At 37.2% G+C, this 116,850-nt stretch overlaps 2 protein-coding genes across 2 annotated transcripts; one reads left to right on the top strand and one right to left on the bottom strand.

The window, feature by feature from the left end:
* Positions 1-23,138: 23,138 nt before the first annotated feature.
* LOC150084676 (interferon regulatory factor 2-binding protein 2-like) lies at positions 23,139-54,101 on the bottom strand. Its single transcript, XM_090376550.1, has 2 exons — positions 53,160-54,101; positions 23,139-24,071 (listed from the first exon to the last, which is right to left on the bottom strand). The coding sequence occupies exons 1-2, from the start codon at positions 54,004-54,006 to the stop codon at positions 23,443-23,445; spliced, it is 1,476 nt and encodes a 491-aa protein (XP_090232676.1). The 5' UTR covers positions 54,007-54,101; the 3' UTR covers positions 23,139-23,442.
* A 4,384-nt stretch (positions 54,102-58,485) lies between these two features.
* Positions 58,486-116,571, top strand: Tim9a (translocase of inner membrane 9). The gene is made up of 4 exons (XM_090375420.1): positions 58,486-58,676; positions 83,141-83,227; positions 100,486-100,581; positions 116,329-116,571. Exons 2-4 carry the CDS (start codon positions 83,177-83,179, stop codon positions 116,464-116,466), a joined length of 285 nt encoding a protein of 94 aa, XP_090231546.1. The 5' UTR covers positions 58,486-58,676; positions 83,141-83,176; the 3' UTR covers positions 116,467-116,571.
* Positions 116,572-116,850: the final 279 nt, after the last annotated feature.

Raw genomic sequence — 116,850 nt, forward strand, 5'->3', positions numbered from 1 at the left:
AGAAAGGCTTTTGATACTGTTGCACATGGAAGACTGCTACACAAATTGGAGCAGTGTGACATTGGAGGCAAATTGCTGCTATGGATAAAGGGGTGGTTGAGGGGGAGAAGACAGAGATTGGTAATCAATGGACACTGCTCATCGTGGACTAATGTTATTAGTGGAGTCCCTCAGGGCTCAGTGTTGGGTCCATTATTGTTTTCTGTATTTATAAATGATATTGATGATGGTATATCAAGCTTAATGTCCAAGTTTGCAGACGATACAAAAGTTGGCAGGGTTGTCAAGGACACTACTGACACTATGCTGCTGCAACAGGATCTGGAAAGGTTGAGCAGATTGGCTGAGAGGTGGCAAATGAAGTTTAACATTGACAAATGTAAAGTACTACACATGGGAAACAGCAACACCAGAGCAACGTATCAACTCTGGTACTACACTGACAGTGGTAGAGAATGAAAGGGACTTGGGGGTGGTTGTGCAGGCAGATATGAAGTTCTCTGAGCAGTGCAGAAGGGCGGCAAGAGTAGCTCATGGAGTATTGTCAATGATATACAGGAATTTTTCCAGCAGGGATAAGGAGGTGATTATTCCATTGTATAAGGCAATGGTCAGGCCACACCTAGAGTACTGTATACAGGTCTGGAGGCCTCATTTCAAGAAGGATGTAGAGCTGCTGGAACGAGTACAGAGAAGGGCAACAAGATTAGTGAATGGAACAAAGGGGTGCTCTTACGAAGAAAGGCTTAAGTTTTGCAAATTACAGTATCTGGATACTAGGCACCAGCGAGGTGATCTGATAGAGGTGTATAAAGCCTTGAATGGTTTAAGCATGCTCAATGCTGATGGGATTCTTCCTCTAGCTCAGAAAAATCACCTGAGAGGGCATAAATTCAAATTGAGGAAAGACAGATGTAGGATAGACGTGCGGAAATTTGCCTTTAGCCAGCGGGTGGTTGGTTGGTGGAACAGACTTCCATCCCTTGTGGTGGAGGTTGATAGCCTAAATAAGTTTAAGGCTCAGCTGGACAGGTATTTTGAACGAACAGAGGGGTGAAGTGGAAGTGGGTTTTTTTTTTTTTTTGGCTGATGCTGCATAAGCTTGCTTTCTTGCATCAAATGCTTCTACTAATGCTAATGCTAATGAAAGTTGAATGCAATGTGCTATCATCGGCAAAACTATGGATAGGATTTCCAGTCAATGGAAGAATGTCATTGATATACAAGAGGAAAAGAGTGGGGGAAAGAACTGAACCTTGGGGGACACCGGCATTAGTGGAGAAGTTAGAAGACAGAGAGCCATCTACCATCACACTCAGTGAGCGATCAGAGAGAAAACTGGATAACCAATTACTAAAAACAGATGGCAAACCATAAGATGGAAGCTTATTTAGAAGACCTTTGTGCCAAACAAGATCAAAAGCCTTTGAGATGTCAAGAGCAACTACTTGTGTTTCACCGAACCTTTCCATTGAATTAGTCCATAAATGGGTAAATAAGCCAGAATATCACCAGTGGATCGACACTGAAGGAATCCATACTGGCGATCGTTGATCAGACGGAAGGTTTCTAGGTAGTTTAAGAGTTGGCGGTTAATTGATTTCTCCATTACTTTAGAAAGAGTAGAAGTAATTGCAATGGGACGATAATTGGATGGGAGGGATTTGTCACCCTTTTTAGGAACTACCTGGATATGAGCAAATTTCCAAGCAGAAGGAAAAACACCTTTGGAATAAGAAAGTGAAAAAAGGCGGCAAAGAATAGGAGTAAGTTCAGGGGCACAGGTTTTGAGAACAAGTGGAGAAATACCATCAGGACCTGGAGCTTTTTTAGCATCAAGATTCATCAAAATCCTTCTGATATCCTTTTGACGGAAGACCACAGGAGGCATTGAATGGAGCGTGTTAAGAATGGTGGGGGGTGTTTTACCAAGATCATTAATACATGAGCTGGAAGAACAATGGGATGCTAGCAGGTCAGCTTTATCCTTGGCTGAAGTGACAACAGAACCATCTGGTTTGGACAAAGGTGGGAGCAGAGATGGGCAAAAGTTGCGGCCAATAGCTTTGGCAAGAGACCAGAATGCTCGGCTACCATTAGGGCAAGAAGCAAGTTTTCTACTCTTAGCCTGTTCAAACTCTAGTTTGGACTGATTAATAACTGCTTTACAATTGTTGCGAGCTTTGGTGTAGGCAGAAAATGAAACTGAAGAATTAGAAACAAGCCAATTACGTTATGCAACATTCTTCTCTTGAACACCCTTAGCACATTTATTGGAAAACCAAGTTTTAAATAAAGGACGAGATTTTAAAGTGCAGTGTGGGATAAAGGATTCCATTCCTGCAAGAATAATTTCACTGACACGATCTGAGCAAACGTTGACATCAGAAATTTGGAAACAGTAATCCGACCAAGGAAAAGAAGAAAAGAAGTCTCGCAGGTCATCCCATTTTGCATTCTTGTAATGCCAAACAATATGAGGTTGGGAATAGCCATGAGATAAAGGTTCCATTGGAGAAGAGACAATCACCAAGTTGTGATCTGAAGTGCCTAAAGGACCTCTCACTTCGACCTGGTACTTAGAAGGGTTGTTTGTGAGAAAAAGATCAAGCGTATTAGCTGTATGATTAGGATTGTCCGGTATTCTTGTAGGTAAATGAACAATCTGTGCTAGGTCATTAGTAATTGCAAAAGCCTCAGCATCTCGACCTGCTGGGTCGGTGTGACTAGAAAATGGAAGCCAGCTGGAGTTGTGAACGTTAAAATCACCAAGGAAAATTACCTCACTGTTAGGAAAGTTTGACTGGAGAAAGTCAAGTTGCAAAGAGAGGAAGTCAAAGAGCTCCAAATGATTAGTGGAGTTGGGAGAACGGTAGAGACAACAGATGAATTTGACACAATGAGGTAGAGAGATTTTAAGCCAGAGAAGATCAAAGAGAGGAGATTCCAAATTGCCAAGTCTCTGACAGGGAATATCAGAATGGACATATGCACAAGTACCACCTTTGAGGCAAAAGGAATCATACAGCAAATAATTTGGACATCTGAAATGAGAAGTAGTTGAATCAACTGATAACTGAGATTCAGTCAGAAAAAGTACATGGGGTTTGGAAGACTGCAAGTGGAAATGGGCATCGTTGAGATTCCAATTGAGACCACGTATATTTGTGAAATGAATTAGGAAGTCCTTGGGAGGTTTAGATCTTTTCGCAGATAAGCTTGCTCTATTATTTGAACAATTTATGGTGTATTCAATGGTAAGAAAAAGTGGGTGGGACATGCTGTATGAAGTAATGAAATTTTTGGATATGGCGTACATGTGGTAAGAATATACCCAGATCCTTGACATAACGTGGCCTCGACAATGCTCCCCGCATACACACTACTCGGACTCCCTCCAGTCACTATCTGGCAGAGTAGAGGTAGCAAGATTATACACTAGCTGATCCGGAAGCCTCCTAGAGAGTTACCAATTGGTTTGGTCCGGTGTACTATCTAGCGGCCGGCCTGCGAACACCGTTTTAGAGCTGTACCCTCGAAATGTAAGGAATATTGGATCTCGCCACGACATTCATCATAACCTCAAAAATCATCAATCATACTGCATGATGGAAGAGATAGGGAAGGGTTGGCCGGAACTTAGCTCTAGAGACTAAACATGGGTTCCACCACTTCAAGCCTCCAATAAGCAAAGTGGTGGTATTTCACCGGTTGATGAGAGTCATCTACCACCTAGTACTGCCTGGTAACATAGAGGGGCGGCGTTCCTCCATGTGGTGTGGGCGCCACACCTCGACCCCTGCTTACGTTGGTTCACACCTGGGTGGTCACCCACCATGTACTTGTGCATGGAGGTTATACCCAGGATTACTAACTGTCCCACCATTGTGAAGGTGCAAGCAGAGGATCTGGCTGTCATAGATCGTGAGGACTTCACCGAAATTGGGTCCACATGACTTAAGTGTCACCCGAATATACTACAAATTATGACACATCACATCATCTACTCATCATAAAAAGCATCTACTTTTCTTCTACACAACTCCCATTCACATGTGGTGTATAATCTTGCCATAATGCTTTGATTTTGCCAGCTAAACATGAACAGCTGACAAAAACACAGATATTCACATTGCATCTGAGTTTAAATCTGATGGGTCAATGACTTTAAATTCTAAAAATGAAAAAACTTTATTATCAGTTTTTTTATTTATTTTTGTTCAATATTTAATCAGGCTTAGCAAATCATAATTAATAAATCACCATTAAACAAAGCTAAAAATTAATTTTTTATAATTAAAACAAAAACAGAGAGGTTAAAATAGTGTCCTTGTTACAATTGAGGGTGGAGTGACTTAAATTTAAATTCTTCAACCCTAAAATACTTTATTTTTCTCTTTTTTTTTTTTACAACATTCAACATGGAATACCTAATACAGAAGAATACTTCCATGTTGGTCTGTGAGGTGATCTTGAACATTATGCACCTGATGGGGCATAAATTCAAATCGAGGAAAGAGTAGATTAGATGTCCAGAAATTTGCCTTTAGCCAGTGCGTGGTTGATTGCTGGAACAAACTTCAATGGAAGTTGACAGCTTAAATAAATTCAAGACTGAACTAGACAAACTTTTGAAGTGAATGGATGGGTGAAATAGGAAGGGTTTTTTTTTTTTTTTTTTTTTTTGGCTGATGCTAAATAAGTTTGCTTTCTTGCATCATATGCCTCTATTAATGCTAATGCTTCAATGTCCCCATGGTCTTGGCACATGACACTGGACACCAAGAATTCTTTACACTAAGAGAACTCCCTGTTGAAAAAGCATTTTTCTCCTATGTCCACAATATTTCTCATGAAGGTGCAGGATTTTTAAAACTTTGCAAAAATTTTCCATTCTTGTCTTCATTACCTGTCTCTTCTAACTGTGCACCCAAACACTGGCAATCTATCGTGTAATCACTCGTATCTGCCACACTGAACTCAAATATAAAAAAAAAGTCCAAGGTCAAAATATTCTATGGCCACTCTGCACTACATTGCCTGATAAATATCAAGAAAAACATTTTCTATGGTAGCCACAACTAGAGGAACACCATAACAAATGGAGCCATCACTTGTTTATTTTTCACATAAAATATACTCATAATACACATAAAATATACATAAAAAAATTTCACATAAAATATGGGGGAGAAGACAGAGAGTGGTAATCAATGGACACTGCTCATCGTGGACTAATGTTATTAGTGGAGTCCCTCAGGGCTCAGTGTTGGGTCCATTATTGTTTTCTGTATTTATAAATGATATTGATGATGGTATATCAAGCTTAATGTCCAAGTTTGCAGACGATACAAAGGTTGGCAGGGTTGTCAAGGACACTGCTGACACTATTCTGCTGCAACAGGATCTGGAAAGGTTGAGCAGATGGGCTGAGAGGTGGCAAATGAAGTTTAACATTGACAAATGTAAAGTATTACACATGGGAAACAGCAACCCCAGAGCAACGTATCAACTCTGTGGTACTACACTGACAGTGGTAGAGAATGAAAGGGACTTGGGGGTGGTTGTGCAGGCAGATATGAAGTTCTCTGAGCAGTGCAGACGGGCTGCAAGAGTAGCTCATGGAGTATTGTCAATGATATACAGGAATTTTTCCAGCAGGGATAAGGAGGTGATTATTCCATTGTATAAGGCAATGGTCAGGCCACACCTAGAGTACTGTATACAGGTCTGGAGGCCTCATTTCAAGAAGGATGTAGAGCTGCTGGAACGAGTACAGAGAAGGGCAACAAGATTAGTGAATGGAACAAAGGGGTGCTCTTACGAAGAAAGGCTTAAGTTTTGCAAATTACAGTGTCTGGAGACTAGGCACCAGCGAGGTGATCTGATAGAGGTGTATAAAGCCTTGAATGGTTTAAGCATGCTCAATGCTGATGGGATTCTTCCTCTTGCTCAGAATAATCACCTGAGAGGGCATAAGTTCAAATTGAGGAAAGATGCCTCATTTCAAGAAGGATGTAGAGCTGCTGGAACGAGTACAGAGAAGGGCAACAAGATTAGTGAATGGAACAAAGGGGTGCTCTTACGAAGAAAGGCTTAAGTTTTGCAAATTACAGTGTCTGGAGACTAGGCACCAGCGAGGTGATCTGATAGAGGTGTATAAAGCCTTGAATGGTTTAAGCATGCTCAATGCTGATGGGATTCTTCCTCTTGCTCAGAATAATCACCTGAGAGGGCATAAGTTCAAATTGAGGAAAGACAGATGTAGGATAGACGTGCGGAAATTTGCCTTTAGCCAGCGGGTGGTTGGTTGGTGGAACAGACTTCCATCCCTTGTGGTGGAGGTTGATAGCCTAAATAAGTTTAAGGCTCAGCTGGACAGGTATTTTGAACGAACAGAGGGGTGAAGTGGAAGTGGTTTTTTTTTTTTTTTTTTTTTTGGCTGATGCTGCATAAGCTTGCTTTCTTGCATCAAATGCCTCTACTAATGCTAATGCTATACATTCTTTAGATTACTCTGCAAATGAAAAATTAATCCATTAAATGTTATTTATTGTGGAAAAAATTACAATGACTTCTTTTGTGATAAGTATTTACTCCATAGATTTCAAATTTACAGTTCAGGATATAATCAATTCCACAGTTCAAAATATTGTGGTATAGAAGTATTAAATATTTTCCATTAAGATTATTACTATAATTAATATCACACATACCAAGTGAAATAAATAATATAGTTTATTAAGCTAATCACCTAAACCATTATACAATTTAAGATGACGTTTCAGGCATCATATTGATACCCATTATCAGGCCATGCTGTTGAGAGACAGAAAAATATAAAGGGTTACAACTGAATATGTTACAGTATTACATTAACAATTACCAATATTATAATTACATAATTCTAGTTAATTCATTGTGAATTATAGATCTAGAGAGTTAAGTGTGAATTACCGTTACAATAGAAAATAGATATTAAATTAAGTAAAACCAAATACATCAAGATTACATTCTTACCTGCTGACAGACTCCTCTTGCCAATGCTCCCAAAAACCTGAAATGCATACAGGCATGGGGTGCTGCCAGCAGTTAATTTAGGACCATTAGCCAATGGAATGTTGCCAAGTTTTCTACCCTGGTTCTGGTGGTTCTTGTGTAGTAGTGACCTTTGCTCTCATACTGCAAACATCAGGATTGGTGTGCAGGCTGGTTCTAGGGATCTGGAGGGGGGGGGGTTGTATGTGGGCTCTCCTTTGGATATCTGGACTATTTTCTTTTCTTGGTTTTTCATTTCTTCTTCAATTTTCTTATAAAAAAAGGTTGAAATACTGTGGATTGAATTCAACTCCTAGTTTTCTGTTGATTGATTGCTAAACCTCTGTACATTTTTATGAATAAGGCTTCTTTAAATTTCCTCCTGTTGTATTGGTTTTCAGTAGAAAGGATTCTGGTGATATGTGGTGACACGGGATTTCAATAGCACCAGAATCCTTTCTAGTGACAATCAATAGAACCAATGGATGACTAAACATGAAACTATGTGGTATACAATCGACAACTAAACATGAAAGTATGTGGTATACAATCAACGACTAAATGTGAAACTACATGGTACACAATCGACGACTAAATGTGAAACTACGTGGTATACAATCGACGACTAAATGTGAAACTACGTGGTATATAATCGACGACTAAATGTAAAACTACATGGTTTTCTGTTTGTGTCATCGAGGAGGGGCTTACTCTACGCCACTCTATATATATTCAGTATACTGTTCATGGTTTGCAATAGTGTACAGTGTGAATTTGATAGCTTTGGAATGCAAGTGTTTGATAAAGTGAAAAAGAGACGGCATGCAAGGACTGATGAGGTGATTTTTTTTTTTTTTTTTGTTTCTTGATGATTTGATGTTTTTCGCAGTAATTGTATGAGTTGTTAGCATTAGGTTCTCTTTATATTAGCAGGGGTATTTGACAAAAAAAAAATCTATAATCACAGCCTGCTTCAGTGTATGGTATCACTGTTCGTCAAATGCCGTAGAAAGATCAGCCCGGAGAAGAGGAAACGTGATAGAACCTTATTCAACAACAGAAGAAAGCTTAGTGTAAAATTTGCATATATGAAAAAAATATATATATCTATAGTTGCATGGATGTGGAGGATACTACACACAAAAGCAGAGATCTGGAGAAGGGGAGAAAAAAAAGGTTAAAATACCTGGCCATCCATTTTCTCTGATTACAACTTGCTTCTAGCTGTAAAAGCGGCATGGGATGTGGCTTGTTTCTGCCAGTCACTCTTGGTGCTACTCCTTCTCACCTTTGCCAAAGGTAGGTTACGTAGTTTCACATTTTGTCATCCATCATACTGCATTTTTACCTTTTTATATACAGTCGATTCCGGTTATTTGGGACACATTGGAACTAGTGCATTTTGGACTGAATAAGTGGCTGCCCCAATTAGGTGGAGTTTCGTGTAAATAGTTAAAAATACAGCTTTACGATTGATTTTCTGTAAGATCAAATCACGTTAAGATGTACTCACAATAGTAAAATAACAATCACTATACAATGTGTAGTAAGCGCCGGTCTGCTGACCGGGCGGGTAAAGTGCCTACGTAACAACCCAAAGGTCGCGGGTTCGAATCCCGCCTCGGGCTTGGATCAAAGTACTGCAAAAACCTTGGGAGGTGCATTATGGCCACAGAAGCCGATGCGCCAACAACTATCAAATTAAAAAAAAAAAAAAAAAAAGTGCCAGTCATTGTGATCATGTTTGTGAACTGAAGTTTAATTCTATTAAACAGTGATTCTAATTAGTGAAAATAGGAGGAATATTATACACAGGTTATAAAAGTAAAGATATACTGTATTAAGTACAATTTTACACTTTATTACGTTACTAATTAAAAAATAAATGATACATGAAAATCGGAAGAATATTTTCCACAGGTTAGAAAAATTAAAATAAATTTACACTTACGTGCAAAGCTTAATTAATATGTACCGTAATATGTACATACTACGGCTTGCATAAAACCGATAAATTTCAAAACCGAGTTTAACCAAAGTTTACTCTTAAAACCGGTTTTAAAACCAATTTTCTCAGACTTAGGGAAAATAATTAAAAGCTTATAACACAGGTATTTATTTTATCTTGGGTAGATTGTACAAATTGTAATCAAATCTTTTAAACAAAATCTATCACCTCTCATAGTAAAAAATATAAAAAAATTAAAATACTCCAAAAAAAGTAACCAGCTTGAGATTATACAAAATTACAAATTGTATTCAAATCCTTTGAATAAAAACTATTGTCGTACAGTAAACAAAAAATAATAAGCCCTATAATAATAATAATAAATAAATAAAAATAATGTGAAAAAAAACAGCTTGGAGAAATTACTTTACTATTTATTGCTCAGCTTTTTTCTGAAAATGATCCTTTAAAAAACAGTATATTAAGCATTTTTCCTGATAGACGTGACCTTATTTTTGTGTTAAAGAGACCAGTGATCGAAAACACTCTCTCAGATTACACACTTGTTGGTTTAATGGTCAGCAGTGCTCTTTAAACTTTCTCCAGCTTTTCACTTCTACTGCTAGTTGCTTCCAAAATTTTAAATTCTTTGCTGATTTCCAATTCACTCGGATATTTTGAAGGCTCTTCAGTTAATCTCTTTATTACACTATCATACTCTCGCACGAGTATGATAGTGTAATAAAGAAGAAAACAAAGACGAGTCTTTGTTTTCTTCTAAAAGAATAGTTCGTTTATTTTCAGTTTCTTCTTTCAACGCTAAGACTCCTTCGGAATGTTTTGCAAATAATCTCTGATAAATCTCTTCAGCATGCTTTTTCAAAACTTGCTTACTTGGAAAATAAAAAGTTCTTGAACCTGAATCTTCTTTCCTAAACTTTTTGGGGTTGTATAGATAGCTCAGCAAAGCCACAGTTTGGCAATTTCGTCTTGCATTGTAACGCTGCAAAAAAAGGCTTTGGTGAAACTTTAAAGCAAATGGGTTTTCTGCTGTATCAAGCTTAGCAAGCAGAAATTCTATTGAAGACTCTGCTTTAAGTAAGTCTGTATCTTCTGAGGTTATAGCTTCAGAATCATTTCAACTGGTCGCAAAGTTTCACATAGCAATTCAAGTGTTTTCCAGTCATCGTCAGACACAGCTTCAGTTGACAGTACTGCACATAGAGCATTTGGAATGCAGTTTTTCAATTTCAAAAATCTCTCAATCATATAGAATGTGCTATCCTATCTAGTCTCGCAATCTAATATAAGTTTATATTCTTTCCCATTAAATTTTGCTTTAACAAAATTTTGTAATACGTCATTTTTGGTAGGCGATTTTCGAAAAAGCTTGCAAATTTTTCTGACTTTGTTAATAGTTTGTGCAATATTGGCCATTGGATTGAAGAAATAAATGAGCTCATCGGTAAAGTCGATTTGATAAAGCATGCCTTGCTGTCTTTCTTCAACTTCTTCATCATCACTACTTTCTTCATTATTTTCATTTTCTTCATTGTCTTTGGGAGACTCAGAGACTATGGCACCATAATTAATTGCTTTTTCATAAACTACATCTATAACTGACAGATGTATACAATGGGTTATACATTGTTGATGATTAAGTGTAATTTGCTTGCCAAACTTAATCATCATTGCTGCTCCATCTGTGGTGCAGGCAACAATATCCTCATCCAAAAAAAAAAAAAAAGTAAATTGCAGCCATTATCAACCCACTGCAGGATGGAAGCCTCCTCAACAATTCATGCTGTGGGAAATGGACCATAATCTGCCACGCTGGTCCAGTGCGGGTTGGCAGATAGACCGTATTTAGCAGTCAGGGGCTTGAACCCCGGTCTACTCAAAGAGCGTGTGCCGCTGCACTCCTGCTCCTGACCTTGGCTACGGAGGCTTACCTCCTCATCCAAGTTCAAACCAAATTTCTTCAAGTGTCCAGTCACAATTTGCTCAGTTCTTCTGCAATCAAGTGAACCATTAATCTCAATAAGACCTAACGACCAATGATTGTTTTTTGAATGCACATTTTTATTCATATACCTTTTATTTTGTATATTTCATAATAATTCAGAACCATATTTTTAATTCCATTCACTGAGGCTGGTGGCAATTTATCGTATTTATTTCTCTGAAGGTGAAGGCTTGATTGTATAAACTCATTCTTGGCAACTGAATTAAAAGAAAATCTATCTAAGCAGCTAATTTTGAAATCTCCTCTTCCATAGATTTTTTAACGATAAAGTTTTCTAATGTTCTTACCATTTTTGCGGGAAGTTCACTGTTATCTTGTTTAATGTCAATCTGATGCATTTTCTTTAAATGCAGCATCAAAGATGATGTAGATCCTCCAGACGACTTCATTATCTTCTGACATTTCGAACATTGTGCTTCATCTTTGTTTTTCGAGCAAAATAATTCCATACATTCGATTTCATCTTAGACATATTAAGAGTAATAAATATTAATTAGTAGGAATTTATATCACCGACAATTTTAAATAAAAATATTGACCGAAAATATCACCGACAGTTTTAAATAAAAATATTGACGATAACAAAAGCACAATGCTATGCGTCACTCCGGCAAGCACTGAACGAAGTCTAACGAAGCAAGTTTCAAAATTTTCACGAAAGAAATTTTTTATTTTTTTTTCCCCAATTAAATCTATTGTATTTTCAAATTTACATAAAAGCTAAATTTGGTGAAGCTGCTTTTTGGAGAACATTTGATTGCAAATTTAATAGGAATAAAGAAGCAAAAAACTTTCTACGATTGAAATTTGATGCAATATTCAGCGGATCTGTTTCTAGTGGATAACCATCAATTAGGCACGTTCCATAGCTTGCCTGGCGAACAAGATAGATGTTCGCCAGGAGAAATGTTGAGCATTTTCTTTCACGCTATCGCCCCAACTCACTCAGTCTTACACCTGCATTGTGCCATGATGGTAGGAAGATAAAAGGTACCCCTCCTAGATTTGGGCCACTTGCCCATGAGATTCCTACCTAAACATAAAATAAAATCAAATAAAATAAAAAAACATGTTTAAAACATAAAGCAGTTGAACGATCCAGACAAACAAACAAACAAAAGAAAATGTGCGTAACAAAAACTATATTCGAGGGCTAACTAAGAAAATATTCGAATCCGGTTTTAGAAGCTCGGTTTCGGTTTTAATAACTCAATATGAAAACTGATTTTATAAAACCGGTTTGCAAGCCCTAGTACATACTAATTAGTTGACATTTCTGTTCACTGACATTTGTGGGTGGGGGTTAAAATTTAAAACAGTAAAAGAGATAAGCATTCAATAACAAAGAACATGGCATACACAAATTGCAAGTAACACGATACGCGCAAGTGAAAACGGAGTAACAAGTTACGAAGCTTAAAAAATAGGAATGAAGAGCAGATTCTGAAAATTAATTTTTTTTATGATTGAAGCACTGACAGAAAAGCCCAATAAACAGGGAACTGCTAATTGTTTTATGGTTGTGATCGCCAGAAATCCGACCGAACCGCATGGTATGGTCGGAGACAATCGTAGGGTAATCTCAAGGGCCACGGTCTCCTGCCCCGATTATACTGCATGTTTAATCGGGGCAAATAAACACTGGCTATTTTCTCGATTGCGTTCTGTTCTTTTTTAAGATTTGTCCCAAATAAACAGCTGCCCCGATTAACCGGTGGCCCAAATAACCGGAATCCACTGTAAATAAAATAAAAAAATCCTCACAGCTGTCACTTGAGCATGTTCTATTTAGGATGCAGGCAACAGAAAGTTTTTTGTTTGTGTTTCAATAATTTTTTTTATTTCCAAGTTTTGAAAGCCTGTCTGCAGTCAGCTGACAGATAAAAATGATTTTGTAACACAATAAGATTCAAAGTAAGGCTTATGCAATTTGTATTCAATATTATGCATCAATATATTAATATTGAAATAAGCCAAACATTCGCCTCAGTGGAAATTGAATTTTTTCTCTACCAATTCTTCGACCCACAATAACAAAAACCCTGAACCCAAGCCAGAGGGGGTTCCGGAGGGGCAGGGGGATAATATGCCCCCTTAACGAAAAATTTGAAATTAAAGATCGAGCGCAGGAGGCGTTCTAAAAAAAAAAAAAACACTCAAAAGCCTGGTCGCCATGCCCTCTCCTCACGATGACACCTGGATACGCCACTGACACAAGCATGAAAAATATGTTTGTAAAATATTGAAAAACTTCGAAAGCACACGCTCGCATTAAAAACCATGCGGTTGGGGGTGCTGGACTGTCGCAAAATAGTAGCGCTCTTTCTGCGCGGACAGCCATCGTCTCGCACGCCCACGACTGTAGTTATGAAATTATAAGGACCTGGATTTCCATATGTATTACATAGTACCAGATTCGGGATGGAAAAAAGCGTATCGTAAAGCTCGCTCAATGACGCGCCAAATTGTATAAAAGGTCTACATTCAGTTAAGGGCACCCGACAAATGAATGAGTGTATACGAGTAGTAGGTCCACTACTATTGTGAGAACTATTGTCTACTGTTGTGAGAATGTCATATAATTAAAATTAAAAAATTAAATATTACAAATTAATTCTGCCGGCTTCGTAGAAATAAAAAAGAGATTCTCGATGGAGGGGGGGGAGAGAAGAATTTCAAAGTACGAAAAGTTTTAGAATATGGCATAAACAGACATTTATGCCATAAAATGACAGTAATGAAAAAACTTGCAATACTGTTATTTGAAATAACCGCTTCCATATGAGAAATATACTTACTTCAATACTATACTGAAAGAAATTACTTATCCATTCAGAATTTATATTATCTTTCAGTAGTATCGAGTTGGCCGAACTTCGTAACTTTTTTTTTCAGATAACAACATAATTTTCTCCATATTAAATAATCATAATAAAATACTACCCACCGACTTTGTCAATCAATCTTTATTTTAGATTAGTTTTCTTTGTTGCTTATAGATGTCACTTTTTAGAATTTATTTATTTATTTTTGTTCTCTGTGATATGAACGTTTTTTTTTCATTTTCTTTTCTTTTTTTTTTTTTATCTAGCATTTTGTTTGTAAAAGAAGACTAGATAACTTAAAATCTGAAATAATGTTTCTTCATATGAATACTTTCCAAAAAGAGACTCCTAAGTGTCTTTTACAAAGAAATACTATGAAGGAATAGACGAATCGTATTACTTCGTTATAAAAGAAGATTAGTTTATCTTAAATTTGAGCGGATATTGCTTCTTTGAAGGAGTGTTTGTAATAGAATCCTAGTGGCTTATCATGAGGAGCATGGACTCAGGTAACTTTTCATTTTTTTTCTTGTAATTCAGGGTGTCCATAGACGATCAGAACGATTTCATTCAAGGGTGCACCCGGGGCTGGAATAATTTTTTAAAAATATGATATCTGATTATGATCGTTCAAAAATTAAAATGGCATGCTTATTTGTGAATCAGTCGGTCTCAGACGTAGATAGCAAGGTTTTTTCGTCTAGCAAAACAGGAAAATCGACCAGAGAACACATGCAATTTACAGAGATATAAATACACGGGTAGATGTAATCATGTACAGGTGACCCAATATCATAACTTGCTTTTTTTTTTCTTTTTTTTTTTTTTTTTTTTTTTGGTCACGTAAAATGCTGTGGGCAGACCCATAACCGTCTCACTGATGGCTATTGATGGCCTTCCTTCTCTTGGCTCGAACAAGACACTTGTATGACCGCACTGGAACTCCAGTTTTCGCTTTTTTAAAGTGTCATTGGTTGGACAATTCTGCCCATACACAGCTTTCTTTTCTTCGTCAATTTCCTGAGTTTTCTTGCCCTGCAAATACAGGAACTTGATCACTGCTGAATACTCAGACAGTGATCAAGTGGTCTCAGGCAGTTTTTAAATTCAGTACATTGGGATCAACTGACGATGTTACCAACAGTAAATTCTAGCATTCAAGGAATTAATCGTAGATGCTACTAAAAGTTTTATACCTATTAAGAAATATTGTTCAATGTTTAGGCCTAAACGGTTATCAAATGAACTAATGAGACTCGTGACAGAGAAGAAAAATGCATCGGATGCACATAAATTATCAAGCCACTCAGAAGCCTATGGCAGATATAAGCTAGTCTGTAATCAGGTCACAAAGGAGGTTAGGCAGGCGAAGACAGATTACGAGAAATCTTTGGCAAAAGATGCTAAGAAAAACAGCAAGGATTTCTTTATTTATATAAAGGCTAAAAGGAAGGGGATGAATCTGAGTGGTCCACTTGATATCTATGGTTCGACTGTTGATGATCCTGCTCAGATAGCAAACAAACTGAATGAGTATTTTGCATCTACATTCACACATGAGGAGTTATTAAGGTTTGAAAATGGCAGAAGGTTATCAAATTGTAGCAGGATGCTTAATGATTTTGTAATAAGTGAGAGCAAAGTGGAGGAGAAATTGTTGAAGTTAAGCATAAGAAAGGCACCTGGGGTGGATGGGATCTATCCAGTTATATTAAAGGAGGTGGAAAAGCAACTAAGCAAACCCTTAGCCATAATTATGAGAGCATCCTTGGACTCAGGAGAGGTCTCCACGGACTGGAGATGTGCAAATGTATCCCCAATTCACAAAGGAGGATAGAAGGGTGACACGAGCAATTACAGACCAGTTGGTTTAACTTCTATTCCGGGTAAAATAACAGTCACTGGTTAAAGATGCATTGCAGGATCATCTAGACAAGACTGCAGCAATATTTCAGAAACAGCATGGGTTTGTTAAGGGAAAGTGTTGTCTGAAAAATTTGATACGATATTATGATGTGATTACAAAGGAACTGGATGCAAAAAATAATTTTGATATATATTTGGATTTCAGGAAGCTTTTGACACTGTTGTGCATGGAAGATTATTGTACAAATTGGAGCAGAATGGTATTAAGGGTAAGTTGCTACAATGGATAAAAGGATGGTTGAGTGGGAGAAGACAGAGAGTGATAATTAATGAGTGCTGCTCTTCGTGGACTAAAGTTATTAGTGAAGTCCCACAGGGTTCGGTGTTGGGTCCACTGTTGTTTTGTATATTTATCAATGATATTGATGAAGGTATATCAGGCTTACTGTCGAAGTTTGCAGATGATACAAAAGTTGGCAGGGTTGTTAATGACAGTAATGGCAGTGTGCTACTGCAACAGGATCTAAAAAATTTGGGCTGATGGGCTAAGAAGTGGCAACTGAAGTTTAATATTGAAAAAAATGCAAAGTACTGCATATGGGTAGAAACGTACCAACTGTATGGTACTACACTTATTGGAATCTAATGGTTGTGTTAAAAATTAATTCTAATAACAAGAGAAAATTGAGAAATCTTTTTATATTCGAGAATTGGACGGTCAAAGGGCGACCAAGTAATTATAGACTTGTTAGTTTAACTTCTGTTCCAGGAAAACTAATGTAGTCACTGGTTAAAGAAGCACTACAGGATCATCTAGATCAGTGGTCTCAAACTCAAATTGCATGCGGTCCGAATGCACGATCTGAAAGCAGCTGACGGGCCGGAATTTTTTTTTTAACAAAATGAGAGTGAATATAAGTACTGTATTTACAACAAATACATAATTGAAATGTATTTGCGGGCCGTGTAAAATTATTTCGAGGGGCCGGATGCGGCCCGCCAGTTTGAGACCACTGATCTAAACAATACTTCAGTTATAGCTCGGACACAGCATGCTTTTGTTAAGGGAAATTCTTGCCTGAAAAATTTGTTTGGATACTATGATGTGGTCAGAAAGGAACTGGATGCAGGGAATAACTTTGATATCATATATTTGGATCTATAAAGTACTACATATGGGAAGCAGCAACCCCAGAGTAACGTATAAAGTCTGTGGTACTACACTGACAGTGGTAGAGAACGAAAAGGACCTGGGGGTAATTGTGCAGGCAGATATGAAGTTTTCTAAGCAGTGCAGATGGTCTTCAAGAGTTGCTCATAGTGTCTTGTCAATGATAAACAGGAATTTTTCTAGCAGGGATAAGGAGGCGATTATCCCCTTGTATAAGACAATGGTCAGGCCACACTTTGAGTACTGTACACAGGTGTGGAGGCCTCATTTTAAAAAGGATGTAGAGCTGTTGGAACGACTGTTGGGCAACAAGATTAGTGAATGGAACAAAGGGTTGCTCTTACGAAGGAATGCTTAAATTTTACAAATTACAGTGTCTGGAGACTAGTCACCTGCAAGGTGATCTGATTGAGGTGCATAAAACCTTGGTTTGAGCATGCTCAATGCTGAGGGGATTCTTTCTCTTGCTCAGAATCACCTGAGAGGGCATAAATTCAAATTGAGTAATGACAGGATGTGCGGAAGTTTGTCCTTAGCCAGCGAGTAGTTGGTTGGTGGAACAGACTTCCATCCTTTGTTGTGGAAGTCAATAGTCTAAATAAATGAAGGCTGAGCTGCACAGGTATTTGATACGAACGGAGGGGTGAAATGGGAGCAATTTTTTTTTTTTTTTTTTGGCTGATGCTGCATAAGTTTGCTTTCTTGCATCACATGCCTCTAATAATGGTAATGCTAATTAGTAGAAATATTCAGCATCAAAAATGTTAACTTAGATTTGCTTTTTGAAGAAATTTTAAGTCTAAAGGCATTTTTTTTTTTTGTCACTTAGTGAGTGTTGATAGAAAATGGGTGAAATTTTTCTTAAAATTTCCGGAGGCAAATAATTTGTCTCATATAGTAAGCTGTATATTAAGCATTCCACATTCAAATGCTTCATTAGAAAGAGTTTTCAGCTTAATGAAAAGAGAGAAACCGTCTTTTATTAGAAAATTTAGAAGCCAAACTTATGGTGAAAGAAAACTCTAACATGTCCTGTTCAGAGTTTAAAATATTCGGAAGGAGAAGAAATTTTTAAAGTAGCGAAATCTAAAGAAAAATATATAAAGTAAAAGTAGTCTTCCTCGCTATTTTCAAAATAGCCTTATAAATAATATTATAGTTTATATAGGACAAATACACATTAACAACAATCATCTAACAAATAAATACTATGCTTGATAGATTGAAAAAAAAACGTATTTTTCTTTTACTACTTTTTGAAGGAAAAAATGCTATACTACACATTTCGTTTCAAGTTGTCCCGCTTACTAATTTTCAAAGTATGGCCACCCTGATTGAACATCTGGGTTGGAAAATTACATGGTGGACTGACCCACGTCAGGAAACGCAAAAGTACAGCTTTTTATGGTTTGAGTAGATGTTTGATCTGCACATACTTCGTACTGCAAAGGTGTTACTAGTAAAAGCAGTCTATATTTCAGATGTTTATAGATAGAGGCAGGTTAATAGGTTTGAAGACTTATGCGCAATTTAATTTAATTTCAAGAGCGATTAATAATAATAATAAAAAAGCTTGTTGAACTTGCACTAAGTTTGCATTGGTTTCCCCGAAACCCTCTAATAGCAGAATTAACTATGGCTTTTGAAAAAGCGGAGAGAAGACTACTGGAAGTCAGCTAATGAAGCACTAGTACTTCGGTGATCTTAAGCCAGGCTAGTGCTGCTCGTAATCTTACCACAATCTCTTCCTGTTTGAGACAGACGTCTCGAAACGGATCTTTGCCCTCTGCTTACTCGTATAAATAAAAATGATTGCGGGTGAAATCAATACACCAAGTTTTTGTCAGATGTGTAATTGGAGAATTCCCCCCCCCCCACAAAACCATTGAGCCCTCCATTCTTTACATTCCATGGCATGGAGGCGAGACAGATTCCTGCCAATGGAGATGCTCCAAAACATACAGTGGATGTTGACTACAATAAATTCACTGAGGACAGCAGACGTATCATAAGGGAACAGCTCTGATCTTCAGCTGAGTGACTATCATTGTTTTTCCTTGATTGGTGTTGCCATTATGGAGAAAAACAAAACTATTTTCTCATTTCCCATATTTACTTCTTTTTTACTGTTTTAGTTCCTTTTTATGTTAAACCCTGATGCAATACCCATAGCATTGTTGCTATGGATATTGCATCAGGCATGCATGTAAAATTTTCACTGATTACAATAAAGATATATGAAAGCATCATTGTTCCACCCTCAAAAGGAAGTCAGCTGTGATTCTCAATAAAATTGACTACTGTCAAAAAGCCTTGGAACTATTATCGTATAAGATGACCCATAAAAATCGCTCTGGTCCTAGGTGGGAAATCAATTATCCTATCGCCGACTTAGGAAATTTTTATGGGCCATTTTACTCAAGTGGCCCAGTTAGCTGATCTCAAGCGAGTGTAATAGTTTTTTCCTCCAGGAGATTTTTTTTTTTTTTTCTTGTGTCCAGCAACAGACAAATTGACCACAATTTACAGACAATATATATGCAGAATAATGACCTAAGTTGCTGATGAACCTAAAACCAATACCCTACAACACAGAAATCCCCCAAGTGAGTGGGATTAGAACGTTGTGCAGATAAAATCCTGCATGGTTGACTGATTGCAAGGACGCATTTTGGATATTGCATGACAGTTGTTTGTCAACAACTTAGATTTTATACATATGCATCCTCCAGATTATTGGCCAAGCTGATATGCCCTATTTTAGTGCAATCCAACTTTGAAGGGTATTTGTAGCTGTGTTGAATTCTCTCTAGCACTACTGTTGTACCAAGATGCTAGTTATATGCAAGTATACTGCATGACTATAAATTCCCCAATTAGTGCTGTTGCTAATTTAATCATGGAAAAGCTAGAATCTAGGATTTTTGATGGGTTGATTCTGGCACCCCTATGCTTGCATGAAAACAATGTTGACAAAAAGTTTGCCATTAGAGACAGAAAGGATGAAGTTGTCAATTTTCTTAATGGGTTTCTTGCTTCATGTTGTTTACCTCTGGTGGAAGTAGAGTTCCTTCCCTTCTTTTACCCAAGAGTGAAAACAAGTCTATAGGAAGCTCGTGTCATGGGAATACACCCATTATAGAACAGCACAAGTGAACACAAAATAGCATAATCAGGGCCCTATTGAATACAGCTTGGTTTCACTGCAGCACCCCAAACAACAGGCTGAAAGTCAACTTGTCACATCTCTGAAAGTGCAGCTAATCTCCAGAGGATTTTGAACAAGTATATTCAGGAAGTGGAAAGGTATTCACACCCATTGCCACTGCACATATTCCTTACTATTCAGACTTAACAGAACTGATCTCAAGGATATCAGACCTGTCAGATATTCTGCATGCACTTGTCAAGGATCCTGTATCTATTGTAAGTTTAACTAGATATGAGATCAAATGTCCAGGTTCTGTGGGAGTTTGTACGTGTAAAGATAGTACAGGGGATATAAAAGCAACAGAGTCCACTCTTTATGGGAAATCTGTGGCTGAGCACTTTTGGAAGATCATAAATTTCTTCAGGTAATGCAATCAGAAGTGGCTTTAGAGCATACAAATTTGCTCTCTAGACCATAACACCATTGATAGAGATAGAGGATGTAGTGTTTGACTTGGATCCTTGGACAGGATTAATAGTTTCACCTGACAGCCTCCTGGGCCATTTCTAGTCTGCACCCAAGTGAAGAGGCTAATTCCCACATTCCTTAAGTAATATGTATCAAGCTGTGATCCTGCTGGTGTTAAGGATGCACTTTAACCTTAAAATTCTATTGACAAAGGAGGCAGTAGCCTTTGAAAAGTTTACTGCTATTAAGTTCATAGTTTTATCATGTAGGTTTTTTTTTTTTTATTTTATTAAAGATTTTATAATGCATACAGGTTGGTATATTTATTGTAATATTATGAAGGGTTATTTTCCCAACCCCCAAAGGCCTATTTTGAATTCCTCCAACAACATCCGAGTCAGGTGGGTTGGCCATGGCCCACAAATTTATCTTCCTTTGAGTAATTAAAAAAAGTTTCACAAAAATAATTAAAATTTTTTATGTACATTCTTGAATTGCTTAACAAATGAATTATATTTCAGAATTAGTATTAGCAGTGGCAAATGATACAAAAAAAAAAAGGTCAGAGCATCAGCAAAAAAAAAAAAAATCTATCCACCTCACCTGTCTATCCCCTCCAAGAATGTCTAGTTCTTCCATGAATTTATTCAAACTACCCATTCCCATAAGATGGAAGTTTGTTCCAACAATCGCCCACTGGCTGAAAGCAAATTTCCATGCGTCTATCCTTCAATTTGAATTTATGCCCCTCATGTGTTTCAGCAAGAGGAAGAATGTCATCAACACTGATGTTACTCAATTCATTCAAGACCTTAAACACCAGAATCAGATTTCACATGCACCTGCACAATCTGCATAACTGAACCTTCCTTGGTAAAAGCACCCTTTTATTCCCTTCACCAATCTCATTGCCCTTCTCTGCATCTGTTCAAACAGATCTATATCCTTCCTAAAATGAGGCCCCCAAACCTGTATACTGTGCTCGAGATGTGACCTAATCATGGCCTTGTACAAAGGAATAATCACCTCCTTATTGCTGCTGCTGCTGTTCTAGTGTTTTAGGAGCATTAGTGGCTAAGGCCATATTGCTCCATGTACACTCTCTGTAAATTACACGTTCTGCAGTCAATTTTCTGTTCGCTGGACAAAAAAACAGAGTTTCTGAAAAAAAAAAAAACTCTCACCATTCAACTCTCACCTGAGACCAACTAACTCAGCAACATTGTGAAAAGGACACAAAAATTCCTCACATCATTGACGGGACTTGAACTCAGGTTTTTTCCACCTAGTGTGGTAAGGACTGCAATTCTACCAACTGTGCTACCCACAAGGGCTACTTATCCCTGCTAGCAAAATTCCTGTATATCATTGACAAAATCCTGTGAGCTGTCCTGGCAGCCTGTCTGCACTACTCAGAAAACTTCATATGTGCACAATTTCTTTTTCATTTTGTGCAGGTCTTTTTAATTTTCCACTCACTGAATGTAGTACTACACAGTTGTAATGAACATTAATCTGGGATTACTGTTACCCATACTAGATCTGATCTTGTTGCTTACCTTGATTACTATTATCAAACACTCTACCAACTTAGACATTCAGCCTGATATACCTTCAATATCATTTAACAAATATCGAAAATAACAATAGGCCAAGCACTAAACCCTGGGAGTCTCCAGTAATAACATTAGTCCATGAAGAGCAGCATCCATTAATAAATATTCTGTCTTCTCTCAGTCGACCATCACTTTATCCATACAATAACTTGTCCTTAATGGCATATTGCTTGTTTGTAGAGCAGTCTTATGTGCACTGCTATCAAAAGCATTCCTGAAATCGAAATACACATAAAAAATAATTATTCAGTTAGGTAAATTAACTCTTGTCCACGACAGGTTTTGAAAACATAGTTTACACTTTAAAATTTACTTATTTTTAAAGCATAAAATACAAAAAAAATAAAATTATATGAATTACATTAATTTCCAATAATTTCGAAACTACATAAATATGCAGTGGCAAAATCACCTCAATACAAGTCAAAAATCATTATCATAAAATTAATGTTCCTTAACTAATTAATGCTTCTTAAAGATTGAACAATATGTTCAATCTTTAAGAAACATTGATTTTAAGGTAATGGTTTATTAATTAATCTTTTAAATCATACTTGGTTAATTTAAAATGATATGATAAATGAAACTATAATGCACACTTAATAATAAAAAATGAACTTCACCATGCATGTGATCAAATGTAGTATGTACTAATTTTTTTGGAAATATTTAAAACAAAAGCACTGCTTAGAGCAACAAAAGGGAAGAAAAATATTGACAGCTTCAAATTCTTCATGAGTTCTCTGCCAAGATATCTGTAATTGCATTATTTTTTATTATAATATTACAGACTGCTTGTATGAATTTAAATGCAGCATATACAATTACATATTACATTATTATGAAAAGATTGCAAACCATATTACTAGACCCTAGGAAAGTTCAACAATAAACTTGTTTACTTACCAAATCTGTTTTTCTCAGGAAGATTATTATAAAAAAAAAATTAACACACTATATTAAAGAAAATTTATTTACAGGATGGATACATCACTGGAAACACTACTTCATCTCATTTTATTTGTCCATGAAAAGGCAGGTGACTAGGTGGGAATGTAATATTCATAAACTGATGGTAAAATGCAAACAAACCTACAACCATACAATGGTACAGCAATATTTTTTCTAACTATTATACATTTTAAAACACTGCACCAGATGACAAGTAGTAACACAATACTGCACCACCAATTTATAATGAAAAGAACAAACTACACCCTTAGTAATAGCTAAGGAAGTACAGTCTGTTCTCATCCTTTGCTTGCACAACCACATTTGAACAAGAATCTGTATGTTTTTTTTGTACATAATGTCTGAAATAAAATACATTTGACTAGTTGTCTCTTTCCTTTTTAACCTTGAAGTCATTACCTAGAATGGTAGCTATTTCATTCTGCATGAAAGCCCATGGAACATTTGATCCCACAAGTGGGCATTTTTCTCCACTAGGGCAATAGACTTCATTGCCATTAGCAGCACTCTGACTTTTAATGCTCTCCCTTGAGCATGGAAAGCAAAACTTATGATGTGGAACAGAAGGACATTGAACAAAGTGAGTGTCTTCTAGCCGCTCATGGCATAATGTGCATTTCAATGCAGGATTGGCTAGCTGGGACTCTGAACCTGAAGTGGTAGAGGTGGTCACTGTACTGCTAGCATTACCTTCCTCAGGTTTCCCAGAGTTATGACGACCTCCATTAGATATCTTTCTTCCTTGAGCACTTGCAGAAGGAGAATAACAGGTCAGTGAAGGAGAACATGCAGTTCCATTTACAATACTAGATTCTCCTGATGTGATACCTCTTGAAGGTTCAGAAGAGATAGCTTCAGCTACAGATATAAGGGCTGTCATTGAAGGAGTCTGGCTGGACAAACTGATTTCTTGTGGGGAATTTGTAGAGTTACTGAGAGGAGAAGCAGAATTTCTAGATGAAGCAGTACTACCACCAAGGGATCCAAACCCTAAAGGAAAAAACAAAATATCTTTTTAGTTTATACTGTGCATTTATTCTACTCTTTTAAAACCAAACTAAATAAGAAAATGGTAAAAAGAATTGAAGTGAAATAACACAAATAATATATATGGCTTTTGCATCTGAATTTAATAATTGGTTAGTGGCCTCTCAATAAAAGTCTTAACTGGCTCCTCAAGACACAGAATTATGCAAAAACAGTTCCAAAGGTCAAAAGAAGTGGCTGTATAAATTTTTCACAAAACAAGCATTATAAATGCATTAACTGTCCCTATAGACTGAATTTTCATATTAACTGAAACTGATGTCCAAGTTACGGGAGGGGGGGGTGCCAGTAACACTAAGCCAATAGATCTTTTATAAAAGATTGTACTCACACTGCCTATGATATGACAAGGAGCAGAGTCATTACAGAAAAGTTTTCTGTTTACTAAACGTGTTCTCTGATAACAGACAAAACTCTGTAAAAAAATTTTTTGGTCAGTCAATGCATTTTTTTAAAGGTATCAGTCACCACTAAGAGTAACTTTAAACTTCACTAATACTAAAAGTAGTGGTACCCACCCAATCCACAGAGATTAAATTTGGACTCAGCAAATGATTACAGATTCTCAGTGCTCAATTAGCACATCATTTAGTCCAGGTTAGGAAGTTTTTGATCTATGAATTTTGTCAATAAGGGTTTCTTGTGAAGTCAATATTCTTTCAAACTACTAGTGACAAGTCATCGTTGGACAGTATTTTCACATCTCTTTACACTGGTATGTTCCTCCTGCATGGCAACACCTCTACGATTGCACGACAATCATAGAAACATAGATGTTCTGAAATTGAGTGCTGTGCTAAGTATTAATATATTTTCATTTGAAATTTCAAGCATCATATTTCTCTAAGATTTCCTGACAAAGAAAAGGAGAGAAGAGAATTACTGCTGTTCACAGGGAGGGCATTCCAAGTTACTTGAAATGCCTTCCCTGTGAACAGCAATAATTACTTCTCTTACTCAAGAGTTAATTGCTTATTTGCCATATTCCCGCTGAATAGAAACTGATGGTACATGCTAGCAGCTGGATGTATTTATACATAGGATGAAACGCGTCACAAATGCAAATGAGAAGCATTCAGCATGATGTAAGAGCATGCTAAATATCACATGATGAAATGATACCTTCTGATGATAATTTCAAAAGAAGAAAGATACCAATGAAATAATAAAATTTAAGCAGCAATACAAATTTGTGGTCACTACTGTATAATAGTACCTGTGGAGTTACAATCCCTTTGTATAGTTTACCTATAAACTCTAATGGGTTAAGCTATTATCCCTTGAGTCAATGCACGGAGGACAACAATTCTCCAGCACGTTTAAACTGTTGCCCATGATTGGTGTTTGCACCAGGTGCAAACATCTTCCTAACTTACTCTAATTCATACTTTGTGCACAAATTACTTAAACATTGTCCTATGGCAGATTTCAAATCACACAAATTCATCTTGAGGACAACAGTCCTCCATGCGACTCCTGTTTCAATTTTAGAGTGTGGCATTCTTGTTCACTGGGTAATTGTGCAGTTATTTTATTCAAACCTTGTTACAAGTTTGGTTTCCGTTTTAATTGTAGAATAAAATATTCCTATTTGTTGTGTAATCACCCACAATAAATCTTTTACAATATGGCATGTTGCCATGCTGCACTGTAAAAGATTTATTGTGGGTGGTTAACACAACAAATAGGAAATTTTATTCTACAATTGAAACTGAAACCACTGAGAGCAAAACAAGTTAGTGTTTATTACTGAATGTACAGATTATAAACTAAATAGATACATTGAAAGGTGGGGGAGAGTTGTTTCCATTCCGAGCCTACAGACCAGTAAGGCTCCTGGAATTGATGGAATATACCCTATAATCTTAAGAGAGGCGGCACGCGAGTGCACTGAACCATTGAGGCTAATTATGCGAGCATCACTAGACTCTGGGGAGATTCCCTTGGATTGGAAAAGTGCAAATGTATCTCCCATACATAAGGATGGATCTAAAAGTGAGGTTGGAAATTATCGACCAGTCAGTCTGACTTCAGTAGTAGGGAAAATCATGGAGGCAATGATCAAGGGTGGAATTCAGGATCATTTGGATCGAATTGAAATTCTCAAGGATACTCACCATAGTTTTGTAAAGGGAAAATCATGTTTAACAAATCTGGTTCGCTATTTCGAAAGGGTCACTCAAGAGCTGGATTTAGGGAATAATTTCGACATTGTTTATTTAGATTTCAGCAAAGGTTTTGACACAGTCCCACATGAGCGGTTGCTTTATAAGCTGGAACAGGTTGGAATCACTGGGAAAATCCTTAGGTGGATAGAAGGATGGTTTCAGGGCAGGAGGCAGAGGGTTGTGATAAATGGCTATTCCTCAGATTGGGTTGATGTAAGAAGTGGGGTTCCCCAAGGATCAGTATTAGGACCACTGTTGTTTTTAATTTTCATAAACGACATTGATGAAGGGATAGAGGGCGTAATGTCTAAATTTGCAGATGATGTTAAAATTGGTAGAGTAGTTAATGATCACTGTCAAGCTGAGCTTCTTCAGAGAGACCTAGATAGACTTCAGGAATGGTCAGAAAAATGGCAGCTGTGCTTTAATCCAACAAAGTGTAAGGTATTACACCTGGGAAACAGTAATCCCAAAAAAACTTATTCACTTGGTGGAGTTCAACTAAACCCAGTACTGGAGGAAAGGGACTTGGGTGTTACGATAAGGTCAGACATGAAATTCTCTGAGCATTGTAAACAGGTTGCAAGGAAGGCCCATGGTGTCCTATCGATGATCTATCGAACTTTTGTAAGTAGAGATAGGGACGTGATAATCCCATTATATAAGGCTTATGTTAGACCACACTTGGAATACTGTGTTCAGGTATGGAGACCGCACCTAAAGAAAGACATCGAGCTTCTTGAAAGGGTGCAAAGAAGGGTAACTCGCCTGGTGAGATTGGCAAAAGGGCGTCCTTATGAAGAAAGACTTCGAATATTGGGTTGCAGAGTTTGGAAACTAGACACCTTAGAGGAGATTTGATTGAGGTGTTTAAGGCTCTGAGGGGTACCAGTAAAATGAATGAGGACAAAATTTTCAAGATTATAAATGATGCTAGAACTAGGGGACATAAATTCAAGTTACAGGGGGAAATGTTTAGATTGGACTGCAGGAAGTCTTATTTTAGCCAGCGAGTTATAAATTACTGGAATAAGTTGCCTTCATGGGTGGTAGAGGCCGTCAGTTTGGGGAAATTCAAAGGTCATCTGGATAGTACTTTCGGGTAAGGGAAGCACATAGGATGATAGGTTAATTTTTTTTTATTATTAATTATTATTATTTAGTTATTTATTTTATTTTAATTTTTTTGTTGTTTTTATCATTGTTTTGTTCGGATTTTTTTTTTTTTTTTGGTTGGTGCAGCATAAGCCATAGGCTTTCTTGCACCATGCGGCCGTTACTAATACTAACTAGGGGGTCTTCACCCCCGCTCACACTTTTCTACATAAAATGTAGGGCTATGATGGAGTAAGTCAAGTCTTTTCTCCATAAAAAGCACCTGTTGAAATGCACTGACGTTCTTCCTCCCCCTTTTTACTCCCATCCTTCAGCTATCTCTCTCACTCATGCTTTTTTATCTTTTGTTCTCTGTCAGGAAGCTGATGGAGAGCAGCCATAGTACTGTGGACAGCCCGGCTCACCGCCCAGTGGTGGTGGCGGGTAACGTGGAGTCCCACTAAGGGCCCTACAGCCAATAAGCCAGCCCAAACAACAGAACCCAACACTAAACTACACATGCAACACAACACACACAACCCTTTTCTGGATTTTACAGACATTCTGCATTCATCACAAGAGTACTGATGGTGCAGATGTGGTAAGGCACCACTTGTGGTTTCCCACATCTGCACCATCAGTACTCTTGTGAAATGTACCAAACACAATGCCACTAGTCTATGTAAATAATCTATGTAATTATTTACCTGTGCATTTGTAGTGACGCAATTTCCCCGCTCACTCGTACCACGTGACCTGCATCCCTCTTCCCCCACTTTACCCTGCCACGCGGCATTCTTAGTGAATAATTACATAGTGGAATAAATATCACTATGTAATTATTTACATAGGTCACTTAGGAAAAGGCCTTTTGCTGTGGGTTCCATAATGCATGAGGAATATTGTTGCATCCGAAAGAGCAGGACTAAAATATTTCCAAACTATATTGGGTCCCTTCATCAGCTGACATTACAATGAAACATAAAATGATGCTGTGCATGGTCATGTATTACACATACATGACCATGCACAGCCTCATTGAAACATGTTAGCATTAGCTGAGGCATACAATGCAAAAATGCAAGCTTATGCAACATCAGCCAAAAAAAAAAGAAAACTTCCCATTTCACCCACCCATTCAATCCAAATGCCTTTCCGGTAAGTCGGGGAGTTCCTGTATATGATTATCAAAATTATTTTTTGCATCCAGTTCCTTTATGACCACATCATAGTATCCAATCAAATTGGTCAGACAATACCCCTTTAACAAACCCATGCTGTGTCTTAATTATTACTTGCAGTCTTGTCTAGATGATCCTGCAATGCTTCTTTAACCATAGACTCCATTATTTTCCCCAGAATGCAAATTAAACTAACAGGTCTAGAGTTATTTGTGTCACCTTTTGATCCCACTTTGTGAATTAGAGATACATTTGCACATCCCCAGTCCATGGAGACCTCCTCTGAGTCAAAGGAAGCTCTCATAATTATGGCTGAGGGTTTGCTTCCCTTGCTGGCTCCTTTAATATCACTGGATAGATCCCATCCACTCTAGGTGCATTTTTTTTTTTTTTTATGTTTAACTTCAACAATTTCTCCTCCACTTTGCTCTCAGTTATTACAAAATCACCTAGCTCCCTGTTAGCATTTGATAAACTTTTGGCACTCCCCTCATTGAATAACTCCTCATGCGTGAATGTAGATGCAAAATACTCATTCAGTTTATCAGCTTCCTGAGCATGATCATCAATAGTCAACCCATTTATGCTAAGTGGTCCAATTTGAAAGGGCAAGATGATTGGTGAAGGGAACAAAGCTTAAGTTCTGCAAATTGCAGCACCTGGAGAATAGGCACCTGCGAGTTGATCTGATTGAGGTGTATAAGGCCTTGAATGGATTGAGTAAGCTGTACTCATTCTAGCAACTCTACATCCTTCCTAAAATAAGGCCTCCACACCTGTACACAGTACTCTAGGTGCGGCTAATGGGATTCTTAATCTTGCTCAGACTAAGAACCTGCGGGGAAACAGTTTCAAATTGAGGAAAGATAGTTGTAGAATATATGTGCGGAAATTTGTCTTTAGCCAGCGAGTAGCTGATTGGTGGAACAGGCTTCCATCTTTTGTTGTGGAAGCTAATAGTCTAAATAAATTTAAGGCTGAGATGGACAGGCATTTGGAACGAATATAGGGATGAAATGGGGGTTTTTTTTGGCTGATGCTGCATAAGCTTGCCTTCTTGCATCGTATACCTCTACTAATGCTAAATACAGTCAAACTTGGTTATAACGAGCATCAAGGGACCAACAATTTTCTCATTATAACCATTATTCATTATATCAACCTCCTATTTTTTTTTTTTTTTTTAATTCTCAATAACTTGATAAAATAGATTCAAAAAACCAAATAAATATTAGAGAAAAAAAAATTTATATATTTGTATATACCACATACAGTTCCCACTTAGTATACCACTTAGCCTGTTCAAACTAGAGTTTGAACAGGCTAAGAGTAGAAAACTTGCTTCTTGCCCTAATGGTAGCCGAGCATTCTGGTCTCTTGCCAAAGCTATTGGCCGCAACTTTTGCCCACCTCTGTCCAAACCAGATGGTTCTGTTGTCACTTCAGCAAGGATAAAGCTGACCTGCTAGCATCCCATTTTTCTTCCAGCTCATGTATTAATGATCTTAGTAAAACGCCTCCCACCATTCCCAACACGCTCCTTTCAATGCCTCCTGTGGCCTTCCGTCAAAAGGATATCAGAAGGATTTTGATGAATCTTGATGCTAAGAAAGCTCCAGGGCCTGATGGTATTTCTCCACTTGTTCTCAAAACCTGTGCTCCTGAACTTACTCCTATTCTTTGCCGCTTTTTTCACTTTCTTATTCCAAAGGTGTTTTTCCTTCTGCTTGGAAATTTGCTCATATCCAGCCAGTTCCTAAAAAGGGTGACATATCCCTCCCATCCAATTATCGTCCCATTGCAATTACTTCTACTCTTTCTAAAGTAATGGAGAAATCAATTAACCGCCAACTCTTAAACTACCTAGAAACCTTCCGTCTGATCAACGATCGCCAGTACGGATTCCGTCAGTGTCGATCCACTGGTGATATTCTGGCTTATGTTACCCATTTATGGACTAATTCAATGGAAAGGTTCGGTGAAACACAAGTAGTTGCTCTTGACATCTCAAAGGCTTTTGATCGTGCTTGGCATAAAGGTCTTCTAAACAAGCTTCCATCTTATGGTTTGCCAACTGTTTTTAGTAATTAGTTATCCAGTTTTCTCTCTGATCGCTCATTGAGGGTGATGGCTCTCTGTCTTCTAACTTCTCCACTAATGCTGGTATCCCCCAAGGTTCAGTTCTTCCCCCCACTCTTTTCCTCTTGTATATCAATGACCTTCTTCCATTGACTGGAAATCCTATCCATAGTTTTGTCGATGATAGCACATTGCATTCAACTTTCCATTTTGAGAAACCTTGACCTGCTCAATCAGCTTCAACTTCTCGAAAATCTGCTACCAATTCCTTAAATGCCGATCTTCAGGTAATTCTCCAGTGGGGCAAAGACAACTTAGTTGATTTCAACCCTTCTAAAACTCAGTCTTGTCTTATATCTCACAAAAAGGATTCTTCTGCTCCTATGCTTATCTTTAGTGACACTCCGATTTCTAGGCAAAATGATATATCTCTTTTGGGGATTACCCTCACTTCTAATCTCTCTTGGCACAAGCACATTACAAATATTGCTTTCTCTGCATCAAAAAAACTTGGTTTTCTCTTTCGCTCTTGGCATTACTTTTCTTCCAAACAGCTGTTCACTCTGTATAAATCGCAAATCTGCCCTGCCGTGGAATATTGTTCCCGCATCTGGGGTGGTGCCCCCAAAACCTCTCTCAGGCTTCTTGATTCCATTCAGAAGAGGTCAGTTAGGTTAATTAATGATTCATCTCTAACAGTCTCTCCACTCGCTTTCTCATAGATGTACTGTTTCTGCTGCATGCCTCTTCTACAGATACTTCAATGGGCACTGTTCTTCTGAATTGGCTTCTATAATTCCCACTCTCTCTTTCAAAACAGTCTAAACACGTGCCGCCACCAGCCAACATCCATTTACTTTCCAACTTCAAACCACAGAACCAACTTTTCATCTTCCTCATTTATTCATTCAACTGCCGTTTTCTGGAACAACCTTCCTTCATACATATTTCCTGAAAATTACAATCTACAGAAGTTCAAGTCGAATGTCAACAAATATCTTCTTTCGTCTTTTCAACCTCCAACCCAAGCACGGTACTAAGTACTATAGGTTCTAATACCTCTCGTGTTTGGGGTTCACAGAAAAAAAAAAAAAAAAAATGTATTATTTGTATTAATATGCTTATATAAACTACAATACACTTAATATTAAACAATTTATTTGTCTGTAATTTTAAAACCATACACTTAATACTAAACACAATTTATTTGTTTCAAAAAAATTGACTAATGTTGTTCATTGCACCCCGAGCTTGGGAGATTGTCAGCACTGATTTTGGTTCACTTTCACTTGTCATCATATCATCATAACAATCATTGTCTTTATTGAGCACAGCATCTACAATGTCACTCTCTGTAGGAAGACCACTAGTTAACAAGTTGTCATCGACTCGTACAAATTCATCGATGTTATCTGTATTAAAACCTATAAGTTTTTACGTAGTAACTATTTGGATAATGGTAAGTTGTTTTCTTCATTTCCACCATCTTCATCTACAATTGAAATTTAATTTCGATTTCTTGAAGCAATTCAATATGGTCATCGAAGTAATGTTGTTCCATGCATCATTCAATAAATTTATAGCATCCAATATCGATATAGGCTCGTTAAGTTTCTGTTCTCTTTGACTGATCAGATGTAGAACTAGAAATCTTTTATAAAATCCTTTCAAACTCTTGATTACACCAATGTCCATTGGTTGTAAAACTGAGGTCGTATTGGGAGGCAGAAACACTAACTTAATGTTGGACAAATTCTGGATCTGGGTATGTGCAAGACAATTATCAAACAACAATAAAATATTTTTCTTCTTTTTCAATAGCTTCTTATTCTAATCACTTAAGTATTGTTGAAAAATATCCGAAGTCATCCAAACTCTTGTTCGCAGTGTAATCCACAGGAAGTTACCTTAAGTTTTTGAAAGACCGAGGTTTTAATGATTTTCCGATAAACAGTTATCAGTTTGTCATCTTTGCACATACAAGTACCGTCAAGAGAGTCCTTTTTGATTTCTTCCCCCAACACATTTTCCCCTTTGAATTAAATTGTCAGGTGTCAAATTATAAAAAAGTCCCGTTTCGTAGACATTACAGATGTCTTCGTCATTGAAATCTTTCCTGATTTCTGCCCAAACACGATCACTCCATTCATTTGCCATTACTGGATCTGCAGATTGAGATTCTTCGCTAATTTTTGCGCATAAAAGATGTTATGTCAGTTTTCAAATTGATCTAGCTAACTATTGTTACATACAAAATCATTACATCCGAATTGTTTAGCAAATTTTTCCACTTGAGCCTTCAAGATCGGACCGTCTATTGAAAATCCAGCAATTCTTTGTGTAGTGAACCATTAAAGCAATGCTTCACCGACATTTGTAATCTCGCACTTTCTAAATTTATTATTATTTTTTTTTTTGGTTATGTTCTTTTCCAGTGCCGATATTTAAACATGTTTATTCTTCCTCAATGTAGATAATACTGTTGAAGAGGACAAAGAAAATGTTTTACCCACCAACATTTTTGCACCATGTTCTAACTCACAAATAATTTTGACTTTTTCGCGAATCGAGAGAGACCTTCTTTTGTTAGCAGAGATGTTTCAGAAGGAAAGGTTCGTTTCTAACTGACTTTACCTTAAAATGACTGTAAAGTGATCTGCATACAAAGTTCTTAGAAGTCCCATTTCCAAAATTCTTATAAGTCCTGAAATAAATTTATGGTTCAGTGAATACAAAAGACAATCTGTAAATAGGGTAATGTGACAAGCGTAATGCCAATGCACTACTTTATAGCCCCTGTCCCCGAAATGACAAGGTCATAAACAGCTGCTAATCTGATGTGGGTGGTCATTAAAGCTAAGTCACTCGTTCCATTTTTGTCTATTCCAAGAATTTGATTTTTTCGACTACCCAAGCAATTAAGATATTTGCATAGTTACCAAAATTTGTACGGTATATCCATGTAGTTTGCTCATTATAACAGTGAACAATTGTATGGGAATACGCAAAAATTAAAATCATTATGGCTTTTTGCTCATTACAGCAGTGATCTCGTTATTTCCATGCTCATTATAACCAAGTTCGACTGTACAAGTAAAAGGAGTTTTAGCTGTACGAATGCTGACTGACATGCCCATAGATTTAGTTGCACATGTAGTGGCCATATGGATGCCAATTAGCACATGATGTAAAACAAATATAACAGCATCCTTTTGGCACTGGTACTTATTACAAATTTCATTTTTCAGCATTAATTGTTTATTACATCTAACATTTCATTTTTTGATTTAATAGTTCTTCCTAGAGCATTACAAAAATTACTGCTATACAAGGCCAATAACAAGTAGAGCATTGTGAGGGAAGGAATAACTATTTGAATTCCAAATAGCTATTAAAATTGCTTAATCCTATTTTTCTATGAATATAAAGTAGCCAAATGGAAAGGAATTTTGTAAGTTTATGAAAAAAAAAAAATCTTCAATTTGGATTTATCATTGGATAAATCAATAAATATTACACGCAATGGAACAACTATTGGTGGCATATTCAGTCATGAACTCAAATCTATTGAATCTAAAAATTATGCATCTTATTTAGTTATCGGAGACCAATAATTTCTGTAGCTGCAATACAGTCTAATGCAGGGTTTCTCAACCGGAGTTCTGCAAGATATCGCTAGGGGCTTCCTGAGAGATCATCAATGAAAAAAATATAAGCATTATGTTTTGAACTTCGCTCACAGTGATGGACGGTGACCAACAGCACATTAACAATTTTGTTTAAAATAAATTTAAAAATGTAAAATAAATTTAGTTGCATTTATTTTACATTTTTTGTGTGTGGATACACTAATTGTTGTTGGAGTGCAATATGTTTTATTTTACAATATATAAATTTGTCACATAACAGTCTAGCTATGACCAGTGTTGTCGTTTCAGCCCCTTTCGTGCTAGACTTGGCCTTTTTCTTGTTTATCTGAAAAGAAAAACTACAAGGATTTGGAATGAGTTATTACTATGCTAACAAGAGACACATCTGAATTTGGATCCTTTGATCCTGGTGTATGTCAATGACATTCTAAAACTGATAGTAAATTGGGAGGAACCACTTCTGTAATTATCGTTTATCCCGTGGTGTTCGGAGATGGCAATAAACAATGACCAAGCAGAGTAAAGCATCTACTTCAGTCGCTTCAAAGCATGAAGTTTTGTTAAATTTGTGGTTTTGAGGTTCATTTGCCCATTTTCACAACAACATTCTACCCTTGTCTATTGCTTTGTTTCTAGGCTAACAAGGTCCGGGACTTTGTGCTGGCCATGAATATTACATTTTATAACCTTTTTATGTGTATCTTTTCTGTTTTCATTACAAAGTTACTTGAAGGAGTAACTTGGGAAACAAAACAAAAAAATTCAGCCAATCACAGATGGTCATTCTGTGATTCTACATTTCAAGTTTTGCAGAGCACAAAAAATATTTGCCCATTACCATCAATTCTTTTCTAACTTGTGCCAGAAAGGCTGAAAAGGTAAGTAAATTTATTATTCCAGTTTTCATTAGTTTGCATGAAAGACCGTTCACAAATTATGAATGATCCACGACGTCGGTGATCGTAAAACTTTGTCCAGTTTTGATACTAATATATATTACTCATTTCTGTGGATTTATTTATTTATTTTATTATTCTTTGCATTTTGTTACAATTTGACAGAACGATTTATAATTTTATTACTCTGGTGTCAGTAAATTTTTTTTTAATTTAAAATTTGTTGAAGGGTCATTTCTCTGATCAAAGAAAGAAAGATATAATATGAAGTTCAAAAAGTTATTTTTCTCATCTGCCTCCCCCCCCCCCTTTCTGCTCAGTAAACAATGAATGCGCACCTCTGAATAGAGAAGTATGAATTGATTTATCTGTGCAATGCAATGCCAATTTTGCAGTGATTCTGTAATAAGTGATTTTATTATTCCATGTAAGTGACTTTATTATTCCAGTTTTTCATAAGTTTTCGTGATGGAACATTCACAAATTATGATGTCATAATTCGTCAAATGTATAATTTGTGATACTAATATATGTTACCCATTGCTATAGATTTATTTTATTTTATTTTTATTATTTTTTACTATTTCTTGCATTTTTTTTACAATTTGAGAGAACTATTTGTAATTTTATTACTCTGATGTCAGTAATTTTTTTTTCTCTCTTATCTGTATTCTGGGAAAATTTCCTGACTATATAAGAATTTGATTATGACATTAACACATGTCCCTTTGTACTTAAATTTAATGGGCATACAGGCCCATTCCGATTATAAGTGCTTTTTTCTCGCAAAAGGACCTTGTGGCAGAAAGGTAAGTGTCACCCACAGAAGGACAAGGACCTTACAGCTGAAAGGCAAATGTGTCTTATATGTTAATTGGAAATGTTGCAATGTGCACTGTATACAAATAATCACAAAATATAGTCATATTATTATTTTTAGATAATACAAAAGTCAGTGTTATAATTAATTAAATTAATAATAATTACCTATTTCCATTATTGTTTACCTACTTTTATTATTTTTATAATCGAATTCTTATATAGTCAGGAAATTGTTTTTAATTCTTGAAAATGCATTGAAACAGCTATTTTCCCAGAATACAGATAAGAGGGGGGGGAAATCACTGCAAGTACGCAATACATTGCCGGTATATAGATCAGCAGATACAATGAGTGTCAGGCATGCTCAGTCAAGTCGGAACTGCTCAGTCAGAATACAATTCACAACAAGTTGGAGCTGGCAGTGACTTGCAAGCTGACCGTTACTCTCAACACTAAACTGCAGGATTACCTTATTATCAACATACCAATTTCAATATTTTATTCTTGCTTCATTAATACCATCAATAAAAAAAATAATAATAACAAAGTAAAAAGTAAGCAGACAGTTGTTGGTAGAACTGCCATCTACCCAGTATTTTATTTCTTTGTTCCAAAAAAAGTAAAAACGAAAATATGATCGGTATTTTTCTGAAACAACCAGTAATATGTTGAGTTTCTTTTTTTTAAAAGGCAAGAAAAATAATATCCTTCTGATTAGTTTTGTTAATATTATCAAAATGTCTGATCAATTGTTAAAAAATTATAATAATATAAAAATAATAAAGAATTATTAATAGTTTTAGTTTTTCATTATTTCAAAATATTGAGGGGTTAATACAGCCAATCCCCGACTTACATAAGGGCTCTGTTTCGCAGAACTCTACGTAAGTAATTTCCCTAAATGCTTATACAGCACTCGCAACTATGCGTGCTGAATTTGAATGAAGAAAAAAAGAAAATGTTCGACGAATATGTAAATAGAATTATTTATTCAGTTTTTTTTCATTTCACGCGCAGAAAAAATGACAAAAGTGTACAAAATTACAAAAAGAGAGAGGAGACAGGCACAACATCAGCAAGTTTTACTTTTCGAGCATTGTTGTCAGAACTAACTCTCCAGCTGATAAGTACGCCACTGCATAAGATGAGGGCTGTGGAGATATTTAGAAGGGGTTTTTTTTCCCAACACATTGCAAAATTTCTCTGCAGCTGTGGAATCGACACTGGTGACTTCAAGCATACTTTGTTTTGGAAACCAGAATGATGTTTAAACCTATTAAACCACCTGCTGCTTGCCACAAACCTGGCTTGGGGTTTGCCATACTGATCCTTAATGTCTTAATAAATACTTCTTTCTTTAGCTTGAATGGTCATTAGACTCAGAGGCACTCGCTTCTGAATCTGATTTTCCATCCATATTATTAATAGCTTTTCCATCTTCGATATAGCGTCCGAACATTGTTGATCCTTTAATATGGTCTTTTACATGTGTCTTTTACAATAGATGACAAACTTTGTCCTGCTTCGTACTTCTTAATCATCTTCATTTCTAAATCAATCTTGTTTCATTTCCCACCACTTGCCTTTTCCATTGGTCGCTTTCCCTTCACCATTGTAATAAGTAAATAGGAATGAAGAGAAGATTCTGAAAATTTATTTCATATTTTTCGTATGATTGAAGATTTCAGTGAAGGGACACATTTCACCATAATACCGTAATGTAAAAACCCACAGAATTTCAGTTATCGGTATTATTGCAAATGCAATAAGATCAAGTTTACTACCCTTTTATAATAGATTACACTAACAGAAAAGCCCAATAAACCTGAAAGTGCAAATTGTTTTTACTGTTTTATGGTAGTAACCTCCAGTAATGTGTTTTAGAAAAACATCAAAAAGGTGTTCAAAACTGATTCTTATAACAGAACATATGATAACAATGAAAGGGTAGTGCTCCATTATAAAAATGACTTTTTAGAGAGATAAATAGTGTAGTTATATAGCAAAAATTTCAACTTCCAAGGTCTTGGAACGAATTACCAAAAATAAAAAAAAAAAACCCAATGTGTTATTGGGTTCACATTACAATATTTTTACAATACCTCCATTTATTCCTACGGGATGCAAAATATGTTTCCACAGTTTTTTTGAGTTTGTGCCAGCCAGCAAAAACTTACATAAAGTTGAATTTCCTTAAGTCAGGAAGTGCCTGTACGGAATTTTTAAAGGGGCCTGCCAGCATGCTCCAATCAGGCCCCGCATTTGCAAAAGCCAGCAGTGCGCTGTATGTCCATGTTCATTTGGTTTAGTCCATTCTCACTTTTTAACGAGACAGGGGAGGCCATTGATAATTGGTGAGCGCTGTATTGCACGGAGGGGAGGACAGTAGGCTATCAGCCTTTCCCTCCTGAGTTACCTCCCCCAACCTCCACTTACACCCCAACCTCCCACCGACTGATTTATGGGAGCGAAAAACTCTACCAATATAATAAAAAAAAAATCACAGGGAATTTTCATTCTAAAGAAGGCATTTTTACGCATTGCGACTCAGTCCCCTAACAACTAGTTCCATAACAACCATCAGTTCCATAACAACCAGTGACATTTCCTAATTAATATTAATTTCTCTGACTTTCCCTGAAAATAAATAGAAATGCAATTTCAAAAAAAAAAAAATTAACAATATTCATGGTAGTTTTTAAGTTTATCAAGACAGATAAAAGCATATCATGAAAAATGCAAAACTGGGATTTCAAAATCAACTTCTCTATGTAAAAGCTTGTTTGTGGGCAGGGTGGTTCCTTTTTTTTTTTTTTTTTTTTTTAAAGCTTGTTGATCCTTTAATGGTAAGACAACAAGCTTGTGACTCACAATTTCCAACATTTTCTACTTTTAACACATTGTGGCATTTAAAAACTCTTATACCCTCCTGGCTAAGGAGTGCTGGTTCTCCCAACTCAAAAATGTCTATAAAGGAGCACAGTCTTAAAATCATTGTGCCTTCTGATGTGCGATTGTAACTTTGTCTTGTAATGCTTTTCACATATTTTATACCACAATTTATTATCTTGAAATCTAAATTTTAATTTCATATCCTTTTCAGACCTCTTCTGAATGTATAAATATTCAATATAAAAATACTGCTAAATTAAAAGAAAGGACAAACTGTTAACAGGTTGTTAAGCATTGTCTGAAAATGTCTATTTCATGACTTCTGGGGAAGAGAAATTCTAAGAAAAACTGAAACATGAATGAGAGCCACATACAGGAATTTAATAAAAACTGTAATGTCTAAATAAAGGCAAACTAAATTAAGGAAAAAAAAAAAAGATATATATTCAGCAGAATGCCTATTATAAGGCAATAGCAGTAAATGGAAATATTTATTTCCAACTATTAAGAGATGGGGAGAAAAATTATGGCACACACCCTAAGGAAAAATGATTCCTTTTTACTTAAATAAGCAGGTACACAAAAAAAGAATAGCATGTAATAAGTTGCATATATATAGTGGATGATTTCCAACTTTTGTATGCTTACAAATTTATCTACAAATAGTCATTCAAACAATGCTTACCCATCTGTTGGCTTTTCACCTGCATGGATATGGAATAGGCTTTCCAACAGATATGTGTTGACAGCATAGGCTCTCATTCAAGTTTCTGGTCTATAGTTAAAAAAAGTTGGAGGATAAAAAGAAAGACATCTTCAGTGTGGACCAAATATGAATGCTATTTTAAGATACAGAAAGAAGCAACGTAAGGTACGCTTAGCAGAACTGAACAGTGAAGAATCCAGAACAAAACATCAAAGCACTAGATAATGAGTTGTCCAAATCATTATGCAGTACTAAACAGTAAAATCCCATTACAACAAAGTTCTTGGCAGGTGCATGAATGATTTTTTATCAAAATTTTGTTATAATGGATAATCACTCAATTATTTTTAAAGAATGATTTTTTTAATAAGTTCTACACATTTCTAAGATACACTATTTTCTGCTTTATTTTACAAAAATATCAGCTTTGAAGTAAAAAAAAATAAAATAAAATAATAAAAAAAGAACCCTCCAAAAGTAATATATATCTGTATAGAGATGACTGTTCTGGAAGCATATTATATTTATAAGAAATATAGTACTGCACACTGCACGGCGATTTTATTAGGACCATGGGCTAACAGCTTGTGGGATTGCCACTGTCCTAGTTCACTGCTCAACAACATGGCATAAGGTCAACAAGGCACAGGAAATTGACATGAATACCAGACCATTCATGTAACAAAGCTATCCTCAATTACCAAAGTGACATGAGTAAAGAATTGTGCTGCCCAAGACAAATACTTGAAATCTTCCTCATATGCCTTACACCACCCTTTCACACATTTGGAGCACTGGATGATTGAACTATCATCTTGAAAATACCCCTATCTGTAGGGGCAAACATGCAGTATTGGCAGCTGTGCCAAATCTAATGTTCACATATAGCCTGCCATTAAGAGTGTGTCCAGTGAGGTCAGAAGATCAAGTATGTCATAAAAACACATTGCCCTACTCCACTTAATCTCTTCCAGCAACCTATGCTGGAGGAGGAAGTGGGGGTGAGGTACTTTTACTGGGATATCCACAGGATGATTGTTTGTTTGTTTGTTTGGGGATTTTTTTGGCACATTTGCGTCTATGGCCATAGTGCGCCAACCCACAGGATGATTCCAGCACTTTGTTCTCTCCACGTGCACTCTTTAACAGTGCTGAAAAGAATAAATCAAGCCTCAACAGACAACAGAACTTCCCTCCAATCCTCTGCATGTATCCTTTGCATTGGTGGCATGAACACAGCCGCAGTTTCTAGGGGGGGGGGGGTCAGAGATCAACAGATTCTGTAAAAGCCTCTTATACATGTAATGCAGAGATTCTATAGGGTTCTTTTCATGGCATAGGTACTGATGCCTTATGATGTTCCCACATTAAATGCAAATGTTAATGTTCCACTGTTTTGCAACATTATGCTTAATAATCGGTTCCGGATGTTAATCACCTCACTTCAAGTTATCTTTTCAGTTACAGCCAAGTTAATTAAAGTATTTCTTCCAGGTTTTAATTCCTTGGGTAAAGACTCAAATGACACTAGTCTTTGAATACCAGAGAAGTGCATCCATTGTCTTTGGTGCAGAAATGTGCACCAACAACTATACCTCTTGGGAAGTTCATGAGAACCTATCTGTTCCTATCACGAACTGATTAAACCACACAGATTTATAGCACTTTACTCACAGATCTCTCAAAGGTGAGAGATACACCAAATGATCTTTGATTTATATATTTTTGCATATCATTTCATATAGTCCAAACTCCATGGTCCTAAACAGTAGCCAGGCAGTATATAACATTTTAACAAACCATATATTCAGAAATATAGTACAGTAAATATAACTTAGTTAACTGTCACTTATTAATACATTCACTTTTGTTTTTAAATTTGTAAATGAAAAGACAGAAATCCAGTTTTAGTGCAATCTAAAATGTGTAATTGTACTGCAGGGTTTAAAAAGAACCAGATCTGAGCATTTCACTCAGAAATGTGGAAAACACAAAAGGTGTGATGCTTAATTCTTTTGCCATATCTTAAAAAAAAAAAACTAGCCCTTTTTTCTTTATTTTCTCCTTGGCCATATTTATAGCATGGGATGCAATTGACAGAGTTCCAGAGAATATTTCAAACAACTGATGAAACCCAAGTAGTTTATTCTTCCCTGTGCTAACCATTCCTAATCAAATTAAGTATATTTTATGCATAGCTGGAGCTTGAAAATAATTTGAAATACTGAATTTTTTGTCAGAACTATTTCATTCAAACAAGATTTATAAAGCACTGTTATTATGCAAATATTTTTGTTTTAGTGAAATATTTCTTAACCATCTTAGCACAATGTTTTCCAACCTGTGGTCTGCAGACCACAGGTTGGAAAACATTAGTTGGGGGGAAGGGGATAGTCCTTAGAAAATATACTAATAATTAAGCAATCCTATTATTATCATAACGTTCATAAATGGGGTAGTCAACATATAAGTGTGAAATTAGTTTATTGTCTTTGGTTGTCTTCAAAACCAAGTAAAAATACAAATTCGTAGACTGAATGTCAAACCAGATTTGAGGATAAAATTGCTTTCTTTTGCTCCTGACAAAGTTGCTCTGTGATGTTAAACACAGCATCATTCACATTAGATCTCTACTCAGTTATATAAAAGCTATAAAGGGAACAGACAGTGTCTTATTGTTATAATATTAAATTAAATAAAGATTGAAATTTAATTTCATTTATTTTTAATATGCATTTATATTTTTTGGGACATAAAAAAGGTACTGAAAAAAAAAAAAAATAAATAAATATCCGAACTATAATAGTCTGCGAAATGCTGATGTAGCAGACTTGCAATACATCATAACAGCAGCAGGCATTTCGTTACCTTTTCTTCACTGGTCAGGTATTTTTTTTTTGGAGGCAAGAAATAGCTTAAAATGGAAAATTAAAAATTTATTCTTAATTCTGACATTGTAAAATAAACCCAAAAAGCCTCATTAGAAACAGCAGTCTTGTTATCTAAAATAAAGAAATAACAATAAATATTTCCAAACTGCTGAATCTAGGGGTAGCAAGCAGGCAAAAAGAAAGAAATAAATCTCTAAGCTCTATGAAAAGCTATTGCAATGGGCAATTTCTGACATACATGTTGCCATAAAGGAGGCTTTTATGACTAAACTTCTCCAATTACAAAATAACATTGGCCAAGAAAAAAAAAAAAAAATCTTTTATACCTCCGGAGCAAAAGTTGCAGATTCTAAAGGAAATTGATCTATCGATTCCAAAAAACAAAAATTATGTCTCTATCATGAATCCACTGGAAGATATATTGAAATTTTGGTAACAGCCTGTCAGCAGTTGCTGGAAAATTCGAAAATTCCTCTGTGCACATGAAAATTTGTAAAATGAGAAAAAATAATTCAAAACTTAAATTTTTTTTATGCCATCTATATTTTCAATTATATTAAAAACATATTTTTGGAAATTAAAATTCTTCAGACATGTCAGCAATAAATGCAAATTTTAAAACTATTCCCCTCAACCTATGCTTTGATTCAAGAAGAGCTCATGGCACAAAGCCAGAGCATGTTAGCAATTGGAGGAAAGCATGCTGCAGTAAAGGAAACTCACTATCAATAATTCTTCATGACATATGTCAATCAACATGTGCATATAACTTAATCAATTTTTTTTCCTAATTGTGTGATAATTAACAGACATTTCTGGAATTTTCTGCAGACAATTCAGAGAAAACTTTTTTTATATAACAGGTATTAGGAGTTTCAACTCTGTGGACAGAATAGATGAAGCACAAATTGCTAAAATATTGATGGGGTGAAATTTACCCCACGTGACTAATATAGGGTGAACAACCAATTTCAAATATCATACAGTAATACTTATGTTTTTATTAATTTTAAAGTACTTTAATCAAATATACAAATACTATATGCATTCTGTTTCCTCAGAAATGTTTGCCACTCAGAGCTTCTTATAGCCAGTTTTGCTTTCCCTCTTAAAAAACCATCAGTAACCTGGTACAGCAACCAACCAGTAACCAACAATCATGGTACAGCTTTTTCATCGTGGATATGACCTGGCAAAAGCATTTCCCTTGCTCATCACTCAGTGTTTTTCCCTCAAAATTTTGAGGGAAAAACACTGAGTTAGGAATGAAGAAAATGAATTTTCAAAGACATTCAGCAGCCCATATCTTTATAATAATTTACAGGTACCGTACTTAGCAGCAATAAAGAAGTTTAATATTGAGTAAAGTTGATGCCAGAATATCATAATTATCTTCTTTCCTTCTTCCAAGAAATCCATACATTATTGCTTTAATAATTTCCAAGCTACTAGTTCAGTATCCTCTAGCTTTGTATCTTTAAGAAGTTTTATTTGAAGCCCAAGAAAATTATTTTCAGTTCTTAATCTGTTAAATTGGGAAACAGTCCCTTATGTAGCAGACTCCACTTTCTTCTTTATCCAGCATCTTAACAAAATTCTTCATTAATCCATTCTTTATACGCAAAGGTAGAAGAAACTTTTGGTTTAACTAATGGAACGTTACTTCTCTTTTGTCACTGCTACACAATGTTTCTCTGTTCCACAAACATAGAAACAACAGTATTTTGTGAAATCTCCCTGCAGATCAATGAGTAATCCAATTATCTTACAGTCACAACAGACGACATTCCAAGCAAAGTTATGGTACTTTATTGCTTTCAAGATCTTGGCTTTCATATGTTTCTTTCAAGACAATGGGATCCATTATGTAGAAAAACCACATTTAAGGTTAAGGAAGAAGGTTTAAGCTTCAAGTTTAAGTTTATGTTATTAATTTTAAGCTTAATTTTGGGTCATCAGTACATTAACACCATGCATTAGGATTATGTTCAATGCCCAGCTGGTTCAGAAGGCCACTAGTATCTTTATGGAAAGAAACTGTCTTCCATAACAAAATATCTCAAAAACTATTTGCAATTTTTTTGATATACTGTAATTTTAGTTTCTGCTTCAAAAGTAACTTCCATTGTTGTTGTCTAGAACCAAGGTAACAACAATGGAAGTTCTGCCTGCTCTTTAGAAAAGTTTAAATCACAAATTAAGTTATAAAACTCTTCTTCCTTAATTAAGAGCAGCACACTGACATTAATCAGTGCCTTTGCATCAAATACTACATAGCTGGAATTTTTTAGACAAACTGAAGTTTGTACATCGGCATCATTATTGAGCCATCCTTCACAAGTTGCCCCAAATAAGTAACAATGTATACTTCAAGTAAGTAACACTTCTCCATTAGAGAAGATTACTGTTACTTAATTTCAGTTGAGTACCACCACCTAGACAGTAGTTTCAAGGCTATTTTGCATATATGCGGTAATTTTTTTGCATATGATAATAGCTCTATTATCCAATTGTCCTTATTAGACTTAAAAAAGCAAAAAGTAGAGGAAAATAATAGTAGGATCAGAAGAATATCTTTTTCTTCTGTTCCTACATTATTTTCCTCTACTTTATTACTACTATCTATAGTGTAAAATAATGAAAGGAACGGTAACTCCTTCAACTCACACTACTCATGAACTCAAACTCCTGGAATAGGCAAAGCTTCCCCAGTAGGGAAGACTGTTGTTACCTATTCTCAGAAATTCCGGGCAGCATCAGACTCCCCCCCCTGGTGACTGTTTCAAAGCTTACTGGCTTCTCATCAGTGGATGGGAAAGTATCCTGGCTGTTTCAAGGCTATTTGGCTTCTCATCATGAGTAGATAGGTACCCATAGGTATAAGGATTGACAACCAGTTGCGACTTATTTACACAATATGAGAGACACCAAAAGGTTTGCTTCTTAGACTAATAATATTTTAGGGCAGGAAACCTCAAGCTACGTAAAATTCAAACAATGACATTAGTTGGTGCATTTACATCATTACTACATAGTTGAATTTTTTAGACAAACCAAATTTGCAGACTGGTATTATTAATTTAACATCTCATAATTATGAAATCTCATATGATGGGTGAAATGTGAAGGTTTTTTTTTTTTTTTTGGCTGATGCTGAATAAGCCTGCTTTCTTGCATCATATGCCTCTACTAATGCTAAAAATCTTTCTTGAGTTGCCCTCATACTTCAAATAAATAACTATTGTAGTAAGCCAAATAACTTTGAAACTGCTGTCTGAGTAGTAGTACTCAACTGAAAATAAGTTGACAGTCTTTTCTAATGGGGGAAATGTTACTTAGTTGAAGTACAAGGAGTCATTGCCCTCCTTATACTTCTAGCTATATAAGCTTGCTTTCTTGCATCATGTGCCTTTGTTAATGCTAATGCTAGTAATTCTCATCTTTCATAATACAGTTCTCAAAATTCCTGTTTTCCAAACTTTGTGTAGATTCCCAAACTTGGATCTTAGAAAGGCTTTTGATACTGTTGCACATGGAAGACTGCTGCACAAATTGGAGCAGTGTGGCATTGGAGGCAAGTTGCTGCTATGGATAAAGGGGTGGTTGAGGGGGAGAAGACAGAGAGTGGTAATCAATGGACACTGCTCATCGTGGACTAATGTTATTAGTGGAGTCCCTCAGGGTTCAGTATTGGGGCCTTTATTGTTTTCTATATTTATAAATGATATTGATGATGGTATATCAGGCTTAATGTCCAAGTTTGTAGACGATACGAAGGTTGGCAGGGTTGTCAAGGACACTACTGACACTATGCTGCTGCAACAGGATTTGGAAAGGTTGAGCAGATGGGCTTCGAGGTGGCAAATGAAGTTTAACATTGACAAATGTAAAGTACTACATATGGGAAACAGCAACCCCAGAGCAACGTATCAACTCTGTGGTACTACACTGACAGTGGTAGAGAATGAAAGGGACCTGGGGGTGGTGGTGCAGGCAGATATGAAGTTCTCTGAGCAGTGCAGACGAGCTGCAAGAGTAGCTCATGGTGTCTTGTCAATGATATACAGGAATTTTTCTAGCAGGGATAAGGAGGTGATTATTCCCTTGTATAAGGCAATGGTAAGGCCACACCTAGAGTACTGTATACAGGCCTGGAGGCCTCATTTCAGGAAGGATGTAGAGCTGCTGGAACGAGTACAGAGAAGGGCAACTAGATTGGTGAATGGGACAAAGGGGTTCTCTTACGAAGAAAGGCTTAAGTTTTGCAAATTACAGTGTCTGGAAACTAGGCACCAGCGGGGTGATCTGATAGAGGTGTACAAAGCCTTGAATGGTTTGAGCATGCTCAATGCTGATGGGATTCTTCCTCTAGCTCAGAAAAATCACCTGAGAGGGCATAAATTCAAATTGAGGAAAGACAGATGTAGGATAGATGTGCGGAAATTTGCCTTTAGCCAGCGGGTGGTTGGTGGGTGGAACAGACTTCCATCCCTTGTCGTGGAAGTTGATAGCCTAAATAAGTTTAAGGCTCAGCTGGACAGGTATTTCGAACGAACAGAGGGGTGAAGTGGAAGTGGTTATTTTTATTTATTTATGTTACTTTTTTTTTTTTTTTTTTTTTTTTTGGCTGATGCTGCATAAGCTTGCTTTCTTGCATCAAATGCCTCTACTAATGCTAATGCTAATGCTAATAATGAAAATTTGAAAAATTCCTGTGCTTATAATTTTCTTATTTACAAATAAAGTTTTTCACCTGTTCTTCTGTTGCTATTTATAAGACCAAACCAACTGAAGCTGATATCACTTTTGAAGCATTCCCCTCCCCCCATTTTTTATAATTATTATAATTTTTTATGATACAGGTAGTTCTGAAGTAGAGCTGATCAACTACTAAATCAGAAACTACAGTTCATGCATGAATTTAGACATTAGGCGCAATTGCTTTTTTTTTTTTTTTTTTTTTTTTTGATTCTTGAAAGACATTTTAATTGTGTTCGCTTCAAAAATATTGTTACGTTTTTCGAATATTGCAAGAATTAAAAACTGCCTAAACAAATATAAAATAAGGCACGCTTAAAAATAAAGCAAAAATAATGGGAGCTATTTTATACACAATGGGAATTATGCAGAAGATAGTTCACTAAGAGTAAGGCAGCCAGGAAAGCCTATGGTATGCCATCGATGATTTATCAAATATTATCCTATTGAGATAGGGATGTGACAGTCCCACTGTTTAAGGCAATTGTGGCACCAGATTTGGAATAAATGCAAAGTTAGTAACTACAGAATGGTTCATTTGATTCATGGTAGAAAAAAATCTTAGAGGCAATGATTAAGAGTACAATCCAGGAACGTTTAGATAGATATGACATTCTGAAGGACATACAACATGGCTTTGTTAAGGAAAAATCATGTTTAACTAACTTAGTAGGCTATTTTGACACAGTTACTCATGAGCTAGATTTAGGGAAAATTTTCAACAGTTTATTTGGATCTTAGCTAAACATTTGGCTCAGTCCCTCATGAGAGGTTACTGTACAAGCTTGAACAGGTTGGGATTACTAAGGATCCCTAACGATTCTCAGGTGGATTGTGGGTGGTTGTAGGACAGAAGGCAGAGGGTTGTGATCAATGTATATTCTTCAGATTGATGTAACATCAGGAGTGAGATCCTTAAGAATCAATTCTTGTGACCACTGTTGTTTCTCATTTTCCTAAATGACATCGACGAAGGGATAGAAGGTGTGATGTCCAAATTTGCACACAACAAAAATTAGTAGAATCTTTAATAATCAATACCAAGCAGCATTCCAAAATGACTTGAACAAACTTCAAAGATGGTCAGAAAACATCAAAGAGGGTTAGTGCTGTTAAATGCAAAGCCTTACACTTGAGGAATAGCAATCCCCAAATAAATTATACACTTGATAGGGTTGATTTAAAAACAATGGAGGAGGAAAGGGATCAGCAAGTTATGATACCGGCAGATACGAAGTTTTCTGAACAGCATAAACAGGCAGCCAGGAAAGCCTATGGTATGCCATCGATGATTTATCAAATATTATCCTGTTGAGATAGGGATGTGACAGTCCCACTGTTTAAGGCAATTGTAGCACCAGATTTGGAATACTGTGTTCAAGAATGGAGACCTCATCTGAAAAAAAAAAAAAAAGACATTGAGCTTCTTGAAAGGGTTCACAGACAGGCAACTCGAATGGTGAGATTGGCAAAAGGATGACCGTACGAGGAGGAACGACTGATTATGTGGCCTACAGAGCATGGCAACGAGGTACCTTAGGTACAAAGGGTACTAGGAAAGTTTTGCAATACAGCTTTGTTTATTTAATTTTTTAAAAGTAATTTCCTCTACATTCAATACACCTCTCCATCCTCCGAAACCAATCTTTAAACCAGTTCTGCCAAGTTTCACTAGGGAGTAAAGCACACTAGTTGTCCCAAGCCCGTAGAAGGTCCTCATCACTGGAAAACCGCCTCCCTTTTAGCTTCATTTTCACATGCGGGAACAGTGCAAAGTCGCAGGGAGCAAGGTCTGGACTGTAGGGAGGGTGCTCGAGAAGTTTCAGTCCTGTCGTGGTCAAATATTCGGTGTAGGCTTTGGCGCGGTGAGCTGGAGCATTTTCGTGATGGAGGTACCAGGTGTCCATTCTTGACTTTGGCCGAAGGTTCTTCATAGATCCAATGACTTTAGGCAGGCATTGTTCAGTATACCACTTAGCTGTGACTGTCTTCTGCGTGTCCAAAACGACACGTTCCACAATTCCACTCGATTTGAAAAATACAGCTATCATTTTCTTCTTTACAGATCGGGATTTTCTGACAATTACGGGTGTGTCGTCATCATCAAAGACCCAAACTTTGTTTTGAGCCTTGGTCGGCAGATCGTAATAGTACAGCCAAGTCTCGTCACCTGTCACGATGTTGTTCACATACCCAGATTGTCCCTTATCAAACTTTTTTAACATCTCCCGGCACCAAGTCACACGTCGTGTCATCTGCTCTTCAGTCAGTTGATGCGGCACCCAGAGAGAACAAAGTTTCTTCACATGCAAATGATCTTGCAGAATCGAACGAATTGCTGGTGCATTTAGGCCCAAAGTATCCTCTATCTGTTGGTAGGTCACTCGCCTGTTTTCGTCAAGCATTTTCCTCACAGCAGTAACGTTTTCCTCCGTAACTGACGTTCGTGGCCTTCCCGGCCTCTCAGAATCCTCCAGAGTGAAATTTCCCCTTTGGAATTCTCTATACCACCTGAATATCGTTGTACGATGTGGACAATCATCATCTAGTGCAAGAGTCATTTCTTCTAAGCACTGGTCTATGGTTAAACCACGCACGAAATTATACCGCAAAACTGTCCTTATCTCATTTCGTGACCACGATGCCATCGCAAGCACTTTACACTCTCACTACTAATGAATAACTGAGCCCATCGACTTGGCGCGGCGGCTACTATGCACGTATGAACATGTCTCAACATGCAGCAACAAGCAGCTTCCTGTGATTCATTGTTGCGTCATATTGCAAAAATTTCCTAGTACCCTTTGTATAGTAGCAGTAGAGGCATGTGATGCAAGGAACCAATCTTTTATGTATCATCAGCCAAAAAAAAAAAAAACCATTTCACACATTAATTCCCTCTAAATGTCTGTCCAGTTCCTCTTTGAATTTATTTAAGATATCAACTTCCACAACAACAGATGGAAGTTTGTTCCAACAATCAACTACCTGCTGGCTAAATATATTCTATAACTGTCTTTCCTTCTTCTGAATTTTTGTCCCCTTAGGTTCGTAATCTGAGCAAGAGGAAGAATCCCGTCAGAATTGAGCCCACTCAACCCATTCAAGGCCTTATACACCTCAATCAGATCACCTTGCAGGTGCCTAGTCTCCAGATGCTGCAATTTGCAGAACTTAAGCCTCTCTGGGTAAGAGGATCGCTTCATTCCCCTCACCAATCTTATTGCCCTTCTCTGTACTCGCTCAAGCAACTCTACATCCTTCCTAAAATGAGGCCTCCAGATCTGTATGCAGTACTCAAGGTGTGGCCTAACCATTCCCTTAAACAAAGGGATAATCACCTCCTTTTCCCTACTAGCAAAATTCCTGTATATCATTGACAAAACCCCATAAACTGCCCTGGCCACATGTCTGCACTGCTCAAAAAATTTCATATCTAAATGCACAATTACTTCCAGGTCTTTTTCATTTTCTACCATCCGAAGTGTAGTACCACACAGTCAGTACAATTCTCCGGGGGTTACTTCTACCCATATGCAATACGTACTTTGCATTTGTCAATATTAAACTTCAGTTGCCACTTCTCAGCCCATCTGCCAAACTTTTCTACATCCTGTTGCAGTAGCACACTGCCATTACTGTCATTAACAACCTTGCAACCTTTATATCATCTGCAAACTTTGACATTAAACCCAATATACCTTCATCAATATCACTGATAAATAAACAAAATAAAAGTGAGTCCAACACCGAACCCTGGGGATTCCACTAATAACATTAGTCCACGAAGAGCAGCATCCATTAATTACTACTCTGTCTTCTTCCACTCAACCATCCCTTTTATCCATTGTAGCAACTTGCCCTTAATACCATACTGCTCCAATTTGTACAGTAGTCTTCCATCGCCAACAGTGTCAAAAGCTTTCCTGAAATCCAAGTATATATCAGAATTATTTTTAGCATCCAGTTCCTTTGTAACCACATCATAGTATCCAATCAAATTTGTCAGACAAGACTTTCCCTTAACAAACCCATGCTGTGTCTGAATTATTACTGCAGTCTTGTCTAGATGATCCTGCAATGCATCTTTAACCAATGACTCCATTATTTTCCCGAAACAGAAGTTAAACTAACTGGACTGTAATTACTCATGTCACCCTTAGATCCTCCTTTGTGAATTGGGGATACATTTGCACATCTCCAGTTCATTGAGACTTCCCCTGAGTCCAAGGAAGCTCTCATAATTATGGCTAAGGGTTTGCTTACTTCCTTTGCCGCATCTTTTAATATAACTGGATAGATCCCATCCACCCCAGGTGCCTTTCTTATGTTTAACTTCAACAATTTCTCTTCCACTTTGCTCTGTTATAAAATCATTAAGCACCCTGTTACAGTTTGATAAACTTCTGGTATTCTCCTTGTGTGTGTGAATGCAGATGCAAAATACTCATTCAGATTGTCAGCTATCCAAGTAGGATCAACAACAGTCGAACCATCAATATCAAGTGGACCAATTTGATTCATCTTCTTCCTTCTAGAGTTTACATAACTAAAATCCTTGCTGTTTTTCTTAACATCCTCTGCCAAAGATTTCTCATAATCTGTCTTCACTTGCCTAACTTCCTGTGTGACTTGATTACAGATAGCTTATATCTATAATAGGCTTCTTTTTCTGTTCATAATTTATATGCATCCCACGCATTTTTGTGACCTGATTGAGGTTTACAAGGCTCCAAGAGGGATTAGTAAAATGAATGAAGATGGAATATTCAGTTATAGACTAGGAACCATAAATAAAAATTATAGGAGCTGAATTTTTGATTAGGTTGCAAGAAGTTCTTTTAGGCAGTGAGTCTTTCATTGATTGAAAATGTTGCCCTTGCAGGTAGTTGAAGCTAACAGTTTGAATAGATTCAAAGGTCAACTGAATACTTACCTGTATGAGGAAGCATACAATTTGTATTTTCTTATCTCCTTGGTTTTTCTCTGACAGTGGAGCAAAAATCCTGTGGCTTCCTTGCACTATATGGCAAATACTATTACTAATTAATGCATTTATTCCTCAGATATAATTTTATCTTTAAGTTTTTTTAACCGATTCATGTAAAATTCAAGAAACACGATTTATGTTTTTGAAATGCTGAATTCAATCATGGTGATGCAAAATATCCTTTGTATGACTTTAATGTACAAGATTAGTGAATGGAACAAAGGGTTGCTCTTAAAAAGAAAGGCTTAAGTTTTGCAAATTACAGTGTCTGGAGACTAGGCACCTACAAGGTGATCTGATTAAGGTGTATAAAGCCTTGAATGGTTTGAGAATGCTCAATGCGGATGGGATTCTTCCTCTTGCTCAGAATAATCGCCTGAGAGAGCATAAATTCAAATTGAGGAAGGATGGTTGTAGGATAGATGTGCGGAAGTTTGCCTTTAACCAGCGAGTCGTTGATTGTTTGTTTGTTTGTTTGTTTCGGGATTTATTGGGCGCATCGGCAACTATGACCATAGTGCGCCAGCGAGTCGTTGATTGCTGGAACAAACTTCCATCTGCCGTTGTAGAAGTTGATAGCTTAAATAGATTCAAGGTAGAACTTTACATACATTTGGAGCGAGTGGATGGGTGAAATAAGGGTATTTTTTTTTTTTTTCTGGCTGATGCTATATAAGCTTGCTTTCTTGCGTCATGTGCCTTTGCTAATGCTAAATAAAGCAAGGGCAAAATCATGCATTAAATTAAATGAGAAAATGCGTTTTTTCTCCTATATCGTAATTGTATGCAGCTGTCAAAATCACATATTTTTTAATATGCAAATCCAAAGTAATTGTAAACAATAAACACATTAAAACATCATAATGTCCATATATTGAAATAATATTTCGCTAGAAATTTTACCTTTCAAGCTTGTTGAGGCGTCGAACGAATACACCCTACCAACCATACCATGTTCCTTCTTGTATCGAGATTCGAATGGTACTCCCATAACTCCTGCGTTGGTTGGAAGACTCTCTCCCCGAGTAAGAGGAGGTCGAGTGGAATGTTCCTCCAGCATTGGTCGTTTATGACCACCCTCAGAACTTGTGGAATGATTAGAGCTGTCGTCATCTTCCCGGTCTGCAGGCCTTCTTCCTGATATTGAGTTCTGCCTTGTTACACTTGGAGTTAAGGTTACATGAGACTGTGGCGGTGTCATAGGAAGAGGGCTTCGACCTGCAAGGCTCGGACTACCTCGATTCATAACACTAGATGCTGTTGAATCATGAGGTACTTCTTCGATACGATGCCCAGTAACACCTGACAGTCGATGAGAACTGCTATATTCCAGCATTGCTGCCATTCGTGCTCGACTATCATGACTGGTGTACCGTTCTACTGGAACAGTCGTAGACCTTGAGACTGTTGGGTTATGAGGGGAAAGGGAGGCTGAATCTGGTGATACCGGAAGAGTAGTGCCATTGACAGTATCCTGAGAGCTGCGTGAACCAGAATGTCGGTAAACAGACCGGCTTTCTTGAAATACATGAGCCCGTTTCATTTGGCGAGCTGTTTCTAATACCGTTTCAATCCGATCAGCACCCTCATAATTAACACATCCACGACATACAGCTTCGGAGAAATCATGCAACATTGCCCATGGCATACGGGGCAAATCACATAAATAGCAATGTTGCCGATGGCTACGGGACAAGCCAGACATCTCCACAGTGCAATATGCTTGGCCACTAATTAATGGCGCAAACATATATTAAAATTCAAACAAATTGCAAAAACCACATTTCCGTATCGCCAATACTGTCTTCTAGTACGGTAACATGAAAGGAGGGCGGGACTAATGAATGAAATGCGCATGCGTTTATCGCAGGAGCCTTGATCACAAGTCACCCTTTGATTGTATATACATTATATAATATGTTAAATGAACACTTAAAATTATTGTACCAGTTCACAAATCAATGTAACACGCATCTGAAACGAAATGAGAACCCAGTGCAGTCATGAACGAGTCGTTAGTTCCATCAAACAAATAGAAACCACTAACATTGAATTGACGTCATGTGATTTATATGTATTCTGTTTAGTAACAGCTCTGAAATGCTAAAAATAGCTCACCACAATGAAACTGTAATTATATTCAATGTGTGCTATATTCAATGAAATCAGGATTATCCATTACAATGGAGTAAAGAAATGATACAAATAATCCATAATATGGTGATAACATGGCGGAACGAAAAAAAAAAAAAAAGTCAGGAGTAAATCCAAAAATATTGGCTACTACCCTATTTCTCTGTGCTATCAGATTACTTGTTCTTCATCTAAGCATGTGAGTTATTAGTTTCGGAATACCCAAAAAATTATGAACTTCTATAGTTATACAATATCGGCTTCTTCTATGGTGTATCGGTGTAGATACACCGTAGTCCATAAATTTGAACTACGTATGTAGTGTAAAAGGCATAATCTCATATTGTGGGTGCCTTCACAACGAGATAGCTGGTATTGCACTACTTCAAATAAATAACGCTTCTCTAGTAGATTCTTCTCTACGCACAGAGAAGTGAGAAGAATACTGTTATTTATTTTCAGAGGATACCACCACCCAGACGATCGTTTCGAAGCTGGTGGGTGGGCAGGTACCCTGGTAGTGCAACATGCCATCACAGTTGCGAAGTTATATCCACAATATGAGAGATGTCAAAGGGTTTTGGTAATAATGTATTCGAAATCGAAATGCACAAGGCAATCCTCTGAAAATAAATAACAGTAGTCTTCTCTACTATAGAAGAGTTATTTATTTGAAGTAGTGCAATACCAGCTATCTCGTTGTGAAGGCACCCACAATATGAGATACTATTAAAACGATGCCTTTTACACTAAATACGTAGTTCAAATTTATGGGTTAACTATGGCGTATCTGCACCGATATTGTATAGTTAATTACCAAAACCCATAAGGATTATGCTTTGTGCATTTCGTTTTCAAAGAACTTCTACAGTAGAAATATGATCAAGAAAAATGCCAGAGAGTACCGGTAATATCACCGATTACACGAGTTTCCACTGCCACAGATTCATATCTAATCCTTCCATTTCGGGACTGTTCCCACGGACTGGAGATATGCGATGTGGTGTTCCCACATCGGGGAATATAGGGGAACACGAGTTATTACAGACCTGTTAGTTTAACTTATGTTCAAAGGAAAATAATGGAGTTACTGTTAGAGAAGTAGTGCAGCATTATCTAGACAAGGCCGCAATTATACTTCAAACACAGCATAGATTTATTAACGAGAAATCTTATTTGACAATTTGATCGGTTACTACAATGTGTCAAAAAGAAAGTGGAGGCAAAAAAGAATTTTGAATCATTAAGCACCCTACTTAGTGATTTTGTAATAACTGAGGGCAAAGTGGAGGAGAAATTGTTCAAGTTAAACATAAGAAAGGCACCTGGGGTGGATGGGATCTATCCAGTTATATTAAAGGAGGCGGCAAAGCAACTAAGCAAACCCTTAGCCATAATTATGAGAGCATCCTTGGACTCAAGGGAGGTCCCCACGGACTGGAGATGTGGAAATGTATCCCCAATTCACAGAGGGGGAATAGAAGGGTGAAACGAATAATTACTGACCAGTTAGTTTAACTTCTGTTCCGTGAAATAATGGAGTCACTGGTTAAATATGCATTGCAGGATCATCTAGACAAGACTGCAGCAATAATTCAGACAGAGCATGGGTTTGTTAAGGGAAAGTCTTGTCTGACAAATTTGATAGGATATTATGATGTGGTTACAAAGGAACTCGATGCAAAAAATAATTTTGATATCATATATTTGGATTTCAGGAAAGCTTTTGACACTGTTGCGCATGTAAGACTATTGTTCAAATTGGAGCAGAATGGTATTAAGGGTAAGTTGCTACAATGGATAAAAGGATGGTTGAGTGGGAGAAGACAGAGGGTGGTAATTAATGGGTGCTACTCTTCGTGGACTAATGTTATTAGTGGAGTCCCACAGGGTTCGGTCTTGGGTCCTCCGTTGTTTTGTATATGTATCAATGATATTGATGAAGGTATATCAGGCTTAGTGTCGAAGTTTGCAGATGATACAAAGGTTGGCAGGGTTGTTAGTGACAGTAATGGCAGTGTGCTACTGCAACAGGATCTAGATAATTTGGGCAGATGGGCTAAGAAGTGGCAACTGAAGTTTAACCTTGATAAATGCAAAGTACTGCATTTGGGTAGAAGTAACTGTTTGTTTGTTATTTAGGAGCATTAGCAACTAAGGCCATATTGCTCCGGGGATACGCGGTGGTCATTCCCTGACCTTTCCGCATCATCCATATTTCGTGGGCACGGGCTCGAACCCCAGTCTAATCAAGAAGCGTGTGCTACGCACTGCTGCTCCTGCCCACATGGCTACGGAGGCGGTAGAAGTAACCCCCAGAGAAACATACCAACTGTGTGGTACTACACTTAAGGTTGTAGAAAATGAAAAAGACCTGGGAGTAATTGTGCAATCAGATATGAAGTTTTCTGAGCAATGCAGGCAGGCTGCCAGGGCGGGTCGTGGGGTTTTGTCAATGATATATTGGAATTTTGCTAGCAGGGAGAAGGAGGTGATTATCCCTCTGCATAAGGTCAGGCCGCGCTTTGAGTACTGCGTACAGGTCTGGAGGCCTCATTTCAGGAAGGATGTAGATTTGCTTGAGCGTGTACAGAAAAGGGCAACAAGATTGGTGAGGGGAATGAAGGGATACTCTTACCAAAAGAGGCTTAAGTTCTGCAAATTGCAGTGGCTGAAGACTAGGCACCTGCGTGGTGATCTGATTGAGGTTTATAAGGCCTGGAATGGATTGAGCACGCTGAATTCTGATGGGATCCTTCTACTTGTTCAGATTACGAACCTAAGGGGACTTAAATTCAAATTAAGAAAAGACAGATGTAGAATAGATGTGCGGAAATTTGCCTTTAGCCAGCGGGCGGCTAATTGCTGGAACAAACTTCCATCTGTCGTTGTGGAATTTGAAATAAATTTAAGGAGCATCTGGACAGGCATTTGGAGGGAATGGTGTGATTTTTTTTTTTTTTTTTTTGGCCTATGCTGCAAAAAACTCATACACTTGCTTTCTTGCACCACATGCCACTGCTACTACTGTTGCACATAAAAGACTGCTATACAATTTGAAGAAGTGTGGCATTAAGGGCAAGCTGGGCTGGCCCCAAAATCTGGGGGGGGGGAATCCTGTTCAAGAATTACTTGCGACCCCTGGCCTTCTGTGCAAAACTTATAACTAGACGTTAAGAGGGCCTTAGGCTCGTTGACAGAAATGCGGAAAAGGCGAGGATAATATTATTATTTAGTTATTTATTATTAGTAAAGGATAGCGAAAGCTTAAAAAAGCGGCAATCACCCTGAATTAATCTGCGATGGCTTACTTAGGCAGCGTGGTCAATATTTAGGTTGAATTGTTAAATTGAATAAAATTAAAAAGGAGTAAGTAAGTAAGTATTGACTGAGTTAAAATAGGCACAAGGAGACAGAAGCGTACACATCCAATCCTCGGTTGTGATTGAAGTAAAGAAGCAAAAGAATAATTGAAAACTAAATCGGTGAATATGGTGAAGCCAATAGTGGTTACGGGGACTTTCGGACTTCCACACTGGAAAAATTCACTACATCCCTGAATGGGATATAGTGAATTTTGTCGAGATTTTGTCCTAAAGCTAAACCACTAGCCGATCATATAAAACCCACGTTTCCTGGAATACCAAGATTAGTGCTTAAACTTGCCCGGAGATCTTATTGTACACATTGAGGGTTGAGTAAGTGTATGAGTTGATTGTCTTGGTCGTTACGCGATGAAGGTTGTCCAGCAAGCACACTACAATGGGAAAGCCTGTGGAACACAGTTACGACTGTAAAACTTCAAGCTCTTTTACCATACTATTGGTAAATGGTGGAAAATACGTTACATTTGATGTTTTCCTTTAAAAGTGTGACCCTTTTTCATAACATGCTAGAAACTTCGGCGAATATATATGTATACTTTCGAGTTTTGCAGTCTTTACCCATATAATACATTAAATAGAAGTTTTCCTGAATTTATGATGCACCATTAAAGGTTTTTTTTTTTTTTTTTTTTTGCCTTCTTTCTTTCTCTCTCCTCTTAATATTCGCCTTATAACTGTAACGTGCAGCACACTAGGTGGCTGTTTCCGATACACGCCATGTGATAATCCCCTGTGGATGTTATGAACCTAAGGTTAGGAACATAATCTGTGCTGAAGCGGCATTGTATAATCTTTTCATTATTATATAGAAGCATGTGAGGGGGGAAATGTTCAGTTGAAATAATAATATCAGATCAACTCAGCTTAAGCAAATATATGCTCTAACTACAGAACTGACAAGGTAAGTAAACTAAATAGCTCATACAATACATTCCGATTTGCTTGTGCTACAGCTGAATTAGAAAATAATGGGCTATTTGGTTATCCGTTAAATGACTCTTTTTTTTTTTTTTTTTTTCCCTTCTTTCTCCAGACCCTCGTTTTTGTGAGGGGGTGCTACCCAACTACTATTAAAAAAACAAAACAAACAAAAAAAAATCCCGTATGCCACTTTCCTCTTTTCCAGGTTGGAGTCGACCTTTTCACAGCATTCGACGAATAGTGATACCATACACTAAAGCAAGCTGTAATAACATCCATATTGAAAAAAAATTAAGACGAAATGAAAACAATAAAAAAAATAAAATAAATAAGTAAAACTACAAAAAAAAAAAACAATCAAAAAAACGTAAAATAACGACAACCAAAACAAATAAAAGTCACATGATAAAAAAGTACAAGAAACAGTAACATTAAATAATGACCTAACAATCAAAACTAGTGACACCCTACTAAGGCAACACCATCAGCAAGTCAATAGTTTTACGTTTGGTTTTCCAAAGTATGTGCATTTTAGTCCTTATTTCATAAGGACTAAAATGATCTAGAATACTGCAATTAGGGTTAATAATCTTTACACGGAAGGTACCACTTCTGTGATTTGTGATAAGTAATGATAGACAAGTGTAGCTTCGTCCACTTATTGCTCTGACAGGCTGCTAATTACCAGTGGTTCATGTTAGAGTGAATGCCATCTTTCACACTGACTAAACCTGGCAGGTTTACTTTAGAGTATACGGAAAACATGGTACCCTTTTCTAAAGCTTCGAATGAATGCAGTCTTAGTGTTGGTTTAAAATCGGGAAACCAATTCCCCCTCCCCTCTGAGCTGGTTTAAAATCAGGAAATGAGTTCACCTCCGGTGCTGATTTAAAATCTGGAAACACATTTCCCTTCCTTGATGGTCTGAAATCGTTTTCCGCGTTAAAAACAGTGCCAAGGTGGGGGAAGCTCGTTTCTTGATTTTAAACCAGCACTGGGGTGGGGAGAGGAAACACATTTTCCAATTTTAAACTGGCATCAAGATGGCATTCATTTGCATCTTTAGAAAAGCGTATCCAGTGTTTCCATATACTCTAATGCAAACCTACCAAGGTGCAGTCTAGCGTGTATAAAAGGGTACATATATTCTTTCTTGATTGCTTGTCACTGAGATCCAAGGGAAAAACACTGGCATTACAGTATGATGTTATGCAGCCAGTGAAGGCAAGGTGCAGTGTAGTCAGTTCTCTTGGCATATTTGTCATGTGACATGACATGTAAATTGGGAGGAGCTATACTTGTCTGTCATTGCTTGTCTCGAAGATCCATGGAAGCTGTACCTGCACGTAAAGGTTAGCTCTGGTTAGAAATAGGCTGATAAACTTAGCAGACCGATACAAGGCAATGGTGAGAGAAAATCCTGGCACCCCGCGTTATTGGAGAAGATGGTAAATACCATCAGACCAGGACTGGACCAAGGTGTTTCCTTTCCCTGGGCAGAAAGGTTTTTCTTTGGCACCCCTTAAAGAATGGTGCCCCGGGCAAGGATCCTGTACCTGGATCTGGCACTGCATCAGACTGAGGCAGTTATGTCATTGGGTCCTAAGGTTACCATATATTCAAATATCGTGAGAACTCTCAATCAGCAGGGTTGGTAGAATTTCCATCCTCAACCCACACCGGGTGGAAAAGACTTGAATTTGATTCCTGTCAATGACGTGAGGAATTTTTAAGGGCCTTTTTCACAACATGGCTGAGTTATTCGGTCTTAGGCAAGAGTAGCATGGTTTTTTTTCCTCCCAGAAACTCAGATTTTTCATCTGGAAAATCAGAAAATCAACCATATAACACACTCAATTTACAGACAGTATATAAGGAGCAATATGTGCATTAGTCACTGATGCTCCTAAAACTCAATAACAACAAGAACAACTCTGATTGGGACACTTTCTGAAAAAAAAAAAAAAAAAAAAAAATGATTGTGCGTTGCTAATGTGTAAAATCGGGAAAAACTCTTCACCCCTAAGAAGAAAAATGTCACATTTGCTATATTTTATAAATATTTATTTTCAACATATATATTATCAGCAAAATAAACAAACATTCAAGCAAAAATAGAAAAACATAGCAATAAAAAAGTAATTTTTATGATATTGTATGAACTTGACTCCTACTGGCTGTTTAATTTTCATTGCTGTTGTTTATTATATATATTGTTTGTCCTTTAATTTGATTTTTTGAGCATTTGGAATTGATAGAATGAATTCTACAATTCTATTCTGATGATCTAAAAAGTCAAAGAAGTATTTTTGCTGTTCTTTTTACACGAGCAGGATGTGGAATTTGCATTTGTGAACAGGGATTGTTCCATGTTCAACTCAAATATATCTCTCAATGCTAAACGTAAGATCGCTTTATAAGCCTGGGAAAATAAAATTAGTAGTAGAAGAAGAAGAAGAATTGAAAAAGACCAAATGGGATATTATAGGAATGTCAGAGACACATTAGACAGAAGAAGGAACACTGGATATGACAGAAGGAAGAATATTTTACTCAGGGAGAAAAGACAACATACATAGAGAAGGAGTCGCTTTCATAGTAAAGAAATATCTTTTAAATTCAATAATAGAAATTCACCCACACAGCTCAAGGATAGAAGTTTAAGAATAAAAGGTAAAGAAAAAGGAATCTTCATAAAAATAATCCAGGTATACGTCCCAGACTCCTCACACAATGATACAGAGACAGCTGCCTCCTATTCAGACCTTCAAGAAACCATAGATAACACAAACAAAAAAGATATTTTAATAATAATGAGAGACTTTAATGCAAAAGTTGGAGGCCTTTCGACAGATTTCAGTGACGTATTAGGAAAGTTCGGGATAGGAAATAGAAATAAGCGAGGAGAAGAACTCTTGAACTTCTGCAAAGAAAATAAACTATTCATCACCAACACACTGGTAGAACATACCACAGATCTCAACATAAGTATGCATGGACATCACCAGATGGAAATAAAAAAAACTATATCAACTACATTTTAATAAATAACAACTGGAAATCATCCATTCAAAATGTTAAAACTCTTAGAAGTACAGATTTTGACACCAACCATCAACTGCTAGCAGCAACAATTAAATAGAAATTTAAAAATACGAAGCCAAAGAACAATAGAGCAACATTAAATATATCACGATTTAAAGAAGACAAAATAAAGGAAATTTATGGGAAAACACTACAAGAAAAATTAAAAGATATAAACTATTCGTTATCTGTGGAAAATATATTAGCATTAGCATTAATAGAGGCATTTGATGCAAGAAAGCAAGCTTATGCAGCATCAGCCAAAAAAAAAAAAAAAAAAACCCACTTCCACTTCACCCCTCTGTTCGTTCAAAATACCTGTCCAGCTGAGCCTTAAACCTATTTAGGCTATCAACCTCCACTACAAGGGATGGAAGTCTGTTCCACCAACCAACCACCCGCTGGCTAAAGGCAAATTTCCGCACGTCTATCCTACATCTGTCTTTCCTCAATTTGAATTTATGCCCTCTCAGGTGATTTTTCTGAGCTAGAGGAAGAATCCCATCAGCATTGAGCATGCTCAAACCATTCAAGGCTTTATACACCTCTATCAGATCACCTCGCTGGTGCCTAGTCTCCAGACACTGTAATTTGCAAAACTTAAGCCTTTCTTCGTAAGAGCACCCCTTTGTTCCATTCACTAATCTTGTTGCCCTTCTCTGTACTCGTTCCAGCAGCTCTGCATCCTTCTTGAAATGAGGCCTCCAAACCTGTATACAGTACTCTAGGTGTGGCCTGACCATTGCCTTATACAAGGGAATAATCACTTCCTTATCCCTGCTGGAAAAATTCCTGTATATCAGTGACAATACTCCATGAGCTACTCTTGCAGCCCGTCTGCACTGCTCAGAGAACTTCATATCTGCCTGCACAACCACCCCCAAGTCCCTTTCATTCTCTACCACTGTCAGTGTAGTACCACAGAGTTGATACGTTGCTCTGGGGTTGCTGTTTCCCATGTGTAGTACTTTACATTTGTCACCTCTCAGCCCATCTGCTCAACCTTTCCAGATCCTGTTGCAGTAGCATAGTGTCAGTAGTGTCCTTGACAACCCTGCCAACCTTTGTATCGTCTGCAAACTTGGACATTAAGCTTGATATACCATCATCAATATCATTTATAAATACAGAAAACAATAATGGACCCAACACTGAGCCCTGAGGGACTCCACTGATAACATTAGTCCACGATGAGCAGTGTCCATTGATTACCACCCTCTGTCTTCTCCCCCTCAACCACCCCTCTATCCATAGCAGCAATTTGCCTCCAATGTCACACTGCTCCAATTTGTGTAGTAGTCTTCCATGTGCAACAGTATCAAAAGCCTTTCTAAGATCCAAGTATATAATATCAAAGCTATTCCCTGCATCCAGTTCTTTTGTGACTGCATCATAGTATCCAATCAAATTGGTCAGGCAAGACTTCCCCTTAACAAAACCATGCTGTGTCCGAGCTATAACTGAAGTCTTGTCTAAATGATCCTGCAGTGCTTCTTTAACCAGTGCCTCCATTAATTTTCCTGGAACAGAAGTTAAGCTCACAGGTCTATAATTACTTGTGTCAGCCTTTGATCCTCCTTTGTGAATTGGGGTCACATTTGCACATTTCCAGTCTATGGGTACCTCCCCTGAGTCCAAGGAAGCTCTTATAATTATGGCTAAGGGTTTGCTTACTTCGTTTGCTGCCTCCTTTAATATGGCACCTCCGTAGCCAGGTGGGAAGGAGCAGCAGTGCGTAGCACACGCTTCTTGATTAGACCGGGGTTCGAGCCCGTCACCACCAAATACGGAGGATGCGGAAAGGTCAAGGAATGACCACAGCATATCCTGGAGCAATATGGCCTTAGTTGCGAATGCTCCTAAAAACCAAATAACAAATAACAAGCCTCCTTTAATATAACTGGATAGATCCCATCCACCCCGGGTGCCTTTCTTGTGTTTATCTTCAACAGTTTCTCCTCCACTTTACTCCCAGTTATTTCAAGATTCTGTAGCTTACTGCTAGAGTTGAATACACCTCTGGCATTCCCCTTGCTGAATAACTCCTCATGTGTGAATATCGATGCAAATATTCATTTAGTTTGTTAGCTACCTGAGCAGGATCATCAACAGTTGACCCATCCATATCAAGTGCACCAATGTGATTCATCCCCTTCCCTCTAGAGTTTACATAAGTAAAGAACTCTTTGCTGTTTTTCTTTGCATCCCTTGCCAAGGATTTCTCGTAATCTGCCTTCGCCTGCCTAACCTCCTTTGTAACTTGGTTGCATATCAACTTGTATCTATCATAGGCTTCTGTGTCGTGTGTTAATTTGTAAGTATCCCATGCATTCTTCTTCTCTGCCGTATGCCTCATTAGTTCATCTGACATCCATTTTGGCCTAAACCTTGAACAATATTTCTTAGTTGGTATGTAAAGCCTAGTAGCTTCCAAGATAAGTTCTTTGAATGCTTCCCATTTTGAATTTGCTGTTGGTAACATCATCAGTTGGTCCCACTGTATAGAATTTAAATACTGTCTCAGTCCATCGTAGTCGCCTTTACGGAAGCAATAACCCTTCCCTTTACCCCTAATGGTAGTTACCTCTTTGAGTAAATCCCACTTCAGCACACTGTGATCACTGCCACCTAGTGGTTCATTTATCTGCAGATTCTTAATGCATGACGAATCACTGCTGATAATCAAATCAAGAGTATTACTCCCTCTAGTTGCCTCCCGAACATGCTGATGTAGAAAACAATATGGGAGAAAACTAAACAAATGACTAAAGATGCAGCCTTAGAAACCTTGGGGACAAAACCAAAACCAAATAATCCTTGGATTACAGCAGAAATTTTAGATGTATGGACGGGAAAAAAGACAAATCAAAAACCTCCTAAACAAAGAAAATATTCAAGAAAAAAGAGAAAAATATAAAACCCTAAAAAAACAAAATAGACAACCTATGTAAAGCTGCTAAAGGGAGATGATTGGAAGACAAAACAAAGCAGTGCGAAGAGACAAATAAACATCATGACTCTAAAACAACTTACCGAGTTATAAAGGAACTCTCTAAAACGTACATCCCAAAAACACTGACAATGAAAAATAAAAACAGGAAACACACAAGAAATTAAAAAAATATGGAAAGAATATAACCAAACCCTGTTCAAAGGGGAAGGAAAAAATGCTCTTGCCTTAGATAATAGAAGAGATAAAGCACTCTCGATAACAAAAGAAGAGTTCAGAAAGCAATTAGCCAAATGAAAAATGACAAGGTACCCGGAAATGTGGTATCCAAGCAGAACAATGGAAATTCAGAGGCGATATAATGTTAAAACACCTCGCCCAAAAGACAGATCAACAATAGACCAAATATTCACACTATACATCATTGCAGAAAAATATTGGAATACGAAAAAACCTCTTTATCTGTGCTTCATCGACTTCAAGCAGGCATTTGACTCTGTAAACAGAGAAAATTTAATGAAGCAACTGCAAAAAATCCCACTTGATCATGAAATAGTCATGTTTGTAAACAATTTCTACAAAAATACAAGAGCAATAGTAAAATTCAACAACCTTAAAATAGAGAAAGGAGTCATGCAGGGATGCCCTTTATCTCCATATCTATTTAATATCTACCTAGAAGAACTAATGAAATCAATTGAAGAAAAAAGAGGCACAATAATAAATGGAAAAAATATAAACCACAAAATATGCAGATGATATTGTGATTTTAGCAGAAACCAAAGAACAACTAAAAGAAATATTAACAAACATTGATAAAGCAAGCAACAATTATGGAATTACTATTAATATAAATAAAACCAAAGCAATGCAAATCGGGGAAAAAAACATAGAAGACATAAACATCCAAAATCAACATATAGAACAAGTACAAAAATTTGTATACCTGGGCTCTCTAATAAACGGAAACCTAAGTAATATTGACCAAATTAATCACAGACTGAACATTGAATGGACAAACATGAACAAACTCAAAAACATATGGAAGAGCAATAAAATCTGAAATAGTCTAAAAATTAAACTATATGAAACTGTCATCATACCCACAGCAACTTATGGATCAGAGAATTGGAGAATAAATAAGAAAGAAAGGCAAAATATAATGTCATTTGAAATGAGATGTCTAAGGAAAATCAATAAAACAAATTGGAGAGAACATAAAACTAATGAACAAGTAAGGAGAGATCTAAATTTTGAATGCAGAATAATAGAGCAGATCTACAAAAAACAACTTCAGTGGTTTGGACATGTGAACCGGATGAAACAACACAGGCTGCCCAATGTTGTACTGACAGGAAGAATTGGAGATAAGAGACTGCCAGGAAGACCCAAAAGAGAATGGCTCTAATGCCTAAAGGAAAACACAGGCTTTCAGAAACGATGCAAGATTCAAGAGATTGACAACAATGGAGGGCGATATCTAAATAGGGACTCAGCCCGTGCCAAATGGAAGAGTAGAATGATGATGATGATTGTTCCATTCAATTCGGCATTGTTGGTAACTTTGCTAGGTTCCATTTGGATGAAAGCTTGTGTCAGGTGGATGCTACCCATTGTTTCCAAAATCTGTTAAATTTTGGAAACAGTGGATCCTTTAAAATGAGGGTTTACTGTACTAGTTATGTTATGACACACACACACACACACACACACACACACACACACACACACACACACACACACACACACACACACACACACACACACACACACCATTTTCACAGTTGGATTACAAAGAATATTAATAAATAGTTAAATTTTATAGTTAAATGTTGCCTTATAGCACTACAAATGTAGAAATAAACAGAAATGTTTTTTACTTGGATTTATTGATGGTATCAGGGCAAATTGCTTGGTATAGGAAGTTTGCTCCCAAGGTTGGAAAGCTGGGGATATGACCCATATTATATTCCCTTGAATGTTATCGCAGAGAATTGAAAAGTTAGTGATATTGGTTATAAGACTCCTGAAAGTTGCAAGTGGGATAGAACACAGCAGGGAAGATGGGGTCCTCCAGGTCATCAGTAATTGAAACCCTCATGTGGGACAAAATTGTTAAGACGAAGAAGGATGATGGGGGGAAAGGGAAATTGGTGGTCCTTTAAACTGGATGTGGTAGGACTGTTTGAGACTAGGCAGAATGGGAAAGTGGACTTAGAAGCCAAGATTTAGCAGGTTTATATTCTGATGGAGAACAGAGAAATGTTGCATCCTCTGTGACACTAGTGTTTTCACCACATCACATTCAAGTTCTGCCATATACTGGAGGAATTTCTATAAGCCTTTTCAATTAGGGCCAAAATTAGCTAAGTTCAGGCAGAGGCATTAGGGTTGTTAGTCATGAGTTATTCCAGGTTTTTCAGCCTGATCTACATGCAAATTAGTCTGTGAACATGTGTGTATGTAGACAGTCCACAGTGACACAATATAGTCTGTCACTGATGTACCTAAAAAAAAAAAAAAAGATAAACTGCAGCTATTATCAACCCACTGCAGGATGGAAGCCTCCTCAATGATTCACATTAAGGAAAATATACCATAATCTGCCGTGCGGGTTGGCGGGTCAACCATTTAGCAGTCAGGGGCTTGAACTCTGGTCTACTCAAAGAGCATGTGCTACTGCATTATTGCTCCTGACCACTCAGCTATGGAGGTCTGATGTGCCTAAAACACAACAAATACTGTTGCCGTAGTGTTGAATAAATAAATAGTGAAATGTGAGGAGTCATTTGGACATATTGCAGACAAGATAATGATGGTGAAGAAAACAGCAGAACCTTCAGATATGTTTATGGTGCAGGTACTATTCGACTGAGTTACCCACCTCCCAAGGTCACATTTTCGGAACTACATCTCTTTAAGGTTGGGCATGATTTGCTGTATATTAGCTTAAGAATTGGATTATTGTTATAAATTAGATTAAGTAACATATTTTTAATTTCTCAAAGCTCATTTTTTATATGTATTGATGGGAAAATATAAGCCAAATTTTGTGTGCAATTGGCAAAATGCACTCGACCTTCCTTTATGTGCATATTGGAATCATCTTATCTAGATAAGTTGGTCAGATAGTATATGTGCCAACATATTGCAACATATTGAAAAGGATATAGATGGAATGGAATGAATAAGTGAAGTAATTATATATATATATATATATATATATATATATACAGTATATATATTATTCTTTTGTATTATCATTCTATTGTGTCTTAATCTGTCTTTTGTGCATCGTTAATGCCATTGTTATTGCCATGTTGGCCAATTGAACATTATACGTGCCAGTGTATATACGTTTACAATAGTTTGATTTTCTTAAATACTGGTGTTTTTTACATATAGGTATTGGCGTTAATACAATACTGGTCTTTAAGCTATCCTTGTCTCGGTTATCTTGAATTTAAGATAACCGAGACAAGGCTAGCTTAAAGACCAGTATTGTATTAATGCCAATACCTATATGTAAAAAACACCAGTATTTAAGAAAATCGAACTATTGTAAACGTGTGTATATATATATATATATATATATATATATATTTTTTTTTTTTTTTTAAATTAAATAAAATAAAACATAAGCCAGTAGTATGGCAAAAACTGTAGAGCGAAAATTTAGCAGTATCCCCCCCCCAGAGGTACCAGTTCCAAAAGACGTGAAATATCACCAAAAAAAGGGGGTTAAAGGAACTACTGAAAGATAACAAAATCAGAATAAATTAAAATAAAATAGACTGACCATTATGCCCCATATCAACAGAGGACCACGAGGCCAATAATGGTCATGGAATCGCTGCATTTCAATCGCTATACAAATCGTCGCAATGGTGAAAAGATCGAAGTACCAAATCACCCTTCCTCCCCCGATCGATCCTCCAATGCAGAGGATTTGCACGGCGGTGGTCCTTATTCAGCGAAAAATAAATTATAGAACAGACAGCACTCTAAAGCAGAGCCACACCACTGACATACTGTAAGCTGAATCAGCTTATATAGAAGAAAGGAAAATAGATGGTGGCACAGGTGCTGCTAAATTAGCATTTCAACCCATACTACCATTGAATTATATTAAATATTGACAAAAGTTAAATTATAATAAATTAAATAAATAAATAATTTAGCATTCATTAGAGGCAGCGTCATGCAATTCCTCCCTATGAAGCCGAAATATATACTACCATTAAATATTGACAAAAGTTACATTACAATAAAATAAATAATTGAGCATTCATTAGAGGCAGCGACTTGCAATTCCTCCATATGAAGCCGAAATATATTTTAAATTAAATAAAATAAAACATAAGCCAGTAGTATGGCAAAAACTGTAGAGCGAAAATTAACATAAAAATAACCAAATAAACAAACGAACGAAAAAGAAGAATAAAAGTTAGACATAAATAATAGCCCAGAAACCCAATTATTTATTATTTATTTCAATTATTTATTTCTCAATTATTTATTTTATTATAATGTAACTTTTGTCAATATTTAATGGTAGTATATATATATATATATATATACATACACACACACACACACACACACACACACACAACACACACACACACACACAGTGGACCCCGCTTTACGATGGGCTCTCCGTAATAAAATACAGTTCACTATACGATATGTAGTAAGCTCTGGTTGTTGTGATCATGTTTGCGAATTCAATTTTAATTCTATTAAACAACGATTCTAATATGCGAAAATAGGAGGAATATTATCCACAGGCTATAAAAGTAAAGATCACAAATTTACACTTTATTACATTACCAATTAACAAAATTAAATGATACGTGAAAATCAGAATATTTTCCACAGGTTAGCAAAATAAAAATAAATTTATGCTTACATATATACTTGATTAGTACGTACTGTAATATGTACATACTACTAACTAGTTGATTTTTCTGTTCACTGACATTTTTGGAGGGTGGGGGGATTGTAAAATTTAAAACAGTAAAAAAGATAAACAATTGATAAAAAAAGAACACGGCACGCACAAATTGCAACTAACACGATATGTGCAAGTAAAATACAGAATAACAAGTTTACGAAGCTTAAAAAATAGAAATGAAGAGAAGATTCTGAAATTTTCTTTGTTTTTTTTATATGATTGAAGATTTCATGGAAGGGTAAACACATTTCACCATAATAAAGTAAAAACCCACAGAATTCCAGCTATTGGAATTATCATACTACAATAAGATCCAGTTGACTACCCGTTTATAATGGATTGCACTAACAGAAAAGCCCAATAAACCAGAAACTGCAAATTGTCTTTATTGTTTTATAGTCATGACCCCCAGAAATGTGCTTTAGAAAAATATCACAAAGGTGTTCAAAATTGATTCTTATTGCCGAACATGTGATAACGATGAAAGTGAAATGCCTTTTAATAATTTGAATTGGTTTTTTGAAATTAAAGTGGCTGATTCCACTAACAAATGATCATGGTAATTTGCACCTACTTATTTCACTTTATGGTGGGATGTTTTTATGGCTTTCTTGTAAGACGAGATGGGCTTATGACTGTCCTGTTAATGATGGGATGGGCACATGGTCCTTCCTCTCAGCCACGTGTTTGTAAACGCATTGGCTGCATGTTTTGTTTTTGCATCCTTTAGTTGAAATGACTTTTTTGAGTTGTGCTTTAATCAATATATTAATTTTAATCAATTTTTTAAATCAATATGTACAATTTCCATTATAAAAATCACCTTTTAGAGAGATAAATAGCTTAGTTATATAGTGAAAATTGCAACTTCCGAGGTCTTGATATTAATTACCAAAAAACAATGTGTTATTGGGTTCACATTACGATATTTTCATGATACGATAGTGTCTCTGGAACGGATTAATATCATAAAGTGGGGGGTCCACTATGTATGTATATATATATATATATATATATATATATATATATATATATATATATATAGTATATATAGAGAGGGGCCATATTATAATCTGGTAATAATATTAGATTGGAATGGAATAATGAACAAAGGGGTGGAATGAAAATTGTATGAGAGGCAATGTTAATAGTGCATTAACAAGAAGGAACAGGACAGGAGAGAAACTGGTTGAATTTGGGAGGAGAAATAAATCAGTGATAAATGTATATGCTTTGAGAATCAAATAAGGAAGCTATACTTGGGAAATTGCAGGGGATGTGAGAAGATAAAAACTGAATTATTTAATTGTAAGAGAATGGTATTGGAACAGTGTGAAAATTTTACATGCATATCCAGGACCCTGATATTGATAGTAGTCACAATATAGTGATTATGGATGTAGGAATAAAGACTTGATAGAGCAAAGGAAGATAATAAAAAATTAGGCAGAAGAGCTGAGAAGTTGCAAATGAACCTTATTTACAAAAGCAAGGTATTGCATATTAGTAGCAGTAATCCCAGAATAACACAAACTGTGTGGTACTACACTGAGAGTAGTAGAAGAATGAAAAGGACCTGGGAGTAATTGAGCAGTCAGATGTAAAGTTCTCTGAACAGTGTGAGCAGGATGCTAGGACAGTGCATGGATTTTTGTCAACAATATAGGGGAATTTTACCAGCAGGGATAAGGGCACAATTATCCTGTTGTATAAGACAACAGCCTAAGAATTCATATGAGGAGTCGTAAATTTAAAATGAGAAAGGATGGTTGCAGAAATTTATCATTAGCCACCAGGTGGCTGATTGTTGGGACAAACTTCCATCTGGTGTCATTGAAGTAAGTAGTTTAAATAAATTTAAGGAAAAACTGGACAAACTATTTCGGGGGGTAGGTATTGTGGAATTTTTTTTTTTTTTTGGCTGATGCAGCATAATCTTACTTTCTTGCATCATTTAACATTACTGATACTAATAAATGGGATATCGAATGCATAATGAATATGGATAAGGAATTTTTGCAAGGAAATTTGAAGAGATAGTGATAGACTTAAGTCTACAGATGATGCAACCTTCATATCATCTGCAAACTTATACATTAAGCCTGATATGCCCTCATCAATTAATAAATATAGAATTATTATTAATTCTATATTAATATTAATCAATATAGAAAACAATTATTAATAAATTTAATAAATATAGAAAACAACAATGGGCTTAGCATTGAACCATGGGAAACTCTTCTAATACTAGTAGTCCAAGTAAAGTAGTGCCCATTGATAACCACTCTTTTTCTTCTGCCACTCAACCAACCCTTTATCCAAAGTAGTAACTTGCCCCTAATGCAATACTGCTCTAATCTCTAATTTGTACGGCAGTATTTTATATGCAAGTGTCAAAAGCTTTACGAAATCTAAGTATACGATGTCAAAATGTATTTTTTATATCCAGTTCCATTGTTACTGCATAATAGTATGCAATCAGATTGGTCAGACAAGAATTTCTCTTTAACAAAATCATGCTGTGATTGACATACATCCTGCATTCTTATCTATATAGTCCTGCATTACTTCTTTAACCAGTGATTATTATTTTCATTGGAACAGAAATCAAGCTTACAGGGCTGTAATTACTTCACCCTCTTCTCCCTTTGTGAATTGGGGAAGCATTTTGATATCTCCAGTCCATGGGAATTTCCCATGAATCCAAGGATGCTCTCATATATATGGCTAAAGGTTTGCTTACCTCCTTTGCTCCCTTAATGTAATTGGATAGATCCCATCCACCCCAGGTACCTTTTCTTTTTTTTTTTCATGTTGCACTTCAACAATTCCTCTTCCACTTTCCTCTCAGTTATCACAAATTCATTTAGTTCCCTGTTACATTTTGAACTTCTGGAATCACCTCAATAAAGAACTCTTCATACATGAATGTAGATGCAAAATAGCTATTCAATTTGTTTGCAACCAGGGCAGGGTCATCAACAGGTAACCCATCATTGTCAAGTGTACCAATGTGATTCAAATTCATCCTTCTGCTGTTAATATAAGTTAAAAAAAAAAAAAAAAAAACCCGCTTTGCTACATTTATTGGCATTCTTTGCCAGACACTTCTTGTAATCTGCCTTAATTTGCTTAACCTCCTTTGTGACTTGATTACAGACTAGTTTATACCTGCCATAAGCTTCTGTATCAACAGATAAATTACATGCATCCCATGCATTTTTCTTCTCAGCCACAAGTCTCATCAGTTCATCCGACATCCATCTAAGCCTGGAACTTATTGGTATTAAAAAGGCTAGTAGCTTTTACAATTACTTCCTTGAATGCTTCCCATTTAGCATAGCTGCTGACATTATCATCAGACAGTTCGGTCCCACTATATAGAATTTAAAAACTGTCTGAGACCACTATAGTCACCCTTATGGAAGGCAAAAGCCCTTCCCTTTACCCTTGACATTAGTTATGTCTTGAAGTAAGTCCCACATTGGTGCATGTAGTATTTAGGAAAGATAGAAGGGGTGGTGACATCATTCTTTCTTATTAAAAGTAGCCTGAGTGCGAAAAGAGCTTTTGCTGAGTCTGAGTTACGTTTGCCAGCATAGAATCGTATGGTGTGAGCAGTGCTGTAGTCGTAAAATTAGCAGAAGGTATCCTCTGTGAATGTTACATATGTATAGAGTATACTGTGCTTATTAGTCGAATTCCAGAGGGTATACGCCATTTTACCCCAGGGGCTCACATCTGGTGAGTATGGGCTTGGCACACCCATGGTCCTGAGCTGGATATCATCATTCTTCCCTTTCTTGGTGATTTCTTTCTACTTCTCTCTCTCTCTCTCTCTCTCTCTCTCTCTCTCTCTCTCTCTCTCTCTCTCTCTCTCTCTCTCTCTCTCTCTCTCTTACAATAATAAGTATTGCCTAAGAATCAAATGCTAATAAATTTATTTTTTAATATTCAGTAAATATTTCAATAATATTTATTTTTTCGAGTCTTTCAAAAACAAGAAGGTATACACTATTCGCCTAAAAAATCCAGAGGTATACAGCATATACCCTCCACTACAGTCCTGGGTATCAGTTAGTTGGAAGAAAAGGTATAATGAGAGTGACAGTAATCTACAGACTGGAAGTTGTGAAGAACATGATGAGAGTCGACATGCATATGGAATGGGCAAGCAAATTGTCTTATTATGGGTAACTTTAATCTTCCCCAGATTGATTGGAATAAGTGGAAGAGAAACTCACCATGTGGAAAATTTTTAAAAAATAAACTAGATTATTATTTGTAACAGCATATTAGAGAAAGTAACAGGGGTGAGAATATTCTTGACCTCATCATTACTAACATATCAGATGACATCCCAGGACTTGAAGTACAGGAATCATTGTCAGGAAGTGATCATGCAATCATCAGTTGGAAGATGAATAAAGATGTTGCACTAGGTAAAGGTACAGATTTTAACCTAGAGTGGACTTTAACAGTTTAAGGAGCCATACGGCATCTGTTAATTTGGTAAATTACCAAGTGAGAGGAAAAATATTTGAATTATGGCATACTTTTAAAGCAAAAATCATAGAAGCCATGAACGCATTAGCAAGGGCACATGATACAAGAAAGCAAGCATATATATAGCATCAGACAAAAAAAAAACAAAAAAACACACACACACACACCCTTCTCATTTCACCCATCCACTCGCTCCAATTGTTTCTCTAGTTCTGCCTTGAATTTGTTTCAGCTATCAACTTCTATGACAACAGATGGAAGTTTGTTCCAACAATCAACCACCCGCTAACTAAAGGCAAACTTCTGCACATCTATCCTACAACTGTCTTTCTTCAATTTGAATTTATGCACTCTCAGGCAATTATTCTGAGCAAGAGGAAGAATCCCATCAGCATTGAGCATGCTCAAACCAATCAAGGCTTTATACACCTCAATCAGATCACCTCACAGGTGCCTAGTCTCCAGACACTAATTTGCAAAACTTAAGCCTTTCTTCGTAAGAGCACCCCTTTGTTCCATTCACTAATCTTGTTGCCCTTCTCTGTACTCGTTCCAGCAGCTCTACATCCTTCTTGAAATGAGGCCTCCAGACCTGTATACAGTACTCTAGGTGTGGCCTGACCATTGCCTTATACAAGGGGATAATCACCTCCTTATCACTGCTAGAAAAATTCCTGTATATCATTGACAATACACCATGAGCTACTCTTGCAGACCATCTGCACTGCTCAGAAAAGTTCATATCTGCCTGCACAATTACCCCCAGGTCCTTTTCACTCTCTACCACTGTCAGTGTCGCTCTCTACCACACAGTTGATACATTACTCTGGGATTACTGCTTCCCATATGCATTACTTTACATTTGTCAATGTTAAACTCAGTTGCCATCTCTCAGCCCATCTGCTCAACTTTTCTAGATCCTTTTGCAGCAGTGTACTGTCATTAACAACCCTGTCGACCTTCGTATCATCTGGAAACTTGAACATTAAGCCTGATATACAATCATCAATATCATTAATGAATACAGAAAACAACAATGGACCCAACCCTGAACCCTGAGGGACTCCACTAATAACATTAGTCCACGAAGAGCAGTGTCCATTGATTACTACTCTCTGTCTTCTCCCACCAACCATCAGCAATTTGCCTCCAATGCCACACTGCTCCAATTTGTGCAGCAGTCTTCCATCTGCAACAGTATCAAAAGCCTTTCTAAGATCCAAATAATATGTGATATCAAAATTATTCTTTGCATCCAGTTCCTTTGTGACTACATCATAGTATCCAATCAGATTGATCAGACAAGACTTCCCCTTAACAAACCCGTGCTGTGGCCAAGCCATAACTGAAGTCTTGTCTAGATGATCCTTTAGTGCTTCTTTAACCAGTGCCTCCATTAATTTCCGTGGAACAGAAGTTAAACTAACAGGTCTGTAATTACCTGTGTGTCTCCCTTTGATGCTCCTTTGTGGATTGGGGTCACATTTGCATGTCTCCAGTCCATGGGTACCTCCTCTGAGTCCAAGGAAGCTCTCATAATTATGGCTAAGGGTTTGCTTGCTTCCTTTGCTGCCTCCTTTAATATAACTGGATAGATTCCATCCACCCCAGGTGCCTTTCTTATGTTTATCTTCAACAATTTCTCCTCCACTTTACTCTCAGTTATTACAAGATTATCTAGCTTACTGCCAGAGTTTAATACACCTTTGGCATTCCCCTCCCTGAATAGGCCCATAACAATGCTGAGTTGGCACCTGATTTCCTTACATCGTGCACACACACACACACACACACACACACACACACACACACACACACACACACACACACACACACACACACAAAGACATTCCCCTGGCAATATCATGTCCCATTCCTGATTGCTCCACAAACATCAAACAAGCAGGGCATTTTAAAAGGCTGTGATTCAGAGGACAACTGCCCCCCTCAGTTCTTCCCTGAACCACAGCACTCCCATTAGTTTGAGCCTTTTTCTTTGCTACTCTGGTCTGAGTCATGATTTCTATTCAATTTCAAATAAAATTCCAATACAAAATATAAAAGTACAATTTAATTGACAATGAAATTTAATAAGATTAGTAAATTTTAATGATTAATTGATGCTACTATACTTGCTATCTAGTTCAGGGTATATGTTGTATCGTATAACAATGGTGGCAAGTTACGAACAGTAAATCTATGGAAATGGGGTATTAATTACTTTCAAAATCAAGCTATCTAAATTCAAAATAAACAACGGAGCTTGACTTGATGGGCCCTGTAGGTCTATAAGCTACTTATAGATTTAATCTAACAATTAAGTCAATAAACCGGCTAAATATAATTAAAAACTTTGCGTTCGTGGGAGCTGCAAAACTTGTCCAACATACGTATCATTAAGAAAACATTGCAGGAGCAGGATGCTGAAATGAATGGATGCAGAGCTGGCTGGTCAAATAGCATTAGCATTAGCAGAGGCATATGATGCAAGAAAGCAAGCTTATTCAGCATCAGCCAAAAAAAAAAAAAAAAAAAAACCCACTCCCATTTCACCCCTCCGTTCGTTCGAAATACCTGTCCAGTTGAGCTTTAAATTTGTTTAGGCTATCAACTTCAACAACAAGTGATGGAAGTCGGTTCCACCAACCAACCACCCGCTGGCCAAAGGCAAATTTCCGCACATCTATCCGACATCCGTCCTTCCTCAATTTGAATTTATGCCCTCTGAGGTGATTATTCTGAGAAAGATGAAGAATCCCATTGGCATTGAGCATGCTCAAACCATTCAAAGCCTTATACACCTCTATCAGATCACCTCGCCGGTGCCTAGTCTCCAAACTCTTTAATTTGCAAAACTTAAGCCTTTCTTCATAAGAGCAACCCTTAGTTCCATTTACTAATCTTGTTGCCCTTCTCTGTACCCGTTCCAGCAGCTCTACATCCTTCTTGAAATGAGGCCTCCAGACCTGTATACAGTACTCAAGATGTGGCCTTACCATTGCCTTATACAAGGGAATAATCACCTCCTTATCCCTGCTAGAAAAATTCCTGTATATCATTGACAAGACACCATGAGCTACTCTTGCAGCTCGTCTGCACTGCTCAGAGAACTTCATATCTGCCTGCACAATTACCCCCAGGTCCTTTTCATTCTCCACCACTGTCAGTGTAGTACCGCAGAGTTGATACGTTGCTCTGGGGTTACTGTTTCCCATATGCAGCACTTTACATTTGTCGATGTTAAACCTCATTTGCCACCTCTCAGCCCATCTGTTCAACCTTTCCAGATCCTGTTGCAGCAGCATAGCGTCAGTATTGTCCTTAACGACCCTGCCAACCTTTGTATCATCTGCAAACTTGGACATTAAACTTGATATCCCATCATCAATATCATTCATAAACACCGAAAACAACAACGGACCCAACACTGAACCTTGAGGAACTCCACTAATAACATTAGTCCACGTTGAGCAGTGTCCATTGATTACCACTCTCTGTCTTCTGCCACTCAACCATCCCCTTATCCATAGCAGCAATTTGCCTCCAATGCCACACTGCTCCAATTTGTGCAGCAGTCTTCCATGTGCAACAGTATCAAAAGCCTTTCTAAGATCCAAATATATAATATCAAAGTTATTCCCTGCATCCAGTTCTTTTGTGACTACATCATAGTATCCAATCAAATTGGTCAGGCAAGACCTGCCCTTAACAAAACCATGCTGTGTCTGAGCTATAACTGAATTCTTGTCTAGATGATCCTGCAGTGCTTCTTTAACCAGTGCCTCCATTAATTTACCTGGAACAGAAGTTAAACTAACAGGTCTATAATTACTTGTGTCAGCCTTTGATCCTCCTTTGTGAATTGGGGTTACATTTGCACATCTCCAGTCTATGGGTACCTCCCCTGAGTCCAAAGAAGCTCTCATAATTATGGCTAGGGGTTTGCATACTTCCTTTGCTGCCTCCTTTAATATAACTGGATAGATCCCATCCACCCCAGGTGCCTTTTTTATGTTTATCCTCAACAATCTCTCCTCCACTTTCCTCTCAGTTATTACAAAATCATCCAGCTCACTGCCAATGTTTACTTTACCTACATCATTCTCCTTCCTGAATAACTCCTCATGCGTGAATGTAGATGCAAAATACTCGTTTAGATTGTTAGCCACCTGAGCAGGATCCTCAACTGTTGAATCATCAATATCCAGTGGACCAATCTGATTCATCCCTTTCCTTTTCGAGTTCAAGTATGTAAAGAACTCTTTTCTGTTTTTCTTTGCATCCTTTGCCAAGGATTTTTCATAGTCTGCCTTTGCCTGCCTAATCTCCTTTGTGACTTGGTTACAGACCAACTTATATCTATCATAGGCTTCCATGTCACCCATAGAACAGAAAAAGATAGAATGGGATAGTTACATAGTGATAATGAAAAGTACTGATGCCTACAACAGCTACAAGTTGATTTGTAATAGTACTACATATAAAGACAAGGCTGCATATGAGAAAGCACTGGCTAAGAGAGCAAAGAATGAGGACGAGGAAGAAAAAAGCAAATCAAACTGGACTGTTGTGCACTGGGTGTAGGGAAAGTCAGCCAATCCAGCCGATGTTGCAGATGAATTGAACATGTACTTTGCATCTATCTTTACTGAAGAAAGACCCTTCATGCTGAGAAGAGGCTGTTCGAATGAGGCTGACTCATGAAATTGGTGATTTTGAAATTACAGATGACTGTTTATTACAAAAACTTTCAAGTAAGGCTCCTGGTGCTGATGTAATTTTGAGGGAGGCTGCCAGTGAGTATATTCAACCACTGAAGTTAATTATGAGGGCATCTTTGGACTCAAGAGATTCTTTTGGATTGGAGATGTGCCAATGTATCACCAATACATAAAGGCAGTTCTAAGAGTAAAGTTGGTAACTGCAGATTGGTTAGTCTTACTTAAGTGATATAGAAAATCTTAGGGGCATTGAATAAAGTGCAACCAGGGACATTTAGATAGATATGTTATTCAAGCTCTCATAAATGCCCATCAGAATGCTGAGTTTGTGCCAAATTTCTTCTTACTGTTTGCCCAAACACAAAGACATCCACTTGGCTCCATCATGTCTTGTTACAGATAGTCCCCAAACATTTCACAAGTACTACATTTCTCTAGGCCATGATTCATAGGAGAATCGCCCCTTCAGTTTTCCCCCAAGTCATAGCACTTCCACTATTTTGAGCATGTTGCTTTACTGCTCTAGTCTGTGACATGATTTCAATTTAACTAATTTAACTACATGATATTCACTATGTGCAAATCCCACATGACAACATGAAATACAAAAATAATGACAACATATTCTTTTGTGTATCCACCTTTTATTGCAATAATTTTTATTTTTGTTTTCAATAACCCTCTTCACATGTGTATTATTAGTAAGAAATGTCAGTTGCAAAATGCCTGCTATATTCATTGGGAGGAAAAAATTGTAATAGACCAGCATATAATATTTTGCCCAATGTCAGCCAGAATACTGTATGGTCTGTGGTGATTTTTTTTTCCTCTTCTTCCCCTTGGGAACATAGGATACAATTGTGATGGCTTCCCGGAATGCAAATGCACTGGGGTTAGCTGAGATACTATATCAGAATTTCTCTTATTTTCCTTGATAATATTCACATAGATGAGTTATAGTGTTAATTGTAATGTGGCTCCCAGGGTTCCCCCCCCCAACTCTGCTACACATAGAAGAGTTGTGAACTTTGAAATTTTGGGAGGGTGTAAAACTTGTCATTATGATGAAAAGCAGTGTTTTCACTACACAGCAAACTGCACTTGGCCAGATGCATTGGAGTAACATAAATGATACTGTGTGGCCTCGCAGGCCCTAACACGCTCTCCATAAGATGATTTATGGAGAGCCTGTTAGGCAATCACGTGATACTACTGCCAAGTTAAGATTAGCTGCAAAAGAGGTAAACCTTTACTAAACCTTTTGCCATAATAATGAAAGTATCCTTAGATTTACGAGAAGCACAAGCAAAATAGATCCTGTTGCAGTAGCATACTGCAACAGGATCTAGAAAAGTTAGGTAAATGGGCTGAGAAGTGGCAACTAAAGTTTAATATTGACAAATGAAGTACCGCATATGGGTAGCAGTAACCCAAGAGAAATGTACCAACTGTGTGTTACTACACTCAGGGAGGTGGAGAATGAAAACGACCTGGGGGTAATTGTGCAGTCGGATATGAAGTTCTCTGAGCAGTGCAGACAGACTGCCAAATCAGGTCATGGAGTTTTTTCAGTGATATATCAGAATTTTGCCAGCAGAGACAAGGAGGTGATTATACTTTTGTATAAGGCAGTGGTCAGACCACACCTTGAGTACTGCGTTCCGGTCTGGAGGCCTCATTTTAAGAAGGATGTAGAGTTGCTAGAACGAGTACAGAAAAGGGCAACAAGATTGGTGAGAGGAACAAAGGGGCCACTTACCAGGAGAGGCTTAAATTCTGTAAGTTGTAGCATCTGTAGACTAGGCACCTGCAAGGTGATCTGATTGAGGTGTAGAAGACCTTGTATGGTTTGAGCAGGCTCAATGCTGATGGGATACTTCCGCTTGTTCAGATTAAGAACCTGAGTGGGGGCATAGATTCAAATGGAGGAAAGACAGTTGTAGAATAGATGTGCGGAAGTTTGCCCTTAGCCAGCGGGTAGTTGATTGCTGAACAGACTTTGATCTGTTGTTGTGGAAGTTGATAGCTTAAATAAATTTAAGGCCGAACTAGACAAACATTCGGAGTGACTAAATGGGTGAAGTGGGAAGGGTTTTTTTTTTTCTTTTTTTTTTTCTATTTTTTTTTTTTTTTTTTTGGATGATGCTCTATAAGCTTGCTTTCCTGCATCATATGCCTCAACTAATGCTAATTGAAGTTTTAAACAAATGTATCTCTTATTCAAAAGGGTGGTCCAAAGGGTGAAGTGAGAAACTACAAATCTGTAAGTTTAACTTCTCTGCTAGGGAAAGCATTACTTCTATTTAATCCAATAATAGAATGAATGGAAGTAATGCGAGATCACCTTGATAGCAGTGGGGCAATAAGGCAATTAAAGGGGGATCATAACTCACCAATTTGATGAGCTACTATGAGGTTGTTACATAGGAACTGGATGCAAAGAACTTTTGACAAAATATATTTATATTTCAGTAAAACCTTTGATACTGTACCACATGTGCAATTGTTGTATAAATTGGAGCAATGTGGCATTAGGGACAAGCTACTATTATGATTGAAGAGATGATTAAGAGGTAGAAGACAGTGGTTATAAGTTGCCAATGCTCACCATGGAGTAATATAAGTGACTGACAAGTCACATAAGTGTGACTAGTGTTACTTGTCAGTGTTGGGGCCCTCCTTACTGTTTATAATATTTATTAATGATATTGATATAGGCATTTCAAGTTTGATGTGTAAGTTTGCTGATGATACAAAGGTGATTAAGTGGTTAATGACAGTAATCAGGGCATGCTACTTCAGGAGGATCTACATGAACTCAGCAGATGGACTGGCATTTGAAGTTTTACAGAAATAAAAGCAAAGCAAGAAGATAATGCATTTAGTTAACAGTAATCCAAAAATAATATACCATCCGTAAATGGTACCAAACTCAAGGTAGTGGAGTCTGCAAAAAGATCTAAGGGTAATTGTACAGGCTGATATGAAATTCTCTGAGCAGTGCAAACATGCTGCTAGAATGGCCCACAGGATTCTGTAAGTGGTATATAGGAACTTCACAAGCAGGGGAAAAAAAAACATGATTATCCCACCATGTAAGAAAATGTAAGGCCACATCTGGAATACTACATTGAGGTTTGAAAGCCTCATTTTAGAAAGGACAAAGACCTGATGGAAAGGGTTTACAGAAGTGCAACAAGATTAGTTGAGGCACAAAAGGTTATTTTTACCAATAGGCAAAAACTTCTAAGAAAGACCGAGGTTCTTTAAAATGGAGTTTACTAGAAACTAGCATCTGCTTGGCACCTTTATCCTTTCTGAAGTGAAACCCGAATGGAGATAGATACAGAGTAGATGTATGTAAATTTGCATTTAGCCAGCACTTGCTAATACTATAATTAATATGGCCAGGCCAGGCCTTGAGTAATGGTCAGGCCACAAACAACTAGACAAACTATTGGAGGGAATGGATCTATGGGAAGAGGTGTTTTTTTTTTTTTTTTTTTTTTTTTGGCTAATGCCATATACGCTTGCTTTCTTGATCATTTGCCACTGCTAATACTAATATCTTTCTGTGTGATGCAAAAGAAATGCAATGTAAAATTTCAGAACACATAGTACTGGCATATGACACAGAGAATAAAAGAATATTAGTATCAGCTATATAAACATACTCAAAAAACCACAAAAAAAACACGCACAGATCTTTTTCTAGTTAAACTTTGGAAATTTTCTTGACAGCCAAGTTTAGACAACAGGGCTCTTGTTATTAACAAAACTTTGACTCAAACATTTCTTAAGAGGACAAAGGGTGTAACTGTATTTCTTGAAGAAGTCATAACAGTTGATGTTTAAACGATAATCAACAGACAGAAAAATATTGATGCTTGAAAGCATACTATAGCGGTGAACAATCTTGTGGATGTATTTTAATATAAAATGCATATTATCTATGTAAATTTAATTTATAGTGCAGTGTAGACTTTAAAAACCCTCTTGTTTTTCAAAAAAAAAATTCTTGTTTCTCTTCCTGCTTACACAATCTCCAGCCTCAGTTATGTCTGAATTACACTATATTTCCACTATTCCTATGTCTGCATTTAATAACTTTTAATGGGATTCTTAATTCTGATATTATTAAATATCAGAATTAAGAATCAATGGCATTAATTCTGCTTTCTTAAAAATTATAATTTTAGCATTAATACTTCTTAATATTTTAGGGAGTCTGCACTTTTCTGTGCTTTAGTATTCAAGTCATGACTACAGCCATGGATCAAACTAAAGTGGAAGCTGAGCAGATTAAACAGGTAATAGAAAATTGACTTTCACCAGTATATTTATTTATTATTATTTTTTTTAAAATATATATACTGGCAAAGGTCCCTTTTATTAAACAAACTATAAAAAAAAATTGTATTTTGCAATGATCAGTTTTGATATAATTGACTATATAGAAACATTCCAGTTATAAAACTTGAAGAAATATCAGATATTTTATTTCAGAATCAAATGTAATTATATTCATTAATTATAATTAACATCTAGAATGTAGTCATGTTTCACCTATTTATGTGAAATGTAGCAACTTTATTATCCTAAAATTAGTCTTGTTACTTAGTAATGAGGCTAATTTTATGATAAACATAACTTTATATGCCAGTGATACAACTACTACTCCAGACCCAAGCATGCTGGCAACTATGCCATATGTAAATGAAAGAAATGAAATAAAGAAAAACATAAATAAATTATATTTTTAAATATTTAAAAATATATAACTTCTCTTTTTAATTGTTCAGATATATATGATGCTGGCTAAAGCAATGTCTATTGCAGTGGCTGAGAACTCATTAAGAATTTGGAACTTTCCACCAATTCATTTTCTTTTAGGAATAATTGATATGAGTGATCATGTAGTTGAAACAAAGAAAATTATCAACTGATTGTCCACATTAAGACTCATTGGTGATTATTTTACCACTATACCAGCAATGGCAAACCACTGACACTATTGCCCAACTTATCAGCAGTTAGATTTTGCCTGCACCAGTAGAGAGTAACCACTTTTTAAACAAGAACTATCAGTTCAGGTTGCAATGCTACTTCATAGGATGCATGGCAAGATGAAATTGGCTTTATTTTGCCTGCATACTATACAATTGAAAGAATAACCTAATAAATGCCACCTTGAATAAATGCCACCCTCCCTGAAATTAGAGTGCCATAACTCAGACAGCTTCAACTGACAATGGAACTACACCCTATTTTCAGGGGGAAGTGCCGTATAATGCAACTGATTACAGGGAAAGTGGCATTTAGTCCAGGTTTAAGAGAAAGAGTTACCTTATAAGTTCTTTTAGTTGCATGGTACGCAGACAAAACAAAGACAATTTTTTTTTTTTTTTTTTTTTTGTTATAAGCCTGAAGTTTAATAGCTCTAAATTTTATATAGATTAACAGAAGACTTAAAATAACTTGCATGGTTTGAAAGTAGTAAAAGTCCAGTACCAGTGACCACAATCGTCATTAATACTGGGCTGTGAGGCATGTAGGTATGATGTCCTCTTAGCTGCTATTTTTTTTATGAAAATCCCAAACACGAGAAGTATTAGAACCTATAGTACTTAGTACCGTGCTTGGGTTGGAGGTTGAGAAGACGAAAGAAGATATTTGTTGACATTGGACTTTAACTTCTGTAGACTGTAATTTTCAGGAAATACGTATGAAGGAAGGTTGTTCCAGGAGAAAGCAGGTGAATGAATAAACGAGGAAGATGAAAAGTTGGTTCTGTGAGTTTGAAGTTGGACAGTAAATGGATGTTGGCTGGCGGCGGCACATGTTCGGACTGTTTTGAAAGAGAGAGAATGGGAATTATAGAAGCCAATTCAGAAGAACAGTGCCCATTGAAGTATCTAGAAAAGGCATGTAGCAGAAACAGTGCATCTATGAGACAGAGAGTGGAGAGACTTTGTGAGAGATGAGTCATTAATTAATCTAACTGCCCTCTTCTGAATGGAATCTAGAAGCCTGAGAGAGGTTTTGGGGGCACCGCCCGAGACTTGGGAACAATATTCCATGGTAGGGCGGATTTGCAATTTGTATAGAGTGAACAGCTGTTTGGAAGAAAAGTAACGCTGAGAGCAAAAGAGAAAACCAAGTTTTTTAGATGCAGAGGAAGCAATATTTGTAATGTGCTTGTGCCAAGAGAGATTAGAAGTCAAGGTAATCCCCAAAAGAGATATATCATCTTGCCTAGAAATCGGAGTATCCCCAGAGATAAGCATAGGAGCAGAAGAATCCTTTTTGCGAGATATAAGACAAGACAGAGTTTTAGAAGGATTGAAATCAACTAAGTTGTCTTTGTCCCACTGGAGAATTACCTGGAGATCGGCATTTAAGGAATTGGTAGCGGATATTCAAGAAGTTGAAGCTGATTGAGCAGGGCAAGGTTTCTCAAAATGGAAAGTGGATGCAATGTGCTATCAACAGCATAATTATGGATAGGACTTTCAGTCAATGGAAGAAGCTCATTAATATACAAGTGGAAAAGAGTGGGGGAAAGAACTGAACCTTAGGGGGCACCAGCATTAGGAAAGAAGTTAGAAGACAGAGAGCCATCTACCATCACCCTCAGTGAGCAATCAGAGAGAAAACTGGATAACCAATTACAAAAAACAGTTGGCAAACCAGAAGATGAAAGCTTGTTTAGAAGACCTTTATGCCAAACACGATTGAAAGTCTTTGAGGTGTCAAGGGCAACTACTTGTGCTTCGTCGAACTTTTCCATTGAATTTGGCTATAAATGGTGAATAAACCAGAATATCACCAGTGGATCGACACTGACAGAACCCATACTGGCGATCATTGATCAGACAGAAGATTTCTAGGTAGTTTAAGAGTTGGCAGTTAATTGATTTCTCCATTACTTCAGAAAGAATAGAAGTAATTGCAATGGGACGATAATTAGATGGGAGGGATTTGTCACCCTTTTTAGAAACTGGTTGGATATGAGCAAATTTCCAAGCAGAAGGAAAAACATCTTTGGAATAAGAAAGTGAAAAAAGGCGGCAAAGAACAGGAGTAAGTTCAGGAGCACAGGTTTTGAGAACAAGCGGAGAAATACCATCAGGACCTGAAGCTTTCTTAGCATCGAGATCCATCAAAAGGATTTTGACGGAAGACCATAGGAGGCATTGAATGGAGCATGTTGAGAATGGTGGGAAGTGTTTTCCCAAGATCATTAATACATGAGTTGGAAGAACAATGGGATGCTAGCAGGTCAGCTTTATAAGAATAAAAATAAAGAATAAGAATAAAGAAAATTTGGCTGAAGTGACAACAGAACCATCTGGTTTTGACTGGGTTGGGAGCAGAGATGGGCAAAAGTCGCGGCCAATATCTTTGGCAAGAGACTAGAATGCTTGGATACCATTAGGGCAAGAAGTGAGTTTTCTACTCTTGGCCTGTTCAAAACCTAGTTTGGACTGATTAATGACTGCTTTACAATTGTTGTGAGCTTTGGTATAGGCAGAAAATGAAACTAAAGAATTGGAAATAAGCCAATTACGATATGCAGTGTTCTTCTTTTGAACAGCCTTAGCACATTTTTTGGAAAACCAAGGTTTAGATAAAGGATGAGATTTTAAAGTGGAGTGTGGAATAAAAGATTCCATTCCTACAAGAATAATTTCACTGACATGATCTGAGCAAACGTTGACATCAGAAGTTTTGAAACAGTAATCCGACCAAGAAAAAGAAGAAAAGAAATCTCGCAGGTCATCTCATTTTGCATTCTTGTAATGCCAAATGACATGAGGTGGGGAATAGCCGTGAGATAAAGGCTCCACTGGAGAAGAGACAATCACCAAGTTGTGATCTGAGGTGCCTAAAGGACCACTCACTTTGGCCGTGTACTTAGAAGGGTTGTTTGTGAGGAAACCATCAAGTGTGTTGGCTGTATGGTTAGGATTGTCCGGTATTCTGGTACGTAAATGAACAATCTGTGTGTGGTCATTAGTAATTGCAAAAGACTCAGCATTTTTTGACCAGCTGTATCGATGTGACTAGAAAACGGAAGCCAGCCGGAGTGAATATTAAAATCACAAAGGAAAATTACCTCGTTGTTAGTTAAGTTGGACTGGAGAAAGTCAAGTTGCAAAGACTTCAAGTGATTAGTGGAGTTTGGAGAACAGTAGAGACAGCAGGTGAATTTGACAGAATCAGGTAGAGAGATTTTAAGCAAGAGAAGATTGAAAAGAGGAGATTCCAAATTACCAAGTCTCTGACAGGGAATATCGGAACAGACATATGTACAAGTACCACCTTAGAGGCGAAAGGAATCATACAGCGAATAATTTGGGAAACTGAGATGAGCAGTAGTTGAATCAACTGATAACTGAGATTCTGTCAGAAAAAGTACATGGGGTTTGGCAGATTGCAAGTGGAAATGGACATCATTGAGATTAGAACTGAGACCACGTGTATTTGTGAAATGAACTAGGAAGTGTTTGTGAGGTTTAGATCTTTTTGCAGATAAGCTTACTCTATTAGTTTTACAATTCATGATGTATTCATTAGTGGGAAAAAGTGTGGGGGACATGCTGTATGAAGTAATGAAATTTCTGGATATGGCGTACACATGGTACGAATATACCCAGATCCTTGACATAACGTGGCCTCGACAAGGATTACTAAGTCCTTGCATATACACAATTCGGACTCCCTCTAGTCACTATCTGGCAGAGTAGAGGTAGCAAGATTATACACTAGCTGATGCAGAAGCCTCCTAAAGAGTTACTAGTAGGTTCGGTGTACTAAGTAGCGGCCATCCTGCGAACACCGTTTTAGAGCTGTACACTCGAAATATAAGAAAGATTGGATCTCGCCATGATGTCCATTATAAACTCATGTCATCAATCATACTCCATGATGGAAGAGATGGGGAAGGGTTGACTGGAACTTAGCTCTGGAGACTAAACATGGGTTCCACCACTTCAAACCTCCAATATGCAAAGTGGTGGTATTGCACCGGTTGATGAGTGTCGTCTACGACCTAGTATTGCCTGATAAAACAGAGTGGCTACTAAGTCCCACCATCATGAAGGTGCAAGCAGAGTATTTGGCTCTCACAGACTATCTAAACTTCACCAAACTTGGGTCCACTTGACTTGTGTTTCACCTGAATATCAGTTCCATCAGCGTTTTAGACACCCAAGTAGCAAGTACAGCCTGTCTGGCATATCTGAGAGAATGTCTGTGACATCCTCAAGGACCATTCTGATTGACTTCTAATGTAACTTGAAAGGGAATACAAAATGCAGATAAAAGTAGATTAAAGTTTTTTAACTGCAAGTTCTCCAAAATGTAGAAGCATACTCATTTCAGTTATTTCAGATTAGTTTGGATTAACTGTACATTAAACAATGAAACAGTAAACTTCCGACATTTTGGAACAGCTGAGTACCTTCACAGAGAAATATCCTATAATTCTGGCTCATCTGTGCTTAGCAGGGTGCAGCATAGAAAAGTGGTCATATGGTTCTCTGTTAGTGGTCTAATAAGCAATCAGATCAGCAGAACTATTAGTGACACCTTATCCACATCTGTCCCACATGCAGAGTAATATCATTCCTAACCTCGGTAGCTATATCACCAGGATCAGTATCAGAAGAGGCCTTATAAACCATAATTTAAAGCAGTAAAAATGTCTTTTAATAACTTAATTTTATCATGTACATTACATACAACATCAATATTCATAGAGCTTTTGTATCAGTGATTTGGTGCAAATATAGTATCACATAACTAGTAGTGTAGAGTAGTGCATAGTAGTGGAAGTATAGATATCAATGAGAACCTATGAGCTACTTGTTGTGGTGTACAAGTAGCTCATAGGTTCTCATTGCTAAGGTTGGCATATATTTTCTTGTTTTAGCTAAGAAACTTTATTCTAGTAAGACTATACTAATTTAAAACCCTATGAACGTGTATAGAATAATAAATATAATGTAAACTTGATAGTGTAATATGTATTATTGCAATTAGTTATCTATCAGTTTAGTGTATTATCCTCAAGTTGAATTTAAACAAAAATCATGCTTCAAACTGGAGCAGCAAAGGAACAGGTTAAAAGTATCAAGCGTGCTGTGGCTCAGGGGAGAACTGAAGGGACATTTCTTCTAAGAATCATGGCCTAATGAAATTGGCAACTTGTGCTGTGTGTGTGTGTGTGTGTGTGTGTGTGTGTGTGTGTGTGTGTGTGTGTGTGTGTGTGTGTGTGTGTGTGTGTGTGCGCGTGTGCGCATGTGCGCGCTGCAAAGAGTATGGGAAAATTAGACATTAACTCAGTGTTCTGATGTGCATTTATGAGAGCTTGAAGAATAGTGTGAATGCCCTTGAAGGTATTAAGTCAGGGGACTCCTTCAAGTTCTCAGCTGCCCAATGCCAGAGCCCCCTCACTCTCAGAATGCACTGGTCCCACAGAGAGTAGTTCTTGTTGGTGACTGTTGTCAGGGGACTGGAAATATGTTGTGCAAAAAGGATAGGTGGAATAGGACCAGGGTATTTTTGCCAGGGCAAAAAAAGTAGGTGACAGTACAGCAGATATATTTTAAGAGCATGAAAGGTGATATTGTTATACACAGATATAATGACATTAAGAGCAGGAAATTTGAGGACTTATCAAGTAGAGGGCAGTGTTGAGAAAAGGTTATAAGTTAAGATTAAATTTGAAAGTCTGAAATTCTGCCCAGATGTGATAGATGTGACACAATGAGAACCTTGTAGATCAATTCCACCCTGGAGAGATTGAGCAAGAGGATTTTTTCCCAGCATGGTCTGTGCTTGTTAACAGGAGAAACAGGGCTGGCGTAGTACATAGCAGATATATTTTAAGAGCACGAAAGGTGATATTGTTATACACAGATATAATGACATTAAGAGCAGGAAATTTGAGGACTTAACAAGTAGAGGGCAGTGTTGAGAAAAGGTCATAAGTTGAGGTTAAATTTGAAAGTCTGAAATTCTGCCCAGATGTGATAGAAGGGAGTACACAATGAGAGCCTTGTAGATCAATTCCACCCCTGGAGAGATTGAGCAAGAGGATTTTTCCCAGCATGGTCTATGCTTGTTAACAGGAAAAACTGTTTTTACAGGGATGGGATACACCTGAATAGAAGGATACAACAATATTGCAGATGCTATTGAGGCAGTGATAGGTGAGTTGAAAAACTGCTAGCTTGGGGGATACACAGGCAGATGGATTAATGAGTGCCACAGCCAGAGGGGAAAGTGATTCTTGCACTGCTTCTATTGGAATATGCAACAATCTGGAAAGCAAGGTTTTGGGGATTTCAAACTCTGCTGTGGGTCATATGAAAACAAGTAATTACATGAGCTATGTTTGTAACTAAGAGTAAGATAGGTGCATATATACTTGCATTTACAGTAATGCATTAAATAATTTTTATGAATTTGAAATGCTGATTGTCAGTAAATGCAGACGTGAAGATATCAGAAACACAATGCCACTCAGGAATTAGCATTAGAGTAGAGGCGTATGATGCAAGAAAGCAAGCTTATACAGCATCGGCCAAAAAGAAAACCTTCCCATTTCACCCATCCATTCGCTCCAAAAGTTTGTCCAGTTCTTCTTGAATTTATTTAAGCTATCAACTTCCACAATGACTGCTGGAAGTTTGTTCCAGCAATCAACTACTCAATGGCTAAAAGCAAATTTCTGCACATCTATTCTACAACTGTCTTTCCTCAATTTGAATTTATGACCCTCAGTTTTGTAATCTGAGCAAGAGTAAGTATCCCATCAGCATTGAGCCTGCTCAAACCATTCAAGGGTTTATACACCTCATTCAGATCACCTTGCAGGTGCCTAGTCTCCAGATGCTGCAGTTAGCAGAACTTAAGCCTTTCTTAGTAAGAGCACCCCTTTGTTCCCCTTACCAATCTTGTTGCCCCTCTCTGTACGCATTCTAGCAACTCTACATCCTTCCTAAAATGAGGCTTCCAGACTTGTACGCAGTACTCAAGGTGTGGCCTGACCATTGCCTTATACAAGGGGATAATCACCTCCTTGTCCCTACTAGCAAAATTCCTGTATATTATTGACAAGACCCCCATGACCTGCTCTTGCAGCCTGTCTGTTCTGCTCAGAAAATGTCATATCTGACTGCAAAATTACCCCAGGTCTTTTTTATTCTCCATTACCCTGAGTGTAGTACCACATGGTTGGTAGGTTTCTTTTGAGTGACGGCTACCCATATGCTGTACTCTGCATTTGTCAATGTTAAACTTCAGTTGCCACTTTTCAGCCCATCTGCCCACTTTTCTAGATCCTTTTGCAGTAGCATACTGTCATTAACAACCCTGTCAACCTTTATATCATCTTAAAACTTCGTCAATATCATTGATAAGTATAGAAAACAACAATGGGTCCAACAATGAGCCCTGGGGGACTACACTAATACATTAGTTCACGAAGAGCAGTTTCCATTGATTATCTCTCTCTCTCAATAATGGATGCAGAATTTGAACAGGGAGTAATGCTTTCACTTAAGAAGAATATTAAATCTAAGGCAGTGCATCCATGCATCCATTTGACATGGATTTCCAGTGAAATGTTGAGTCAGTTTGGTGTGACCTAAGTACTTGGAAAACAAAAGTGAGTATAAGATTGCATTATAGGTCTAATTACTGTGTTGAGTATTACAAATAACTATACAGAGAAATAGAGTGGGCCAGTAATTCAGAATGTCTTATAATGGAGGATTTTAACTTTCCAGATATTGACTGGAACTTGTGGGTCGGTCACTCAGACATAGTAAGATTTTTTTGGGGATTTATTGAAGGATTGCTTTCTACAGCAGCATGTTCAAGTGGCAACCAGAGGGAGTAAATACTCTTGATCTGATTATCAGCAGAGATTCGACATGAATTAAGAACATGCAGATAAAAGATCTTCTCTGTATTAGTGATTGCAGTGTGCTGATGTAGGATTTATTTAAAGACATAACTACTTACACAGTTTTAAATTCTATAAAGTAGGACCATTTGATGGTGTTATCAACAGCTAATTCCAAATAGAGCATTCAAGGAAGTAATCGTAGAAGCTAGTAGACTTGAGGGACACCAGCATTAGTGGAGAAGTTAGAAGACAGAGAGCCATCTACCATCACTCTCAGTGAGCGATCAGAGAGAAAACTGGATAACCAATTACAAAAAAAAAGTTGGCAAACCATAAGATGGAAACTAAGAAATACTATTCCAGGCTTAGGCCTAAATGGATGTCAGAAGAAATGATGGCACTTATGGCAGTGCAAAAAAATTTACGGGATGCATATAAATTATCAGGTGATACAGACACCTGTGGTAGATATAAACTAGTCTTCAATGAAGTCACAAAGGAGGTTAGGCAAGCTAAAGCAGATGTGTTTTTCCTTCTGCTCGGAAATTTGCTCATATCCAGCCAGTTCCTAAAAAGGGTGACAAATCCCTCCCATCCAATTATCATTCAATTGCAATTACTTCTACTCTCTAAAGTAATGGAGAAATCAATTAACTGCCAACTCTTAAACTACCTAGAAACCTTCCGTCTGATCAACGATTGCCAGTATAGATTCTGTCAGTGTCGATCCACTGGTGATATCCTGGCTTACGTTACCCATTTATGGACTAATTCAATGGAAAAGTTCGATGAAACACAAGTAGTTGCTCTAGACATCTCAAAGGCTTTCGATCGTGTTTGGCATAAAGATCTTCTAAACAAGTTTCCATCTTATGGTTTGCCAACTTTTTTTTGTAATTGGTTATCCAGTTTTCTCTCTGATCGCTCACTGAGAGTGATGGTAGATGGCTCTCTGTCTTCTAACTTCTCCACTAATGCTGGTGTCCCTCAAGGTTCAGTTCCTTCCCCCACTCTCTTCCTCTTGTACATTAATGACAAAATGCTGGTGTCCCCCAAGGTTCAGTTCCTTCCCCCACTCTCTTCCTCTTGTACATTAATGACCTTCTTCCATTGACTGGAAATCCTATCCATAGTTTTGCCGATGATAGAACATTGCATTCCACTTTCCATTTTAAGAAATCTTGTTCTGCTCAATCAGCTTCAACTTCTCGAAAATCTGCTACCAATTCCTTAAATGCCGATCTCCAGGTAATTCTCCAATGGGGCAAAGACAACTTAGTTGATTTCAACCCTTCTAAAACTCAGTCTTGTCTTATATCTCGCAAAAAGGATTCTTCTGCTCCTATGCTTATCTTTGGTGACACTCCGATTTCTAGGCAAAATGATATATCTCTTTTGGGGATTACCCTGACTTCTAATCTCTCTTGGCACAAGCACATTACAAATATTGCTTCCTCTGCATCTAAAAAACTTGGTTTTCTCTTTCGCTCTCGGCGTTACTTTTCTTCCAAACAGCTGTTCACTCTGTACAAATCGCAAATCCACCCTACCATGGAATATTGTTCCCACATCTGGGGTAGTGCCCCAAAACCTTTCTCAGGCTTCTTGATTCTGTTCAGAAGAGGGCAGTTAGGTTAAATTAATGATTCATCTCTAACTGAGTCTCTCCACTCACTGTCTCATAGATGTACTGTTTCTGCTGCATGCCTCTTCTACAGATACTTCTATGGGCACTGTTCTTCTGAATTGGCTTCTATAATTCCCGCTCTCTCTTTCAAAACAGTCCGAACACATGCCACTACCAGCCAGCAACCATTTACTGTCCAACTTATAACTCACAGAACCAACTTTTCATCTTCCTCGTTTATTCATTCAACTGCCATTTTCTTGAACAACCTTCCTTCGTATGTATTTCCTGAAAATCACAGTCTACAGAATTTCAAGTCTAATGTCAACAAATATCTCCTTTCGTCTTCTCAACCTCCAACCCAAGCACGGTGCTAAGTACTGTAGGTTCCAGTACCTCTCGTGTTTGGGGTTTACATAAAAAAAAAAAAAAAAAAGCTTATCAGAGAAGTGAAAACCATCCTCAAGAAAGACAATGTCCACAACACGTGAGACATATTCAGAGAATCGAAAAATACCTTGACACACTCGAGCAGAAACTTCTGGCACTCAGCAAGAGACTTCACAGAAGTTAAATCAACAGGTCTATAATTATTTGTGTAACCTTTTTAACTCACTTTGTGAATTGGGGTTGCATTTGCATATCTCCAGTCCAAAGGAACCTCCCCTGAATTTAAAGATGCTATAACAATTATGGCTAAGGGCTTGCTTACTTCCCTCGCTGCCTCTTTCAGTATAACTGGATAGATTCCATCCACCCCAGGTGCCTATTTTATGTTTAACTTCAACAATTTCTCCACCACTTTACTCGCCATTATTACAAAATTGTCCAGCTCTCCCTGTTAGAGTTTAGTAAACTTCTCTGTCTTCCCCTTCCTTACACAATTCCTCATGTATGAATATATATGCAAAAAACTCATTGTTTGTCAGCTATCGGAGCAGGACCATCAACAGTAGAACCACCAACATCAAGTGGACGAATCTCATTCATTCCCTTCCTTTTAGAGTTTACTAAGTAAAGAATTCTTTGTTGTTGTTTTTTTACATCCTTTGCCAAGGATTTCTCATAATGGCAGGTGTTCTGTGACACGGGGGAGAACCGAGACAGGCATTTCTCCCACGCATCGCAGCCTAAAAAAAATGTGCAACTTGTGAAATGTTTGCTGAACTCTCTGGAATAGAACATGATCTAGCCAAGGAGGATGTCTTTGTGTGTGCCAGGTGCAGTGTCAAGAAATTAGACGTCAACTCAGCGTTCTGATGGGCATCTATGAGAGCTCGAGGGGTCGTTAAGCCCTCAGCTGCTTGACTCAACACCAGAGCTCACTATTGTGCATCAGTCTATCCTTTTTATGATGCTCACTACTGTGCATCATCCATCAACTTTTGACCCAGGCATGTGGGCCAGGGGCAAAAAGTTGATGATGTCATATCATCTTTTAAGGGCACAAAGGGTGATATTGTTGTACACATTGGCAACAATGCCATTAAGATTAGGAGATCTGCAGATTTACTTAACAAGTAAATCTGCAGATCTCAAAACAATACAAAAAAGTCGTGAGTTAGGGTTAAATATGAACGTGTCTGCAATTCTTCCCAGACACGACAGGAGGGAGTACATGACAAAAGCCTTGTCGATCAGTTCGGCCCTGTAGGGTTGTTGTTGTTATTTGGTTTTTAGGAACATTAGCAACTAAGGCCATATTGCTCCTGGGATATGCGGGGATATGGTCATTTCTGACCTTTCTGCATCCTCCATATTTGGTGGTCATGGGCTCAAATCTCGGTCTAATCAAGAAGTGTGTGCTATGCACTGCTGCTTCTGCCCACCTGGCTACGGAGGTGCCGCCCTGGAGGGAGTGTGCAAGGTTCGTGGGGTTGAATTTTTTTCAGCGTGGTCTCAGCTTGTTAACAGGAGAGACTGCTTCTACAGGGATGGGATACACTTAAATAGAAAGAGTGCAAGAATATTTGCCGAAACTATCAAGGTAGTGTTAGGTGGGTCGGAAAACTTCTAGCATGGGGGGATTCACAGACTAAAAGGTTAAAAGTAGCAACAGGCAGAGGTGAAGGTGATTCTTGCACTACTTCTATCAGAATAATCAGTGGCCTGGAGCGAGTTGTGCTGTGGGTTTCAGGGACTGATGGCAGTCATCACGAAACAAATAAATATATGGCGTGTCTTAGGCGTAACTAAGAATGAGAATAGGTTTATGTATAGTTGCATGTATACTAATGCTAGAAGTATAATAAATAAATTCGATGAATTTGAAGTGTTGGTCAAGACATCAAAGATGGATATTATTGGGATATCAGAGACGTGGTGTCACACAGATATTAGAAATGCAGAATTAGAGTTTTGAGGACTACAATGTGTACAGAAAGGATAGACAGGGTAGGAAGGGAGGAGGAGTTATGCTGTTAATTAAGAAAAACAAAATCAAAGGAGGTGCATCCAGTTGACATAGATGGACACTGCAATGTTGAGTCAGTGTGGTGTGACATAAGTACTGGGAAAGCAAAAATAAGAATAGGAGTGTGTTATAGGCCTAATGACTCGAATGAGTACAACGAACAGTTGTACAGAGAAATAGTGGGCTAGTAAATCAGAATGTCTTATAATGGGGGATTTTAACTTCCCAGATATTGACTGGAACTTGTGGGTTGGTCACTCGCATACTAACAAGACTTTTGTCGATTTATTGGGTGATTGTTTTCTGCAGCAGCATGTTCGAGAGGCAACCGGAGAGTGTAATACTCTTGATCTAGTTATCAGCAGTGATCATTCGTGTATTAAGAATTTGCACATAAAGGAACCACTAGGTGGCAGTGATCACAGTTTACTGATGTGGGATTTACTTTGAAGTTAATGAAATAATGAAAGATATAATTACCATCATGGGTAAAGGAAAGAGTTTTTGTTTCAGTAAAAGTGACTACAGTGGTCTCAGATAGTTTTTAAATTCTGTACAATGGGACGAACTGATGATGTTACCAACAGCAAAATCTAACTGGTTAAAGATGCATTGCAGGATCATCTAGACAAGACTGCAGCAATAATTCAGATAGCGTGGATTTGTTAAGGTAAACTCTTATCTGACAAATTTGATTGGTTACTACGATGTGATTACAAAGGAACTGGATCCAAAAAATAATTTTGATATCATATACTTGGATAAGATAAGCTTTTGACACTGTTGTGCATGGAAGACTACTGTACAAATTGGAGCAGAATGGTATTAAGGATAAGTTGCTACAATGGATAAAAGGGTGGTTGAGTGGGAGAAGACAGAGGGTGGTAATCAAGGGGTGCTAGTCTTCGTGCACTAATATTATTAGTGGAGTTCCACAGGGTTCAGTGTTGGGCCCACTGTTGTTTTGTATATTTATCAGTGATATTAATGAAGGTATATCAGGCTTAGTGTCAAAGTTTGCAGATGATACAAAGGTTGGCATGGTTGTTAATGACAGTAATGGCAGTGTGCTATTGCAACAGAATCTAGAAAATTCGGGCGGATGGACTGAGAAGTGGCAACTGAAGTTTAACATTAACAAATGCAAAGTACTGCATATGGGTAGAAGTAACCCCAGAGGAACGTACCAACTGTGTGGTACTACACTTAGGGTGGTAGAAAATGAAAAATACCTGGGAGTAATTGTGTAGTCAGATATGAAGTTTTCTGAGCAATGTAGACAGGCTGCAAGAGAAGGTCATGAAGTCAATGATATACAGGAATTTTGCTAGCAGGGAAAAGTTGATTACCCCTTTTCATAAGGCAATGGTCAGGCCATGCCTTGAGTACTGCGTACAGATCTGGAGGCCTCAATTTAGGAAGGATGTAGATTTGCTTCAGTGTGTACAGAGAAGAGCAACAAGGTTGGGGAGGGGAATGAAGAGATCCTCTTACCGAGAGAGAGGCTTAAGTTCAAATTGCAGCGGCTGAAGACTAGGCACCTGCGATATGATCTGATTGAGATATATAAGGCCTTGAATGGGTTGAGCACGCTGAATTCTGATGGGATTCTTCCACTTGCTCAGATTACGAACCTAAAGGGACATAAATTCAAATTGAGGAAAGACAGTTGTAGAATAGATATGTGGAAATTTGCCTTTAGTCAGTGGTGATAGTTTAAATAAATTCAAGTCCAACTTTTCTAACAGTGAGGTAATTTTCCTTGGTGATTTTAATATTCACAACTCCAGCTGGCTTCCGTTTTCTAGTCACACCGACCCAGCTGGTCGAGATGCTGACGCTTTTACAATTACTAATGACCTTGCACAGATTGTTCATTTACCTACAAGAATACCGGACAATCCTAACCATACAGCCAACACGCTTGATGGTTTCCTCACAAACAACCCTTCTAAGTACACGGCCAAAGTGAGTGGTCCTTTAGGCACCTCAGATCGCAACTTGGTGATTTTCTCTTCTCCAGTGGAGCCTTTATCTCACGGCTATTCCCAACCTCATGTCATTTGGCATTACAAGAATGCAAAATGGGATGACCTGCGAGATTTCTTTTCTTCTTTTTCTTGGTCAGATTACTGTTTCAAAACTTCTGATGTCAACGTTTGCTCAGATCATGTCAATGAAATTATTCTTGTAGGAATGGAATCCTTTATTCCACACTCCACTTTAAAATCTCATCCTTTATCTAAACCTTGGTTTTCCAATAAATGCACTAAGGCTGTTCAAGAGAAGAATGTTACATTGTAATTGGCTTGTTTCCAATTCTTCAGTTTCATTTTCTGCCTACATCAAAGCTCGCAACAATTGTAAAGCAGTTATTAATCAGTTCTAACTAGATTTTGAACAAGCCAAGAGCAGAAAATTCTCTTCTTGCCCGAATGGTAGCCTAGCATTCTGGTCTCTTGCCAAAGCGATTGGCTGTAACTTTTGCCAATCTCTGCTCCCACCTCTGTAAGACCAGATGGTTCTTGACATACTATGGCCATAGTTGCCAATGTGCCTAATAAATCCCGAAACAAACCAGATGGTTCTGTTGTCACTTCAGCCAAGGATAAAGCTGACCTGCTAGCATGCCATTTTTCTCCCAACTCATGTATTAATAATCTTGGCAAAACACCTCGCACCATTCCCAAAATGCTCCATTCAATGCCTCCTGTGGTCTTCTGTCAAAAGGATGTCAGAAGGATTTTGACGAATCTTGATGGTCAGAAAGCTGCAGGTCCTGATGGTATTTCTTCACTTTTTCTCAAAATCTGTGCTCCTGAACTTACTCCTGTTCTTTGCTGCCTTTTTGCACTTTCTTATTTCCAAGGTGTTTTTCCTTCAGCTTGGAAATTTGCTCATATGCAGCCAATTCCTAAAAAGAGTGACAAATCCCTTCCATCCAATTATCATCCCATTGCAATTACTTCTACTCTTTCTAAAGTAATGGAGAAATCAATTAACTGCCAACTCTTAAATTACCTAGAAACCTTCCGTCTGATCAACGATCGCCAGTATGGATTCCGTCAATGTCAATCCACAGGCAATATTTTGGCTTATGTTACCCATTTATGGACAAATTCAATGTAAAATTTCGGTGAAACACAAGCAGATCGCTCACTGAGAGTGATGGTAGATGGCTCTCTGTCTTCTAACTTCTCCACTAATGCCGGCGTCCCCCCAAGGGACGCCGGCAATGTGCTATCATCGTCCCCCGATGATAGCACATTGCATTCCACTTTCCAGTTTGAGAAACCTTACCCTGCTCAGTCAGCTTCAACTTCTCGAAAATCTGCTACCAATTCCTTAAATGCTGATCTCCAGGTAATTCTCCAGTGGGGCAAAGACAACTTAGTTGATTTAAATCCTTCTAAAACTCTGTCTTGTCTTATATCTTGCAAAAAGAATTCTTCTGCTCAAATTCTTATCTTTGGTGATACTCCGATTTTTAGCCAAGATGATATATCTGTTTTGGGGATTACCTGACTCTAATCGCTAATCTAATCTCTGTTGGCACAAGCACATTACAAATATTGCTTCCTCTTCTTCTAAAAAACTTGGTTTTCTCTTTCGACATTACTTTTCTTCCAGACTCTGTAGAAATCGCAAATCTGTCCTACCATGGAATATTGTTCCCATATCTGGGGAGGTGCCCCCAAAACCTCTCTCAGACTTCCCGATTCCATTCAGAAGAGGACAGTTAGGTTAATTAATGACTCACCTCTAACAGTCTCTCCACTCGCTGTCTCATATACATACTGTTTCTGCTGCATGCCTTTTCTAATACTTCTAAGGTGCAAATACTTCCATGGGCCCTGTTCTTCTGAATTGGCTTTATAATTCCTGCTCTCTCTCTCTCTCTCTCTCTCTCTCTCTCTCTCTCTCTGTCTCTCTCTCTCTCTCTCTCTCAACAGTCCGAACCTGTGCCGCCACAACAAGCCAACATCCATTTACTGTCCAATTTCAAACTCACAGAACCAACTTTTTGTCTTTTCTGGAACAACTTTCCTTCATACGTATTTCCTGAAAATTAGAATCTACAGAAGTTCAAGTCTAATGTCAACAAATATCTTCTTTTATCCTCTCAGCCTCCAACCCAAGAACAGTACTAAGTATTTATAGGTTCTAATACCTCTCGTGTTTTGGATTTTCATTTGAAAAAAAAAAAGAAAAAAAAAGTAATTGATGCATTAGTGCAGATCAGTAACTGCCATTGAAAATTAGGATATTTTAAGTGCATTTGCATTAAATTTAGGAAATCCAGTTGTAGGCATCCCAACCCCCAACTATTTCTGGTTTCTCTGAACAGAAAAATTAATCAAAATGATCCAAACAAATATTTTTGAAAATTTGAATTTATTGAAAGTTATTTGAGTGTGCATGCAGGTAAATGTTAGGAGTTAGTGCTATAGTTATAAGTTTAGTATCAAAAAAAAAAAAAATTTGATATTCAGGACAGTACTTTGATTCTTACTTTGCACTACACTTGGTTTTGGTCAGTTTATAGCCTTATAAAATTGCTTTTTACCTTTGGTTATACTAAGAGAATTTTTTTTCCCTCTTCCAGTTTAAAGATTTTCTTTTTTCCTACAACAAATTGTCTGAGATATGTTTTGTGGATTGTGTTCATGATTTTACGCTTAGACAGATTAGGGATAAGGAAGTAAGTCCTTTGTCCTATACTAATTAGCATGCCATGTTCTTTTATTAATATAAATTTTTCTGTTAATATTGTTGCTTATCATTAAAAAAAATTCATCTGCAAAAAAAAGTTGCACATATATATTTTTTTTTTTAGGCACACACTAATTCATAACAAAATATTTTAATGAAATGATACATCAGTTTTTTCCATTATCTCAAATGGGGAAAGAGTTTTTGCTCCAAGAAATTCATATATTTTACTATTATCATTATCATTTAAAATTATTACAAACATCCTACTATCAGTTCTGTCAGTATCCATTTTAAGATACTAATAAAAAATAAAGGGAAACTAGACTTAGTTTTCTACTTTAAAATAAAATTTGATGTTTTATATTCACAATAATAAATAAATTAATATAGCAGATATACATACTTCTCTCATTATGAGTTTACATCTCCCCCAACCCTATATGAATTTCTAGCTGCTCCTCTAATCTTTTCAAACCCAGTGATACAGGTGATTCTCAAGTCAGGAATGGTGTGATAGTCGCTTGAAAGACTGCACATGTTCATTTGATTTTGTTGGAAAATATACAACAGATGATAACCTCTTACAGCTTGATTTAGTATTAAATATTGGTGTAGATATGCCATAAATGGCTCTTAAGTGAAAACTGTGATAGCAGTGTGAAGGCATTGTTTCAACTGCATCTCATATTGTGATCATCCTTCACAATGAGCTACCATGTATTGCACTACCTCAAATAAGTAATGCTTCACTAATAGAGAAGACTATTGTTACTTATTCTTGGTGGACACCACCACCCAGACGGCACCATTTCAAGGCTTGTTGGCCTTTCATCAATGGGTGGGCAGGTACCCTGTTATTGAAATCATGACAACCCAGTTGTGGAGTTAATCACATAATATGAGAGGTGTCAAAAGGTGTACATGATAATACTATAATAAATCCAAATGCAACAAGGCATAATATTATAAGAGTTAAAATTACACTATTAAATATTGGTGTAGATACACGATAAATAGCCCTTAACAAAAACTACAATAGTGGTGTCAAGGCATCGTTTCAACTGCATCTCATATTGTAATCATCCTTCACAATGAGCTACCATGTATTCCACTAAAAATACAATAGTCTTCTGTATTAGTGAAGCGTTACTTATTCGAGGTAGTGCAGTACATGGTAGCTCATTGTGAAGGATGATCACAATATGAGATGCAGTTGAAATGATGCCTTTACACCACTATTGTAGTTTTTGTTAAGGGCTATTTATTGTGTATCTACACCAATATTTAATAGTGTAATTTTAAGCTCTTATAATATTATGCCTTGTTGCATTTGGATTTATTGTAGTATAATCACATACACCTTTCAGCATCTCTCATATTGTGTGATTAACTGCACGACTGGGTTTTTATGATTGCAATACCAGGGTACCTGCCCGCCCACTGATGAAAGGCCAACAAGCCTCGAAATGGTGCCGTCTGGGTGATGGTGCCCACTGAGAATAAGTAACAATAGTCTCCTCCATTAGTGAAGCATTACTTATTTGAGGTAGTGCAATACATGGTAATTTGTTGTGAAGGATGATCACAATATGTGCGATACAGTTGAAATGATGCCTTCACACTACTATCGTATTTTGTAATATGCTTGTTGCATTTGGATTTATTATAGCTTGATTTAGTATATTCAAAATTTTTTCACAGAGCACTTTTTTAATGAAATATGGACAAACCATCTCACTAATTCACGTACTAAGTGTTTTTTATTTATTTCTATTCTTACTCTTTTTTATTTTTTTTATTTTGTGAGGTTAAATGTACAAAAGTATATATTAGTTTATAAAAGTATGTATATGCGTAGCTAAATTTTGTCTTTTTACTTCCACTTGTTCTTCAACTTGGATGGCATGTAGACTTTATAAAAAATTTTAAGGGGGGGCTCCTCGAAGGTAAAGAAAGCCAACACAGGAAACTTCAGGAAAACTTACTGGGAAGACTCGTTTCCTACTACCACAGTTTCTCCCTGCATTCTCAGTAAACAGATGGTGTGTGTTATCGGTAGTGGCAGTAGAAGTTGATAATGATGTATTGATTAGTTTTTCTCATTATTAAAAGCATTTATTTGTGAATAAATGCCTCTAGTACAGATTAGAGTTTGTACTTATAATAATAGTAATTATAATAGTAATAATAGTTGGATTTATGTAATCAAGTGGTATTTTTGTGCTAGCTTCTATTGCATTATTCTAGCAACCTGGTCTTGTCTATCAGTGTACACCATCTGGGTAATCACCCTGCATCCCTCAGTGATCTGCTGGAATGTTTCTGAGGCCAGGAGACATTGTCAATATGTATCATCTGTCACTATGGGGCCCTTGGCAACGTAGTTCCTGGTTGATTACCTGGTCTTGGATGGAAAGCATGAATCCTTTGTAGGTAAGAGCCTCCCACTCATGAGTTATGCATTGGAAGCCATCTTATCTATTCTTGATGGAGGTCATGGTACTGTTGCCATGGGGTGCTTCTTCACCCATATTTCTGTCTCTGTTTCTTCTGTCTGTGTAAGTGGAGTCTCATTGTTAAGGAGGTTGAATGTTGTGTGCCATTTGTCTTTCTTATGTCCTGGTAGGTTGGTGCTGTGTTTTCCTGGAAGTAATCACACAGGTTCTTAATCACCTTCTCCCCTTGTTCAGTGAGGTCAGTCAGTCCTTTCCCTCTTTCCGGGCTATGGTCAGTCTCTCAATGGCCAACTTCAGCTGGTGTTGGCAGTTCTTGATCATTGTTATCCTGATTGATCTCATAATCTCCTCAAGCTCGTTATTGGTCCAATCTATGATTCTAGAGGAGTATGTTAGTACTGGGACTGTAGGTGTTTGTGGCTCTGGCCATGTTTCCATGAGTCAGCTTGATTTTTAGCAGGCTCCACAGTCTTTGATGGTATTTCTCAGTCAGGCAAGCCTTGATCCCTTGAGTTCTAACTGTTGAGCATGCATTATCCACAAATATTTGTAGGTCTCTCCCTCTGTAATGGCTTCAATTTCTTCACCTGTCTTCCTCTGGTAGTTTTAGCCAACTGGATTTCCGTGATGTAATTCATGGGTCTTGCATTTGTCTAGGTCAATTTACATTCGTGTATTAAGAATTTGCAGATAAAGGAACCACTAGGTGGCAGTGATCACAGTGTACTGATGTGGGATTTACTAAAAGATAAAATTACAATTAGGGGTAAAGGAAAGGGTTTTTGCTTCCGTAAAGGTGACTACAGTGGTCTTAGAAAGTTTTTAAATTCTGTACAGTGGGATAAACTGACAATGTTACCAACAGTAAATTCTAAGTGGGAAGCATTCAAGGAATTAATCGTGGATGCTACTAAAAGTTTCATACCTATTAAGAAATATTGTTCAAGGTTTAGGCCTAAATGGTTATCTAATGAACTAATGAGGGGTGCATATAAATTATCAAGCGACTCAAAAGCCTATGGCAGATATAAGCTAGTCTGTAATCAGGTCACAAAGGAGGTTAGGCAGATTACGAAAAATTCTTGGCAAAAGATGCTAAGAAAAAAAGCAAGGATTTCTTTACTTATATAAACTCTAAAAGGAAGGGGATGAATCTGATTGGTCCACTTGACATCGATGGTTCGACTGTTGATGATCCTGCTCAGATAGCAAACAAACTGTATGAGTATTTTGCATCTACGTTCACACATGAGGAATTATTAAGGTTTGAAAATGGCAGAAGGTTATCAAATTGTAGCAGGATACTTAATGATTTTGTAATAACTGAGAGCAAAGTGGAGGAAAAATTGTTGAAGTTAAACATAAAAAAAACACCTGGGGTGGATGGGATCTATCCAGTTATATTAAAGGGGGCGGCAAAGCAACTAAGCAAACCCTTAGCCATAATTATGAGAGCATCCTTGGACTCAGGGGAGGTTCCCACAGACTGGAGATGTGCAAATGTATTCCAAATTCACAAAGGGGGATCGAAGGGTGACACGAGTAATTACAGACCAGTTAGTTTAACTTCTGTTCCGGGTAAAATAATGGAGTCACTGGTTAAAGATGCATTGCAGGATCATCTAGACAAGACATAGCACGGATTTGTTAAGGGAAAGCCTTGTCTGAAAAATTTGATAGGATATTATGATGTGGTTACAAAGGAACTGGATGCAAAAAATAATTTTGATATCATATATTTGGATTTCAGGAAAGCTTTTGACACTGTTATGCATGGAAGACTATTGTACAAATTGGAGCAGAATGGTATTAAGGGTAATTTGCTACAATGGATAAAAGGATGGTTAAGTGGGAGAAGATAGAGGATGGTAATCAATGGGTGCTCTTCGTGAACTAATGTTATTAGTGGAGTATTACAGGGTTTAGTGTTGGGTCCACTGTTGTTTTGTATATTTATCAATGATATTGATGAAGGTATATCAGGCTTAGTGTCGAAGTTTGCAGATGATACAAAGGTTGACAGGTTGTTAATGACAGTAATGGCAGTGTGCTGCTGCAACAGGATCTAGATAATTTGGGCAGATGGGCTAAGAAGTGGCAACTGAAGTTTAACCTTGACAAATGCAAAGTACTGCATATGGGTAGAAGTAAACCCAGAGAAACGTACCAAGTGTGTGGTACTACGCTTAAGCTGGTAGAAAATGAAAAAGACCTGGGAGCAATTGTGCAGGTAGATATGAAGTTTTCTGAGCAATGCAGACAGGCTGCCATGGCAGGTCATGGGGTTTTGTCAGTGATATATAGGAATTTTGCTAGCAGGGAAAAGAAGATGATTATCCCTCAGGCCACGCCTTGAGTACTGCGTACAGGTCTGGAGGCCTCATTTTAGGAAGGATGTAGATTTACTTGAGCATGTACAGAGAAGGGCAACAAGATTGGTGAGGGCAATGAAGGGATACTCTTACCAAGAGAGGCTTAAGTTCTGCAAATTGCAGTGGCTGGAGACTAGGCACCTGCGCGGTGATCTGATTGAGGTGTATAAGGCCTTGAATGGATTGAGCATGCTGAATTCTTCCACTTGTTCAGATTACGAACCTAAGGGGGCATAAATTCGAATTAAGAAAAGACAGATGTAGAATAGATATGCGGAAATTTGCCTTTCCGCATATCTATTCTACATCTAATAGAATAAGAAATAGCCAGCGGGTGGTTAATTGCTGAAACAAACTTCCATCTGTCGTTGTGGAAGTTGATAGGTTGAATAAATTTAAGGAGGAACTGGACAGGCATTTGGAGGGAATGATATGTTTTTTTTTTTTTTTTTTTGGCTGATGCTGCATAAGCTCATACACATGCTTTCTTGCATCACATGCCACTACTACTACTACATCCTGCTGCCAGTTCTGAAATCTTCAGTGATCTGGAGTAGTTGTTGGGGATGATCCTCAGTTGCCACATAGTTTGATGTCATCCATGTGTACATCAGGTGAAAGAGGGTGTACAGGCTCTCTCTCTCCTTTTAATGATACATCCATACTTACTGTTGAGCATGATGGACAGTGGGTTGAATGTTAGAACCATAGTTGACTTGGGGAATCTCCACAGAACAGTGTTTCTCAACCTTTTTTTAATTATCACCCCCTAAAGGGATTTTTTAGACAATTTTTTTTTCCTAATTGCCCCCCCCCATGAAATTTTAAACAAGAAAATACTTATTCCTTTTGGATGCTTCTGATCAAAAATGGCATCAGGGTCTAAAGATTATGATTACATCCTGAATTAGGTCAAGGTAATGCAGATGTCGAGTTAGTGTGATACAACTTGCTGTAAAGGGAAGATGACTGTTAGGGTATGTTACAGACCAAATGACACTGAAAGGCATGACAAAATTCTCTTCAGGTACACCGAACTGGCTTGTAAGCACACTTTTGGGCAATAAAACAAATGTCTCAAAAATTTTTACCTTTCTCAAAACGATCAGTGTATACCACCTCCTTTAGCTAGTCAAAAATCAGTTTCCTGACTCTCGATCCATAAAGAAATAGCATAAATACTAACCTATGCATGGCACACTATGGCCATAGACGCCCATGCGTCAAAAAAATCCACAAACAAACAAACATACTAGTAAGCACGATTATCTGATTATGAGTGACTCCAATTCCTTAAAAAACTTACTCCTTTTATTCAGTGGGATCCTTGAGCCTGATGCTTCTTAGCTAAAAGTTCAATGTTAGGTATTGTGTTAGAAAGTTTAATTCAGTCAACTCTTGAATATATATCAATTCTGTTTCTTTCCTTTATATATATTTTATTTACTGAACTAACACCACTTTCAACCATATGAGACATTGGAAAACAGAGAAGTACTTTGGTCATTCCAGAACCCATTGTTGGATAAAGAATTTTAGTTGTTTTTGATCCCCACAACTCAGCCATTCAACATTTTTCGAAATTATATTTGCATTCTTTGTTACATTTTAATTCAGTGAGTTCTTAATGAATTTCTTCACTAGCAGACCCAAAATCACATCCAATTGTATCTAACATCCATGACTTCACTTCAAAAGAAAAGGAATCTGAAAATCTATTTTTCATTTCACATTTTAAAGAACAACTTACAGTAGTATAAGTCCTTTTTGTGTTTGCTGATCTCCTTTACTAAATCTGTCTCCTCTCTTCGCTTTCTAAAAAACTAATTATTGTAGTCAAAAAGGTCTTAAAATCTTGTTAAACAGTTTCCTTTAGAAAGTCATCTGACGTGTATGTAAAAGAAACCTCGAATACTGTTCTTCAGTATCAACACAAAATTTTCTGAAAAGGCGATCATATTTGCCATGTGACTTTATTTTATTGATGGTTTTAATAACTATACTGAGATATTGATAAAGAACTGGACTAATATTTTTTGCAACCAGACGATGTCGGTGTACAATGCAGTGTATTGCAAGAACTTCGCTTTGTGACATACTTCCTTTAGGTGGGCTATAAAACCTTTGTCTTCCAACCACGGAGGTAGCAACATCAGTGACACAGGATACCAAATTTCCAATAGTACTTGTTTTTCATCAAACATGTTTTTACAGCAGCAAAAATGGATGCTCCTGTACAGTTAGTTTCTATAGATTTTACAAACAATATCTCTTCTTGCAATGTACAATCATCATCGAAATAATGAAAATATGCCATTAGAAGGGCCTTATTGTCAGCAACTGTGGATTCGTCAATCTGAATACATAATTTTCTTGTTTTTAGTTTGTCAATTAGCTGCTCTTAAATGTTAACTGATGTCTCATCGATTCGTTTTCAAATGGAATCGTTGCTCAATGGCAATGTTTTTAAAATACTGGAAGGATTTTGATGCATCGCTGTTGAAATTACAGTCTAATGCAGGTCATATAACAGTGCCAGCAACTGTATGAGCACTACCAGTTTTTTCAATGATTTCTTCAATTTTATAAGATGCAATCATTCCATTGTCATTTGTAATTAAGGAAGTAACAGTGTTACGTTGTTCAAAATTCTGTTTTCAATTTTTAAAATATTCGTTATGTTTACCAACTTGATTAGGATATTTCCTTTTTAAGTGATCTAAAAGTCTTGATGGTTTCATAGCCTCATTTGAAAAAGAACTATTACACATAAGATGCATAGGCTGTCTTGAGTCAAATGGACTTTCAATAAAACCATAAGCTAGATATTCATCCAGATACTGTTGATACTTTTTTATTTTCAGCACTTGACATGATTGATGATGGGTTGAATAACTACAAAGAATTAAATAATAAAATATAAACTATTTTTATTTAACTCTCATAGCCCATGTCACTCACAAAAGGACTGTGGATTAAAAATAAACAACTTCCACGAGGAAACAATAAATCAATACTAATTGTCGCTTAGAAAGTAGAAACAATAGACTGAAACATTTCCTCATCTCATCCAAGCTTCATATATTTACCAATGAAACAAAAGAATAAATAAATAAACCATGCCGCCATCAAGGTCGCAGCTATTGGAAAGGTGCAAACGGCAAGGATTTCGGAGACATTACCTCTTAAGCACTTAGGCATTTAATGCCTATGAAAAGCAAAGGTGGTTGAATTAAATCATGCCCATTATCTTCCTTTTATCAAAATTCTCACTCACTCCTAATGTAATATACCTATATGTTAAAAATCAGTTGTCACCTATATGTTAAAAAACAGGGGAAAAGAAAACCCAATGAGAGAAATTAAATATTAAGGAATAAGATGTCATCAGGTAGTGTTGAACTTGAGGGCTACAAACCATTGTAATACGCATTTGCCCCCAAAAGCCAATTTTTGCCTCCATTGAGAATCCCTGCCATAGAAGATTCCTATTCTGATAGGGATCAATCTGGTTGTGATGTTCTTGACCTTGATGGTGATCCTCCACTTTGCCATGGTTGCATCTAGGAAGCATATCGGTGTTGAGATGACTTTGTAGATCTTCAGTGTGTCTATCAGCTACCTTTGGGATACGGAGTCAAAGACCTTTCGGTAGTCTACATAGGCCATGTACAGGTTGTGGCTCTTCTTTTTAGCTTGCTCCTTAACTGCTTTGTCAATGGTCAATTCCTTCTCACAACCTTTTCTCATCTGCTTACATCCTTTTTTTGCTGCTCAGCCATAATATTCTGCCTCTAGAAGTGGTCTGATATCTTCTTGGTTATGCAGCTGTTCAGGACCCTTTTTTTTTGTACATTGTTGGGAGACAGGTGTTTAGTCTGTACTTTGCTGGTCTATGATGTCTTTGCCCTTAGCCTACAGATAGGCGATTCCTTGAATCAAAGACTGGGATGTGTCAGAATGCCTTATCTGGATGAACTGATCTGTTATGTTCCTGGGTGTGCAGCTGAACTTCTTGTACCAGTAGTTGTGGACATTACCTATCCTTGGGGTTTGCCAGTTGTGGGACTTCCTGATCGACTGTTGTAGTTCATCCTCCTGAATATTCCATTCTGTTGTTTGTATGTTCTAGGTCTATCCAAGGGGAAACGGCCATTATGGCTAACTTTGCTGCTTCACAGATTTCCCCAGAACTCCTTGAGTGCCTTCTGTTCAGAGAGGGTCTCTTGCCATCCTCCTCTTCCCCAGTGTTCCTGTAGAAGACACTCTGATTTTCAACAGATATCCAGTTGTCTGTTTTACTGAGCACTCTCCCTATATTAGCAAAGTCTTGCTGAGTGCAAGGAGGTTCAGCTTGAGAATATTTGCTCTGGTTAAAGACAACCTAATTTTATTGAGAGACTATTGTCAGGGAAATGGGTAATATTTTTTGTAATAAAGATAGGTGGACCAGAATCAGGGGGTGTTTGCCGGGAGCAACAAATTCTCTGATTTTAAGGATGGTAAAGAGAGCATTATTATTCATGTGGGGACTAACGATATTAAACAAACATGACCTGGCCATTTGTTGGGTAAATAAGACCATGCTGAAAAAATGCCTTGCATTATGTCAGAATATGTATGTTTCTGCAATTCTGTCCAGACACAATAGAAGGTATTATATGCTGAAAGCCTTGTGAATTAACTTGAAACTGGAGAGAATCTGCAAGACTCTAGTTTAAAAATATCTATCAGCATAGCCTGCACTTGTAGATAGAAGGAATCTATTTCGTAAAGATGGTATTCATTTGAACAGAGGTGGTGCAAGGATTTTTGCCGGTATCATTGAGGATACCTTAAGTGTTCAGGGAAACTGCTAGTTAGATGGGAGAAGGGTAATGTAGGTCTGCATTTATCTGTGATATGGGTGAAAGTAATACTTGTACTCACCTCAAGAATTCTTATTTAACCACAGATGTCAACAAGATGTTCTGATGCTAGCAATGTTTCAAATGAGCAGGATCAGGAAGATAGGTAAACAAGCCTAAATAGCTTCAAGGGGTGTATGTCAGGGTAGTAAACTGTAGAAAAATACTTGGTCTTAACTGCCTCTACAGCAATGTCAGTAGTGTTGTCAGTCAAGTAGCTGAATTTGAATTCCTGGTTAGGACAACTAATGCAGACATAATAGACAGCCTGAGTGCGAAGAGCTTTTGCTGAGTCTGAAGTTGTCTGCCAGCATAGAATCTTTATGGTGTGAGTTAGTTGGAAACAAAGTTATAATCAGAGTGAAAGTAATCTACAGACCAGAAGATTGTGAAGAATATAACAAGAATCTTTATATGCAAATGGAATGGACAAGCAAGTGCAAATGTCTTATTATGGGTGACTTCAATCACGAATTAGATGACATAACAGGGTCTTAAAATACAAGAACCATTGGCAGGTAGCGATCATGCAGTTATCAGTTTGAAGATGAAGAAAGATGTTGTAGTAGTTAAAGGTAAAGGCATGAGTTTTAATTTTAGAACAGGGGACTTTGACAGTTTAAGGTGCTATATGTCATCTATTAATTGGGCAGATTGCAGAGTGAGGGAGAATACACTTGAATTATGGAATACCTTTAAAGAAAAAATCACAGAAGCCATTAACGCATACATACCATTAAGAAAATATTTGAGGAGGATGCCGAAATGGTAGAGCTGGCGAGTCAAATAGAGCAGAAAAAAATAGCATAAGGCAGTTACAGAGTGAGAAAAGTACTGAAGCCTATAAGAGCTACAAATTGAATTGTAATAGTACCACAGATAAGGTTAGAGAGGCCAAGGCTGTGTATGAGAAAGCACTGGCTAAGAGGTCAAAGAATGGGGACAAGGAATTTTTCATGTATGCAAATACATGGAAGAAAAAGCAAATCAGATCAGACCCTTGTGCACTGGGTGTGAGGAAAGTCTTAGACAACCCAGCCGATGTTGCAGATGAATTGAACAGGTACTTTGCATCTGTCTGTACTGAAGAATAACCCTCCATTTCGAAAATACAGATGACTGGATTGGAAAGGCAAGTAAGGCTCCTGGAGTTGGTGGCATATACCCAGTAATTTTGAGGAAGAGTGCCAGAGAGTGTATTGAACCATTGAAGTTAATTATGAAGGCATCTTTAGACTCCTGTAAGCTTCCTCTGGAGAAGTGCCAATGTATCACAGTACATAATGGCAGTTCTAAGAGTGAAGTTGGTAACTACAGATGGTGTCCTGACTACAATGGTAGAAAAATCTTAGAAGTAACGATTAAGAGTGCAATACAGGGACATTCAGATAGATATGGCATTACAAATAACACACAACGTGGTTTTGTTAAGGGAAAATCATGTATAACTAACTTAGTAAGCTATTTTGACATTGTTACTCATGAGCTGTGTGGAACAATTTTGACATAGTTTATTTGAATTTTAGCAAGGCATTTGACTCAGTCCCTCACGAGAGTTTACTGTGTAAGCTGAAAAATATCTTGGGATTACTGGAAAAATTCTAAAATGGATTTTTGGGTGGCTGCAGAGCAAAACACGGAAGTTGTGATTAAAGGATATTCTTCAGATTGGGGTAAAGTCAGAAGTGGGGTTCTCCAGTGATCAGTTTTTTGACAATTGTTTCTGGTTTTCATAAACGACATCAACAATGGGATAAAAGGCTTAGTGTCAAAATTTGCAAATGACATAAAGATTGGTAGAGTAGTTAATGATCAGTACCAAGCAGCACTCCTTCAGTATGACTTGAACAGGCTGCAGGAATGGTCAGAAAAGTGATAGCTGTATTTTAATGCAGCAAAATGCTGTCTTAGCATTTTTCTGAGAAATTTAATAACATTTGGGCAATAGCAACCCCAAAATAAATTAATACACTTGGTGTGGTTGAATTAAAAACAGTACAGGAAGAAATGGATCTGGGAGTTACAATATGAGTGGATATGAAGTTTTCTGAACAGTGTAAACAGGCAGCCAGTAAAGTCCATGGTGGTATCCTAGCAATGATTTATCAAACATTACAGACAGTTGTAGGATAGATGTGTAGAAGTTTGCCATTAGCCAGCAGGTGATTGATTGCTGGAACAAACTGCCATCTGTCATTGTAGAAGTTGGTAGCTTAAATAGATTCAAGGCAGAACTAGACAAACATTTGGAGCAAGTGGATGAATAAAATGAGAAGGGGTTTTTTTGGCTGATGCTAAATAAGCTTGCTTTCTTGCATCATGTGCCTTTGCTAATGCTAATTATCCTGTAGAGCTATGGAGGTCATAGGCCTACTATATAGGGCAATTGTAAGACCACATTTGGAATACTGTGTTCAAGTATGGAGATCTCAACTAAAAAATGACATTGAGCTTCTTGGAAAGGTTCAAAGATGGGTAAATTGCATGGTGAGATCAGCAAAAGGTGACCATATGAGGAAAGACTGTATACATGGAGTATAGAGCTCGGCAAATAAGCACCATAGAGAGGACCTGATTGTGGTTTTATAAGGTGGGAGGTTAGTAAAATGGATAAAGGTAGAATTTTCACTGTTTTAAAGAATTCCTGAAGTAGGGGCATAAATTCAAATTACAGGGAAAGAGGTTTAGATTGAATTGTAAAAAGTTTTCTTTTAGCCAGCTAGTTCTTCATTGCCGGGAGAGGTTGTCTTCACAAGTAGTTGGATTTTGAGTAAATTCAGGGGTCAACTGGGTATTTACCTATGGAGTAGTTAATGATCAGTAAGTACTCTTATGTACTCTCTCTTTTTTTTTTTTTTTTTTTTCTGTACTGTAAGGCTATTACTATTCTTCGATCCTCTGATTATTTTGCTGTTTTATTTAACTAATTAGCATATTAAATCATATTCTATAAATAGCTTTATAGGCCTAGTCACAGGGGTTAGTATGCATACAGAATACACAGGTGGAGATGGATGCAAATCCTGGTGCCACTCACAGCAAATATACATGCAACAGTCCTAGCCACATTCGTTACTTCATTTTTAAAGTCAGCTAGAGATTTTGTAAATTACTACTTAATATACATAGAACCTTTGTATCATTGATTTGGCACAAATATCATAACTCGTAACATCGAAACTAAAAACTTTGTACTGTAGTTTGTGGTAGGAGGACTTCTGGTGTCTTGATTGTGGTACCTCATAGGTATCTTAAAATCATGTAGGTTGGTTGGCATCAATAGATGATTTTATTAGCTATTATAATTAGCTTGTAATGGTATTGCATAAACTCAGTAACATAATACATATAAACTTGATAGTGTAATACATATTATTGCTGCATAACGAGCATGTAATGTTATTATTTCACTTAAGTATATTACTTTAGTGTAGTATTCCCAATTAAATTGAATTTGAACAGAAATTATGCCTCAGACCAGAGCAGCAAAGCATAGGACTCAAAGCAGCTGGAGTGCAGTGGCTTGGGGGAGAACTGAGATGGAATGGTTTTCCTCCAAATCACAGCATCACAAAATCTACTACTTGTTCCATGTTTGTGGATCTATCTGGAACGGGATGCAATATAGCCAGGGGGGGGGTGTCTTTGTGTGTGTGTGTTCAGTGTAAAGAGTGTGAGGATAATAGGCGTCAACTCACTGTTCTGATGGGCATTTATGACAGCTGGAAAATAGTAGATGCCCTTGAAGGAATTAAGTTGGGGGCCCATCAAGCTCTCAGCTGTCCACTTCAATGCCAGAGCTTACACATGCAACACAGTGGCATCCCCCAAAGAAGATTCCCAGGTCCTACAGATGGTAGCTATTGTTGGTGACTCTGTTGTCAGGGTAAATGGGAAATGTATTGTCTAAAAAGGATAGGTAGAATACAACCGGGGTTTGTCTGCCAGGGGCAAAAGTTGATGACAATGTAGAGCAGATACTATCTTCTATGGGTACAAAAGGTAATATTTTTGTAATGTTGGCACTAATGACATTAAGAGTAGGTTATGTTATGTTATGTTATTTTGGTTTTTAGGAGCATTAGCAACTAAGGCCATATTGCTCCGGGATATGCGGTGGTCATTCCTTGACCTTTCCACATCCTCCGTATTTGGTGGTGACGGGCTCGAACCCCGGTCTAATCAAGAAGCGTGTGCTACGCACTGCTGCTCCTTCCCACCTGGCTACGGAGGCACCTTTAAGAGTAGGAGTTCTGAGGACTTACTTAAGAAGAACTAGATACACTCTTGGGGGGATTGATCGGTGAAATAGGAATTTTTTTTTTTTTTTGCTGATTCTGTATAAGCTTTCTTTCTTGCATCATTTACCACTATTAATACTAATACTATACTCATATGTGCTATGGATGTTTTATTTTTTTGAGGATGGTCATCACTTTTATGATCAGCTTCTTTTATCTCATTAGCAGTGGGTCATTTGGCTTATCTTCTGCTCTTAGCTGTTCTCTCTTCTGCTCTAGCCTGCTTTCCCAGGCCAGTGGTTTCTTCTCTTTGTTTTTTTTCCCCCTTTGGTCTCCTCTTTACTGTATTATAATTTAAATAATCATATGTATAATTCATCAATGAAAAGGCATCTCCATACGGAGGAATTTCCTCCATTAAGTGATAAGGCCAGCACAGATGTTAACTTAAATTTATTGAATCTCAGGCACCCCTGGTTGGTTTGAATAAAAAATGGATTAACACATATCTAGTGACTAACTCAGAACTCTAAGCTAGGTCCTACTTCTAGTCAACCTACATCAGATTGTTCCAGAATTGTCAAAAAATGTAAATAAAACACAGTGTTGTAAATATAGCACTCACTGAATTTGATTCTGACATTAATCAAGATATGTCAGCAATTTTTCAAGCAATTGCCAACAGGAAGGTTACTATGAGCTACCTTACATGCAAAGCTAATAGAATAACCAAAGCTTCTGGCAATTTTATTTTGGACAAATGGTCCAGTTTACTACAGCACTACTTTATAGACAATGAGAAACTAATGGCTGCTCTTGATGAAGTTAAAACTAGAGCTAACCTTTTAGACAAAGTTGTGGATACTCTCTCTCCCTCTGAAATAACTTCTGATGCTCACAAATTGCCTATTGAAAAAACAGTTAAAAGCCCTAGCACTGTTTGTTCTTTTGCTGAAGCTGTCCATGGAAGCTCTGTTCCATCTTCTACTCAACAAACAATTCAAGATGATAGCTTTTCCTTTCCTAAGAAACCTCCTACAGATAATAGATAAACACAACAAAATTTATTAATAATTCTTGCTAAAGAAGACAGTGAACTGAAAACCAGCAATGATGTTAAGAATTTGATTACAAATACTTTAAAAACTGACTTTAGAAGTGTGAAAATTAAGTCACTGCGACTCACAAAGAACAAAGGAATTATGATTGAGACTGAATAATTCCGATTTGGTAAATATAACTAACTCCAGTGCCAGCTCTTTCTACTGGTATTTCCTGTGAAGTTCCCAAAAGAAGTAATTCATCAATCCTAATATGACATTCCAAAAGTTTTCAAAAAAAAAATTATGAGAAATTTTGTTTCTCCAAACTGAAAATGTAACTCTGAATTACTAGATTTTCATTTAACCGAGGTATGGTTATACTGCATGTTAAAATCTAGAAAACATTGACCAAAACTGTAATTTAAAAAATCCTGTTAATACATTAGACTCAAATCCCAGATTTAAATTAAAGGCATTTTAATTACAGTTTTGGGCAGCATTTTATAGACTAACATTTATTGTGCTTCTGACCTCAGAGGGTTTTCCAGTATCTAATTCATGCTGATTAAGTAGGAGGGTTCACTATAATTATATAAAGGGGAACCTTGAGGGACTATTGCATTTTCCACAAGTTTTGCTTGTTAATTTTTTTAATTTTAAAATAAGATGGATTGCCTTATTATACTTATTCATTTACTTTTCTAATTTTTTTAGGATCGGTGTGCAATGAACTGCATGGAAAAATACCTGAAGGTAAACCAGAGAATTTCTCAGCGGTTTCAAGAATTTCAGATGCTGACCAATGAAGCTGCTGCTGCAGCATCACAGAAAGCTAGTGTCATTATGCGATGATGCTGGCAATCTGGAGAATTGAACAAGTTTGCTGTAAAAATTGATATACTAAGAATCTAATGTAATGGAAAAATGAGGAAAGGATGGATAAATAATCTATAATATGATAGACTTTCTCAGCATTATACTTTCTACTTAATTATTAAACTGGAAATTTTCTGAATTTCCCAAAATTTTTCATCACCTAGTATCTAATCTGCAGTTATTTACAAATTTACACTAGACAATATTTTTTTTATTTACTTATTATATCATTATATAGTTTGTAGCTTCTGTTGTATAAAATTATATAACACCATATTGGTAAAAAAATTTAGAAAAGATTATAATATCAAAAAATAAGTACCCTTTGCTGCTTTGGTTAAAGACTAAAGAAATACTATG

The sequence above is a fragment of the Mastigoproctus giganteus genome, chromosome 6, assembly GCF_048544385.1.
Source record: "Mastigoproctus giganteus isolate SK-2022 chromosome 6, ASM4854438v1, whole genome shotgun sequence".
NCBI classification, from domain to species: domain Eukaryota; kingdom Metazoa; phylum Arthropoda; class Arachnida; order Uropygi; family Thelyphonidae; genus Mastigoproctus; species Mastigoproctus giganteus.

Coding starts and splice junctions, on each gene's coding strand:
- LOC150084676 (XM_090376550.1), bottom strand. CDS start 54,006: ATGTTTGCGCCATTAATTAGTGGCCAAGCATATTGCACTGTGGAGATG. Junction 24,072..53,159: donor CGCCTCAACAAGCTTGAAAG/GTAAAATTTCTA, acceptor TTTTTCCTTTAG/GGTTTGGATCCCTTGGTGGT.
- Tim9a (XM_090375420.1), top strand. CDS start 83,177: ATGACTACAGCCATGGATCAAACTAAAGTGGAAGCTGAGCAGATTAAA. Junction 83,228..100,485: donor AAGCTGAGCAGATTAAACAG/GTAATAGAAAAT, acceptor TCCCTCTTCCAG/TTTAAAGATTTTCTTTTTTC. Junction 100,582..116,328: donor GACAGATTAGGGATAAGGAA/GTAAGTCCTTTG, acceptor TAATTTTTTTAG/GATCGGTGTGCAATGAACTG.